Source organism: Dreissena polymorpha, chromosome 2, assembly GCF_020536995.1.
Source record: "Dreissena polymorpha isolate Duluth1 chromosome 2, UMN_Dpol_1.0, whole genome shotgun sequence".
In the NCBI taxonomy this organism is placed as follows: Eukaryota; Metazoa; Mollusca; class Bivalvia; order Myida; family Dreissenidae; genus Dreissena; species Dreissena polymorpha.
In genome coordinates, this window is record NC_068356.1 from 128,207,172 (window position 1) to 128,324,819 (window position 117,648).

A 117,648-nucleotide genomic window follows, 5' to 3' on the forward strand; every position below is an offset into this window, starting at 1 on the left:
ATTCTCGGATTTTTCAGCTTCATTTCTGATCGATGTATGGAGGGATTCATATTAGTTATTTTCAATGATGAAATATTGTTTGATAACGTTTACTCAAGTTTCATTTATTTTTTTAAGCAAAAAAACACAACAACAACAACAACAAACAAAACAACACAATTTGATGCATACTGTTACGTATTTCGAATACGCTTTTTGCATGTTCATTAATTTGATGTTTAAGATCAGAAAAGATTAAAAATATTGTTTTCGCCAGTATTCGTAACCGGAATACTTAAAAATAAACATAAATACACGGACCCCGGGACATTTCGTTTTTTCCCTGTTTTGTTCATATAATTGATATTTAGCCAAACGGACATTAAAACAATACATTGATGTCTATGTGTTCTATAATGAAGACATGTACCGAAACTAGTGGGTGTAGACCGATACGGAAGACGAAAGACCCAGCTACATCCTACTTCATTTGTGTTCTTTTTTTCATATTTCCTCCTAATCATGATGCGTATAATGAAAAAAAAGATGAATAAGTTGGAAAGCACTAAGATATAAGAAGACGAATATAGCGATAATGACGATGACGACCTCGACGAAGAATAAAATTGATGATGTTGGAATTGAGGATTGTGATGATGATGATGATTATTATGATGATGAAGTTAATGATGATGATGATGATGATGTAGTGATAGGGGGAGGAGGAGGAGGAATCCATAATCTAGAACAGGTTTTTTTAACACCAAGAAAGATTTACTATTTACACACGTTGTCGTCGTTTTCAAGTCATATCTATTCATGCGGAAATAGTCCCTGAATACACAATATTTTAGTCACATTAAGTGATGTTTCTATTCGTCAAAACCTCAATTTCGGACGTATCTTTACTTTGGAAAAAATCCCCATGTACTTAGGTTCAAAAATAGTTTTCCCATTCTACGCACCAACATTAGTTGTTTCATTTCAAAGTTGATATGTTTGTTTGATTTTGAAGGGTCTTAAAAGGGTCATATATATTTGTATCCCCAAAGATTTAACTTAATTATACAATTGTAGTTTTCCCAAAATAGTTTGTGTAAATATTTATGATTGTTGTAGAATTTAAATTGATTCTTCAAAAATAGCTGTGGGGGAGTTTAAACTTTTCGTTGCATATACACGATCGTTCAACACTATGTCGAAGAAACCGAGTCAACTTAAATCCTTGAAATCTCGAGATCCATGAGGGACGCGGCTTTAATTTTTGTATTTTAACACCGTTATATAAAAATCCTCAGTAAATGAAATAACACCGCGGCGGTGATTAAACCTTCTAACAATATCAGTGAAACGACGAGTCTTTTTCCTTCCTGAGTTTGTTTTCAGTAAGGGAGATAATTCAAATATTATTAGTAGTTATATTTTCGTAACAAATATGTAGATGTCACACATAAGTGCAGTAAACGATATTGTTTTCTTTGAAAACATTTATCATGAAAATAGCAACAATAATGTTTAAAAAATATGAATATATCAAAACGCATAAATACATACAGAAATTTATATCATTTGTCAAAATGGCGGAATAGAAGGACCGTTCCTTCGTGAGGAAATAAAATTTCATTGTTTTTGACTTGCCTCTTAAGGTCAAAACTTGAAATCTATTGAACTAGTGCAGAAGAGTGAGAGAGGAATGTGTCCCTATAAGCACATGAAGACAATTTACAGGTAGTTGGACAGGTATGTTTAAACAGGACGAAATTTTTAATCAATATTAATAGCGTATTTGCTTATTATGCGGCTCATATAACACGTTTATAGTCTGGGAAAGCTTCATGGTGACGATGATGATTCTGATTTCGCAGAATTGTGAGAATAGAGAATGATACATTATCTTATAACTATGTATTAATGAGCATATTATCGTTGAAAATACGGGTGTATGTTGATGTTATTCATGATATTTAGCCGAGATGTAAACTTAGAGAAAGTGCATATGCATGCGGGTGTATGTTGATGTTATTCATGATATTTAGCCGAGATGTAAACTTAGAGAAAGTGCATATGCTGTCTGGCCTAACCTGTTATCATACAAAATAAATTTTACCCTTTATTTTTCGGCGTAGCTGTTTAACGTCACATTTAGGTTTTGACCTTAGGTGACCTTTAATCATGGCCAGTAAAATTCATATAAAAATTCCCGCGGCTTGACACGAATGAATACACTTCATTTATTCCATTGGCTGATTTGAGCATACCACCAGAACATTGGAAACATGACCGCGTCTTTGTAACACTGTTTTACTGCGTGTTCATCATGAATTTTTTTTATCTCTTGAAAGGCTTGATTTCATAAAACAGTTTTACACTTAACTCTTGACATCAATACAGTTTGTGCGTACACCTTTCAGGCATTTCCCCCGGAATTAGTCTAGTAAGAGCGGTAAGTCAGTGCAAAAGGGGGATGGTGCGGAAGGGGGCTTGTCCCCTTTGGCGTGTCGATTTTTAAAAATGTTTTTAAATATTCTTAATCAAAATCTACACTACTTTGGAGCAACTAAAACACAACATTTTCATGTATTATTTATATTTATTTCCTCAGTTAATTTCATTTAAGTCATATATTATAATATTAAATAACAAGCAAAATAATAATAGACATTAGAACGCAAACAATGATTAAAAAAGAACACAACATATTTTACCACAATAATGCACGCAAAATATATCTTTACGTTGTTAAGCTCAAAAACTGTTCTTCGAGGCTTCTCCTGGTGCCAGGCATGTCCGGAAACCACTCTTCTTTGTTAGACATCAGCTGCTGCACAAAAGGCTTGTACAACTGGAAATGATTTTGTAACACATTATTTGAGAATAAGTTGTTGTCATGCCGTGTTAGCTTGTCTGTGTTTTTCACACAATGATGTGTTTGTTCCGTTTTGATTCAATGAAGTTTAAAAAGAAATATTACGCTATGGCGTATTTCATATTTCGTTTTGAATAACAAAACGGTATAAATATCTACGTGCTTTAAATTTAATTATTATTCATTTGAACAAAACAACCTTATTAATTCAACAATGATTATATTTGTGTTTGTTCTTTTAACACTAACTTGAATGTCGTGTAATCCCCGCGTTCGCACGGCACTCTTTGCGTAGAAACGATACAAGTCTCCTATGATGTCCTTAAACTTTTACAGGTATGCCAATCCAATTGCTGCTTGTCCGGCTGCCAGGGCGGGACGGTGAGCAACACAATGGTTGTTTACCATTGATCACATTATCTTACCTAGATCATTAAGAGGGAGGTAGTTTGTGGTGTGAGGAATTTCCTGTTTCATCAAACAATACAAATTATCGAATAAATGTAGAGAGCCCATCTCTTCCAGCTGTCCTACCATATTTCTTGGCGCCAGACGGGTGCCTCAAGAATTTTGACCTGCGAGTGAGTCTCTGTCCTCTGATGGCGATTAAGTGAGTCCCTTGCCATCCATGTGCAAGGCACATCTACCCACGGAGCGGAACCGACTGCTGCACTCGCTGGTCTAATAACATAATTATTAAATACCAAAAAACTCATTTAAGGACTCATATTCTTGAATTCGATTGCCTGAAGTATTTGCACATTTATGACATATTTCCGACTCTTAAAATAACAGGTGTCATTATTTTCACACTTGATACTTAACAAAACTCTGACTTTATTTGACTATTGTGAGTTTCGTGACGTCATTTTACTGTTGGTACACCCTTTGATTTTATTGTTGTGACGTCATTTCAGGATGCGTGAGCTTGAGGTTCCTGCCCCGAAACTGTGGTATCCGTCTCACGATAACGTTCAACGGACGCACCCTGTACAACCGAGAGATATCGCGTGAGTTAACCAATTTATGCCTAGTTGACCCTCCCATCCTTCTGGGTCTACGCTGTTTGCTAAGGCCTTTTTTCTAGACGCTAGACATAAATGGGTTAATTTTATAAATAAATGTTTAATTACAATCATTTTTATTCGCAGATGTAACAGAACAATATAAAATGGAAATAACCTCCTTTGGTAAAACCTCTAGAACATATTTCTACCAATACTTAAATATTGATTGCCCCAAATAATTGTGATTGCAGTTTGCGTCAAAATAATGACACAGTTTAACAAAAATATGCTTAGGCTAATGAGTTGATGCAAAAAAGTAAACCACATTCTTTGACTAAATAAAGGAATTTTAAAAGTACATGTTGCGTTAAAGCGATGGAATATTTAGGAATGTCTCGTGACACAAGAGGCGAATATTAAAACTTACGCAGTTGTCATACCGAAAACAAGCATATTTTATCTTATATAATCAAAGTAAAACATGAAGGAGGTATATCATGTAAAAGCATGTGGTCCTTTATTTCTGACAAAGACCAAATTGCAAAACCGTACAACACACAACACATGTCATAGAAACGACACAAAAAATGCATCACTAACACACACACACACACACACACACGCGCACGCGCACGCGCACGCATACGCACGCACGCACGCATACGCACGCACGCACGCACGCACGCACGCACACACACACACACACACACACACACACACACACAACGACATAAACATACATCACTAACATACGCACATCAAGAAAACTAAGTCACCGCCTTGGAACGGTCAATACCAACAACTAGGTCTTAAGGTGTTAAAGCCCCTATAATGGGTGCTATCTTTCAGTTCGCCATCCACCGCATCTGTGTTTCGGAGTCCCAGGTCTTCAACGATCCGCCCGCATCTGCCTCCAGATCTACAACGTCAACTTTGCTCAGAAAAGTCTCTGCGCTCGACTCGTTGGAACTATAAACCTGAAGGTACGATCAATTGAGCTTGATTTGTTTCCGGTTTGATAACACGTTGTATCGTTACTGGAAGTGGAGAATCGGACTTGATCGTTCGTTGGACAACGGTCGTTGCATTTAACGCTGAAGACGATGAACCCAGTTTCAATTAGTCGTTTGATTACATTGATGCATGAGTTGTCCTGATTGACAATCGTCCACTTGCTTAAAATAAAAGATTCTTGGATTTTTCAGCTTCATTTCTGATCGATGTATGGAGGGATTCATATTAGTTATTTTCAATGATGAAATATTGTTTGATAACGTTTACTCAAGTTTCATTTATTTTTTTAAGCAAAAAAACACAACAACAACAACAACAAACAAAACAACACAATTTGATGCATACTGTTACGTATTTCGAATACGCTTTTTGCATGTTCATTAATTTGATGTTTAAGATCAGAAAAGATTAAAAATATTGTTTTCGCCAGTATTCGTAACCGGAATACTTAAAAATAAACATAAATACACGGACCCCGGGACATTTCGTTTTTTCCCTGTTTTGTTCATATAATTGATATTTAGCCAAACGGACATTAAAACAATACATTGATGTCTATGTGTTCTATAATGAAGACATGTACCGAAACTAGTGGGTGTAGACCGATACGGAAGACGAAAGACCCAGCTACATCCTACTTCATTTGTGTTCTTTTTTTCATATTTCCTCCTAATCATGATGCGTATAATGAAAAAAAAGATGAATAAGTTGGAAAGCACTAAGATATAAGAAGACGAATATAGCGATAATGACGATGACGACCTCGACGAAGAATAAAATTGATGATGTTGGAATTGAGGATTGTGATGATGATGCTGATTATTATGATGATGAAGTTAATGATGATGATGATGATGATGTAGTGATAGGGGGAGGAGGAGGAGGAATCCATAATCTAGAACAGGTTTTTTTAACACCAAGAAAGATTTACTATTTACACACGTTGTCGTCGTTTTCAAGTCATATCTATTCATGCGGAAATAGTCCCTGAATACACAATATTTTAGTCACATTAAGTGATGTTTCTATTCGTCAAAACCTCAATTTCGGACGTATCTTTACTTTGGAAAAAATCCCCATGTACTTAGGTTCAAAAATAGTTTTCCCATTCTACGCACCAACATTAGTTGTTTCATTTCAAAGTTGATATGTTTGTTTGATTTTGAAGGGTCTTAAAAGGGTCATATATATTTGTATCCCCAAAGATTTAACTTAATTATACAATTGTAGTTTTCCCAAAATAGTTTGTGTAAATATTTATGATTGTTGTAGAATTTAAATTGATTCTTCAAAAATAGCTGTGGGGGAGTTTAAACTTTTCGTTGCATATACACGATCGTTCAACACTATGTCGAAGAAACCGAGTCAACTTAAATCCTTGAAATCTCGAGATCCATGAGGGACGCGGCTTTAATTTTTGTATTTTAACACCGTTATATAAAAATCCTCAGTAAATGAAATAACACCGCGGCGGTGATTAAACCTTCTAACAATATCAGTGAAACGACGAGTCTTTTTCCTTCCTGAGTTTGTTTTCAGTAAGGGAGATAATTCAAATATTATTAGTAGTTATATTTTCGTAACAAATATGTAGATGTCACACATAAGTGCAGTAAACGATATTGTTTTCTTTGAAAACATTTATCATGAAAATAGCAACAATAATGTTTAAAAAATATGAATATATCAAAACGCATAAATACATACAGAAATTTATATCATTTGTCAAAATGGCGGAATAGAAGGACCGTTCCTTCGTGAGGAAATAAAATTTCATTGTTTTTGACTTGCCTCTTAAGGTCAAAACTTGAAATCTATTGAACTAGTGCAGAAGAGTGAGAGAGGAATGTGTCCCTATAAGCACATGAAGACAATTTACAGGTAGTTGGACAGGTATGTTTAAACAGGACGAAATTTTTAATCAATATTAATAGCGTATTTGCTTATTATGCGGCTCATATAACACGTTTATAGTCTGGGAAAGCTTCATGGTGACGATGATGATTCTGATTTCGCAGAATTGTGAGAATAGAGAATGATACATTATCTTGTAACTATGTATTAATGAGCATATTATCGTTGAAAATACGGGTGTATGTTGATGTTATTCATGATATTTAGCCGAGATGTAAACTTAGAGAAAGTGCATATGCATGCGGGTGTATGTTGATGTTATTCATGATATTTAGCCGAGATGTAAACTTAGAGAAAGTGCATATGCTGTCTGGCCTAACCTGTTATCATACAAAATAAATTTTACCCTTTATTTTTCGGCGTAGCTGTTTAACGTCACATTTAGGTTTTGACCTTAGGTGACCTTTAATCATGGCCAGTAAAATTCATATAAAAATTCCCGCGGCTTGACACGAATGAATACACTTCATTTATTCCATTGGCTGATTTGAGCATACCACCAGAACATTGGAAACATGACCGCGTCTTTGTAACACTGTTTTACTGCGTGTTCATCATGAATTTTTTTTATCTCTTGAAAGGCTTGATTTCATAAAACAGTTTTACACTTAACTCTTGACATCAATACAGTTTGTGCGTACACCTTTCAGGCATTTCCCCCGGAATTAGTCTAGTAAGAGCGGTAAGTCAGTGCAAAAGGGGGATGGTGCGGAAGGGGGCTTGTCCCCTTTGGCGTGTCGATTTTTAAAAATGTTTTTAAATATTCTTAATCAAAATCTACACTACTTTGGAGAAACTAAAACACAACATTTTCATGTATTATTTATATTTATTTCCTCAGTTAATGTCATTTAAGTCATATATTATAATATTAAATAACAAGCAAAATAATAATAGACATTAGAACGCAAACAATGATTAAAAAAGAACACAACATATTTTACCACAATAATGCACGCAAAATATATCTTTACGTTGTTAAGCTCAAAAACTGTTCTTCGAGGCTTCTCCTGGTGCCAGGCATGTCCGGAAACCACTCTTCTTTGTTAGACATCAGCTGCTGCACAAAAGGCTTGTACAACTGGAAATGATTTTGTAACACATTATTTGAGAATAAGTTGTTGTCATGCCGTGTTAGCTTGTCTGTGTTTTTCACACAATGATGTGTTTGTTCCGTTTTGATTCAATGAAGTTTAAAAAGAAATATTACGCTATGGCGTATTTCATATTTCGTTTTGAATAACAAAACGGTATAAATATCTACGTGCTTTAAATTTAATTATTATTCATTTGAACAAAACAACCTTATTAATTCAACAATGATTATATTTGTGTTTGTTCTTTTAACACTAACTTGAATGTCGTGTAATCCCCGCGTTCGCACGGCACTCTTTGCGTAGAAACGATACAAGTCTCCTATGATGTCCTTAAACTTTTACAGGTATGCCAATCCAATTGCTGCTTGTCCGGCTGCCAGGGCAGGACGGTGAGCAACACAATGGTTGTTTACCATTGATCACATTATCTTACCTAGATCATTAAGAGGGAGGTAGTTTGTGGTGTGAGGAATTTCCTGTTTGATCAAACAATACAAATTATCGAATAAATGTAGAGAGCCCATCTCTTCCAGCTGTCCTACCATATTTCTTGGCGCCAGACGGGTGCCTCAAGAATTTTGACCTGCGAGTGAGTCTCTGTCCTCTGATGGCGATTAAGTGAGTCCCTTGCCATCCATGTGCAAGGCACATCTACCCACGGAGCGGAACCGACTGCTGCACTCGCTGGTCTGCGCATGTGACGAACGCACAAAGACTACATCATACCTACAAAAGGGTGGATCAGTTTATGTTTATAAAGTTACATTAAGACATGCTTTAAAATGTTATTATGTATTTAATGTCTTATCTTTAATAAAACAGAACATCTGTTTAATAAACTGTTTCAATTACTTTTTCAAATTTATTATTCATTTGCGATTTCATGTTGTGATGTTTTTGAAACAAACTTAGTGTTTAAAGGTGTAGATAAGTAAATATATTCTTACCTCCTTCAACTTATTTGACCCATGGAAAATCGTGTTTCCAACTACTGTCGAACCCACTAGCACGCTTTTTGAATCGCTTCGTTGGTGGGTGGGGACTTTCAGGATCACAGGCAATGTCTTGGACACTATCACTTATTGCACTCTCTGAGGAGGATTGATTATTAGTCCTGACAAAGAAATAAGTAATTGAAGAATTTCCTGACACAGGGACTTGTAGGTAGTTTCTTTTAGATTTTCATTCTATCATGCACACAAACTCAAGAAAAATAATATGTGCATAATAATATAATAATATGGCGTTTTCCGTAAATATGAAAGTAACTATTGGATGTGAAAACATAAAATGTTTAATTAATATATATTTATTTATTTATACTTAATTTATAGAAGCTGTTGAGAAAACAGTGTGAAAACATTTTAAGTGAGCCGGTTCAATCAAATGGGACGTTTGATTCCAATTAGAAGTAATAATAATTTAAATTATGCCACGGAGCGTATGGTCTCATCTAGAGTCCGTGATTATGCACAGTCTCAACAAACGCCAGTTACTGTTTATTTTTGAAACACCGCTGAAATAGTCGTTAATACATAAAATAAAACAAACTTACAAATTGAGCATACCTTTAATTGCCGGTAATAATCGATCATTATTAGGGGACAAACACCCTAATTGACCACCATGAAATACCCGTTAATCGTTCGCACGTCTTATCTAGGTCCATAATGCACACACAGCTGATTAGCGCGTGCGTGTTTTGATAAGTCGTTTGCCGAATGCAGACAACATTCTGATCAGAGCTTGCAAGCGCATGTGAAATTTTCAAGCGCCGCGGCGACATGATCGGAAGAACAAGCGTTCCGGCAAAATTTATTTTGACGTCCAAGCACCGCGGGCCCGCTGTGCCTAAACGCCTGGGGAAATGCCTGCCTTTTATTTTCAGATGATTGCCAGCGCCAGAGCGTTTGTACTTAAAGGGCCCAGGCTATGTTCTCATATTTAGTAATTACTTCCATATTGCTGTCTATGTACTAGTATATTTAAGTTCATAAACGTATCGTTTTTCGCTATCCTGATATTCGTTTTGGCCAAACCATTTTAAATTGTTTTCGAAATTGAACATTTAACATGTTAAAGTATAAAGTATTAAATAAGCCGTCGTTCCAGCAGTGGAAGCGTGGCCTCAATTTAATGAATTGCATTCCAACCCGCAAGGTATCAGGGTCAGTTCGCGGCCAGTAAACTAATCGTTATATAATATAGACGCTATCGCGTGAACTAGGTGTACTTGAATTTTCTTTTGACCAGAAAATATGCAAAATGAAGATATTCAGCGATATAATTATGGTATGTTAATAACAGTTTCTTAATGTGTTTTCAACAATACCATGATAAATATTATTTTTGATTAATTTAACAAGAATTATTCCACCATATTGACTAATGCATTAAGCATGAGCGCGATGATTCTCGATACTGTTAATAATCGAATCAAATAGCAATGCCCGACAAACCACCAAAACAGGTTTGTTCGAGCAACGCGCGTATAAATATTTAAAATCTATACAGATACTTCGCGTGTCGCCGGTTGACTCATAATGTTTTAATTTCACTTCCATTCTTCTTTTGGTTTTCTGTTTTGTATCTTTAGGTTTATGACCAGCAATATGTAATAATGTAAAATAAGCCGCGAAAACTCGGCGTAACATCCCGTACTGCTTGTGATGCAGCTAAGAACTGCATAGAAAAAGACATTCGCTATATTTCATCTCATTCATTGAACTCTTTACCTTTCACCAACTCCAACCACAATCAACGCCGTATATCTTTTTTTAAAAGATATTTCTTGTAACATCTTCTCACATTGACACTTAATCCCGAAATAAATTATTGTGGTCAAAAGAATAAACGTTTTTTTGCCGGGGCCCGGGTGATTCTAAACTGGTTGACTGACTGTACGTAATTAGAAATACAGAAGAAACGATTGTGGAAACTACTTAAGAGCCCACCGGGCAGGTAAATTACCCCGCAAGGAGGCAATACAGGGAATTTTAAGTGTATAAGTATGTTTTATCTGACATTGTGTTAGGCAACTATATTCGATACGGTCTAGCTCTTGTGGTAGATTTATATCTATTTTTTATATTGGCGTACGGGAGGTAATTCATACAACTTCATTAAAAATTCTTTTATAGAGAAGGTTTATAGTCCTAATTATATTAGTAATTGAGTAATGCAATATTATTCCACATTGACATCTACCAAAAAAGAATTTCGTCATTGAATATATTCTCTTTCTATATTAATCGGGGTGGTGGTGTACATTTCCGTAGTCAAGCTTAAAACTGTGAGTTCAGGGGAGGTAACCCTTTTATGAAAAAGAAAAAAAAAGGTAACCCTTTGATTTTGAGAGCCTCTAGCAGAAGCGCGTTATTTATAGCAACCGTTCTCTTGTTCAATAATGGTTTGATAGAATGGATTTCATCATTTGTGTACGTGAATGTGACTAATTGTTTGCATATTATTACCCGCTCAGCGATGACCTGTAAATAAACTCTTACATACACTCAATATGATCCGCTCGTAGCGCTATTTCTACAGAAGGTAATGCGCGCTCCAACCATTATACGTCTTAGCATCTGGGGGTTATACCTAATCTAGATAATCCGTGTCACGCAAGAATTTAAAAACACGTAGCCGCACATGTGAGGCGATGTCACCGGGAGGGGGGAGGGGTGGGGGTGGGAGGGGAAGTGCATCATCAACATATTGCGATTTATATAAGGATTTTTTTTATAATTTGATTTTATACCTCCGCTCAGTGTTCAAGGCGTTGTACCGTGAGTGCCGGACATAAAAAGAAATAATGTAATATTGTAATATAGAGGTGCGTGAGATTGGTCGATAGGGGACTGGAGAATCTTTAGGTTTATTAACTTTTTTTTATTTGAATAATTGTTGCCTCGTGCCAATCGTCAGAGGGGGGGGGATACCTTCTACCAAAGATTGATCAAATAAAGTAATTAATTCTTGTTTTGCGGAGAGCGGAAGCTATTTATTTTTTTTATAATGAATGGTTTCGTCGCCCGGCGCGCATTTTTTGCAAGTTAGGAGTGCCGCTTCGAGTTCAAACGGACTAAATGGAGCATTTCATTTGTGTGTTTTTTTCTGATTGGTAGATTGTTACCAGTCAGTGCATTCACTTTTTAAGATCTTGATTTCTTGCTATAAAATCTTTAGCGTAGCCTTCGTCACTGCATTTGCTTTGATAATTGACCAGTCGCCAACTCCGCCCACATTTTGTCGATCAGCCAATCAGATATCGATTTTTCACACACCCCTCAGCAACGCTTATCTGGCCGCCATTTTGTCCGACAAACAAAGCGTGTTGTACATATGGAATGGACGTAATTTTTAAGAGTTTACACAGATTTTATATCAAATGCATGATCATTACTGTTCGATCATTATTCAAAATTGTAGGTGCTATACATTTTATAGGTTATTATTTTATCTTTATTTCTTGAACATATGAACGAGTAATGAGAAAACAAACACAATAAATAGTTTAACCACACCAGGTGTGTGTTCTATAAAACGTGTTATACCGTTTGATGCACAATATTATTAAGCAGTTCGGGCAACATAATAATTGCCACACGTGCTTAGGCCTACTTATTAATCATCGACAATTACGCTGAGATTAATAGGGTCAATCCGTGAAAAGTCGGACAAATCTCTATATCACAAAGCTATTGTATCATTATATAGAACGTACGACGAGTTGTTTTGGGGATTACCTCCCCTTATAAAGTCAAATGAGCGTAGTTTCGAATTTTGGTGACATCGATGATGTTATGTGAAAACACCGCGATTTACATTATGAAAATGTTGCTTGATGTGAATCGCTATGACTCGGACAGAGTAGTCGAAACTCGGACACACTGTAGCTGAAACTCGGACAGTTATTTTTGCGTAGTTAAATCTCGGACTGTGGAACAGTAATTGAACCAAACTTCATTTATTTACAGTAAAATGAATTAATTTAAATGTACATGTAGCAGTATTTTACGTGTGCTGTACTATTTAATGCTTCCGCGCCATAGCTGAAAGCCAAATTTGAAAAGCAATGGTGATGGCGACGATAATGATGAATAAAACCACGTTTTTGATCATCTCAATGAAGAATTATTAGTGCGAATTAGTGTTCACCAACATGTGCGCACTTTACATAAAGCTATCAATTACGTAGCTTTTCACGGAGGGTGCAACCTCCTTCATTGAGTACTGCCTTATTTTGCTGCGTGTGATGCTGTCTAAGTAAAAATGATTATTTTAATGATTTTAAAACTTTGTGTATAAAAAATAATATTTGGCTACTTCAGACTGCGTACGACCTTAACCCCTCCTAGGCTTCAACCTCATTACTGGCAATAATGTAAGATCGCACACCGTGCTTACACTGTGCGGTTCCTTACCTACTAAGATGACTTTTCGAGATTACAACAAATCGAATTAATGCAATAAAAAATGGAAATAAAATAAAAGACAAAACGGACATCTGAAACTATGTATGTTTAATAAAGCTACATGTATTTTAAAATACATAACACTTGTCATGTTAATCTGCAAAGCGCACAAGCATGCCATGATTACCAGCACATATCTGGATAGAAGCTACATGTTCATCCTTCACGTAAAATCCCAAATTACATCGTTGAGATGGACCCACACGGGCACGGAATACAGGCTCAAATTTCGGTTTAATTAAAATATGTCCATCTATGAAATTGAGTCTGTGCAATTCCGATATGAAAAGAGCGTCTTGGCGACGCAAATAGGCACACAATCTATCTGAAGGGTGTGCGTGGATGGCAATGGCATGTCGGTCAAAAGATTTTTCCGTTTCCGGTTTTCCACTGTATTGGGCGGCAACCTGGAGAGCCCTTTGCCCATGGTGATGCATGCCGACTGCATATAGACCTTCAATGATGACTTTCTTCATTGCCTATAAAGATTTATAATTTTAAAATGCAAATGAAATGGCCTCAACGCAATTTTTAAATTAATACTTAATGTGTGGTGGGGATGCATGCGGGCGTGCGGGCGGGACGGTGTGTATTTCGAAGTTTATTAGGTCCTTCTGCGCAACTACCTAATCAGATTTTAGACTAACAAAAGTTTGAACAAAATTTGAATTATATATGCAATGTTTAACTATTTACTCAGGTTATAATTTTGAGGTGGTCTTGTGCTGTGGGGAAAACATTTGACCACCAACCGAACTCATATGCGCCGGGAGCGGGTATCAAACCTGGGTCGCCTGAGTGATAATCGAGTGTGCTAATCAATGATAAAGCCGGGCAGTCGGTGTTTATTTCATTATAACATTTACGAACTGTACAGGCTTACTGCTGTATTTAGTATTTATTGTCAATAATTAGCCATGATTGATAATTTTATGCAAAGTGGCTTCGTTTTTTGTGTGTTTGTTATTTCCTTGCTATTGTCCGAGTTTTAACTGCAATGCAAAATATGTAGTTAAATGTCGGACACTTTTAATTTCGTCAAATACATAATAAATTTTCAGATATTCTTCATAAAACTATTAAATTTTATCTCCTTAAACAATAAAACAATCAATATCTTAATGAATATACAATCGTATAGCCGTTGCGCAATGAAAATCGCTGAAGGAACCTTAGCATTCAAATTGCCCGCCTTTATGGAAACAATGCGTATCGTCATAAGCCTGTGTGTGGCACGTCATTGGTTTTGTGTTTACGTAAACGGTGTCGATGCACATATTGTGCAAATGTATTTTTCAAAGTGAATGGCTATGTGTCACTAAATGCGTGTTACTGGGGATTTCAAGTCGGTTATTGTATATTTTATTATGTGTTTTACTGTCAACTGTCCGACTTTTAAAGACGTCCGACTTTTCACGGATTGACCCTAACAGTATGTTGCGTGGATCTCAGAATGAAGGAACATTAAGGCATTGTTAGGTACTGTACACAAGAAAAGAAAACTATTTAATGACTTAAATGATTTCCAATTATATATTTATTTTCTGCGGATCATAAACAAGGGAAATCATTATAAATTGTTAACTTAAATATTGTTTTAACTAAAGAAAAAACAACAAAAAGGTGATTTCAACGCGGCTTAGCCAGCTTCAAGCGACTTCAAGTGTAAAATGTAAGGCTTATAATACAACAACAACATTTCTAATACAACATATATTGATACGGGGAGAAATGTGAAAATTGCAATTAACATATAAGGGCCATCTTTTAATAAATAAGCAAATGCATAATATGCTAAATGTATTCAATTCGAATGTTCGTGAACAGCACCGTAATACCAACATTTCATTTTTTGATAGTGAAATGTAACAGGTTCGCATTAAACAATAATGAAATAAAATGCATATTAGACTATCTGTTAATGAAACCACGAAATTAGGCATGTATTAAATTATGGTTACAATCAAAATTTAATTTATATCCAAATAAAAAAAATCGGTGTCTTTTTAAAAATAACACAATAAAACAAAGATCTAAACATTTTTAAAAAACAAAAAACCCATCATGATATGGATATGTCATTTGCATTTAATAAAAATATTTTCAAAATTATATATGAATAGCCACCGGGTTCACTGTCAGACGGTTGAATACAAGTTCAAAATCAATATGAAATAAATGCTCATTTTTACAACGGATTTTTCATCACCTCCCTATATAATATGTATAAGAAACGTTTCTGATAGTCAGTCTGCCGTTAACTCATTTATTTTGATTACGCCATTTCTCTCTAAAGTGTTTATGATTGTATTAACGTTTTACAAAGCAGTTTAGGTTAGTGTGCGGCTTTAATAATTTATTTTATAGAAAAGAGCATAATACATCATTACAACTATAGAATTTCCCTCACGTAATCCGCTATAATTGCGATCTGCTTGTCGGAGTTTTCTAATCACTAGACCACGTGACTATGTGGGCGGAGCGATCGATAATTTGGCGACTGGTCAATTTTGGATCAGCGCCGAGGCTTAATCTGCATTAGTGACTAGAATTTGGTTGTTTACGCGCAAAATAGGGTTAACAGTTGGGGGACTGCCTTGCATTCAATTTACATGATCACGTAGTTCTCTATAATTTGTTATATATGAAATGTTATTACAAAATTCATTCCAACTATCTGTTTTGCTTTTTTTCATGACCTGTTTGAATCTTCTGCGGGCTTCACTCTTTTTAAATATATATTTTGGTCCTGTTTGAATGCGTATGCGGAGTGTTTATTTTTTTAGGCTTATTGTTTGCAAAAGGGATGAAGTTATCAAACGCTGTCTTAAGTTTGGTTACTTAAGATTTAAATTGAGTGTTGATAGCAGTATTATCGCGATTATGGAGGAGTTCGTTAGCACACTGAGTTTTAACGTTGTTCCATCGCTCAGGTGAGGCATTGTTAATTTTCCATTTGTGTTGTGTGGACGGAAGTGTATTTTTTTAAGCTTAAAGGGATCTTTTCACGCTTTGGTAAATTGACAAAATTGAAAAAAGTTGTTTCAGATTCGCAAATTTTCGTATTAGTTATGATATTTGTGAGGAAACAGTAATACTGAACATTTACCATGGTCTAATATAGCCATTATATGCATCTTTTGACGATTTTAAAACCTAAAAATTATAAAGCGTTGCAACGCGAAACGATTGAATAATTTGGAGAGTTCTGTTTTTGTCGTTAAATTTTGTGAAACTACGAAGATTGCTTATATAAGGTATAAAATACATCAACAATGTGTACTAGGCGGAATAGCTCAGTAGGCTGATGCGTTTTTACTTCAGGACTCTGGCAGGACTCCAGGGGTCACTGGTTCGAAACCTGCTCCGGGCAATGTTCTTTTCCTTTTTTCAATTTTATTCTTGATTTTTTACTGGAGCTTTTACGATCCAATGTTTACAATTATCAATATAAAGCATTTAATGAATAAGTTAAAAAAAATGCCAAAATCTGTGAAAAGGCCCCTTTAAGGTTTATTATTTTCGGAAGATGATCACTCCCAAAAGAATGGTATATGACGTTGAATTCGCTCATTGGTTAAAGGTGGGATGAAATAAGGGCCAGATCGATCGCGCTATCACAGTGATCTTCGCGGTCAGCCAGTCTCGTTATTTGGCCGTCGTTAATGAAGTTAATGCTGCTATTATTTTTCAAAAGATTTTTGGCATGATCGTCACATTGCGGATCGCCCTCGGGGTTCCAACAGGAATGTTTTAATTTAAAATCACCAACAATAATATTGTTATCTCTGTAATTCATGTGTTGAAATATTTAAGAATAGTGTGTAATCGTACTATCTTTAGTTTGTACATATATATACGCATTGAATACGGTATAATTGTTGCTAAGTCTAGTTTGATGGCACACGATTCCATGGGACATTCCTGATCAAAATCTAATTCAGCGAAGGGAATGTCCGATTTTACATATATTGCTATCCCAGTGCCCAGATTATTTTCCCTTTGTTTAGATCGTACAGATTCTTAGTAACCTTTAAGGTGAAATGCCGGCGATTGCTTTTAATATTTGATTGCTGTAGACATTAATCCAGTTCATTATTGTTCATGTAATTTTGAAGCTCTTACATTTTGTTATTTGAGTTATGATTTCCAACCCCTCGGGCGTTCCACGACATGACGGCTAGATTGCTTATATTAATGTTTGATAGTGCCGCAGACATTAAGGGGTTAATGGTGTAGAAGGGGGGGGGTAGAACTATTTCTAGTTATGCGCAGACGGTTTCCATTGATATATAGAGGCGAATATGGGATACCAAAGGGGTCGAAACTTTAACTTCTGCTCGAGCAGAAAAAAATGCTGCTCGATCAGCATTTAAATGCTGCTCGACCAGCAAAATGCTGCTCGAGCAGCAAATTTACTGCTCGACCAGCATTTTTTCTGCTCGAGCAGAAAAATCCTGCTCGACCAGCATTTATTTTTAGATTATGGCATTAGCCAATCAGAACTCTTGTTATAATTGCCACATGGTGCGAAACTGGTTTGTTTGGAAAAAATGGCTGCCGCCATGATGGTGCCTTTTTCACATCGTCTGCAAGTTTATGTGACGACCTGTTAAAAGTTTAACAGTGACACGCGGTAAGTGCTTTATATTTTGTCTGCAAACTAGTCGATCAAAAAATTGTTGCCATTCGCTTAATAAGAAAATCGACCATAAATGTCTAACGGCTGTTAAAACTTTTGCGAAAATCACGACGATGACTGATAAGAATTGCTCAATGGGTGCGCAAGTGTAGGTTCTCTGTTTCTATCGATCAGGGATGTATACTAGATACACATCTATTATACATCCCTGTATCGATTTGCTTTCTTAATGATTCTTAATAATTGCTTCCGACAAAGGTGCCGATTGCCTGTGATTGTGCCTTTCTGGTTAACATTGTTTACGTTTCTCGTTCTCCCCATACATGTATATCTGCTGTCCTTACTTTCACAATTATCCAAAATATTATGTCTGTTAACCAGTTCTCAGTGCCCCAGATAAGCTGCGTATCTGCGTCTTTCACCCTATTAAAATGTTTGAAAATGCAAAGAAATACAATATCATGAGTATTGAAAACGCAACCAATTTGACTTTTACGCAAATTCGTCAAATTAACGATACAAAACTTCGATTAAAAATGCTTTGCTCATTTTAGGTATTTTCTCTTTGGAATTATTATCATAACGCGGTGACGCTTACATTCAGCAAGCTCAGCAAACGGTCATAGTTATTCAAACGCTATGCGTTTTCAATCTGACCTAATTCGTCGCTCATTGTGCATGTATTTGTAAAGCGTCTGTACTTTCAGTTTCTATTACGATGCGAAATAAAAATAGCTAAGAGAGGTCAAAAGACGTCCGAGATTGTTGCGTCAAAATATCAGCCGATCGCAAACTTTTTCCAATCAAGAAAGCAAGAACCAATAAGTGCCGAATCATTCGTGTTATCGATTTTGTTAGAAACTGTGTATACAGCAGTTGAGTTGACATCCAAAAAACATGATGGAAAGTCATTAGTTAGAAATTGTCGACATTTTTTAAAGTTTATATCATGGACAGTTTCAAGGATTAAAGATATTACGAAACATCAGTTTATACAAATTTATGATGATAGTTTACAGTTCTATTGAATCAATACAAGTGTGCAGCGTCAACGGATGTAAATCAGCAATTATTTTAAGGTATGCATTTTTATTACTCATTTCACTCTATATGAAGAATGGAATCACCCTATTTTTCAAAATCAATGGTTGAAAACCCTATTTCCCAAATAATTATCTGGGGCACTGAGTTCTCGAGGACTTTTCTCAATTTCAATGTAAATTATTTTTCACCGAGGCCAATTAGCTTGTTCAAAGCTAACAATAGGTAAAATGTGAGTTGTGTCTGAATTACAAGTTGTTTAATTTTTCATAATTGAAATGTTTACAATTTACTATTTATTGAATAACTTGGCAGTGCATAATTATGTTCTGGGATGTTATTTTCAGCTCTGAACTGCGAAAAAATTGCATAATAATTACATTGGTGGCACTATAAAGACTTACCTTTCATCTGTCCTTCCATTTAAATGTCCCTTAAGCAGACTTCCCAATCTTTGCAGAAAGAGTTTAGGCATTGTATTACACACTCATTTTAACCATGGCATGCTATTGTACAACATGTCTTGACGGAAATAATTTCAATAAAAAATATTTGCAGGAAATAATTTTTCCATTGCGAATCGTTTGTATCTTTTTATCTTTATTCTGAAATGCCCCTCTTAAGAATAATGTCATGTATAGCTGGTTTAGAATTAAGGATGATGATATGTTCTAACAGCATTTTGTCATGTCATTTACTGTACTTCTTAACCTACATGTATTTGAATATTAGTTTAAACCTATTTATTTTAGCTCGATTGCATAGAAAGTAATTCCTACTTATTTGAAATGCTCCCGAGTCCGTTTCCTGGGCCTAGAACCAGTATTTGAATATTCAGTCCCCATATAACTACGCCCATATGTTGTGGACATTTTCATACAAGAATACAAACAGGAATATGTATTGAAGTTTGCTGTTTAAATTGACAGTCAATCGGAGGGTAACAGGTTTGTTTTTAACCAGAAGTGTGGAACTAAACACAATTTGCAGGGGAAAAAAAATCTCTTTATACCACTTAAGTATATTTGCATCACAGGAGCTCTGGTTTCGTGAGGTTGAGGAAACTAGTGTTGAATCTAAAACATTTAGCATCATGGACTCAAAAGTGAGAAGCCAAGTCAGACACCGCAAAATGTAAAATAATCTGTCAGATGTTTGTTCTGACAGGCTACGAAATTCTGTCAGACTGAAGGATTCTGGATTCCACTTATTAGCATATAGAATGTCAAAAGCACAGATTAATTCTTAAATTTTAATGTATTTTTCTTCTATTAATAGCATAATTTTTAACCCCAATATTCAGAATTCACTTAAAGTCTTTATAGCATAGAACATTCTCAGAATGCCAAGAAAATATGCTTTAAATTTGCAAAAATATGCTCAAATGCAAATGCAAATACCTTAGAATACAATTCCATTTGATAAATAGTTATCTTAAACATCAATCATATACAATGTTGAATTTAAATTTCACTTTGACGATCAATTATTAACAGATTTGACTTATTGTATGCCCCCAGTTGCTATATTTATGCTAAAATGTGTGTTCCTGTAGCATATTCCTGTTATTAGCATAATTTTGGCTGACATGGTATGCTAAGAACAGGAATCCACTGTAGCAACATATTAATCAGGAATTATGGTTTGAATCCGTGAACTATTATTTTTAATGGTGAAAGAAAATCTCCATGGCGCGTTTTCAAAAATTCCTAATCAAGCTTAGTAAAAGAGCACACAGAATAGCAAATTTATTACAGCGCCAACTTCCGGGTAAAAATGATTGATTTTTTTTATATTCCGTAAAGACAAATGCCGCATCATATCCTATGGGTGATTTAAAAAATAATGAATACTAAATTAAACATGCATTTATTTTCTTACCATTAAGCTTGTTTGAGTTCTTTTTTTATCTTACAGAAGTGTTTCCATGTGATTAACTTAAATGTGAAAATTCTTCTCAATAACTTTCTTCATTAACAAAATATATTGAAAAATATCCTTAAAATTGCCCCAAGTGTACTGGTTTTGCGTGATATTTTATGTAAAAGGCAATTTTCAATTCTATACTTAAATAAAACTTTCAGAAATATAAGGTATTGCCATCAATTAATGAATATAAAAATGCATATGCTTTAAGAAAAATAAAACAATGCTTTTTACTTAGGTTGATATCTTTTGTAGCAAGTGTTCAAAGCAATGATGTTCTTGTCAATTTTGTGCCACAATTTTCAACTCTCTTCACCGATATTAAGAGGTGGGATCATAAAGTGCTTCAATATTTATAGGCAAAAAGTGTCCTTTTAACCTGTCACATGTTTTTTCTACACATTTGTACAGGTATTTATACAATTATTTGTTCATGTAAATTTTGAACAGCTGAATACTAAATGTGGTCAGAATTTGTCCCTGTCACAAGTGTACATTTTGCAAGAAAGTTATTTTAAATTTTTCATAAGATAGAATTTTCAAGGTTTTACATCATTTTCTTCAAACCATTAATGCTTATCACTAGATGTACTGAAAATTTGATGTCTCCATATTTTGTCTTCAGAAGAAAAATATAAGCATATAAATGATAATGTGTGGGAAGTATATTTGACTTTACCATAACATTATTACAAAAACACATTTCCTCTTCTCAAATTAATGTCAATTTTAATCAAAATGTTTCTCCAATTATCTTTAATGTTAGCCTGAAGTTGGTTATTAAATGTTGTACATGTACACTTGGGACACAAAATGAATGTTTTTCTTATAAACCTCCAGAAAGTGAAAACAAACTTACATTATAGCAGAATTAATGATTAAATTTCGATTTAATAAAGCATTCAAAAGCAACTGAAAAAAAAGCCAAACAAAAAGTTGAACATGGTCAAATGTCAAATATGATGGATGAAAAAGTCTTTCAGACACTTATAATTAAACCACGCAGACTGTCACCCTTGTGGTACAATTCCTACACATCTAAACTAAAAACCATGTTAAAACCTTCGATAAACAACGGTACAGCACTTATTATTATTTCATTCATTTTTAATGACACATTACCAAAATATATAGAGGATATATTGTATTACAGAGGAAGGTCAAGTAAGAGGACATCGTCTTTAATGTATAAAGTATAAAAAGAACAAGGTCTAATTTATAAAGAACAATGTCCAATATATAGAGAATATAATGTTTAATATATAGAGAGCAAGGTCTAAATATAGAACAGTGAATTATATGTGTCTTGTTCTGAGAAAACTGGGCTTAATTCATGTGCAGAAAGTCTCGTCCCTGATTAGCCTGTGCAGACTGCACAGGCTAATCAGAGCCGAGACTTTCCGCTTTTATGGTATTTTTAGTTTGAAGGAAGTCCCTTCTTACCGAAAATCAAGTTTAAGCGGAAAGTGTTGTCTCTGATAAGCCGGTGCGGACTGCACAGGCTAATCTGGGACGACACTTTACGCACATGAATTTAGCCCAGTTTTATCAGAACAAGACACATATTATAGAAAACGAGGTCAAATATTATAAAAAAATATAAACATGTATTTGTATACAGAACCATGTTCAATATTTATAGAAAAGCGTCCAATATATAGAGAACACAATATTAGATCAACTTCAAGTATAGAGAGCAATGTCTTATATATAGATATCAAATTCCAACATATAGAAGAGGCATAATGTCTTTTGTTTAAAGATCAAGGTCAATGCCATAGAGAACAATGTTTAATATGTAGAGAACATCATTTGATATTTAGAGAACAAGGTATGCTATCCATTTGTATAGAGAACAATGCCCAGCATATAGATCTCCAGCATATAAAGAGCAATGTATAATAGATCTTTATTATATAGAACAAGATAAATTATGAAACCAAAGTAAAATATATACAACTATGTGAAAAATATTGAAAACCAGGTCAAATGTATCTACAATTTGTGAAATATATGTGTTTTTTTATGGAAAAAACAGATCTATGACACACTGCATAATTATGGAGATTCCTTATGCCTCTGATATCCCATCGGTTATAAACATATTTAGGGCCACAAAATACCTTAATGAAATACATATAAAAGTTATGCTATTTTTCTTCAAATTTCCATCCATTTTGAAAATGTCCCAAGTGTACAGATTTGGCCTAAAATCATGCTAGATCGTTTCAGCAAACAATTCAAGTTCCCAGTAACTTATCTTATAATTTTATAAGAATATTTTATGCCAATTTAATTTGTATTCTATATTACTGACTGTTTGGGTATTTCTTAGAATAAATGATAACTAAAGTTGTCAAGTACAAATAACCTTAAATCTCTAAACATCAACCTTAAATCATCAAACGGACACAGAACATTATTTGGGGAAACATTAATTTGTATAGTCAAATGTAATAAAAATTTAAAAAGTATTTATATATGTTGAATGGTTTGCTTATTTAACTTTTATACAAAAGTCATGTAAGTGTCCCAAGTGTACAAATGTTTGAAAATTGTATACAGTTTTGGCAAAAGCTAGTTTTTGCAGATTTTCTTATATAATAAAAAAAACTTTACATATATTTGAAGGCCATCCTATATTTTGATAAATCTGAGTTTTTACTTTAAGATACACTGCTTTGAGGCCAGGAAAAAAACTTTTAGGAGTATAGTCTCATGTAATGTCACTTCTGCAATATTGAAGCTAGAAATTTTATATTTGAAATGCATGTGTATCTCATGGAGCTGCACATTTTGAGTGGTGAAGGGTTAAGGTCAAGGTCATCCTTCAAGGTCAAACGTCATATAGGGGGACATTTTGTTTCACAAACGCATCTTGTTTGTCTTACCTGCTTGATATAGCAGTCACAGTAGCAGTTGGTGTATGTGCATTTTATGTGTGTCTCTGAGCTTATCCAAACTGTGATTTGATAATTGAATATGCCATTTTTAATATAGCTTACCACATATGTTCTCCATGTAGAGAAGCTGCAGCGCATGCGTTAACAAGAGATCAAAGGTCACATTTAGGGAGCTTTTTTGATCAGTTCCAGTTATCATTCATCAGGCAATATACCAAACAAGATATTCAAAAAACTTTGTAAATCTTATTTGTTTTCTATATTTGGATCTTTATCTTAAATATTAACTTGTAATGACCACCAACACTTTAAAAATGATAGGCTATATATAAATTTAAGCTTGCTTTCTTAGTTCATTCTTATTTATTATTGTGTCCTATCTCTCACACTTATGTGTTTCAAAAATGTTTTAATAGATTCACATATATATGTTTGAAAACTGATTACCAAAAATATTTGGTATAGATAAAGTACCGCTTAAGTATATAGGCACATGATTTTTGTTGATTTTTACCAACAAAATATTTGTTGCAGCCAGTTCATGTGTCAACGAGCGCAAATTGTGAACGATGGCTTGGAAAAAATTCAGTTCAGAGTTCAAAGCGCCACCTTGCAACAAACAGCGCCATGGAAACAGCTGTGGAGTGTTTGCATTGATGGTAATAAATTAGCTTTATATTTCTATATAGGAGTCACTTTGTCGTACTGTCGGTCGGTCTGTCGGTCTGTCCCGAAATTTCATCCGATCTTCACCAAACTTGGTCACAAGTTGTATCTTGATGATGTTTAGGCCAAGTTTCAATATGGGTCATGCTGGGTCAAAAACTAGGTCACGGGGTCACTTAGTGTGTTTTAAACCGAAAGTTTGTCCGGATCATAACTATGTCATTAATCGTTAGATTTTAAAATAACTTGTTACATTTGTTCACCATCATGGAACGGTGTGTTGCGTGAAAAAAATACGTCGATATCTCCAAGATCAAGGTCACACTTGGAGTTCAAGGGTCAAATGCTTGTCCGGGCCATACTTTTATCATTTATTGTGAGATTTTAAAATCATTTGGCACATTTGTTCACCATCATTGGACGGTGTGTCGCGCGAAAGAATTACTTCAATATCTCGAAGGTCAAGGTCACACTTTGAGTTCAAAGGTTAAAAAAGGCCATAAATGAGCTTGTCCAGGCCATAACTATGTTGTTCTTGTGAGATTTTAAAATCATTTGGCACATTTGTTCACCATTATTGGACGGTGTGTCGCGCCAAAGAATTACGTCTATATATGCAACGTCAAGGTCACACTGTGAGTTCAAAGGTCAAAATTGGCCATAAATGATCTTGTCCGGGCCACAACTGTCATTTATTGTGAGATTTTAAAAATACATGGTTCATTTGTTCACATTCATTGGACGATGTGTCATGCGAAAGAATTATGTCGATAACTCCAAGGTCTAGGTCACACTTGGAGTTCAAAAGTAAAAAAATGGCCATAAATTTGGACTGCATGTCATGCTAAAGAATTCAATAGTTCAAAGGTCGAAATGGCCATAAATGATAATGGCATTATAATTCTTGAAAATCGCCAAAAATTTGATTCTCTTGTTTTGTGAAGACAGCATGCAAACTAGTCTGTGTCAATGCGGCACGTGGGGGTATTTGTCACGTCTGTGACAAATCTCTAGTTTGCTTAGTAAAGATCTGCATTAACTTTTATGCAACAAAATAATGGGAGAATGTAGAATATAATCATCGTACCTTTCTGTTGGTGCATTGGTTTTTAGAGCCTTGCATTTTCTTTTCATTTATAAAGGACATGATATTTCATGAGGATCAAACTTTGTTATAGAGTCCCACTTTTGTCAAATAACCCTGAAAAAAGGTTAAACAAGAAGATTACTCATATTTTAATTTACTAATGTGTCATATAATGAAAATAGCATTCTCTTTGCTCCATTATATTATTTTGTATGAAAAGTTGTTTTTCAGTGTCTTAATGTGATTTTATATTTATGATGCATAAAACATGAATACTTTTCACTGTCAAACTATTGTTCTTGCAATTTTATTTTCAGAAATAGTATTTTTTGTGAACACTTAATCTAGTGAATATATGCTTTTCTTATTGCAAACAAATGTTGTTGTTTTTTAAGTTAAGTATGAATGACTTTTACTTTATTTCCAGACTGCCAAATGTTTGGTCATGAAAAAGCATCCCACAATGTTGCGACAGGCCCATGATTCAGTTTATCGAGACTAGTCGTGAGACGCAGACTTCTGATTCATGGAGTGCGGCAAACATATCTGTGCGACTCGATCACTCCACTGTAAAGACCCGCACGGCATTAAAATGGATATTATCAATATGTGTTGTTGCTCGAAAATATATTTTTGTAGCAGGAAGTGCTTTGGGCTCGATTAATCTGAGAACTCGACAAAATATTAATAAAATCCTTCTGTGCCTTTTAGTTCTGAAAACAGAAGTAGCAAGTTGGTATTACACATCTCCTAAACAAGTACAGCACAATAAAACTTAAGGTTTTAAATCCTACATTTTTATAACATCTTTATATTCACACAAAAATATTGATGATTGTGGTGCTCAGATTGCAAAACCACCTGTTTGGCAAAAATAATGCAGATGGTTAGATTATGATAAGTGCAAGAAAAAAAGAATAACTCTGGAGATAATTGATATGATAATCATTGCTTGACAGAATCACAATTGACCTAGATATTTATTTATGTAGTGGTATATTTTTCAATGAGTGCCTTAAGATTCCAAAAACATATTGACTTAAAATAAATAATCCGGATGGCGTAAATGACTTATCATTTCATGTTCAAGAACCGGTTTTAAAATACTTTGTAGACTTATCTGCTAGGCGGTGAGGACTTTTAGACCACCTGATAAACTTCAACTTTATTTGCCCTAGTTAAGTAACCGACTAAAGATATGCTAACATAATACTGATGACTGATGAGTCTGTTGTGTCTTATATTCTCATTGCTACTTAAAATATTAAGTCTTTTTCAACGTTTAGACTAATAATAAGCAAATTCGTTAAATTGATATCCCCCGCCAAATAAATTTTGATTATTGATGGGTGCAGAACTAACAGAAAAGTTTATTTGAAGGGTTGTACCCTTATCTCACTTATTTAAAAGTAACAACATAAAAAAAAAACATTGGCAATAACTCTTATTTAAGAAAGTGTAGGGTTATAGATTTTGTGCATGACACCTCTCCTCATTGATATCTTAACATCCATTAAATTTCATCTTTAAATCGTGTATAGTATCTGTGATATAGTCCTGTAAAGTAACATCAGACATGTACATATGTACTAGGGTTATGTTTCTTGTGCATGGCACTTATTCTCATTGACAATTATACACCCATGAAATTTTATGTTGAAATCTTGTATTTATAGTTTCTGAGATAAAGCCCTGAAAAGTTAAATCATACAAAAACAACAAAGGGCAATAACTCTTATTTAAGAAAGTGAAGGGTTGTGGTTCTTATGCATGGTTCTATAAATGAGATATAGCCCTGAAAAGTTACATCATAAAATAACAATAACAAGAAAGGGCAATAACAGTTATGTAAGAAAGTATACGGTTATGGTTCTCGTGCATTGATAATTATACACCCATGAAGATTCATTTTAAAATCTTGTATAGTATCTGAGATATAGCCCTAGTTACATCATAGAAAAACAACAAAGCGAAATAACTCTTATTATGCCCCCCTTCGAAGAAGAGGGAGGTATATTGCTTTGCTCATGTCGGTCGGTCGGTCCGACGGGTTATGGTTCTTGTGCATGGCACCTCTCCTCAGCTATATTTATACACCCATAAAGTTTCATGTTGAAAACTTATATTGAGTTTCTGAGATAAAGTACTGAAAAGTTTGTGAGTGACTGCACTGACAGACAGACCAACGGTACGTTCAAGTATATTTAGCGTCCCGGGGTACATTAAAGTATACTTAAGAGTACACGGGGTACTTTAAAACATTACCGGAGCCGAACCGACAATTACCAATCGAGCTTATTGACATGTTAAATAAATGATGATAGTGGTAAATATGATTGTGTGAAATATAATACAATAGTTTTCCTGAATTGAGTGTACATGTGAATTAGCTAAAATAATGATAAAAACACCGATTGGGTTTATACATTTCTGGAACTGAATTTGGTTCATAATCAGTTTTTAACTTTTTTAAGCTGAAATAATATATATATATATATATATATATATATATATATATATATATATATATATATATATATATATATATATATATATATATAATCTGAATGTATTTTCTTAAATCAATGTTATATCTTTGTATTAAAAAACTGCAACACTCATGACTGTAAATTAGGCATTACCATATTTCTTTACAACGTAATGCATGTACATCATCGATATATATAACATTTAAAACGAAAATCGTTTTAAAATTCAAATGTTTGCATGGTGTTAGAACTACTGTTTTGATATCTTTGTTGTGAACAACGTGTTTAGGTTCAACGTCCGAAAAGAAAGATGTCCGAAAATAACTGCAAGCTGTTAAAACGCGAAATTAAGTTGAATTGAAACAACAATGCGTTAAATATTATTTTTCATCAATCTGACATTTTTCACGGCAACTGATCGGAGCAATATCACGAGGGTACTGTGAAAATCGTCAGATCTCACGATCTGACAATATTGACGCTTCACCGGTCTATTTCGTTTCCGTAGAGATAGCTAATATCGTCCGTTTGTAAGCTCAAATTTGATTGGCTGACGGGTTCAATGGCTTATTCTAAAAATAAATGCTGCTCGAGCAGCATATTGCTGCTCGAGCAGGAATTTTGCTGCTCGAGCAGCATTTAAATGCTGCTCGACCAGTAAATTGCTGCTGGAGCAGCAATATCCTGCTCGAGCAGCATTTGAATGCTGCTCGAGCAGCATTTTTTCTGCTCGAGCAGAAGTTAAAGTTTCGACCCCTTTGGTGCGCCATATGGGATACCAAAGGGGTAGAAACTTTAATGTCTGCTCGAGCAGAAAAAAATGCTGCTCGAGCAGCATTTAAATGCTGCTCGACCAGCAAAATGCTGCTCGAGCAGCAAATTTACTGCTCGACCAGCATTTTTTCTGCTCGAGCAGAAAAATCCTGCTCGACCAGCATTTATTTTTAGATTATGGCATTAGCCAATCAGAACTCTTGTTATATTTGCCGTTTGGTGCGAAACTGTTTTGTTTGGAAAAAATGGCTACCGCCATGATGGTGCCTTTTTCACATCTTCTGCAAGTTTATGTGACGACCTGCTTAAAGTTTAACATTGACACGCGGTAAGTGCTTTATATTTTGGCTGCAAACTAGTCGATCGAAAAATTGTTGCCATTCGCTTAATAAGAAAATCGATCATAAATGTCTAACGGCTGTTAAAACTTTTGCGAAAATCACGACGATGACTGATAAGAATGGCTCAAAGGGTGCGCAAGTGTAGGTTCTCTGTTTATATCGATTTACTTTCTTAATGATTCTTCATAATTGCTTCCGGCACAGGTGCCGATTGCCTGTGATTGTGCCTTTCTGGTTAACATTGTTTACGTTTCTCGTTCTCCCCATACATGTATATCTGCTATTCTAACTTTTACAATTATCCAAAAAGGCAAAATATCATGTCTGTTAACCAGTTCTCAGTGCCCCAGATAAGCTGCGTATCTGCGTCTTTCACCCTATTAATATGTTTAAAAATGCAAAGAAATACAATATCATGAGTATTGAAAACGCAATTAATTTGACTTTTACGCAAATTCGTCAAATTAACGATACAAAACTTCGATTAAAAATGCTTTGCTCATTTTAGGTATTTTCTCTTTGAAATTATTATCGTAACGCGGTGACGCTTACATTCAGCAAGCTCAGCAAACGGTCATAGTTATTCAAACGCTATGCGTTTTCAATCTGACCTAATTCGTCGCTCATTGTGCATGTTTTTGTTAAGCGTCTGTACTTTCAGATTCTATTACGATGCAAAATAAAAATAGCAGATAGAGGTCGAAAGACGTCCGAGATTGTTGCGCCAAAATATCAGCCGATCGCAAACTTTTTCGAATCAAGAAAGCAAGAGCCAATAAGTGCCGAATCATTCGTGTTATCGATTTTGTTAGAAACTGTATATACAGCAGTTGAGTTGACATCCAAAAAACATGATGGAAAGTCTGTGACTTAACAAACCTGTCAAAAGTATAAAAAGGCATGTCATTGGTTAGAAATTGTCAACATTTTTTAAAGTTTATATCATGGACAGTTTCAAGGATTAAAGATATTAGGAAACATCAGTTTATTAAAATTTATGATGATAGTTTACAGTTCTATTGAATCAATACAAGTGTGCAGCGTCAACGGAAGTAAATCAGCAATTATTTTAAGGTATGCATTTTTATTACTCATTTCACTCTATATGAAGAATGGAATCACCCTATTTTTCAAAATCAATGGTTGAAAACCCTATTTCCCAAATAATTATCTGGGGCACTGAGTTCTCAAGGACTTTTCTCAATTTCAATGTAAATTATTTTTCACCGAGGCCAATTAGCTTGTTCAAAGCTAACAACAGGTAAAATGTGAGTTGTGTCTGAATTACAAGTTGTTTAATTTTTCATAACTGAAATGTTTACAATTTACTATTTATTGAATAACTTGGCAGTGCATAATTAAGTTCTGTGATGTTATTTTCAGCTCTGAACTGCGAAAAAATTGCATAATAATTACATTGGTGGCACTATAATGAGTTACCTTTCATCTGTCCTTCCATTTAAATGTCCCTAAAGCAGACTTCCCAAACTTTGCAGAAAGAGTTTAGGCATTGTATTACACACTCATTTTAACCATGGCATGCTATTGTACAACATGTCTTGACAGAAATAATTTCGATAAAAAATATTTGCAGGAAATAATTTTTTCATTGCGAAGCGTTTGTATCTTTTTATCTTTATTCTGAAATGCCCCTCTTAAGAATAATGTCATGTATAGCTGGTTTAGAATTAAGGATGATGATATGTCCTAACAGCATTTTGTCATGTCATTTACTGTACTTCTTAACCTACATGTATTTGAATATTCAGTCCCCATATAACTACGCCCATATGTTGTGGACATTTTCATACAAGAATACATACAGGAATATGTATTGGAGTTTGCTGTTTAAATTGACAGTCAATTGGAGGGTAACAGGTTTGTTTTTAACCAGAAGTGAGGAACTCAACGCAATTTGCAGGGAAAAAAATATCTCTTTATACCACTTAAGTATATTTGCATCACAGGAGCTCTGGTGTCGTGAGGTTGAGGAAACTAGTGTTGAATCTAAAACATTTAGCTTCATGGACTCAAAGAAGCCAAGTCAGACACCGCAAAATGTAAAATAATCTGTCAGATGTTTTGTCTGACAGGCTACAAAATTCTGTCAGACTGAAGGATAATTTCTGGATTCCACTTATTAGCATACCTGATAATAGCATATTTCTGTTATTAGCATATAGAATGTCAAAGCACAGATTAATTCTTAAATTTTAATGTATTTTTCTTCTATTAATAGCATAATTTTTAACCCCAATATTCAGAATTCACTTAAAGTCTTTATAGCATATAACATTCTCATAATGCCAAGAAAATATGCTTTAAATCTGCAAAAATATGCTCAAATGCTAATGCAAACACCTTAGAATACAATTCCATTTGATGAATAGTTATCTTAAACATCAATCATATACAATGTTGAATTTAAATTTCACTTTGACGATCAATTATTAACAGATTTGACTTATTGTATGCCCCCAGTTGCTATATTTATGCTAAAATGTGTGTTCCGGTTAATAGCATATTCCTGTTATTAGCATAATTTTTGCTGACATGGTATGCTAAAAACAGGAATCCACTGTAGCAACATATAAATCAGGAATTATGGTTTGAATCCGTGAACTATTATTTTTAATGGTGAAAGAAAATCTCCATGGCGCGTTTTCAAAAATTCCTAATCAAGCTTGGTAAAAGAACACAAAGAATAGCAATTTTATTACAGCGCCAACTTCCGGGTAAAAATGATTGATTTTTTATATACCGTAAAGACAAATGCCGCATCATATCCTATGGGTGATTTAAAAAAGAATGAAGCCTAAATAAAACATGCATTTATTTTCTTACCATTAAGCATGTTTGAGTTCTTTTTCTATCTTACAGAAGTGTTTCCATGTGATTAACTTAAATGTGAAAATTCTTCTCAATAACTTGCTTCATTAACAAAATATATTGAAAAATATCCTTAAAATTGCCCCAAGTGTACTGGTTTTGCGTGATATTTTATGTAAAAGGCAATTTTCAATTCTATACTTAAATAAAACTTTCAGAAATATTAGGTATTGCCATCATTTAATGAATATAAAACTGCATATGCTTTAAGAAAAATAAAACAATGCTTCTTATAACTTAGGTTGATATCTCTTGTAGCAAGTGTTCAAAGCAATGATGTTCTTGTCAATTTTGTGCCACAATTTTCAACTCTCTTCACGTATATTAAGAGGTGGCATCATAAAGTGCTTCAATATTTATAGGCAAAAAGTGTCCTTTTAACCTGTCACATGTTTTTTCTACACATTTGTACAGGTATTTATACAATTATTTGTTCATGTACATTTTGAACAGCTGAATACTAAATGTGGTCAAAATTTGTCCCTGTCCCAAGTGTACATTTTGCAAGAAAGTTATTTTAAATTTTTCATAAGATAGAATTTTCAAGGTTTTACATCATTTTCTTCAAACCATTAATGCTTATCACTAGATGTACAGAAAATTTGATGCCAAAACCTTGTGAACTTTTTTTGCAAGACAAATATCGTATTGTCCCAAGTGTACGAAATTTTTATCATGTTTGATGGACAGGTTATAGCTTTAAAAAAATAAACAAAGGCACTAATTTTCTGGAAAGAAGTACACAGAAGGGTGTAATCTCCAAGAGAAAAAGGTGGTTTCTTCACTCTGGGGGTGAACTACTCTTACTATATGGGTATGTCTCCATATTTTGTCTTCAGAAGAAAAATATAAGCATATAAATGATAATGTGTGGGAAGTATATTTGACTTTACCATAACATTATTACAAAAATACATTTCCTCTTCTCAAATTAATGTCAATTTTAATTCTCTAATAATCTTCAATGTTAGCCTGAAGTTGGTTATTAAATGTTGTACATGTACACTTGGGACATAAAATGAATGTTTTTCTTATAAACCTCCAGAAAGTGAAAACAAACTTACATTATAGCAGAATTAATGATTAAATTTTGATTTAATAAAGCATTCAAAAGCAACTGAAAAAAAAAGCCAAAATAAAAGTTGAACATGGTCAAATGTCAAATATGATGAATGACAAAGTCTTTCAGACACTTATAATTAAACCATGCAGACTGTCACCCTTGTGGTACAATTCCTACACATCTAAACTAAAAACCATGTTAAAACCTTCCATAAACAACGGTACAGCACTTATTATTATTTCATTCATTTTTAATGACACATTACCAAAATATATAGAGGATATATTGTATTAAAGAGGAAGGTCAAGTAAGAGGACATCGTGTTAAATGTATAAAGTATAAAAAGAACAAGGTCTAATTTATAAAGAACAAGGTCCAATATATAGAAAATATAATGTTTAATATATAGAGAGCAAGGTCTAAATATAGAACAGTGAATTATATGTGTCTTGTTTTGAGAAAACTGGGCTTAATTCATGTGCGGAAAGTCTCGTCCCTGATTAGCCTGTGCAGACTGCACAGGCATATCAGGGACGAGACTTTCCGCTTTTATGGTATTTTTAGTTTGAAGGAAGTCCCTTCTTACCGAAAATCAAGTTTAAGCGGAAAGTGTCGTCCCTGATAAGCCGGTGCGGACTGCACAGGCTAATCTGGGACAACACTTTACGCACATGAATTTAGCCCAGTTTTATCAGAACAAGACACATATTTATATAGAAAACGAGGTCAAATATTATAAAAAAAATATAAACATGTATTTTGTATACAGAACCATGTTCAATATTTATAGAAAAGCGTCCAATATATAGAGAACACAATATTAGATCAACTTCAAGTATAGAGAGCAATGTCTTATATATAGATATCAAATTCCAACATATAGAAGAGGCATAATGTCTTATATTTTAAGATCAAGGTCAATGCCATAGAGAACAATGTTTAATATGTAGAGAACATCATTTGATATTTAGAGAACAAGGTATGCTATCCATTTGTATAGAGAAAAATGCCCAGCATATAGATCTCCAGCATATAGAGAGCAATGTCAAATAGATCTTTATTATATAGAACAAGATAAATTATGAAACCAAAGTCAAATATATACAACTATGTGAAATATATTGAAAACCAGGTCAAATGTATCTACAATTTGTGAAATATATGTGTTTTTTATGGGAAATACAGATCTATGACACACTGCATAATTATGGAGATTCCTTATGCCTCTGATATCCCATCGGTTATAAACATACTAAGGGCCACAAAAATACCTCAAATAAAATACATATAAAAGTCATGCTATTTTTCTTCAGATTTTCATCCATTTTGAAATGTCCCAAGTGTACAGATTTGGCCTAAAATCATGCTAGATCCTTTCAGCAAACAATTCAAGTTCCCTGTAACTTATCTTATAATTTTATCAGAATATTTTATGCCAATTTAATTTGTATTCTATATTACTGACTGTTTGGGTATTTCTTAGAATAAATGAAAACTAAAGTTGTCAAGTACAAATAATCTTAAATCTCTAAACATCAACCTTAAATCATCAAACGGACCTTCTAGCACAGAACATTATTTGGGGAAACATTAATTTGTATACCGGTAGTCAAATGTAATAAAAATTTAAAAAGTATTTATATATGTTGAATGGTTTGCTTATTTAACTTGTATTCAAAAGTCATGTAAGTGTCCCAATTAAGTGTACAAATGTTTGAAAATTGTATACAGTTTTGGCAAAAGCTAGTTTTTGCAGATTTTCTTATATAATAAAAAAGAAACTTCACATATATTTGAAGGCCATCCTATATTTTGATAAATCTGAGTTTTTACTTTAAGATACACTGCTTTGAGGCCAGGAAAAAAACTTTTAGGAGTATAGTTTTGAAAAATATGTGTTAAAAACATGAACATTTCAATTTTTTCCATAATTTTTTTTAGAACACTTCCGATTGTGTATTTATATTTTGCTTAAGAACATACTGCATGTTGACAAAACACACAAAATATTGATGACATGTTTTAATGGGATTTTATTAAGTGCAAAAGACATGTACATTTATAAAAAAAAAATCAAAAACATTTGGTTAACATCTTTTGTGGTGAAACAGTGATTACATCTGACAGAACGGCCCTACTCATTTATAAAACTTGAACCCTTTCCCTATGCAATACAAACAAAACTGTTGCCGTAACTTAACATCTAAAATTTGAGAAAATTTTTCATTTAGGCTTCATTATCCCCACGCTTTTCGGAGAAAAAGTGGGGATATTGTAGTTATCTCCGTCTTCCGTCCGTCCATCTGTCCGTCCTGGCCACTTTCTCCTCCTACACTATAAGCACTAGAACCTTGAAACTTATACACATGGTAGCTATGAGCATATGTGCGACCCTGCACTATTTGGAATTTTGATCTGACCCCTGGGTCAAAAGTTATGTGGGTTGAGGTAGGGCCGGGTCAGAGATTTTTACTCATTTTTATGCCCCCGGATCGAAAGATCGGGGGTATATTGTTTTTGGCCTGTCTGTCATTGTATGTGTGTGTGTGTGTGTGTGTGTCCCAAAACTTTAACCTTGGTCATAACTTTTGCAATATTCAAGATAGCAACTTGATATTTGGCATGCATGTGTATCTCATGGAGCTGCATATTTTGAGTGCACCGGAGACTACACCGAATGTCTTCAAATTGATACTGAACCTCTCTTATGGCAATACGGATGATTTCAACTATGCATGGCCCCATTACCAACCCTGGGGTGCCCCGCCCACATTGGCCACGCCCACATAGACCACGCCCACCCAAAATTGCCTTTTACTATAATTTCTTCATTTCTACACAGATTCACTTCAAATTGATACTGAGCCTCTCTTATGACATTATGGTTAATCTCAACTATGCATGGCCCCATTACCAACCCTGGGGCACCCCGCCCACATAGGCCACGCCCACCCAAAATTGCCTTTTACTATAATTTCTTCATTTCTACACCGACTCACATCTAATTGATACCGAACTTCTCTTATGACAATACGTTCAATCTCAACTATGCATAGCCCCATTACCAACCCTGGGGCACCCCTGGGTCAAACATGCGACGTGGGGATACACGTCGGCCTCTGCCGCGCCATTTCTAGTTAATTTTGAAATCACCCATATTTGTGTAAAGTTTGGAGAAAAATCAAGAAAAACATATTTGACAATGAAATACATTTAAGTTGTTTGATGATATTTTCATGTATTTCAACTTTTCCAATGTCCAGATAAATACCCTATTTGTACCCATTGAAAACCTTTAAAACTTTAAATTTGCATTGTTATTTTGTGTTTGGCTTGAAGAAAAAAGATTGATCTGTATGCAAATGTTTACATTATATCTCACAGTCATAACAATTTCCAATTTATCAACAGTGGTGACCCGGTTTTAGCATAATAATATGATTATTAGTGCTTGTGATCATATTTCAGATGCCCAGGGGCCTTTATGGTTGGGTTAGGGAGGGGTCCTACCTCCCTTCCTTAATGGATTTTTAGCTCCAGTGGCCAAAGGCCAGCGGGGCTTATGTCATGGTCCTGTGTCCGCCATGCGTGCGTCCGTCCGTGCCTGCGTGCGTCCGTCCGTGCATTAACTTTTCCTTCTCCTAAACTACTAGTCCAATTCTGATGAAATTTCTCAGTAATGTTCCTTGGATGAACCTATTTCAAATTTGTTCAAATTATGCGCCTGGGGTCAAATTTGACTTTGCTCTGGGGTTACAAAATTGAACATATGCTTATATAAGGCCTATTTTGTGAAATCTTTCAAAATCTTCTCATCCATTACCATATGGGCATGGGGCTATCAAATTTGCTATGTAGAGACATCTAATAGCCATCTACCAAATTTGTTCAAATTATGCTCCTGGGGTCAAATTTGAAACTGCCCCGAGGGTCACAAAATTTAACATATGCTTATAAAGGGGCTATTTTGTGAAAACTTTACAGATCTTTTTGTCCATTACCGTTGGGGTTAGGGCTACCAAATTTGGTATGTAGTGACATCTTATTGTCCTCTACCAAGTTTGCTCACTTTATGTCCCTGGGGTCAAGTTTGACCCTGCCCCGAGGGTCACAAAATTGAACATATGCTTATATGAGGCCTATTTTGTGAAAACTTAAAAAATCTACTTGTTCATAACTGTATGGCATAGTGCTACCAAATTTGGTATGTATTGACATGTATTAGTTCTCTTCTTAGTTTGTTCAAATTATGCCCCTGGAGTCAAATTTAAAACTGCCCCGAGGGTCACAAATTGAACATATGCTTATAAATGGCTAATTTAGGGTAAACTTTAAAAATCATTCTTGTTCATAACCATTGGGCCTAGGGCTACCAAATTTGGTATGAAGTGGTATATAGTCCTCTACCAAGTTTGTTCAAATTATGCCTCTTGGGTAAACTTTGACCCTGCCCGGGGGGGGTCACAAAATTGAATAAAGCGCCTATTTTGTGAAAATTAAAAAAAAAATCTTGTTGAAAACCATTCGGACTATGGCTACCAAATTTGGTTTGCAGTAACATCTTATTGTCGTCTACCAAGTTTGTTCAAATTATGCCCTTTGGGTCAAATTTGACCCTGACCCGCGGGTCACAAAATTGAACATTATATACACTTCTTGCTTGCTTATTTTGTGAAAACTTTTAAAATATTCTTGTCCTTAACTCTAGGATCTAGGGCTACCACATTTTGTATGTAGTGAGATATAGTAGTTCTATATGTGTCCAATAATTATGTTGATGAAGGTGGCAGTGGTAATGACTTGATTTGTCTGTGAGATATGAATGCCAAAGTCTTCGTTTTACATAACATGAATTTTTATGTAAAAGTGGTGGTTCTTCATAAATTCTACATGTTCTTTGCAAATGACCTATACAAAGTTGTTCCAGGAGTACCATATTGCCTGACAATCTTTTGTTTTATTGTTAACTTAAACTGTACTTGATTCTAGCATGCCACTATACTTCTTTGAAGTAATTTGAGCAAATTTCTCACTGTTTAGTAATGTATACATTGTTTAAGGTACATTATAATTTCACATTTTGTAGGTGGACTTCAATATGTATGATCTACTTATGCTGCCACAATGTAAAGGCAACAATCACTGGGTTTTGCTGGTTGCAATTGTTATGTCCAGGACTGTAACCATTTACGACTCGTTGGGTGGTAACAACAAGGCCTTGTTCGATTTGTTCTGGTAAGGTTCAAAGCTGTAATTCATTTTTTGTCTTACCTGCTTGATATAGCAGTCACAGTAGCAGTTGGTGTATGTGCATTTAATGTGTGTATCTGAGCTTATCCAAACTGTGATTCGATAATTGAATATGCCATTTTTAGCTCATCTATTTTTTGAAAAAAAATTATGAGCTATTGTCATCACCTTGGCGTCGGCGTTGGCGTCGGCGTCCGGTTAAGTTTTGCGTTTAGGTCCACTTTTCTCAGAAAGTATCAATGCTATTGCATTCAAACTTGGTACACTTACTAACTATCATGAGGGGACTGGGCAGGCAAAGTTCGAAAACTCTGGCGTGCATTTTGACAGAATTATGTGCCCTTTTTATACTTAGAAAATTGAAAATTTTGGTTATGTTTTGTGTTTAGGTCCACTTTTCTCAGAAAGTATCAATGCTATGGCATTCAAACTTGGTACACTTACTTACTATCATTAGGGGACTGGGCAGACAAAGTTAGATAACTCTGGCGTGCATTTTGACAGAATTATGTGCCCTTTTTATACTTAGAAAATTGAAAATTTGGTTAAGTTTTGTGTTTAGGTCCATTTTATTCCTACAGTATCAAAGCTATTGCTTTCATACTTGCAACACTTATTAACTATCATAAGGGGACTGTGCAGGCAAAGTAATGTAACCCTGACTGGCATTTTGACAGAATTATGTGCCGTTTTTATACTTAGAAAATTGAAAATTTGGTTAAGTTTTGTGTTTTGGTCCACTTTACCCCTAAAGTATCATAGATATTGCTTTCATACTTGGAACACTTGCAAACTATCATAAGGGTACAGTAAAAGGACAAGTTGCATAACTCTTGTTGTCATTTTTACGGGATTATGGCCCTTTTTTGACTGAGTAACTTTGACTATATGGTTAAATTTTGTGTTTCGATCCACTTTACTTCTTAAGTATCAAGGCTATTGCTTTCAAACTTCAAATACTTTCATGCTATCATGAGGTTACTGTACCTGGCAAGTTGAATTTTACCTTGACCTTTGAATGACCTTGACTCTCAAGGTCAAATTATTAAATTTTGCTAAAATTGTCATAACTTCTTTTTTTATGATTAGATTTGATTGATACTTTGACAAAACTACTCTTACCTGACATACCACAATAGACTCCACCCAAACCATCCCTTGTGCCCTCCCCCCCCCTCCCCCCCCCCCTTATTTTTTTTTTTTTTAAGATCATCTCACAAATGACCACCACACCCTCACACTATTTCCCCCCCCCACCCCCCCAATTTTTTTTTGAAACGGTTAAAATACACAAATATTTATTTTTATTATTTATGTTTGAAATACTGTCCAACCATCGCACCCAACAATCCCCCACCACCCCCCCCTCCCCCCACCCGAATCCCCCCCCCCCCTAATTTTTTTTTTAAGATCATCTCACAAATTACCACCACACCCTCACACTTTACCCTCCCCCACCCCCCCCCCCCACCAATTTTTTTTTTGAAACGGTTAAAAAACCAAACATAATTATTTTTATTATTTTATGTTTGAAATACCGTCCAACCACCGCACCCAAAAATCGCCCCCCCCCCACTCCCCAGCCCCACCCACCCCCCCCCGATTTTTTTATTTTTTTTTGCGTTTTTTTTTCGCATTTTTGGAAGATAATGTAATAAATTCCACACCCCCACACTATACACCCCTCTTCACTCCGCCCCTCCCTCCTTTGTGATTGAAAATGAGAATCCCTTCACCTTTAAAAAGAAAATAGATGAGCGGTCTGCACCCGCAAGGCGGTGCTCTTGTTAATATAGCTTACCACATATGTTCTCCATGTAGAGAAGCTGCAGCGCATGCGTTAACAAGAGATCAAAGGTCACATTTAGGGAGCTTTTTTGGCCAGTTCCAGTTATCATTCATCAGGCAATATACCAAACAAGATATTCAAAAAACTTTGTAAATCTTATTTGTTTTCTATATTTGGATCTTTATCATAAATATTAACTTGTAATGACCACCAACACTTTAAAAATGATAGGCTATATATAAATTTAAGCTTGCTTTCTTAGTTCATTCTTATTTATTATTGTGTCCTATCTCTCACACTTATCTGTTTCAAATAATGTGTTAATAGATTCACATATATATATATGTTTGAAAACTGATTACCAAAACAATTTGGTATAGATAAAGTACCGCTTAAGTATATAGGCACATGATTTTTGTTGATTTTTACCAACAAAATATTTGTTGCAGCCAGTTCATGTGTCAACGAGCGCAAATTGTGAACGATGGCTTGGAAAAAATTCAGTTCAGAGTTCAAAGCGCCACCTTGCAACAAACAGCGCCATGGAAACAGCTGTGGAGTGTTTGCATTGATGGTAATAAATTAGCTTTATATTTCTATATAGGAGTCACTTTGTCGTACTGTCGGTCGGTCTGTCGGTCTGTCCCGAAATTTCATCCGATCTTCACCAAACTTGGTCACAAGTTGTATCTTGATGATGTTTAGGCCAAGTTTCAATATGGGTCATGCTGGGTCAAAAACTAGGTCACGGGGTCACTTAGTGTGTTTTAAACCGAAAGTTTGTCCGGATCATAACTATGTCATTAATCGTTAGATTTTAAAATAACTTGGTACATTTGTTCACCATCATGGAACGGTGTGTTGCGTGAAAAAAGTACGTCGATATCTCCAAGATCAAGGTCACACTTGGAGTTCAAGGGTCAAATGCTTGTCCGGGCCATACTTTTATCATTTATTGTGAGATTTAAAATCATTTGGCAAATTTGTTCACCATCATGTGACGGTGTGTCGCGCGAAAGAATTACTTCAATATCTCGAAGGTCAAGGTCACACTTTGAGTTCAAAGATTTAAAATGGCCATAAATGAGCTTGTCTGGGCAATAACTATGTCATTCATTGTGAGATTTTAAAATCATTTGGCACATTTGTTCACCATCATTGGACGGTGTGTCGCGCGAAAGAATTACGTCGATAACTCCAAGTTCAAGGTCACACTTTGAGTTCAAAGGTTAAAAAAGGCCATAAATGAGCTTGTCCAGGCCATAACTATGTTGTTCTTGTGAGATTTTAAAATCATTTGGCACATTTGTTCACCATTATTGGACGGTGTGTCGCGCCAAAGAATTACGTCTATATCTGCAACGTCAAGGTCACACTGTGAGTTCAAAGGTCAAAATTGGCCATAAATGATCTTGTCCGGGCCACAACTGTCATTTATTGTGAGATTTTAAAAATACATGGTACATTTGTTCACAGTCATTGGACGATGTGTCATGCAAAAGAATTATGTCGATAACTCCAAGGTCTAGGTCACACTTGGAGTTCAAAAGTAAAAAAATGGCCATAAATTTGGACTGCATGTCATGCTTAAGAATTCAAGAGTTCAAAGGTCGAAATTGCCATAAATGATAATGGCATTATCATTCTTAAAAATCGCCATAAATTTGATTCTCTTGTTTTGTGAAGACAGCATGCAAAATAGTCTGTGTCAATGCGGCACGTGGGGGTATTTGTAACGTCTGTGACAAAGCTCTAGTTTGCTTAGTAAAGATCTGCATTAACTTTTATTCAACAAAATAATGGGAGAATGTAGAATATAATCATAGTACCTTTCTGTTGGTGCATTGGTTTTTAGAGCCTTGCATTTTTTTTTAATTTATAAAGGACATGATATTTCATATGTAATATCATAACCTGAGGATCAAACTGTGTTATACAGTCCCACTTTTGTCAAATAACCATGAAAAAAGGTTAAACAAGAAGATTACTCATATTTTAATTTTTATGAATGTGTCATATAATGAAAAAAAGCATTCTCTTTGCTCCATTATATAATTCTGTATGAAAAGTTGTTTTTCAGTGTCTTAATGTGATTGTATATTTATGATGCATAAAACATTAATACTTTTCACTGTCAAACTATCGTTCTTGCAATTTTATTTTCAGAAATAGTATTTTTGTGAACACTTAATCTAGTGAATATATGCTTTTCTTATTGCAAACAAATGTTGTTTTTTAAGTTAAGTATGAATGACTTTTACTTTATTTCCAGACTGCCAAATGTTTGGTCATGAAAATGCATCCCACAATGTTGCTAGGCCCATGATTCAGTTTATCGAGACTAGTCGTGAGACGCAGACTTCTGATTCATGGGGTGCGGCAAACCCATCTGTGCGACTCGATGACTTCACTGTAAAGACCCGCATGGCATTAAAATGGATATTATCAATATGTGTTGTTTCGCGAAAATATGTTTTTGTAGCAGAAGTGCTTTGGGCTCGATTAATCTGAGAACTCAACAAAATATTAATAAAATCCTTCTGTGCCAAAATTATATTGACTTAAATTAATTAATCCCGATGGCGTAAATGACTTATCATTTCATGTTCATGAACCGGTTTTAAAATACTTTGTAGACTTATCTGCTAGGCGGTGAGGACTTTTAGACCACCTGATAAACTTCAACTTTAATTGCCCTAGTTAAGTAACCGACTAAAGATATGCTAACATAATACTGATGACTGATGAGTCTGTTGTGTCTTATATCCTCATTGTTACTTAAAATATTAAGTCTATTTCAACGTTTAGACTAATAATAAGCAAATTCGTTAAATTGATATCCCCCGCCAAATAAATTTTGATTATTGATGGGTGCAGAACTAACAGAAAAGTTTATTTGAAGGGTTGTACCCTTATCTCACTTATTTAAAAGCAACAACATAAAAAAACAATTGGCAATAACTCTTATTTAAGAAAGTGTAGGGTTATAGATTTTGTGCATGACACCTCTCCTCATTGATATCTTAACATCCATTAAATTTCATCTTTAAATCGTGTATAGTATCTGTGATATAGTCCTGTAAAGTAACATCAGACATGTACATATGTACTAGGGTTATGTTTCTTGTGCATGGCACTTATTCTCATTGACAATTATACACCCATGAAATTTCATGTTGAAATCTTGTATTAATAGTTTCTGAGATAAAGCCCTGAGAAGTTACATCATACAAAAACAACAAAGGGCAATAACTCTTATTTAAGAAAGTGAAGGGTTGTGGTTCTTATGCATGGTTCTATAAATGAGATATAGCCCTGAAAAGTTAAATCATAAAATGACAATAACAAGTAAGGGCAATAACCGTTATGTAAGAAAGTATACGGTTATGGTTCTCGTGCATTGATAATTATACACCCATTAAGTTTCATGTTAAAATCTTGTATAGTATCTGAGATATAGCCCTAGTTACATCATAACGCGGTGACGCTTACATTCAGCAAGCTCAGCAAACGGTCATAGTTATTCAAACGCTATGCGTTTTCAATCTGACCTAATTCGTCGCTCATTGTGCATGTATTTGTAAAGCGTCTGTACTTTCAGTTTCTGCCAAGTTATTCAATAAATAGTAAATTGTAAACATTTCAATTATGAAAAATTAAACAACTTGTAATTCAGACACAACTCACATTTTACCTATTGTTAGCTTTGAACAAGCTAATTGGCCTCGGTGAAAAATAATTTACATTGAAATTGAGAAAAGTCCTTGAGAACTCAGTGCCCCAGATAATTATTTGGGAAATAGGGTTTTCAACCATTGATTTTGAAAAATAGGGTGATTCCATTCTTCATATAGAGTGAAATGAGTAATAAAAATGCATACCTTAAAATAATTGCTGATTTACTTCCGTTGACGCTGCACACTTGTATTGATTCAATAGAACTGTAAACTATCATCATAAATTTTAATAAACTGATGTTTCCTAATATCTTTAATCCTTGAAACTGTCAATGATATAAACTTTAAAAAATGTTGACAATTTCTAACCAATGACATGCCTTTTTATACTTTTGACAGGTTTGTTAAGTCACAGACTTTCCATCATGTTTTTTGGATGTCAACTCAACTGCTGTATATACAGTTTCTAACAAAATCGATAACACGAATGATTCGGCACTTATTGGCTCTTGCTTTCTTGATTCGAAAAAGTTTGCGATCGGCTGATATTTTGGCGCAACAATCTCGGACGTCTTTCGACCTCTATCTGCTAATTTTATTTTGCATCGTAATAGAATCTGAAAGTACAGACGCTTAACAAAAACATGCACAATGAGCGACGAATTAGGTCAGATTGAAAACGCATAGCGTTTGAATAACTATGACCGTTTGCTGAGCTTGCTGAATGTAAGCGTCACCGCGTTACGATAATAATTTCAAAGAGAAAATACCTAAAATGAGCAAAGCATTTTTAATCGAAGTTTTGTATCGTTAATTTGACGAATTTGCGTAAAAGTCAAATTAATTGCGTTTTCAATACTCATGATATTGTATTTCTTTGCATTTTTAAACATATTAATAGGGTGAAAGACGCAGATACGCAGCTTATCTGGGGCACTGAGAACTGGTTAACAGACATGATATTTTGCCTTTTTGGATAATTGTAAAAGTTAGAATAGCAGATATACATGTATGGGGAGAACGAGAAACGTAAACAATGTTAACCAGAAAGGCACAATCACAGGCAATCGGCACCTGTGTCGGAAGCAATTATGAAGAATCATTAAGAAAGTAAATCGATATAAACAGAGAACCTACACTTGCGCACCCTTTGAGCCATTCTTATCAGTCATCGTCGTGATTTTCGCAAAAGTTTTAACAGCCGTTAGACATTTATGATCGATTTTCTTATTAAGCGAATGGCAACAATTTTTCGATCGACTAGTTTGCAGCCAAAATATAAAGCACTTACCGCGTGTCAATGTTAAACTTTAAGCAGGTCGTCACATAAACTTGCAGAAGATGTGAAAAAGGCACCATCATGGCGGTAGCCATTTTTTCCAAACAAACCAGTTTCGCACCAAACGGCAAATATAACAAGAGTTCTGATTGGCTAATGCCATAATCTAAAAATAAATGCTGGTCGAGCAGGATTTTTCTGCTCGAGCAGAAAAAATGCTGGTCGAGCAGTAAATTTGCTGCTCGAGCAGCATTTTGCTGGTCGAGCAGCATTTAAATGCTGCTCGAGCAGCATTTTTTTCTGCTCGAGCAGACGTTAAAGTTTCTACCCCTTTGGTATCCCATAAATATTTATGTAAGTGCTCTTGTTGTTTTGGCTGTTGCTTTCGATGACATAATTGCCGTGGGGTTGTTGTTTGGGTGGCTGCGTGGTTGGTTGGTGTTTTGGTGGATTTTGTGCTTGTGAGGTGGTCGGTTTTCGTGGTTGTTTAGTGTGTTGTTTTTGGTGTGTTGCGGGGATTTGAGTGTTGTTTTTACGTTGATATTGCTTTAAGTGTTGAGTAGCTAAGTGTTCCTGGTTGATTGATATATATTTGGTGCGGGTTGTTAGGGCGGTATTGGTTAAGTTTGTTCACAAACGTATTCTACCTCGTTTTCTGGAAATGTTTGTTATATCATCCATATTTCTTTTATTTGTTCATTCCAATTACACATATGCTTGATAAACGAAGCAAACTTTAAAAAATCTTAGCATTTCTTTCTTAGAATTCTTATCCCATTACTATATTGAGACTTAATGTACAGACAAATGTACATTTAAAGGGAGATAATTTGTACTCTGTTGGAAAACATGGTTTGCAATAATTTTAATCAAATAACATAAATAAATTTAATAATTTAGGGGACAATGCTTTCATACGATAATAAAAAAACATCAAATAAGCAGTATTGTAAACTGGAGTGATTTCTTTTCTTCCATATCACGAGACGTGTAGCCACAACTCACCTACCCTTATTCAATTATATGAACGTAGCAAAACAAGACACAAATGATTAATACACAAAGTACTTACTTACATGTACACGCTTTCGCCTTTTACCCCTAGGCAAATGTTTACAAATATATTTGAAGTTGAAACATATACTTAAGCACTTGATTAAATAGCAAAACTCAACTATTCATCGTTAATGTACAACTGGCAATGGAATAAAGCCAAGAAAGGCTTACAGTAAAAACGTTACTGTATTTGCTTCCACTAATCTGGCCGATCTTAAGTGTTTGTGAAAACCCTGTTTTTGTCGGTATTTCGTGGTTATGTGCCGATTATAATTGTTGAATTCAAGTAAATTCGCTATTCTTTTTTATTAAGTCGGAGATTTTTAAAATAAATTCTATGATAATCGCTATTTAAACTTTAAATAAGCAAACATTATTTCCCTTTCTCTTATAGTATCGGTCCTCCTCATAGTATCGTGCCTTTAACGAAAAACATTCAATACGTTAATGTTTTTTTCAAGTGTCAGAAGTTGTAATCTATTTGATGGCTATCGATGACTATTACGACGATCATTCTCGTGATTTCCGGTGTTCGCTGGAAAGAAGGTCATGTTTATTTCAGGGTGATGCTATGGTGTTTTATTACTTAACACACATTTAGGATAGTTTGTTTATGGATTAATAGTAGCTTTATCAAATGTTTTATATGCCGCTTAGTTTTGAATAAAATTTAAAAATATTTTAAGAACAACGTGAGCAAGATTTTCTTTTTTCAATTCAGTTACTTTTTTAGAACAAGCATATTCACATAGAAACAAATCTTAGCGGCCGATACTGTGAGACAAATGTACATGAAACAAATTACCAAAGGGAGCTAAGTCCAGCCGGTATTTTGTCAAAACATTGCCGATTTAAATGCAGTTTTTGCTATTATGTCCAAGAATACACATTTAAAATATAGATTGACATATAACACAAGCATGTTTTTGTATTTGGTCACTTCCAAATTTCGTATCTATTCATTAATAGGGTCGATACTACGGAAAAACAAGCTTCTTACCGTTACATACGACGGTTAAATACAGATTTGGACCATTTTTATATGTGATTGTTTTTGTTTATTTAAGTGTGGATCTTAAAAAAATGTTAACAGAACAGTAAAACCGACTTAATTACCAAAATTGACGGCGATGTCAGTGAACAAATGAAATTTTATTTTTCTTTCCTGACATAAAAATAAGTTAATTAAAGGGAGGTAATTGATATTTGATTAAAAACAAGATTTGAATATAACTTATAATACTAACATTAATAATTGGGAAGTTAAGTACTAAATATTTTATTGTTAAGTGAAATTTAAATCTTTTATTTAAATAAAAAATATATACATAATTTTATAAATTAAATTCGGTGCCCATGTGCGTGTCATCTGTTATCAAAGTATCCGTTAAACATAATGGATACACCAAATTATTGGATCGTCAAGTCTTATCGGCTGACGAGAACAGCGTGGGACTATGAAACTAATTAGTAAAAATATCATTTTGAATTAACAATAGTCAACTAATAACGAAAAACCAACTCTCTGAAAGAAAAATCACTATCAAATAATTAATATGAACCGAAAACGGGGTGCAACGCTTTTAACAGCCATTTTTAACTTCATCAATTGAGCAGCGATTTCCATGAACTTGGTCTTATTCAACGCAGAAATAAATTTCCTTTCTGGAAATATGTTTACAAATGCTGAGTCCAATTGTAAGAAATAATAAGACACACAACTCCTGTGACCTATGGTCATCCATCAAACCCGATTCAAGTATTACATCTTCAATTACATCTTCAGGAGTAACGACACACCTTCGCGTTGGACCAATGAAATCACTCGTGTGTTTAAAATGTCGCCTATTTGAAATTAATGTAAACAAAGGTTTCAAACGGCGCTGGACAGTTAGTGTTGATGTATAAAAACAAAAGTTACAAACGGCGCTGGACAGTTAGTGTTGATGTATAATGTAACGACCATCACGGTAATAATGCATACGTTTTATTGAATTATTGTTCCGAGGTCTGTGATCTTTGCAGGGAAATGCCCTTTACTCCTTGAATAATTTAGTCTAAAATCGGTGACGCGTAAGTCACGCGAGTTTCCAGAAAGGAAATTTATTTCTGCGTTGAATAAGACCGAGTTTATGGAAATCGCTGCACAATTGATGAAGTTATGGCTGATTAAACCGATGCATCCCGTTTATGTATATATATATATTAAACGAGTTCAGGAATTTTGTTAGTAAGCGAGCCTTTGTATGATATGACAACGAGTGTCAGATCTTTTTTATCACATGCTTTTAAATGAAACAAGAAATATGTTTGAAAAAGATATACGGCGTTGATTTTGGTTGTGGTTGATGAAAGATAAAAATTTATATCAATAAGACAGTAAATGCCTTTTTCTGAACAGTTCTTAGCAGAATCACATGCAAATCAATTACGTTGCGCCAGATTTCGTGGTTTATTTCGCATTTAATATAATATAAATTTATTAACCATATATCTATAGATATAGAACAGAAATACACAAGAAGAATGGAAATTAAATGAAAATATACGAGTCAATGGCCCTCACACGCATCAACCGTACATATTTGAAATATTAATAAGCGCGTTCTTCAAGAATTCGATTTTTTATAGTATCGTGAATCATCGCGCTCATGCTTAATAAATTGGTCGCTATGGTGGAATAATTCTTAACAATCAAAACTTGTACTTGTCATGGAACTATTGAAAACAAGAAATATCTTTAAAAAATTGATTGTGGCTGGACTTGGTGAAAAGTAAAGAGTTCAATGAATGAGATCAAAGATAGCGAATGTCTTTTTCTGTGCAGTTCTTAGCTGCATCACACGCAATACGGGATGCTACGCGGAGTTTTCGCGGCTTATTTTACATTATTACATATTGCTGGTCATAAACCTATAGATACATAACAGAAAACCAAATGAAGAATGGAAGTGAAATTAAAACATATGAGTCAACAGGCCACACGCGAAGTATCCGTACATATTTTAAACATTTATACGCGCGTTCTTCGAACTAACCTGTTTTGGTGGTTTGTCGGGCTTTGCTATTTGATTCGAGTATTAACAGTATCGAGAATCATCGCGCTCATGCTTATTACATTAGTCAATATGGTGGAATAATTCTTGTTATATTAATCAAAAATAATATTTATCATGGTATTGTTGAAAACACAATAAGAATCTATTATTGACATAACATAATCATATCGCTGAATATCTTCATTTAACATATTTCTGGTCTAAAGAAAATTCCAGTTCACCTAGTTCATGCGTTAGCGTCTATATTATATAACGATTACTTTACTGGCCGCGAACTGACCCTGATACCTTGAGGGTTGGAATGCAGTGTATTAAAGTGAGGACACGCTTTCACTGCCGGAATGACCGCTTGTTTAAAACTTTATACTTTTACACGTTAAATGTTCAATTTCGAAAACAATTTAAAATGTTTGGCCAAAACGAATAGCATAGGGAAAACGATAGTTGTATGAACTTAAATATACTAGTACACAGACAGGAATATGGAAGTAATTTCTAAATATGAGAACATAGCCTTTAAGTACAACGCGCTGGCGCTGGTAATCCTCTGAAAATAAAAGGTGCACGCACAAACTGTTTTGAGTCAAGAGTTGAGTGTAAAACTGTTCTATATATTAGCCTTTTCATACGAGATAAAATTGTTTCACGCTTAACACGCAGTATATGTTACAAAGACGCGTTCATGTTTCCAATGTTCTGGTGGTATGCTCAAATCAGTCAATGGAATAAATGAAGTGTATTCATTCGTGTCTAACCGCGGAAAAGGTCAGGTAAGGTCAAAAGTGACGTTAAACAGCTATGCCGAAAAAATAAAATAAATAATTACGCAAACATAATGATAAATCCCGAATGTTGTTTACATTTTGTGACGTCATTTGACGTTGCAACGTTATTTCAGCAAAATAATAAAATGCGATTGGTCAATGAACGAAAACTAAGCCAATGAAAACGCTTTAAAATGTTGTATAACACATGTGTAATATAAAAAATATGTAATGGTTGTATTACATGGGAAACAGGGTAAAGCATGTGATAAATATATATATATATTTGATAGTGAATTTTGTATTTGTAATTTTGTAAATATTATTTTGTATTTAAAAAGCTGTTTTTACTAATTAATATCATAGCCACACGCTAACCACCTGTGATCCCAATCGCATTGAAAACTTGCCAACACTTCACGCCTTTTTGATAAGCGTAAATGGATTTTTAGAAAATAATTTGTTAACTTTTCCTGAAATTTTCACTCGAAATACCGTTTGATTATGAATATAAAGTAAATGACCTGTCAATAAAGACTAACATAAAGCAAACCCATAACAAATTACAACTGAAACAAGCAATGCAATATTCAGTGTTATTTAATTCTTACTTTTAAATTTAATTTTATTGAGCACAATAATGCTGATAAACATTTTAAAGATATATTCTATCCTAATTACAGAGTATTTGTCAGACGAAATACAGGGGTTTCCTTTGATTTCTTAATTAATAATAAGAAATATGTCATAACAAATGAACTGTAATATCCTGGGTTCGCGTTCTGCACGTGAATATAAACAAAACAGTTGTTTGATATGCGCATGCGTATGCACGAGACCCGTTTTGGGGGTCAGTAAAGGGCGGTAATTTATTAGATGCGAGCATCACATATGACCGATAACGGGCGGCCCATTAAATAATCTTGTCGATATCGGACCGAGCATATGCGGATGGGCAAAACGATGACCATCTGATATCGTTGCCGATAAATGTTTGGGTTCACACTGTACATGAGTATTTTCCGGACATTTATATAACTTGAGTTCATTGATACAAATTCGAGTTAAAATGATACGAGCATAAAAATATCAAATCACAATTTCAATGAATATCAAATCACATTAACCGCTACAATATATTTATTATGTCAACTACAACCTATTAAAATACAAATATAATCTGCGTTCTTCAACCTTTAAAGTGATATTATGGGCATTTTTATCTGTTGAATTGAGCTGAAAATAATTAACAGGTCAAAAGAGTAAGTTATAATGTGGTTACTGACCAATTATCTGCAACTCATCTTGCTACCAGTTGTTTATATAAATATATTTTATATTATATATTTTACGTGACCAACCAAGTCCTGTAAGCCGAAATGATCCGTAAAACAAAATGGTGTCTTTTTGTCGTATAAACGAATCTGCACTAAAACTAAATTTAGGTTCACATTGTACATGCGTGATTAGTTGTCAAACGAAAGAACGGTTGATATTTAAATGCATTATTTTTTCTCTTTCCGGGATATTGTTTTAGTATGTTGATGCTGCATTAACAAATATAAGTGTATATGAAGTGAAAACACCAAAAATAAACAACGGTTGCGATAGACATCTATAAATTGTTAGATGCCCATAATATCCCTTTAACAAATTGTTCTAGCTGAACAGTATATTTATGTAACTGTTATTAACTTAAACAATTATGATATCCATGGCAATGTATATATTACTGAACATCACGGACATCATCAGCAAAGAGACATTTATGTAACTTGAGTAAATGGATACAGATAAGATTGAAAATTAAACGTTTCTTAGCTGAAACATATGATGACGTGAATATACTAGTATTTATTTTACGGTGCACTATGTCTTCTATTTTGTGTACAATAAGAGGTACAGTACGTTTTTTAATAGCTAAGGTTTCCATAATATCCATGCCCAATATCTTTTTGAAAATTGATGACGCTTATCGCATTAATAAACGGGTGATTTTTTTTTAATTGGCACAGAAAAGTTTGAAGAAAACACAACCATAAATAACTATTCGGTGGAGAAAATCCAAAAACTGAATTTACAAAAGTGAATTTGAATTGTTTCCCTTTTGACTTGGAGTTTATATATTTACAGAGTGTCGAGTATTTAATGTAAAATAAACAATAATTAAAATAATGTGTGCATGTTGACCAACCACCCCAGTTTCTGTTTAAATATGGGGTCGCATTAAAAATAATTTAGATCTCTTATATTGAAACAGACGAATTAAACAAATCTATAGTAGCATGAACCAACAAGGGAGGCAATACGTGATGTCACAACGTGGCACTTTCTTATCTCACTTAACATGGGTCAAAATAACGCTTAAAAGCTATTTTCTGATTGGATTAAACAGTCCGAAATCATCAAATAGTCGAGATATGTATCGTTTAACCATTTAATCTCATGCTATGTGCAAACTACTTAGAAAATTAAAATCGTAAATTAAACAATTTAGTTATGTTTTTTTCGATGTTATTAACAGTGTTCGTGGCTGAAATCATTGGAATATTACATTTAAATCATTCATGTATTAGTATTCATCGAGAAAGTGGTAGATTATTTGTTGAAAACATAAATTTTTTGATTCAAACTTGTTTTTCGCTTCAATTAAAGAGGTGGTTACGGAAATAACCGATTGTACAGATGTATAGAGAGACATATTCCAAACGACAGAATAGCTTTCATAGTTCAATTTTATCAGCCTTGAAATCGCAAATTTATCAAATGAGAATCAAAATGATTCATTTATCAACCAGTAATCTTTAGTAACATCAAAATCTTTGGGCGCAAGCATCGTGTTTTGCGGAAACCGCGACATATTGTTTTTCGGAAACCGACGATCGGTAATTTCCGTAACCACATGAAAAAATTCAGCAGACAAGTTTAAGTTAATATACCTAAGTTTTCCTCAAATATTCTACCACGAAATTGTTGAATACCATTACACAAATGAAAAACAAGCAATATGTCCTTGATTTGGCTTAGGAACACTGTCTATAAATGATTATAAATACGCCTCAAACCTAAATTTGAGCGTATAAAATAGTGAAAAATAAATCATATTTCAGTTTATCCTTCTATCCGATAGTTTCATGAATACCCGTTGCTCGGTCACTCAGTTATTTGCAAATTATGACCCATATATTATAAAACCAGTATTACTTATTTTTATTTTTAAAAGTTCTTTAACATGTTTTTTTTTTTATATAAAAACGTCAATTTTATATTATAGTTTGAAAAACATTTAGGCACATATTATTTAAACACTGCTGTACGAGAAATATTCGCAAACAATTATTCTTAAGATTATGAAAGCGTATATGAAGGTATTGCAGTTGTTCTCTCTTTGAATGTATTTAGTATAACATTCACAGGGGATGAAGTTCGATTTTTAACGTAGGCCACGGCCACGAAAAAACGCAAACACCAATGTAATTTACTTTTTATTATCTACAGTGATACGATTTTGCAAAACATTAAGGAGGAAAATCGCATTGATTTACAATCTCTCATAATTTTATACAGGATTCTCAAGCAAACCACGTGAAATTAAACAAAAATATTTTTAGTAATGTGTGACCCCCCCCCCCCACCACACACACACACACACACATCCGTCACCAATATTTTATAAGAACGTATCCTCTACTGCAATGTATTAGTCGTAAATTTAAGTATTTTTATATAGTTTTTAATACTTTGCCATTGAGTGTATTAATTCCGATTAAAATGCTTTATCATAATATACTACTTATACTGAGTTGCACGTCTATATTTGGATACAGCACCTAGACCAGGTGCAATACGCACGCTTTTAATGCGTGGGACTTGATTAGCGAAAACAACACTTATTAAAGGGACCATCAAACACGAGTCATGAAAAAGAAAAGTTCTAAACTACCGTATTTTTTTACAATTATTTAGTTTATATTGATAAAACTATCACGACTGGTATATTACATTACTTTAAAAAAGTTTTCATATTTTCATATATATTCGGTAATAAAATTTTAGTGGGTATGTGTACCAGGTAACTACCAGTTAACTATAAATAACGCAAGAAGATTGATCATCATCGTCACGTGGTAAACCCAGGAATGCAAATTTTGCATGCGTAATGAATTGTATATATTGTGTCAATTTTCAGGGGGTGGGGTAAGTTCATAACTTCACAACACAGTAAATGTACTCTACATTTTATTTACACACTACGAGAATAAATATTTACACCAAAAATGTTTATTTGTTAACTGTCTTCACAATCTAGGTAAAATTCATTCTCTATCAATCTGCCACCAACTCTCTCCCCAGCTCTTCACTGAACCTGGCATTTTATACAAATCTGTCCACCCTCCCATATTTGGATGTGTGGAAACACACTGATAGGACCTAACATTTAATTGATATTTATTATTGCAACTGTTGAAATATCTGACAAACAGACTTTTACGAGCAACAAACCAGATTAGTCTTTATTATAAAATGATGACCACATGGTCTCCTGTTCTGATAACAAATGCCCACCATGCCCCGATGGTATCAAACAAAGCAGTCTAAATTGAGTTCATATACTAAAAATACAACACTCCCCTCACCTTAGCTTCTTAATTGTCCTCAATTAAGCCAAATAGTTGTATATATGATTTTAAAAAGCCAGAATCACACTCACAACATGATAAACGTGTATATCCAACAGTTTATATGAATATAATACTACTACACAATCTACAGGTACACATAAACCATATGTATTATTAATACTTAGATAAGAAACCTTCTTCAAAACAAGGAATTTTACTATGAGATATGATACATTGTGATAATACATAATATTACATGAATCATCCCTTTAAAATTACTTGAGCACGAATAGAAACCTTCTCGACAACAAGGAATAAATTACTACAAAACATGACAAGAAACATCCACATACATTGACTTGTATTGCAAATAACTTCTCAATAAAAAATACACAGATTTATCAATCAATATAATAAATCATTAACAGTATTGTCCATTTAATTATCAAGAAACACATTCAAAAAATAATATTGGTCGATAAGAGGCTGGAGAATCTTTAGGTTTATTAACTTTTATTATTGGAATAATTGTTGCCTCGTGCCAATTGTCAGGAAGGGTACCTTCTGTCCAAGATTTATTATATAAAGCAATTAATTCTTGTTTTGTGGAGAGCGGAAGCTATTTAACAATTTTATAATGCATGTTATCGTCGCCCGGCGCGCCATTTTTGCAAGTTAGGAGTGCCGCTTCGAGTTCAAACAGACTAAATGGAGCATTTCATTTGTGTGTTTTTTTCTGATTGGTAGATTGTTAACAGTCAGTGCATTCACTTTTTAAGATCTTGATTTCTTGCTATAAAATCTTTGGAGTAGCCTTCGTCATTGCATTTGCTTTAATGATTTTGGATCAGCGTCGAGGCTTAATCTGCATTAGTGACTAGAATTTGGTTGTTTACACGAAAAATAGGGTTAACAGTTGGGGGACTGCCTTGCATTCGATTTACATGATCACGTAGTTCTCTATAATTTGTTATATATGAAATGTTATTACAAAATTCATTCCAACTATCTGTTTTGCTTTTTGCATGACCTGTTAGACTCTTCTGCGGGCTTCTCTTTTATATATATATTTTGGTCCTGTTTGAATGCGTATGCAGAGTGTGTTTTTTTAGGTTTATTGTTTGCAATAGGGATGAAGTTATCATGCACTGTCTTAAGTTTGGTTACCTAAGTGGTAACCTAAGATTTATATTGAGTATTGATATCAGTATTATCGCGATTATGGAGGAGTTCGTTATCACACTGAGTTGTAACGTTGCTCCATCGCTCCTGAAGGTGAGGCATTGTTAATTTTCCATTTGTGTTGTGTGGACGGAAGTGTATTTTTTAAAGCTTAAGGTTTATTATTTTGAAAGATGATCACTCCCAAAAGAGTCGACTATGACGTTGAATTCGCTTATTGATTGAAAGTGGGATCAAATAAGGGCCAGATCGATCGCGTTATCACAGCGATCTTCGCGGTCAGCCAGTCTCGTTATTTGGCCGTCGTTAATGAAGATATTGCTGCTATTATTTTCCAAAAGATTTTCGGCATGATCGTCACATTGCGGAATGCCCTCGAGGTTCCAACAGTGTTGTTTTAATTAAAAATCACCAACAATAATATTGTTATCTCTGTAATTCATGTGTTGAAATATATAAGAATAGCGTGTAAGCGTATTACCTTTAGATTGTGCATATACGCATTGAATACGGTATTATTGGTGCTAAGTATAGTAAAGTTTGATGGCACACGATTCCATGAGACATTCCTGATCAAAATCTAGTTCAGCGAAGGGAATGCCCGATTTTACATATATTGCTACCCCAGTTCCCATATTATTTTCTCTTTGTTTAGATCGTACAGGTTCTTAGTAGCCTTTTATGTGAAAAACCGGCGATTGCTTTTAATATTTGTTTGCTGTAGACATCAATCCATTTCATTATTATTGATGTTATTTTGAAGCTCGTACATTTTGTTATTTGAGTTATGATTTCCAACCCCTCGGGCGTTCCACGACATGACGGTTAGATTGCTTATATTAATGTTTGATAGTGCCGCATACATTAAGGGGTTAATGGTGAAGAAGGGGGTAGAACTATCTCTAGTTATGCGCAGACGGTTTCCATGGATATATAGAGGCGAATACGTGTTCTTGTTGTTTTGGCTGTTGCTTTCGATGGCATAATTGCCCTGGGGTAGTTGTTTGGGTGGTTGGTTGGTGTTTTGGTGGATTTTGTGCTTGTGAGGTGGTCGGTTTTCGTTGTTGTTTAGTGTGTTGTTGTTTTGCGGGCATTTGATTTTTGTTTTTACGTTGATATTGCTTTCAGTGTTGAGTAGCTAAGTGTTCCTGGATGATTGATATAGTTGGTGCGGGTTGTTAGGGCGGTATTGGTTCAGTTTGTTCACAAACATATTCTACCTCGTTTTCGGGAAGTATCATCCATATTTCTTTTATTTGTACATATGCTTGATAAACGAAGCAAACTTAAAAACATCTTAGCAATTCATTCTTAGAACTCTTATCCCATTACTATATTGAGACTTTATGTACAGACAAATGTACATTTAAAAGGAGATAATTTGTACTCTGTTGGAAAACATGGTTTGCAATAATTTTAATCAATTAACATAAATAGATTTAATAATTTAGGGGACAATTCTTTCATATGATAAATAAAAAAAAATCAAATAAGCAGTATTGGTAACTGGAGTGATTTCTTTTCTTCCATATCACGAGACATGTAGCCACAACTCACCTACCCTTATTCAATAATATGAATGTAGCAAAACAAGACACAAATGTATAATACACAAAGTACTTACTTACATGTACACACTTTCGCCTTTTATCCCTAGGCCTATGTTTAAAAATATATTTGAAGTTGAACCATACTTTAACACTTGATTAAAACTCAACTATGCATCGTTAATGTAAAACTGGCAATGGAATAAAGCCAAGAAAGACTTACAATAAAAACGTTACTGTATTTGTTTCCACTTATCTGGCCGATCTTAATTTGTGAAAACCCTGTTTTCGTCGGTATTTCGTGTTGATGTATCGATTATAATTGTTAAATTCAAATAAGTTCGCTATTCTTTTTTATTAAGTCGGTGATTTTTAAAATAAATTTTATGATAATCGTTATTTAAACTTGAAACACTATTTCCCTTTCTCTCATAGTATCGGTCCTCCTCATAGTATCGTGCCTTTAACAAAAAACATTCAATACGTTAATGTTTTTTTTTCAAGTTTCAGAAGTTGTAATCAGATGGCTATCGATTAGTATTACGACGATCATCCTCGTGATTTCCGGTGTTCGCTGGAAAGAAGGTCATGTTTATTTCAGGGTGATGCTCTGATTTTTTATTACTTAACACATATTCAGGATAGGTTGTTATGGATTAATAGTAGCTTTATCAAATGTTTTATATGACGCTTAGTTTTGAATCATATGTTAACATATTTTAAGAACAACGTGAGCACGAGTTTCTTTTTTCCATTCAGTTACTTTTTTAGAACAAGCATATGCACATAGAAACAAATCTTAACGGCCGATACTGTGAGACAAATGTACATGAACAAGATTTCTAAAGGGAGCCGGACTTATCCAGCCGGCATTTTGTCAAAACATTGCCGATTTTAATGCAGTTGTTGTTGTTATGTCCATGAATACACATTTAAATATAGATTGACATATAACACAAGCGTGTTTTGTATTTGGTCTCTTCCAAATTTCGTATCTATTTATTAATAGGGTCGATACTACGGAAAAACAAGCTACTTACCGGTAATTATGTATACGACGATTAAATACAGATTTGGACCATTTTTGTATGTGATTGTTTTTGTTTTATTTAAGTATGGATCTTAAAAAACGTTAACAAAACAGTGCAACCTACTTAATTACCTAAATTGTCGGCGATTTCAGTTAACAAATGAAATTTTATTTGTCTTTCCTGACATAAAAATAAGTTAATTAAAGGGAGGTAATTGATATTTGATTAAAAGCAAGATTTGAATAACTTTTAATACTAACAATAATAATTGGGAAATAAAGTATTTAATTTTTTATTGTTAAGTGAAATTTAAATCTTTTTTCTAAATAAAAAATATATACATAATTTTATAAATAAACTTCAGTGCACAATTGATTCATCTGTTAACGAAGTATCCGCAAAACCTTGCGTGATAAACCAAATTATTGGATCGTCAAGTCTTATCGGCTGACGAGAACAGCGAATCCCAATTATAGGTGGTAAGTGTGGGTCTATGAAATTAATACGTTAAAATATCATTTTGAATTATAAATAACAATTTGTAACGAAAAACCAACTTATCTTAAAAAAATCACTATCAAATAATTAATATGACCCGAAAACGTGGTGCAACGCTTTTAACAGCCATAACTTCATCAATTGAGCAGCGATTTCCATGAACTTGGTATTATTTAACGCAGAAATAAATTTCCCTTCTGAAATGAATATCAAATCACATTAACAGTTACAATATATTTATTATGTCAACTATAATCTATTAAAATACAAATATAATCTGCGTTCTTCAACCTTAAACACATTTTTCTAGTTGAACAGTATATGTAACTGTTATTGACTTAAACAGTTATGATATCCATTGCAATGTATATATTACTGGACATCACGGACCTCATCAGCAGAGAGACATTTATGTTACTTGAGTAAATGGATACAAATAAGATTGAAAATGATACGTTTCTTAGCAGAAACATATAATGACGTAAATATATTTATTTTACGGTGCACTATGTCTTCTCTTTTGTGTACAATTAGAGAGTACAGTAAGTTTTTCAATAGTTATGTTTTCCATAATATTTATGCTCAATGTCTTTTTGAAAATTGATGACGTTCATCGCATTAATAAACGGGTGATACTTGTTTAATTGGTAGAGAAAACAAGTCCATAAATAAATATTCGGGGGAGAAAATCCAAAAAGTGAATTTTCAAAATTGAATTTGAATTGTTTCCCTTTTGACTAGGAGTTCATATATTTACGACAGAGTGTCGAGTATTTAATGTAAAATAAACAATAATTAAAATAATTTGTTCGTGTTGACCACCTCAGTTTCTGTGTAAATATGGGGTTGCATTACAAAGAATTGAGATCTTATCTATTGAAGCGGACGAATTAAACAAATCTCAAGTAGCATGAACCAACAAGGGAGGCAATACGTAATGTCACAACGTGACACTTTATTATCTGAGTCCTTTATTGTATGTTTTATGTTTAGAACCATTTATTTTAAAAGTCCAAAATAATATTAATATCGAAGGCATACAAGTGCCAGGATCACCTTTGGAAATAAACATGTCAGCTTGTCCCGTAATCATTCATAGTTCATAGACGACACATAGTTACTGGCAATGTTTATTACTCTTAAATTACCGGTGTGCAGCCTATCATTCGATATCTCGTCATGCGCGAATTGCCAAGATGACGAGATTTGCATTAACTACCATTTTCTCGTGTCACGCATGGGACAAGTCGGTCCCTCTCTATTATATCGGTTTCTCTGCATAATATAGGATAAAATATTCAACAACACCATGTATCAGTTTCTAGTCCAATTTAATGTCTAACATACTTAATATTTTCGGTTATACAAATACAGTCTGATAGCTACATGATCGTATCTTTCTCGATCCGTACACCTCCAAGTCTAAACGCTAACTGTCTTGTTTCCCTCTAACATCTGGCCCGTGAAACTCAGTTATGAATCCCATTGGTCAGTGTTCTATATGTCTTTATTTCTAATTGGCTGAATTACAATCTGGAGAAGTCACTATTCAAGTATGCACACGTAAATGAGCGTTGTGGTACAAATAATAAATAATGCAAATACAGCCTAAGGCATGTGTCAACAGTATTGTAACCCCTTTGTTGTTAGACACGCACCAGATCCAAATATTTAATCTTTTGACCGTGATATACTTGTCAATATTTCGTACATAAAGAAAACCCAAATATTTCACCCAATTTCTCATCATTATTTGACAAGCTTATGCAGATGATAATACCGCAATTTTAATAGATGATGTTTCTATTTCTCATTTCTTTAAAGATGTTTAACTTTTTGAATTAATTAGTGGTTCAAAAGTTAATTATACCAAATGTAATGGAGTATTTAAGTGGAGAACAAGATCTGATCAACCTTTTGGTATATCGTGGGTAAAACATTGTAAAGTTTTAGGTTATTATTTTGGTTATGATATTGACTATAATGAATTATGGTCTAATTTATTTTTGAAGTTTACAAAAGTTATTAATTTATGCAGATCCTTCAAACTATCATATAAAGGAGAAAGTACAATTCTGAATTATTTAGCCTTTTCAAAAATATTGTATTATATATACGCTGGACATTTCCCAGATGTATATATCAATATGTTTCAAAAACAGTGTTTTAAATTTATTTGGTCTTCTTCTTTCGAACCTGTTAATAGGAAAACATTATACTTACCTTACAAGGAAGGAGGTTTGCATGTCCCACATGTTTTGTATAAATGGTATTCTTTATTATTGTCACATGTACAAAAGTTTAGTTCAGACTATAATGCCCCATGGACTCATTTTACTAAATATTGGATTGGTTTCAAATTAAGAAAATATAATAAGAATTTTGAAAGTAATTTATACCCCAAAAGTGAAAGTATGCCTTTATTTTATAAAAATTGTGTTAAAGCTGTAGATACCATCTTAAAAATAAATAGAGAATACTAGATTAGCGTTGAATACAGAGAAGTTTATGTTGCGAGGCTTAGAACGCCGGGAGCGCGAGCCTTGGCGAGCGCTTTCGGTGTTCGAGCCGAGCAACATAAACTTCTCTGTATTCAACGCTAATCCTAGTATTCTATTTATCCCATTGAAGTTTTACTAAACAAGATAAATAATTAACAAACGTGGCATGTTTGGAAACTTCAAAAACAATGAAACACAGCGAACGATTGTTTGTTTTTGTTTGTTATGAACTGCTAACACCTATAAAATTCAAAAAAATAGTTCGAGAATTATGTAAAGAAATAAACGATAATAGAAATATCAACAATATTTATTGTTTACGAATATTTCAAATAATTTAATACCTTTAACAAAAACACTTGCTATAACAAAACACTTCAAAATTAACAAAAATGAAATATACTAGTTATACATATGCGTAGTGATATTGAACATTTCTAATTATAGAGCAATGCGCAACACGCGTGTAACATATGCGGTCATGACCTTTACTGGTCACATTTTCAAAAAAGTGGAGGAATCAAGATGAATTAAAATGTGATGCTTGGCACTGCCAAGATGATGGCAATGATGCTTACGTTCATTGTGGATTTATTTATGTGTATTGTCGTGTTCGTTGCGAGTAAAGTAGTTGTGAACATGGAAGTTGGCAATGTGAAATGTTGCTCCGGAAAATTGTGATTGAAGCGAGCTAGCAAATTGCTGTTGGAAGCTGATCGGGTTGTGGGGTGTATTGACATTTTGCATCTCGGGGCAGTTGGACGTTTGAGGGATGGAATCACAACTGTCTGTGGTAGAGGTAGCAGTATGGGCTATACGAGATGTAGAGGCGGTAGAGCTGCTGATGTTATTTGCACAAGGAGTGTGACAGGCAAGTATGTTTGAGCATTTTTTTTGTTGCTCTTCACTGACACAAGAATAATTAATAATCGACTGCACATTTTTATGCCCAGTTATTGCCATAATATCCGTTGGTGGGACATTGTGCTCCCTCAGTTTTTGAACAAGATGTTTCCGGGTAGAGTGGTTTGTTAATCGTTTGTTCCCTTGTAATCCAGCATCATTTGCCATTGTTTTCAACATTTTTCCCATTTTGTTCATCCCAACCCTTTGTCTGATAAACCAAGTAACCTCTCCCTCACCACTAGTCCCGGAAGCATCTTTTCCAAAAACTGTGTTCGGTGCCAAAAAGAAAGGGTCTTCGGGTCCCGAAAAACCAGTGGGCCGCTTCTGCGAATACAGTTTATAAATTTCAACAGGGTTTCTCAAATCATTTTTTCCAGTTGAAAACATCTTAGGTGTCACTCTTCGCACATCTGCCACATTTTCACCCGTTCTGGTTTTTGTCTGCCGTTCGTTATAGTCCAAATATTCTGTTCCATCAACAGCAGCTTTCAATGTAGTGTCACCCCATCTGTATAATTTGCAATTAATTGTGTTAAAATTAACATCAGTTTGCAATTTTGAAAAAAAAGACCCTAACATCTCAATATGGTAGGTTTGGTGTCAATGGGGAAAAACTAGAATAGTTTAAGTACTCAAATTTGATTTTAGTTGTGAAAAACAAATTATTTTGGCCATTATTGCGTTTATAAATAGTAAATTCATTATTTCAAACATATTTCTTGTATATAAATGGCGGGTAAATTAAGGAAAATGTAAGTGTTGCAAACAAATGCATGGCATATTTGTGCTTGAAACGTTATCAAAACAAATCAACACCTGGTTTATAATGTTAATAACTATTTTATTTATGGCTATTTAAATGATTTTTCCATTTTTCAGATTGTGGACAACTTCAACTTTATTACCTCAGATTGTACTGCTCTTTAGTGCCTCTTAGGCCAAAGTGCAGACAGTTGTTGAGCCAAAGAGTGTTCACCAGCGCTGTTGGGCTGTGAGATCCAAGGACACCTTTCTGCCACATGACTTCAAGCTCTCCATCGGTTAGTGGTGCTGCTTCACATGGCCTGTTCCCTTTACCCTTATGTAAAAAGTTTTATTGTTTGTTTGTTTCTTCTTTTTTTAAAGGTCAACAACAGTAAAACAGCTCTTTGTTTATTTTGAAAAAATATTTGTATTTTTTCATACCCGCACGCTAATCTTAATTTTTGGGAATTTTTCATCTGGGAATTGGGAAAATTAATCTTTTTTTTTCCGAAGGTACCTTTTATGGGTGCCTAATTAAAGAAGAAAAAACATAGGTAAAATACAATGAATGTTAACACATCTTAAGGGGGCTTTGTTTAAATAAATTGACACATGAATACAGAAAAATAACATACACATTTTGTTTTGATTTATTTAATTGTACATTATGTGCTACATGTAATGTACCCATCATCAACTGCTGCATTTTTATTATAACATAAACAATGATCATAATTGTCACAGTTGTTTATTATTAGTTATTTAATATTTTCTCGCTCAAGGCTTAAAAAAACAATACAATCAGATGGGTCAGGGTATATTACTTTTTTACTTGGACTACAGTACTGTAATGCTTATTGGAAAAAATCCTGGAAGTTTGAGTGTGGGTACCCACAATTTTTTGTCTGAACATTTATGGCATTATGGATTACCTGTTTCTTTAAGCTTTTTTTCTTGGCATTATAGGTCTGTCTAGTCAGAGAAAATTGGGGCCCACTGCCAGCCATTATCGAGTATGGAAAACGATGCCTCTTCAGTTTTCTGTCAAGACTGCCAAGGATGCCTCGAATACTAGTGGGCTCATACTCGGTGCAATTGGATTTTTGAAGTGATAATATGAAGGTGGAAATGTAGTCGTCAAGAACATCAACTTCAATATGGTGCATTTCTCTGTATTCGCCACGCGATGCAAGGAAACGTTTGAACTTGTTGGTGTCGTTCAAAGTTTTTTTGGCCGTGTTTTTATTTTCTTCATTTTTGATGAATTGTTGAACATCAGAAACATTTATGTCTTCAAATTCATTTTGAACCAAGGGACTTTCAAGACTGGAATTTGGAGTTTCATTTGTTTCAAAACTTTGATCATTAATTAAAGGTTGGCCACCTGCTAAGTTATTGAGCATGGGATCTGCACAAGGTGTAAACTCATCAACAATTTCAGCTGCATCAAAACCAAATTTGTTTTTAAACTTCAACTTCATTTCAACTGGTTTAACTTGTTCTTCACTTAAATCATCCCAAACAATATTGAAACCATATGTGTTTTCAGACATTTACAAATCCTGTTTATTTCAATGTGTATCCTTATTTATTTATTTTTCAATAAATTTTGTAGCAGACAACTTTTTACTACAAACTGAGCAGGGCCGTACAAAATGTATTTTTTTATATAAATAAAAAATAACATAACAAAATTCGTGTAATTTTATATTTTATTTCAACATTTATTTTGATGAATATGTCATATATATTTTTTCTGCAAAATATGCACATTTTCTTCGAATGGATGACCTTAAAAGTCGATCGATGAATCAAACAATATCGACCTAATTTTAGCGCATATCGCATGACGTCATTTGAAAAGTAGTCCGTGCACGCGACAGGTATATTCCACAGTGTTGAAGACAGACAAGTATATCCCACAACGTGTTATACCGTCAATGTCGCGGTGAAAATGGGATAAAAGAAGATATTAATTTGATGTGTATCAATGCCAAACAGTTCTATTGTATGCTTCTAACAGTAGATGATAAAGTTGTTAAATACAAAGTTAATTTTCCGCAAAATAATTTTTCTACCTCTTTAACAAACATATTTTCCAAAGCAATTGACTCATGTCATAGAAATATTTGTTTTTCTTTAGTACATGCTGTATCTTACGTTAATGATTACCTTTACCTGAAAGAAATGTCAATGATCAAAAATTGTTATTTCTGTAAAAATATTGAAACTGTTTCGCACCTATTTATAGAATGTTCCTTTTTTAGTCCCCTCAATAAAACCGTTCTATATTTGTTAAATATTGCCTCAGAATCAAAAATCACTCTTTCTGAAAAGATGTTTAAGTTTTTGATTTTAAAGCAGATAGTGCTGGACATAATTACACAATTTTAGTGATCCTATCTATTTCCAGATTTGTTATTTGGCATTTGCGAAATCAAACAAAACATCATAAAAAACAGTTTAAAGTTATCAATAGCATTACCATGTTTTTGTCATTATTAAGATTTAGAATTTTTGTTGATTTTAAAAGATCGAATTACTCTCAATTTGTTGAATCATGGGGATTGTATGATATTATCGCCCCTGTTAATAATGAACTTGTTTTCGGGGATGATAGTTTTGTAGAATTTTATGTCGAATAACTGTATTACTTTTGAGTTAACTCCCCACCAAATAATTGTCTTTCCTTTCTTTGTATAAATAGTTGAAACTCGTTTCCCTACTGAAATAGGAGTACCAATAAATATTTCATACGTCTTAAAATATTCAGCAAAAATCCATATAAATAAAGAATATAATTGTTGGTTTCATTATTAAAAACCCATATACAAAATTTACATAAGGAACCCCACTCATTATGTTTCTCTTTATTGTTACTTAAATAAAAATCTTTGACAATCATAACAGTGTTACCACATGACATCAATTAAACTTATGCCTGAAAAATACTGAAAATTGTGAATAGTGTTGGCAGACATAAAAAGTCTTTGAGGGGCAAGTTTTCAAGAAGTAATTATTGTACTTTCGTAACACATCCGCAAGTGGCCATGGCAAATGGCATTAATCAATACTAGATTACTGGAAGCCTGCTTATACTGTCAAAAAGCATCAGGGCTTAGCTCCCTAGAGGATGGGATGTGGAAAACTATGGACAATTGAGAAACTTTTTCTGCACTTTATTTATTCGATTTCAAACAGGTGTGAGGAAATAAATTTTGATGGCTTGGTTTTAGATGGGAGGTCGCCCTACAGGTTTTGTTTGTTAATGAACTGACATGAAGATCCCAATTATTCAAAAGGTGCCTCTTGGAGACTTTCAATTGGTTTCAAATTTCTTTTGTCTTGTGAAAACTGAATGAAAAATATATACACAAATAACACAATTCATATATTGTTGAAAGAAAAAGTTGCAATTATCATCAAGCATCTTGCTCAAAGAAATAAAACTTCATACAATCAAATGCTGGCTTGTCACCATGGCATCTCGTAAATGGGGTAGAAAATATTATTTAACAACTGCAAGTTAGCCCTAACAAACATATACCATGCATCAAGCTTTCAAATACATGTAGTTTTAACAGAATAACCTTAATGCAGAGCCCTAACACATATATACCCAATATGCAAATACTGTTTAATAACAATTTAAATTCTAACAGTTGTAATATTCTCCAACAATAAATGTCATTACCTGAAATAGCAAGAATATTAAATAAAAGTATTCAGACAGTTTGTTGCTGTTAATCATCAACCAAATAATCATCATCATCATCATCTTAAGAAGGACACAATCCAACAATGCTACACTATATTTTAAGGCAGGATTAATATTCGGATGACTGCATTAAAAAAAATAAATGCCGCAATATGAATTAATTTCATGCAGCTGGTATACCGGGTATTGGTAATTTCTCAAAAGCAATGCTTCTTTATGTCAACAAAATGATTTCCTAATTGCTAAGCAAATCTTCTGAGCAAACATCATGATGAAGACTGGCTGAAAAACAAGTGCTTATAAGGTTCATAAGGGTTTACTATTGCCATTAAGTTTCTGCAAAGGCCTTACAGTAAACAGATATAACTGTATAATTATATGCCTTTATAACATTATAATATATCCAGAGTTTTATCTGTACTTATTCTGACTAAAGCATTTAAAACACTAATGACCAGTCTTCTTTTTGTGTCTTTAAAAAGAAGATCTATATTTGTAAAAAGTTCCACACACATAACACTGATGTTGTTCGGGGTCATCATGAGCCTTCATGTGTTCTTGAAGGTAGTGTTTTGTCTTGAAAATGCTTCCACACTTATCACACTTGGGTGATTCCATTTTTCCGCACACATGCCGTGACAGGTTAGGCAAGTACTGATATGCTTTGTTGCACTTAGGACACTTAAATGGTTTGGACCCATCATGTTTTGCCCTGTGTCCATCTAACTCATTTCTATAATTGTAACCCTTCCCACATACTTCACACACAAATTTCAAGTAAGATTTGTGTAGCCTTGTTCTGTGAACATTTAAGTCGCGTTTTGTTTTAAAGGTTTTTTCACATTCAATGCACGAGAAATTGCGTAAGTTACTGTGGTTGCTCATATGATTCTTTAAGTCATAGGTGGAATAGAACACTTTTTCGCAAACAGTGCACTTTTGACCATCGTTGGAATGGCTAACTAAATGCCTTTTGTATCCTGTTCTTGTGCTATATTTGTTTACACACATATTGCATTCATGTTTCTTCTTATTGTCAACAACAATTTCAACAGAACATTCTAAGTCTAAAGGTTGCTCTGTGGCTTTTTCATTATTGTTGCAGTCAAACAATAAATTAACCGCTTGGTCTCCAGACTCAACATTGTGTTCATTTCTATCAGTTTCAGATGACACCACAAAACTCTCCTGCTCCTGTTCAGTCACCGCAAATCCAAAAAAACTTAGGTCGTTCGTGAAATCCTGAAATAAATTATCATATTTTAGCAATTGACATATGCTATTGTTCCGAAGTCATGAGCCTTTTAACTGGCACACTTTTCTTTCATGGTTACTTTACGAATGCCATGGGGACAGCAGTTGATCAAAGCAGGATAAATTGTTCCAATTTTTTTTTAAGTTAACAAGAGCTCCCTGGTCGGAGACAGAGGCCCCCCTAAACAGGGCCTTGACATGGAATTTTTCGCAACAAAAATGATCATATGAGTCAATCTTATCATATAAGTGTGACTTAGCCACTTAAATAAAACTTAATGTCACAGTGATCTTGACATTTGAACTAGTGACCCCAATTTCAACAGGGGTCTTCCACTGTCCAAGGCCAATGCACATGTGAGGTATCAAGCCAATCGGTGAATCAGTTGACAAGTTATTGATCGGAAACTATTTCACACTTAGTGTGACAGTGACCTTTACCTTTGACCTAGTGATCCTAATTATAATGAGGGACATCTACTGTCCAATGCCAATGCACATGGGAAATATCAAACCAATCGGTCCCTTTTTCAAAAGTTATTGATGGAAAACAATTTTCACTCTTAGTGTGACAGTGACCTTGACCTTTGACATAGTGACCCCAATTTAAATAGGGGTCATCAACTATTGGCAAAGGAAAATGCACATGGGATGTATCAAGCAAATTGGTCAATCAGATCACATGTTATTGATCGGAAACAAACTGGTATACCGACCGACATCCAGCAAAACAATATACCCCCCTCTTCTTCGAAGGGGGGCATAATAATAATCAGTCCACTCAGGGCTTACTCTGTCATTCGCCAAATTAGCCAATGGCTACAAATAATGTAATTTGGCGACAAAAATCCATTTGGCTACAAGGATTTCTACATAGTCACCCATAAAATATCCTAAATAATAAGAATTCAGACATAAAAAGGTAAATTTGGCTACAGAAAAGTTTGGGCCAGAGGGAGAACTGCCACTGCTACATCCAATCAAATAAATATGGAACAGTGGCCCTTATTCATGGAGTAAACTTATCATCTGAGACTGTACCCACCATATTCTATGTACTCACCATATTCTATCTGACTATCTCGAACTTCAAACTCTAAATCCGAACTCAGATCATGACAGATGTGAGGGCACTGGTATCTGAAACAAATAGCATACAGTGATAAGTGAACTATGAAATGAAAACTATTGTATGTAAAACATAGATTGTTTACAAATAAAACAGATAATAGCTCTGAATGAGTGAATGTTGATATTGATAATCCAAAAACGACAAACCATGTGTGCATTTTGAGGAAAGTGTATTTGTAAACAAGGGAAGTCACTCTAAATCTAAACCGAAGGTTACACACAACTCCCCAATATTCAATAAAATAATAAATAACAATTATTATAATCGCACCAAAGTTAACATGAATGGTTAATAAAAAAAGATTAACAATACGCCAACAATTCTATTTTACAATTATTACTGCTGAACTGGTCTAAAAACTTTTTTTCAAATCGTGATCAAATCGTTTATATAATTTTAATATAAAAACAATAAAAGGTGATCAAATCGTTTATATAATTTTAATATTAAAACAATCAAAGGGTTGTTATATCTTATAGATATTAACGATTTATCGGTCGTTGTACAATAGCACGCGTTCTACATCCGATTTTGTAAGAATCAATACAGTGTGTAACCTTTAATGTCTAGTTTTAATAAGCTTTTTCAGGGCAGGGTCTAGACATTTTTCATGCGTTTTAACTGGCGTTTAGACAGAGTGGTCAGGTCTGAGTGACGAGAAATAACCGACACATTCATTAAACAATCTTAAATCAAGAAATTCTTTAAATGTTAACCATATAAGCAGAATCCAAAATATTCTTTAAAAGTACTATACTTAAGTTCATTAGTTTCGGCTATTATCCGGTGCCTAATTCATGCATTATCCGGTGCTAGCAATCGACACATAAAATACGTGTTTGTTCTACAAACTAAACCGTCAATCATCATGGCAATGATTAAACAATAATTATGCTGCCGTTTTTATCAGGAAACTAGCTCAGAAATTTTAATTTCATTGTTAATATAGACCAATATCTGCATTTTACCTCCGTTTCCACAGGTTTTGCGCATAAACTGTTGGGCAATATAGGTTCCCTCTGCATATTGACGCTTGTGTTACTGAGCACGAGTATAGAATTTACTTAATGAATGTCTTAGTTGTTCCGCGGAATATTGGTTTGGTGAAAAATGTTAACTTAAAAAAAGAATATTGAAATAAAAGAACACACTTACCTCAAAACAGTCAATATATTTCTGATATGATCCGGTGCCGTTTCGCGTATTATCCGGAATCGTTCAAAAGTTTCCGGTATTATCCGTATTGGTTAGGCACCGTGTAAATGGATTTTTAGAAAATAATTTGTTAACTTTTCCTGAAATTTTCACTCGAAATACCGTTTGATTATGAATATAAAGTAAATGACCTGTCAATAAAGACTAACATAAAGCAAACCCATAACAAATTACAACTGAAACAAGCAATGCAATATTCAGTGTTATTTAATTCTTACTTTTAAATTTAATTTTATTGAGCACAATAATGCTGATAAACATTTTAAAGATATATTCTATCCTAATTACAGAGTATTTGTCAGACGAAATACAGGGGTTTCCTTTGATTTCTTAATTAATAATAAGAAATATGTCATAACAAATGAACTGTAATATCCTGGGTTCGCGTTCTGCACGTGAATATAAACAAAACAGTTGTTTGATATGCGCATGCGTATGCACGAGACCCGTTTTGGGGGTCAGTAAAGGGCGGTAATTTATTAGATGCGAGCATCACATATGACCGATAACGGGCGGCCCATTAAATAATCTTGTCGATATCGGGCCGAGCATATGCGGATGGGCAAAACGATGACCATCTGATATCGTTGCCGATAAATGTTTGGGTTCACACTGTACATGAGTATTTTCCGGACATTTATATAACTTGAGTTCATTGATACAAATTCGAGTTAAAATGATACGAGCATAAAAATATCAAATCACAATTTCAATGAATATCAAATCACATTAACCGCTACAATATATTTATTATGTCAACTACAACCTATTAAAATACAAATATAATCTGCGTTCTTCAACCTTTAAAGTGATATTATGGGCATTTTTATCTGTTGAATTGAGCTGAAAATAATTAACAGGTCAAAAGAGTAAGTTATAATGTGGTTACTGACCAATTATCTGCAACTCATCTTGCTACCAGTTGTTTATATAAATATATTTTATATTATATATTTTACGTGACAAAAATAATATTGGTCGATAAGAGGCTGGAGAATCTTAAGGTTTAGGTTTATTAACTTTTATTATTGGAATATTTGTTGCCTCGTGCCAATTGTCAGGAAGGGTACCTTCTGTCCAAGATTTATTATATAAAGCAATTAATTCTTGTTTTGTGGAGAGCGGAAGCTATTTAACAATTTTATAATGCATGTTATCGTCGCCCGGCGCGCCATTTTTGCAAGTTAGGAGTGCCGCTTCGAGTTCAAACAGACTAAATGGAGCATTTCATTTGTGTGTTTTTTTCTGATTGGTAGATTGTTAACAGTCAGTGCATTCACTTTTTAAGATCTTGATTTCTTGCTATAAAATCTTTGGAGTAGCCTTCGTCATTGCATTTGCTTTGATGATTTTGGATCAGCGTCGAGGCTTAATCTGCATTAGTGACTAGAATTTGGTTGTTTACACGAAAAATAGGGTTAACAGTTGGGGGACTGCCTTGCATTCGATTAACATGATCACGTAGTTCTCTATAATTTGTTATATATGAAATGTTATTACAAAATTCATTCCAACTATCTGTTTTGCTTTTTGCATGACCTGTTAGACTCTTCTGCGGGCTTCTCTTTTATATATATATTTTGGTCCTGTTTGAATGCGTATGCAGAGTGTTTTTTTTAGGTTTATTGTTTGCAATAGGGATGAAGTTATCATGCACTGTCTTAAGTTTGGTTACCTAAGTGGTAACCTAAGATTTATATTGAGTATTGATATCAGTATTATCGCGATTATGGAGGAGTTCGTTATCACACTGAGTTGTAACATTGTTCCATCGCTCCTGAAGGTGAGGCATTGTTAATTTTCCATTTGTGTTGTGTGGACGGAAGTGTATTTTTTAAAGCTTAAGGTTTATTATTTTGAAAGATGATCACTCCCAAAAGAGTCGATTATGACGTTGAATTCGCTTATTGATTGAAAGTGGGATCAAATAAGGGCCAGATCGATCGCGCTATCACAGTGATCTTCGCGGTCAGCCAGTCTCGTTATTTGGCCGTCGTTAATGAAGATATTGCTGCTATTATTTTCCAAAAGATTTTCGGCATGATCGTCACATTGCGGAATGCCCTCGAGGTTCCAACAGTGTTGTTTTAATTTAAAATCACCAACAATAATATTGTTATCTCTGTAATTCATGTGTTGAAATATATAAGAATAGCGTGTAAGCGTATTACCTTTAGTTTGTGCATATACGCATTGAATACGGTATTATTGGTGCTAAGTATAGTAAAGCTTGATGGCATACGATTCCATGAGACATTCCTGATCAAAATCTAGTTCAGCGAAGGGAATGCCCGATTTTACATATATTGCTACCCCAGTTCCCATATTATTTTCTCTTTGTTTAGATCGTACAGGTTCTTAGTAGCCTTTTATGTGAAAAACCGGCGATTGCTTTTAATATTTGTTTGCTGTAGACATCAATCCATTTCATTATTATTGATGTTATTTTGAAGCTCGTACATTTTGTTATTTGAGTTATGATTTCCAACCCCTCGGGCGTTCCACGACATGACGGTTAGATTGCTTATATTAATGTTTGATAGTGCCGCATACATTAAGGGGTTAATGGTGTAGAAGGGGGTAGAACTATCTCTAGTTATGCGCAGACGGTTTCCATGGATATATAGAGGCGAATACGTGTTCTTGTTGTTTTGGCTGTTGCTTTCGATGGCATAATTGCCCTGGGGTAGTTGTTTGGGTGGTTGGTTGGTGTTTTGGTGGATTTTGTGCTTGTGAGGTGGTCGGTTTTCGTTGTTGTTTAGTGTGTTGTTGTTTTGCGGGCATTTGATTTTTGTTTTTACGTTGATATTGCTTTAAGTGTTGAGTAGCTAAGTGTTTCTGGATGTTTTTTTTTCAAGTTTCAGAAGTTGTAATCAGATGGCTATCGATTAGTAATACGACGATCATTCTCGTGATTTCCGGTGTTCGCTGGAAAGAAGGTCATGTTTATTTTAGGGTGATGCTCTGATTTTTTATTACTTAACACATATTCAGGATAGGTTGTTATGGATTAATAGTAGCTTTATCAAATGTTTTATATGCCGCTTAGTTTTGAATCAAATGTTAACATATTTTAAGAACAACGTGAGCACGAGTTTCTTTTTTCCATTCAGTTATTTTTTTAGAACAAGCATATGCACATAGAAACAAATCTTAACGGCCGATACTGTGAGACAAATGTACATGAAAAAGATTTCTAAAGGGAGCCGGACTTATCCAGCCGGCATTTTGTCAAAACATTGCCGATTTTAATGCAGTTGTTGTTGTTATGTCCATGAATACACATTTAAATATAGATTGACATATAACACAAGCGTGTTTTGTATTTGGTCTCTTCCAAATTTCGTATCTATTTATTAATAGGGTCGATACTACGGAAAAACAAGCTACTTACCGGTAATTATGTATACGACGATTAAATACAGATTTGGACCATTTTTGTATGTGATTGTTTTTGTTTTATTTAAGTATGGATCTTAAAAAACGTTAACAAAACAGTGAAACCTACTTAATTACCTAAATTGTCGGCGATTTCAGTTAACAAATGAAATTCTATTTGTCTTTCCTTACATAAAAATAAGTTAATTAAAGGGAGGTAATTGATATTTGATTAAAAGCAAGATTTGAATAACTTTTAATACTAACAATAATAATTGGGAAATAAAGTATTAAATTTTTTATTGTTAAGTGAAATTTAAATCTTTTATCTAAATAAAAAATATATACATAATTTTATAAATAAACTTCAGTGCACAATTGATTCATCTGTTAACGAAGTATCCGCAAAACCTTGCGTGATAAACCAAATTATTAGATCGTCAAGTCTTATCGGCTGACGAGAACAGCGAATCCCAATTATAGGTGTTAAGTGTGGGTCTATGAAATTAATACGTTAAAATATCATTTTGAATTATAAATAACAATTTGTAACGAAAAACCAACTTATCTTAAAAAAATCACTATCAAATAATTAATATGACCCGAAAACGGGATGCAACGCTTTTAACAGCCATAACTTCATCAATTGAGCAGCGATTTCCATGAACTTGGTCTTATTGAACGAAGAAATAAATTTCCCTTCTGAAACGAATATCAAATCACATTAACAGTTACAATGTGTTTATTATGTCAACTATAATCTATTAAAATACAAATATAATCTGCGTTCTTCAACCTTAAACACATTTTTCTAGTTGAACAGTATATGTAACTGTTATTGACTTAAACAGTTATGATATCCATTGCAATGTATATATTACTGGACATCACGGACCTCATCAGCAGAGAGACATTTATGTTACTTGAGTAAATGGATACAAATAAGATTGAAAATGATACGTTTCTTAGCAGAAACATATAATGACGTAAATATATTTATTTTACGGTGCACTATGTCTTCTCTTTTGTGTACAATTAGAGAGTACAGTAAGTTTTTCAATAGTTATGTTTTCCATAATATCTATGCTCAATGTCATTTTGAAAATTGATGACGTTCATAGCATTAATAAACGGGTGATACTTGTTTAATTGGTAGAGAAAACAAGTCCATAAATAAATATTCGGGGGAGAAAATCCAAAAAGTGAATTTTCAAAATTGAATTTGAATTGTTTCCCTTTTGACTAGGAGTTCATATATTTACGACAGAGTGTCGAGTATTTAATGTAAAATAAACAATAATTAAAATAATTTGTTCGTGTTGACCACCTCAGTTTCTATGTAAATATGGGGTTGCATTACAAAGAATTGAGATCTTATCTATTGAAGCGGACGAATTAAACAAATCTCAAGTAGCATGAACCAACAAGGGAGGCAATACGTGATGTCACAACGTGACACTTTATTATCTGAGTCCGTTATTGTATGTTTTATGTTTAGAACCATTTATTTTAAAAGTCCAAAATAATATTAATATCGAAGGCATACAAGTGCCAGGATCACCTTTGGAAATAAACATGTCAGCTTATGCAGATGATAATACCGCAATTTTAATAGATGATGTTTCTATTTCTCATTTCTTTAAAGATGTTTAACTTTTTGAATTAATTAGTGGTTCAAAAGTTAATTATACCAAATGTAATGGAGTATTTAAGTGGAGAACAAGATCTGATCACCCTTTTGGTATATCGTGGGTAAAACATTGTAAAGTTTTAGGTTATTATTTTGGTTATGATATTGACTATAATGAATTATGGTCTAATTTATTTTTGAAGTTTACAAAAGTTATTAATTTATGCAGATCCTTCAAACTATCATATAAAGGAGAAAGTACAATTCTGAATTATTTAGCCTTTTCAAAAATATTGTATTATATATACGCTGGACATTTTTCAGATGTATATATCAATATGTTTCAAAAACAGTGTTTTAAATTTATTTGGTCTTCTTCTTTCGAACCTGTTAATAGGAAAACATTATACTTACCTTACAAGGAAGGAGGTTTGCATGTCCCACATGTTTTGTATAAATGGTATTCTTTATTATTGTCACATGTACAAAAGTTTAGTTCAGACTATAATGCCCCATGGACTCATTTTACTAAATATTGGATTGGTTTCAAATTAAGAAAATATAATAAGAATTTTGAAAGTAATTTATACCCCAAAAGTGAAAGTATGCCTTTATTTTATAAAAATTGTGTTAAAGCTGTAGATACCATCTTAAAAATAAATAGAGAATACTAGGTTAGCGTTGAATACAGAGAAGTTTATGTTGCGAGGCTTAGAACGCCGGGAGCGCGAGCCTTGGCGAGCGCTTTCGGTGTTCGAGCCGAGCAACATAAACTTCTCTGTATTCAACGCTAATCCTAGTATTCTATTTATCCCATCGAAGTTTTACTAAACAAGATAAATAATTAACAAACGTGGCATGTTTGGAAACTTCAAAAACAATGAAACACAGCGAACGATTGTTTGTTTTTGTTTGTTATGAACTGCTAACACCTATAAAATTCAAAAAAATAGTTCGAGAATTATGTAAAGAAATAAACGATAATAGAAATATCAACAATATTTATTGTTTACGAATATTTCAAATAATTTAATACCTTTAACAAAAACACTTGCTATAACAAAACACTTCAAAATTAACAAAAATGAAATATACTAGTTATACATATGCGTAGTGATATTGAACATTTCTAATTATAGAGCAATGCGCAACACGCGTGTAACATATGCGGTCATGACCTTTACTGGTCACATTTTCAAAAAAGTGGAGGAATCAAGATGAATAAAAATGTGATGCTTGGCACTGTTTCGTTCATTGTGGATTTATTTATGTGTATTGTCGTGTTCGTTGCGAGTAAAGTAGTTGTGAACATGGAAGTTGGCAATGTGAAATGTTGCTCCGGAAAATTGTGATTGAAGCGAGCTAGCAAATTGCTGTTGGAAGCTGATCGGGTTGTGGGGTGTATTGACATTTTGCATCTCGGGGCAGTTGGACGTTTGAGGGATGGAATCACAACTGTCTGTGGTAGAGGTAGCAGTATGGGCTATACGAGATGTAGAGGCGGTAGAGCTGCTGATGTTATTTGCACATGGAGTGTGACAGGCAAGTATGTTTGAGCATTTTTTTTTGTTGCTCTTCACTGACACAAGAATAATTAATAATCGACTGCACATTTTTATGCCCAGTTATTGCCATAATATCCGTTGGTGGGACATTGTGCTCACTCAGTTTTTGAACAAGATGTTTCCGGGTAGAGTGGTTTGTTAATCGTTTGTTCCCTTGTAATCCAGCATCATTTGCCATTGTTTTCAACATTTTTCCCATTTTGTTCATCCCAACCCTTTGTCTGATAAACCAAGTAATCTCTCCCTCACCACTAGTCCCGGAAGCATCTTTTCCAAAAACTGTGTTCGGTGCCAAAAAGAAAGGGTCTTCGGGTCCCGAAAAACCAGTGGGCCGCTTCTGCGAATACAGTTTATAAATTTCAACAGGGTTTCTCAAATCATTTTTTCCAGTTGAAAACATCTTAGGTGTCACTCTTCGAACATCTGCCACATTTTCACCCGTTCTGGTTTTTGTCTGCCGTTCGTTATAGTCCAAATATTCTGTTCCATCAACAGCAGCTTTCAATGTAATGTCACCCCATCTGTATAATTTGCAATTAATTGTGTTAAAAATTAACATCAGTTTGCAATTTTGAAAAAAAAGACCCTAACATCTCAATATGGTAGGTTTGGTGTCAATGGGGAAAAACTAGAATAGTTTAAGTACTAAAATTTGATTTTAGTTGTGAAAAACAAATTATTTTGGCCATTATTGCGTTTATAAATAGTAAATTCATTTTTTTAAACATATTTCTTGTATATAAATTGCGGGTAAATTAAGGAAAATGTAAGTGTTGCAAACAAATGCATGGCATATTTGTGCTTGAAACGTTATCAAAACAAATCAACACCTGGTTTATAATGTTAATAACTATTTTATTTATGGCTATTTAAATGATTTTTCCATTTTTCAGATTGTGGACAACTTCAACTTTATTACCTCAGATTGTACTGCTCTTTAGTGCCTCTTAGGCCAAAGTGCAGACAGTTGTTGAGCCAAAGAGTGTTCACCAGCGCTGTTGGGCTGTGAGATCCAAGGACACCTTTCTGCCACATGACTTCAAGCTCTCCATCGGTTAGTGGTGCTGCTTCACATGGCCTGTTCCCTTTACCCTTATGTAAAAAGTTTTATTGTTTGTTTGTTTCTTCTTTTTTTAAAGGTCAACAACAGTAAAACAGCTCTTTGTTTATTTTGAAAAAATATTTGTATTTTTTCATACCCGCACGCTAATCTTAATTTTTGGGAATTTTTTATCTGGGAATTGGGAAAATTAATCTTTTTTTTTTCGAAGGTACCTTTTATGGGTGCCTAATTAAAGAAGAAAAAACATAGGTAAAATACAATGAATGTTAACACATCTTAAGGGGGCTTTGTTTAAATAAATTGACACATGAATACAGAAAAATAACATACACATTTTGTTTTGATTTATTTAATTGTACATTATGTGCTACATGTAATGTACCCATCATCAACTGCTGCATTTTTATTATAACATAAACAATGATCATAATTGTCACAGTTGTTTATTATTAGTTATTTAATATTTTCTCGCTCAAGGCTTAAAAAAACAATACAATCAGATGGGTCAGGGTATATTACTTTTTTACTTGGACTACAGTACTGTAATGCTTATTGGAAAAAATCCTGGAAGTTTGAGTGTGGGTACCCACAATTTTTTGTCTGAACATTTATGGCATTATGGATTACCTGTTTCTTTAAGCTTTTTTTCTTGGCATTATAGGTCTGTCTAGTCAGAGAAAATTGGGGCCCACTGCCAGCCATTATCGAGTATGGAAAACGATGCCTCTTCAGTTTTCTGTCAAGACTGCCAAGGATGCCTCGAATACTAGTGGGCTCATACTCGGTGCAATTGGATTTTTGAAGTGATAATATAAAGGTGGAAATGTAGTCGTCAAGAACATCAACTTCAATATGGTGCATTTCTCTGTATTCGCCACGCGATGCAAGGAAACGTTTGAACTTGTTGGTGTCGTTCAAAGTTTTTTTGGCCGTGTTTTTATTTTCTTCATTTTTGATGAATTGTTGAACATCAGAAACATTTATGTCTTTAAATTCATTTTGAACCAAGGGACTTTCAAGACTGGAATTTGGAGTTTCATTTGTTTCAAAACTTTGATCATTAATTAAAGGTTGGCCACCTGCTAAGTTATTGAGCATGGGATCTGCACAAGGTGTAAACTCATCAACAATTTCAGCTGCATCAAAACCAAATTCGTTTTTAAACTGTTCATAAGTCATTTCAACTGGTTTAACTTGTTCTTCACTTAAATCATCCCAAACAATATTTAAACCATATGTGTTTTCAGACATTTTACTTACAAATCCTGTTTATTTCAATGTGTATCCTTATTTATTTATTTTTCAATAAATTTTGTAGCAGACAACTTTTTACTACAAACTGAGCAGGGCCGTACAAAATGTATTTTTTTATATAAATAAAAAATAACATAACAAAATTCGTGTAATTTAATATTTTATTTCAACATTTCTTTTGATGAATATGTCATATATATTTTTTCTGCAAAATATGCACATTTTCTTCGAATGGATGACCTTAAAAGTCGATCGATGAATCAAACAATATCGACCTAATTTTAGCGCATATCGCATGACGTCATTTGAAAAGTAGTCCGTGCACGCGACAGGTATATTCCACAGTGTTGAAGACAGACAAGTATATCCCACAACGTGTTATACCGTCAATGTCGCGGTGAAAATGGGATAAAAGAAGATATTAATTTGATGTGTATCAATGCCAAACAGTTCTATTGTATGCTTCTAACAGTAGATGATAAAGTTGTTAAATACAAAGTTAATTTTCCGCAAAATAATTTTTCTACCTCTTTAACAAACATATTTTCCAAAGCAATTGACTCATGCCATAGAAATATTTGTTTTTCTTTAGTACATGCTGTATCTTACGTTAATGATTACCTTTACCTGAAAGAAATTTCAATGATCAAAAATTGTTATTTCTGTAAAAATATTGAAACTGTTTCGCACCTATTTATAGAATGTTCCTTTTTTAGTCCCCTCAATAAAACCGTTCTATATTTGTTAAATATTGCCTCAAAATCAAAAATCACTCTTTCTGAAAAGATGTTTAAGTTTTTGATTTTCAAGCAGATAGTGCTGGACATAATTACACAATTTTAGTGATCCTATCTATTTCCAGATTTGTTATTTGGCATTTGCGAAATCAAACAAAACATCATAAAAAACAGTTTAAAGTTATCAATAGTATTACCATGTTTTTGTCATTATTAAGATTTAGAATTTTTGTTGATTTTAAAAGATCGAATTACTCTCAATTTGTTGAATCATGGGGATTGTATGATATTATCGCCCCTGTTAATAATGAACTTGTTTTCGGGGATGATAGTTTTGTAGAATTTTATGTCGAATAACTGTATTACTTTTGAGTTAACTCCCCACCAAATAATTGTCTTTCCTTTCTTTGTATAAATAGTTGAAACTCGTTTCCCTACTGAAATAGGAGTACCAATAAATATTTCATACGTCTTAAAATTTTCAGCAAAAATCCATATAAATAAAGAATATAATTGTTGGTTTCATTATTAAAAACCCATATACAAAATTTACATAAGGAACCCCACTCATTATGTTTCTCTTTATTGTTACTTAAATAAAAATCTTTGACAATCATAACAGTGTTACCACATGACATCAATTAAACTTATGCCTGAAAAATACTGAAAATTGTGAATAGTGTTGGCAGACATAAAAAGTCTTTGAGGGGCAAGTTTTCAAGAAGTAATTATTGTACTTTCGTAACACATCCGCAAGTGGCCATGGCAAATGGCATTAATCAATACTAGATTACTGGAAGCCTGCTTATATTGTCAAAAAGCATCAGGGCTTAGCTCCCTAGAGGATGGGATGTGGAAAACTATGGACAATTGAGAAACTTTTTCTGCACTTTATTTATTCGATTTTAAACAGGTGTGAGGAAATAAATTTTGATGGCTTGGTTTTAGATGGGAGGTCGCCCTACAGGTTTTGTTTGTTAATGAACTGACATGAAGATCCCAATTATTCAAAAGGTGCCTCTTGGAGACTTTCAATTGGTTTCAAATTTCTTTTGTCTTGTGAAAACTGAATGAAAAATATATACACAAATAACACAATTCATATATTGTTGAAAGAAAAAGTTGCAATTATCATCAAGCATCTTGCTCAAAGAAATAAAACTTCATACAATCAAATGCTGGCTTGTCACCATGGCATCTCGTAAATGGGGTAGAAAATATTATTTAACAACTGCAAGTTAGCCCTAACAAACATATACCATGCATCAAGCTTTCAAATACATGTAGTTTTAACAGAATAACCTTAATGCAGAGCCCTAACACATATATACCCAATATGCAAATACTGTTTAATAACAATTTAAATTCTAACAGTTGTAATATTCTCCAACAATAAATGTCATTACCTGAAATAGCAAGAATATTAAATAAAAGTATTCAGACAGTTTGTTGCTGTTAATCATCAACCAAATAATCATCATCATCATCATCTTAAGAAGGACACAATCCAACAATGCTACACTATATTTTAAGGCAGGATTAATATTCGGATGACTGCATTAAAAAAATAAATGCCGCAATATGAATTAATTTCATGCAGCTGGTATACCGGGTATTGGTAATTTCTCAAAAGCAATGCTTTTTTATGTCAACAAAATGATTTCCTAATTGCTAAGCAAATCTTCTGAGCAAACATCATGATGAAGACTGGCTGAAAAACAAGTTCTTATAAGGTTTATAAGGGTTTACTATTGCCATTAAGTTTCTGCAAAGGCCTTACAGTAAACAGATATAACTGTATAATTATATGCCTTTATAACATTATAATATATCCAGAGTTTTATCTGTACTTATTCTGACTAAAGCATTTAAAACACTAATGACCAGTCTTCTTTTTGTGTCTTTAAAAAGAAGATCTATATTTGTAAAAAGTTCCACACACATAACACTGATGTTGTTCGGGGTCATCATGAGCCTTCATGTGTTCTTGAAGGTAGTGTTTTGTCTTGAAAATGCTTCCACACTTATCACACTTGGGTGATTCCATTTTTCCGCACACATGCCGTGACAGGTTAGGCAAGTACTGATATGCTTTGTTGCACTTAGGACACTTAAATGGTTTGGACCCATCATGTTTTGCCCCGTGTCCATCTAACTCATTTCTATAATTGTAACCCTTCCCACATACTTCACACACAAATTTCAAGTAAGATTTGTGTAGCCTTGTTCTGTGAACATTTAAGTCGCGTTTTGTTTTAAAGGTTTTTTCACATTCAATGCACGAGAAATTGCGTAAGTTACTGTGGTTGCTCATATGATTCTTTAAGTCATAGGTGGAATAGAACACTTTTTCGCAAACAGTGCACTTTTGACCATCGTTGGAATGGCTAACTAAATGCCTTTTGTATCCTGTTCTTGTGCTATATTTGTTTACACACATATTGCATTCATGTTTCTTCTTATTGTCAACAACAATTTCAACAGAACATTCTAAGTCTAAAGGTTGCTCTGTGGCTTTTTCATTATTGTTGCAGTCAAACAATAAATTAACCGCTTGGTCTCCAGACTCAACATTGTGTTCATTTCTATCAGTTTCAGATGACACCACAAAACTCTCCTGCTCCTGTTCAGTCACCGCAAATCCAAAAAAACTTAGGTCGTTCGTGAAATCCTGAAATAAATTATCATATTTTAGCAATTGACATATGCTATTGTTCCGAAGTCATGAGCCTTTTAACTGGCACACTTTTCTTTCATGGTTACTTTACGAATGCCATGGGGACAGCAGTTGATCAAAGCAGGATAAATTGTTCCAATTTTTTTTTAAGTTAACAAGAGCTCCCTGGTCGGAGACAGAGGCCCCCCTAAACAGGGCCTTGACATGGAATTTTTCGCAAAAAAAAATGATCATATGAGTCAATCTTATCATATAAGTGTGACTTAGCCACTTAAATAAAACTTAATGTCACAGTGATCTTGACATTTGAACTAGTGACCCCAATTTCAACAGGGGTCTTCCACTGTCCAAGGCCAATGCACATGTGAGGTATCAAGCCAATCGGTGAATCAGTTGACAAGTTATTGATCGGAAACTATTTCACACTTAGTGTGACAGTGACCTTTACCTTTGACCTAGTGATCCTAATTATAATGAGGGACATCTACTGTCCAATGCCAATGCACATGGGAAATATCAAACCAATCGGTCCCTTTTTCAAAAGTTATTGATGGAAAACAATTTTCACTCTTAGTGTGACAGTGACCTTGACCTTTGACATAGTGACCCCAATTTAAATAGGGGTCATCAACTATTGGCAAAGGAAAATGCACATGGGATGTATCAAGCAAATTGGTCAATCAGATCACATGTTATTGATCGGAAACAAACTGGTATACCGACCGACATCCAGCAAAACAATATACCCCCCTCTTCTTCGAAGGGGGGCATAATAATAATCAGTCCACTCAGGGCTTACTCTGTCATTCGCCAAATTAGCCAATGGCTACAAATAATGTAATTTGGCTACAAAAATCCATTTGGCTACAAGGATTTCTACATAGTCACCCATAAAATATCCTAAATAATAAGAATTCAGACATAAAAAGGTAAATTTGCCTACAGAAAAGTTTGGGCCAGAGGGAGAACTGCCACTGCTACATCCAATCAAATAAATATGGAACAGTGGCCCTTATTCATGGAGTAAACTTATCATCTGAGACTGTACCCACCATATTCTATGTACTCACCATATTCTATCTGACTATCTCGAACTTCAAACTCTAAATCCGAACTCAGATCATGACAGATGTGAGGTCACTGGTATCTGAAACAAATAGCATACAGTAATAAGTGAACTATGAAATGAACACTATTGTATGTAAAACATAGATTGTTTACAAATAAAACAGATAATAGCTCTGAATGAGTGAATGTTGATATTGATAATCCAGAAACGACAAACCATGTGTGCATTTTGAGGAAAGTGTATTTGTAAACAAGGGAAGTCACTCTAAATCTAAACCGAAGGTTACACACAACTCCCCAATATTCAATAAAATAATAAATAACAATTATTATAATCGCACCAAAGTAAACATGAATGGTTAATAAAAAAGATTAACAATACGCCAACAATTCTATTTTACAAGTATTACTGCTGAACTGGTCTAAAAACTTTTTTTCAAATCGTGATCAAATCGTTTATATAATTTTAATATTAAAACAATAAAAGGTGATCAAATCGTTTATATAATTTTAATATTAAAACAATCAAAGGGTTGTTATATCTTATAGATATTAACGATTTATCGGTCGTTGTACAATAGCACGCGTTCTACATCCGATTTTGTAAGAACCAATACAGTGTGTAACCTTTAATGTCTAGTTTTAATAAGCTTTTTCAGGGCAGGGTCTAGACATTTTTCATGCGTTTTAACTGGCGTTTAGACAGAGTGGTCAGGTCTGAGTGACGAGAAATAACCGACACATTCATTAAACAATCTTAAATCAAGAAATTCTTTAAATGTTAACCATATAAGCAGAATCCAAAATTTTCTTTAAAAGTACTATACTTAAGTTCATTAGTTTCGGCTATTATCCGGTGCCTAATTCATGCATTATCCGGTGCTAGCAATCGACACATAAAATACGTGTTTGTTCTACAAACTAAACCGTCAATCATCATGGCAATCATTAAACAATAATTATGCTGCCGTTTTTATCAGGAAACTAGCTCAGAAATTTTAATTTCATTGTTAATATAGACCAATATCTGCATTTTACCTCCGTTTCCACAGGTTTTGCGCATAAACTGTTGGACAATATAGGTTCCCTCTGCATATTGACGCTTGTGTTACTGAGCACGAGTATAGAATTTACTTAATGAATGTCTTAGTTGTTCCGCGGAATATTGGTTTGGTGAAAAATGTTAACTTAAAAAAAGAATATTGAAATGAAAGAACACACTTACCTCAAAACAGTCAATATATTTCTGATATGATCCGGTGCCGTTTCGCGTATTATCCGGAATCGTTCAAAAGTTTCCGGTATTATCCGTATTGGTTAGGCACCGTGTAAATGGATTTTTAGAAAATAATTTGTTAACTTTTCCTGAAATTTTCACTCGAAATACCGTTTGATTATGAATATAAAGTAAATGACCTGTCAATAAAGACTAACATAAAGCAAACCCATAACAAATTACAACTGAAACAAGCAATGCAATATTCAGTGTTATTTAATTCTTACTTTTAAATTTAATTTTATTGAGCACAATAATGCTGATAAACATTTTAAAGATATATTCTATCCTAATTACAGAGTATTTGTCAGACGAAATACAGGGGTTTCCTTTGATTTCTTAATTAATAATAAGAAATATGTCATAACAAATGAACTGTAATATCCTGGGTTCGCGTTCTGCACGTGAATATAAACAAAACAGTTGTTTGATATGCGCATGCGTATGCACGAGACCCGTTTTGGGGGTCAGTAAAGGGCGGTAATTTATTAGATGCGAGCATCACATATGACCGATAACGGGCGGCCCATTAAATAATCTTGTCGATATCGGACCGAGCATATGCGGATGGGCAAAACGATGACCATCTGATATCGTTGCCGATAAATGTTTGGGTTCACACTGTACATGAGTATTTTCCGGACATTTATATAACTTGAGTTCATTGATACAAATTCGAGTTAAAATGATACGAGCATAAAAATATCAAATCACAATTTCAATGAATATCAAATCACATTAACCGCTACAATATATTTATTATGTCAACTACAACCTATTAAAATACAAATATAATCTGCGTTCTTCAACCTTTAAAGTGATATTATGGGCATTTTTATCTGTTGAATTGAGCTGAAAATAATTAACAGGTCAAAAGAGTAAGTTATAATGTGGTTACTGACCAATTATCTGCAACTCATCTTGCTACCAGTTGTTTATATAAATATATTTTATATTATATATTTTACGTGACCCACCAAGTCCTGTAAGCCGAAATGATCCGTAAAACAAAATGGTGTCTTTTTGTCGTATAAACGAATCTGCACTAAAACTAAATTTAGGTTCACATTGTACATGCGTGATTAGTTGTCAAACGAAAGAACGGTTGATATTCAAATGCATTATTTTTTCTCTTTCCGGGATATTGTTTTAGTATGTTGATGCTGCATTAACAAATATAAGTGTATATGAAGTAAAAACACCAAAAATAAACAACGGTTGCGATAGACATCTATAAATTGTTAGATGCCCATAATATCCCTTTAACAAATTGTTCTAGCTGAACAGTATATTTATGTAACTGTTATTGACTTAAACAATTATGATATCCATGGCAATGTATATATTACTGAACATCACGGACATCATCAGCAAAGAGACATTTATGTAACTTGAGTAAATGGATACAGATAAGATTGAAAATTATACGTTTCTTAGCTGAAACATATGATGACGTGAATATACTAGTATTTATTTTACGGTGCACTATGTCTTCTATTTTGTGTACAATAAGAGGTACAGTACGTTTTTCAATAGCTATGGTTTCCATAATATCCATGCCCAATATCTTTTTGAAAATTGATGACGCTTATCGCATTAATAAACGGGTGATACTTTTTTAATTGGCACAGAAAAGTTTGAAGAAAACACAACCATAAATAACTATTCGGTGGAGAAAATCCAAAAACTGAATTTACAAAAGTGAATTTGAATTGTTTCCCTTTTGACTTGGAGTTTATATATTTACAGAGTGTCGAGTATTTAATGTAAAATAAACAATAATTAAAATAATGTGTGCATGTTGACCACCCCAGTTTCTGTTTAAATATGGGGTCGCATTAAAAATAATTTAGATCTCTTATATTGAAACGGACGAATTAAACAAATCTATAGTAGCATGAACCAACAAGGGAGGCAATACGTGATGTCACACTACACTTTCTGCATTTGGTTTTTCTGATACCTTTATTAAATGGATTAAAGTACTATATAAAGATATAAAGTCATCCGTAATTGTCAATGGTCATATTTCTGACCCATTTTCCTTATTTAGATCAGTTCGTCAAGGATGCTCTTTATCGCCTCTTTTATATGTCATATGTTTAGAACCTTTTGCAAAATTAATTCAAGATTATGAGAATATAAATGGAATACATACACCAGGTAATACATTTCATGTTAAAATGTCTTTATATGCAGATGATAATACTTCTCTTTTTACAGATGACAGATCTATGTTTCATTTCTTTCGTCATGTTTCCGATTATCAGAAAGTTTCAGGTTCTAAAATAAATTATAATAAAAGTTGTGGAATGTTTTTAGGTAAATGGAAGACTAGGTCAGATCATCCATTTGGTATATCATGGGTGAAAAATGTTAAATTATTAGGTTATAAATTTGGCTATGAATTAACTGATGATGATATTTTTAATGCAACATATATTAATTTCTCAAATACATTAAATTTGTGGTATAATAAATGTAAATCTGTTAAAGGTAAAAGTTCAGTTTTAAATACATATGTAGTCTCAAAAGTCTTATATTTTGTTCAATGTCAAACAATCCCTAGTCATTATATTAATATGATACAAAAAAGTTGTTTTAAATTTATTTGGGGCAGTGTTTATGAGCCAATTGCTCGGAAAACATTATATTTAGATTTAAAGGAAGGTGGTCTTCGTATTCCTAATATACAGCAAAAAATTATCGCACTTATTTAAATTATTAAATGATTGTAAACATCCTTGGACTTATTTTGCGAGATACTGGATTGGAATGCAGTTAAGGAAATTTAATCCTTCTTTGTTCACTAATAATGAACCCCATAGCGAATTTGTACCATCATTTTATTTGGAATGTTTAAACATATTTACAAAGTTTGTAAAAGATATAAAAAGTGATAATTTTACACATTGGAATGTTAAACAAATATATGCTTTTTTAATCAATCCTAATAACGAATATAACCCTAAATGTATAAAGGAATTTCCTTTAATTAATTTCAAAAATGTATTTAAAAATATTTTTTCTTCAGCAGTTGATCCTGACTGTAGAAATACGTGTTTTAAATTAGTACATTCAGTGTTGTATGTCAACAAATATTTATATGATAAAAAATTCAATAAAGCAAGTAAAAAATGTACTTTTTGTATAAGTGATGAAACGTTTCAACATTTATTTTTAGACTGTTCTATGATCACTCCTTTGAATAAAACTGTTCTATTTTTAATGGACATTCTGACTATTGAAAACATTTCTATTTCATCTAAATGCTTTCAATTCTTTGATGTACATAATTCAGATGCTGAATTAAAATATGTGTATTTAGTATTCTTGTCGGAATCACGACATATTATTTGGAAGTGTAGGAATTTGGTAAAGCATGAAAAAATATTATTGTCTCCATTAGACTTAATTGTTAAATTTCTCAATAGAATTAAGTTCAGAATTTTATTAGATTTTCACCGTTTATCAAATGATTTCTTTTATTTATATTGGGGCGGCTTATGCCACACAACAAATGAAAACATATTCTATCATAAGGAACTTGAATACAAACAGTACTTAAAGTTTTTATAATTGTACTTGTTTTCTGCTGTTTATGCAAATATTTAACATTGTATAGTTTACTTTTTTCTGCTGTTTGCGTTTTCTCTCTGATTTCAGGATGACTGCTGCGGGGCCGTTGTCGGCTGTTACTCGAGTTGTCATCCTGGATCAGAGAGTGAATGCGACAGTGATATTGTGTGCTTAGTGAAGTTCTTGTTACTTGTATTTTGTATATTGTATTATTACATCATCTCTTTTATCATCAGTATTCCTATGAGTCATTTCAATCATTTATTCATATATTATGTAACCCAGTATTGGGCTCATCCCATTTCACTCATTGAATTCCATTATCACTCATTTTTCATCACTATGTATTTCGACATACCATTAACACATTTTCAATCATGTAGGTCATAGGATACTTTACTAATCTTTCCTTGAGTAAAGAGGTTTTTCAAAATTATGTATTAATGTACACGTTTTGTGTTTTCACACTTATTTCAGGCTTAGCTAGATGGTGGGGCTGGGGCGGGTGAGGAGTGGTACCGAAGGCTCTCACGTGCTTCAGCTCCATCATCTGGTGCAGCTGTAGACTGTATAATATGTTCCTGGCGGACCATCGCGGGAAGTGCCCGTGCATGACTTGAGATGGTTCGCTAGGAACCCCTTTTTTCTATTTTCTTTTTCCTTTAAATGTACTTTAGTATACTGTCTATTGGTTTTTAAGGAAGTGTGAATTGTTTTCATGTATATTAATTGAATATAACCTCTTTATTATTTACTAATTAAGATCCGCTTCATTTAGGTTGGTGACTGTCTAGTTGTTAAAATTGTTTCCTACGTCTCAAGTTATATCTATTTATTTTATTTCAAACGTGCAGACGTGTAAAGACTGTAACAGTTAAAACACTTATATATTAAACGTGAAGACGGTGAAAAGACTGTGTAATTAATAAGTATAAAATATTTCCTTTTCTTAATTCATTATTTATGTTAAACTATTTACTACAGTCACCTTGTTTTGTATAAATCAATTTAAGTCTTTTAAGCGGATACTTGGGGCGCCTTACACCCCAAGGTATGTGATAATAAATTTTATGAAAAAGAAAAAATACGTGATGTCACAACGTGGCACTTTATTATCTCACTTAACATGGGTCAAAATAACGCTTAAAAGCTATTTTCTGATTGGATTAAACAGTCCGAAATCATCAAATAGTCGAGATATATATCGTTTAACCATTTAATCTCATGCTATATGCAAACTACTTAGAAAATTAAAATCGTAAATTAAACAATTTAGTTATGTTTTTTTCGATGTTATTAACAGTGTTCGTGGCTGAAATCATTGGAATATTACATTTAAATCATTCATGTATTAGTATTCATCGAGAAAGTGGTAGATTATTTGTTGAAAACATAAATTTTTTTATTCAAACTTGTTTTTCGCTTCAATTAAAGAGGTGGTTACGGAAATAACCGATTGTACAGATGTATAGAGAGACATATTCCAAACGACTGAATAGCTTTCATAGTTCAATTTTATCAGCCTTGAAATCGCAAATTTATCAAATGAGAATCAAAATGATTCATTTATCAACCAGTAATCTTTAGTAACATCAAAATCTTTGGGCGCAAGCATCGTGTTTTGCGGAAACCGCGACATATTGTTTTTCGGAAACCGACGATCGGTAATTTCCGTAACCACATGAAAAAATTTAGCAGACAAGTTTAAGTTAATATACCTAAGTTTTCCTCAAACTTCTACCACGAAATTGTTGAATACCATTACACAAATGAAAAACAAGCAACATGTCCTTGATTTGGCTGAGGAACACTGTCTATAAATGATTATAAATACGCCTCAAACCTAAATTTGAGCGTATAAAATAGTGAAAAATAAATCATATTTCAGTTTATCCTTCTATCCGATAGTTTCATGAATACCCGTTGCTCGGTCACTCAATTATTTGGAAATTATGACCCATATATTATAAAACCAGTATTACTTATTTTTATTTTTAAAAGATCTTTAACATGTTTTTTTTTTTTATATAAAAACGTCAATTTTATATTATAGTTTGAAAAACATTTAGGCACATATTGTTTAAACACTGCTGTACGAGAAATATTCGCAAACAATTATTCTTAAGATTATGAAAGCGTATATGAAGGTATTGCAGTTGTTCTCTCTTTGAATGTATTTAGTATAACATTCACAGGGGATGAAGTTCGATTTTTAACGTAGGCCACGGCCACGAAAAAAAGCAAACACCAATGTTATTTACTTTTTATTATCTACAGTGATACGATTTTGCAAAACATTAAGGAGGAAAATCGCATTGATTTACAATCTCTCATAATTTTATACAGGATTCTCAAGCAAACCACGTGAAATTAAACACAAATATTTTTCCATTTCATTTTTATTCATTTTCATGTATTGACAGTAATGTGTGACACCCCCCCTCCCACCACACACACACACACACATCCGTCACCAATATTTTATAAGAACGTATCCTCTACTGCAATGTATTAGTCGTAAATTTAAGTATTTTTATATAGTTTTTAATACTTTGCCATTGAGTGTATTAATTCCGATTAAAATGCTTTATCATAATATACTACTTATACTGAGTTGCACGTCTATATTTGGATACAGCACCTAGACCAGGTGCAATACGCACGCTTTTAATGCGTGGGACTTGATTAGCGAAAACAACACTTATTAAAGGGACCATCAAACACGAGTCATGAAAAAAGAAAAGTTCTAAACTACCGTATTTTTTTACAATTATTTAGATTATATTGATAAAACTATCACGACTGGTATATTACATTACTTTAAAAAAGTTTTCATATTTTCATATATATTCGGTAATAAAATTTTAGTGGGTATGTGTACCAGGTAACTACCAGTTAACTATAAATAACGCAAGAAGATTGATCATCATCGTCACGTGGTAAACCCAGGAATGCAAATTTTGCATGCGTAATGAATTGTATATATTGTGTCAATTTTCAGGGGGTGGGGTAAGTTCATAACTTCACAACACAGTAAATGTACTCTACATTTTATTTACACACTACGAGAATAAATATTTACACCAAAAATGTTTATTTGTTAACTGTCTTCACAATCTAGGTAAAATCCATTCTCTATCAATCTGCCACCAACTCTCTCCCCAGCTCCTCACTGAACCTGGCATTTTATACAAATCTGTCCACCCTCCCATATTTGGATGTGTGGAAACACACTGATAGGACCTAACATTTAATTGATATTTATTATTGCAACTGTTGAAATATCTGACAAACAGACTTTGACGAGCAACAAACCAGATTAGTCTTTATTATAAAATGATGACCACATGGTCTCCTGTTCTGATAACAAATGCCCACCATGCCCCGATGGTATCAAACAAAGCAGTCTAAATTGAGTTCATATACTAAAAATACAACACTCCCCTCACCTTAGCTTCTTAATTGTCCTCAATTAAGCCAAATAGTTGTATATATGATTTTAAAAAGCCAGAATCACACTCACAACATGATAAACGTGTATATCCAACAGTTTATATGAATATAATACTACTACACAATCTACAGGTACACATAAACCATATGTATTATTAATACTTAGATAAGAAACCTTCTTCAAAACAAGGAATTTTACTATGAGATATGATACATTGTGATAATACATAATATTACATGAATCATCCCTTTAAAATTACTTGAGCACGATTAGAAACCTTCTCGACAACAAGGAATAAATTACTACAAAACATGACAAGAAACATCCACATACATTGACTTGTATTGCAAATAACTTCTCAATAAAAAATACACAGATTTATCAATCAATATAATAAATCATTAACAGTATTGTCCATTTAATTATCAAGAAACACATTCAAAAAATAATATTGGTCGATAAGAGGCTGGAGAATCTTTAGGTTTATTAACTTTTATTATTGGAATAATTGTTGCCTCGTGCCAATTGTCAGGAAGGGTACCTTCTGTCCAAGATTTATTATATAAAGCAATTAATTCTTGTTTTGTGGAGAGCGGAAGCTATTTAACAATTTTATAATGCATGTTATCGTCGCCCGGCGCGCCATTTTTGCAAGTTAGGAGTGCCGCTTCGAGTTCAAACAGACTAAATGGAGCATTTCATTTGTGTGTTTTTTTTCTGATTGGTAGATTGTTAACAGTCAGTGCATTCACTTTTTAAGATCTTGATTTCTTGCTATAAAATCTTTGGAGTAGCCTTCGTCATTGCATTTGCTTTGATGATTTTGGATCAGCGTCGAGGCTTAATCTGCATTAGTGACTAGAATTTGGTTGTTTACACGAAAAATAGGGTTAACAGTTGGGGGACTGCCTTGCATTCGATTTACATTATCACGTAGTTCTCTATAATTTGTTATATATGAAATGTTATTACAAAATTCATTCCAACTATCTGTTTTGCTTTTTGCATGACCTGTTAGACTCTTCTGCGGGCTTCTCTTTTATATATATATTTTGGTCCTGTTTGAATGCGTATGCAGAGTGTTTTTTTTAGGTTTATTGTTTGCAATAGGGATGAAGTTATCATGCACTGTCTTAAGTTTGGTTACCTAAGTGGTAACCTAAGATTTATATTGAGTATTGATATCAGTATTATCGCGATTATGGAGGAGTTCGTTATCACACTGAGTTGTAACGTTGTTCCATCGCTCCTGAAGGTGAGGCATTGTTAATTTTCCATTTGTGTTGTGTGGACGGAAGTGTATTTTTTAAAGCTTAAGGTTTATTATTTTGAAAGATGATCACTCCCAAAAGAGTCGACTATGACGTTGAATTCGCTTATTGATTGAAAGTGGGATCAAATAAGGGCCAGATCGATCGCGTTATCACAGCGATCTTCGCGGTCAGCCAGTCTCGTTATTTGGCCGTCGTTAATGAAGATATTGCTGCTATTATTTTCCAAAAGATTTTCGGCATGATCGTCACATTGCGGAATGCCCTCGAGGTTCCAACAGTGTTGTTTTAATTTAAAATCACCAACAATAATATTGTTATCTCTGTAATTCATGTGTTGAAATATATAAGAATAGCGTGTAAGCGTATTACCTTTAGTTTGTGCATATACGCATTGAATACGGTATTATTGGTGCTAAGTATAGTAAAGTTTGATGGCATACGATTCCATGAGACATTCCTGATCAAAATCTAGTTCAGCGAAGGGAATGCCCGATTTTACATATATTGCTACCCCAGTTCCCATACTATTTTCTCTTTGTTTAGATCGTACAGGTTCTTAGTAGCCTTTTATGTGAAAAACCGGCGATTGCTTTTAATATTTGTTTGCTGTAGACATCAATCCATTTCATTATTATTGATGTTATTTTGAAGCTCGTACATTTTGTTATTTGAGTTATGATTTCCAACCCCTCGGGCGTTCCACGACATGACGGTTAGATTGCTTATATTAATGTTTGATAGTGCCGCATACATTAAGGGGTTAATGGTGTAGAAGGGGGTAGAACTATCTCTAGTAATGCGCAGACGGTTTCCATGGATATATAGAGGCGAATACGTGTTCTTGTTGTTTTGGCTGTTGCTTTCGATGGCATAATTGCCCTGGGGTAGTTGTTTGGGTGGTTGGTTGGTGTTTTGGTGGATTTTGTGCTTGTGAGGTGGTCGGTTTTCGTTGTTGTTTAGTGTGTTGTTGTTTTGCGGGCATTTGATTTTTGTTTTTACGTTGATATTGCTTTAAGTGTTGAGTAGCTAAGTGTTCCTGGATGATTGATATAGTTGGTGCGGGTTGTTAGGGCGGTATTGGTTCAGTTTGTTCACAAACATATTCTACCTCGTTTTCGGGAAGTATCATCCATATTTCTTTTATTTGTACATATGCTTGATAAACGAAACAAACTTAAACACATCTTAGCAATTCATTCTTAGAACTCTTATCCCATTACTATATTGAGACTTTATGTACAGACAAATGTACATTTAAAGGGAGATAATTTGTACTCTGTTGGAAAACATGGTTTGCAATAATTTTAATCAATTAACATAAATAGATTTAGTAATTTAGGGGACAATTCTTTCATATGATAAAAAAAAAAATCAAATAAGCAGTATTGGAAACTGGAGTGATTTCTTTTCTTCCATATCACGAGACATGTAGCCACAACTCACCTACCCTTATTCAATAATATGAATGTAGCAAAACAAGACACAAATGTATAATACACAAAGTACTTACTTACATGTACACACTTTCGCCTTTTATCCCTAGGCCTATGTGTAAAATATATTTGAAGTTGAACCATACTTTAACACTAGATTAAAACTCAACTATGCATCGTTAATGTAAAACTGGCAATGGAATAAAGCCAAGAAAGACTTACAATAAAAACGTTACTATATTTGTTTCCACTTATCTGGCCGATCTTAATTTGTGAAAACCCTGTTTTCGTCGGTATTTCGTGTTGATGTATCGATTATAATTGTTAAATTCAAATAAGTTCGCTATTCTTTTTTATTAAGTCGGTGATTTTTAAAATAAATTTTATGATAATCGTTATTTAAACTTGAAACACTATTTCCCTTTCTCTCATAGTATCGGTCCTCCTCATAGTATCGTGCCTTTAACAAAAAACATTCAATACGTTAATGTTTTTTTTTCAAGTTTCAGAAGTTGTAATCAGATGGCTATCGATTAGTAATACGACGATCATTCTCGTGATTTCCGGTGTTCGCTGGAAAGAAGGTCATGTTTATTTTAGGGTGATGCTCTGATTTTTTATTACTTAACACATATTCAGGATAGGTTGTTATGGATTAATAGTAGCTTTATCAAATGTTTTATATGCCGCTTAGTTTTGAATCAAATGTTAACATATTTTAAGAACAACGTGAGCACGAGTTTCTTTTTTCCATTCAGTTACTTTTTTAGAACAAGCATATGCACATAGAAACAAATCTTAACGGCCGATACTGTGAGACAAATGTACATGAACAAGATTTCTAAAGCGAGCCGGACTTATCCAGCCGGCATTTTGTCAAAACATTGCCGATTTTAATGCAGTTGTTGTTGTTATGTCCATGAATACACATTTAAATATAGATTGACATATAACACAAGCGTGTTTTGTATTTGGTCTCTTTCAAATTTCGTTTCTATTTATTAATAGGGTCGATACTACGGAAAAACAAGCTACTTACCGGTAATTATGTATACGACGATTAAATACAGATTTGGACCATTTTTGTATGTGATTGTTTTTGTTTTATTTAAGTATGGATCTTAAAAAACGTTAACAAAACAGTGAAACCTACTTAATTACCTAAATTGTCGGCGCTTTCAGTTAACAAATGAAATTTTATTTGTCTTTCCTGATATAAAAATAAGTTAATTAAAGGGAGGTAATTGATATTTGATTAAAAGCAAGATTTGAATAACTTTTAATACTAACAATAATAATTGGGAAATAAAGTATTAAATTTTTTATTGTTAAGTGAAATTTAAATCTTTTATCTAAATAAAAAATATATACATAATTTTATAAATAAACTTCAGTGCACAATTGATTCATCTGTTAACGAAGTATCCGCAAAACCTTGCGTGATAAACCAAATTATTAGATCGTCAAGTCTTATCGGCTGACGAGAACAGCGAATCCCAATTATAGGTGGTAAGTGTGGGTCTATGAAATTAATACGTTAAAATATCATTTTGAATTATAAATAACAATTTGTAACGAAAAACCAACTTATCTTAAAAAAATCACTATCAAATAATTAATATGACCCGAAAACGGGGTGCAACGCTTTTAACAGCCATAACTTCATCAATTGAGCAGCGATTTCCATGAACTTGGTCTTATTTAACGCAGAAATAAATTTCCCTTCTGAAATGAATATCAAATCACATTAACAGTTACAATGTGTTTATTATGTCAACTATAATCTATTAAAATACAAATATAATCTGCGTTCTTCAACCTTAAACACATTTTTCTAGTTGAACAGTATATGTAACTGTTATTGACTTAAACAGTTATGATATCCATTGCAATGTATATATTACTGGACATCACGGACCTCATCAGCAGAGAGACATTTATGTTACTTGAGTAAATGGATACAAATAAGATTGAAAATGATACGTTTCTTAGCAGAAACATATAATGACGTAAATATATTTATTTTACGGTGCACTATGTCTTCTCTTTTGTGTACAATTAGAGAGTACAGTAAGTTTTTCAATAGTTATGTTTTCCATAATATCTATGCTCAATGTCTTTTTGAAAATTGATGACGTTCATAGCATTAATAAACGGGAGATACTTGTTTAATTGGTAGAGAAAACAAGTCCATAAATAAATATTCGGGGGAGAAAATCCAAAAAGTGAATTTTCAAAATTGAATTTGAATTGTTTCCCTTTTGACTAGGAGTTCATATATTTACGACAGTGTCGAGTATTTAATGTAAAATAAACAATAATTAAAATAATTTGTTCGTGTTGACCACCTCAGTTTCTGTGTAAATATGGGGTTGCATTACAAAGAATTGAGATCTTATCTATTGAAGCGGACGAATTAAACAAATCTCAAGTAGCATGAACCAACAAGGGAGGCAATACGTGATGTCACAACGTGACACTTTATTATCTGAGTCCTTTATTGTATGTTTTATGTTTAGAACCATTTATTTTAAAAGTCCAAAATAATATTAATATCGAAGGCATACAAGTGCCAGGATCACCTTTGGAAATAAACATGTCAGCTTATGCAGATGATAATACCGCAATTTTAATAGATGATGTTTCAATTTCTCATTTCTTTAAAGATGTTTAACTTTTTGAATTAATTAGTGGTTCAAAAGTTAATTTTACCAAATGTAATGGAGTATTTAAGTGGAGAACAAGATCTGATCACCCTTTTGGTATATCGTGGGTAAAACATTGTAAAGTTTTAGGTTATTATTTTGGTTATGATATTGACTATAATGAATTATGGTCTAATTTATTTTTGAAGTTTACAAAAGTTATTAATTTATGCAGATCCTTCAAACTATCATATAAAGGAAAAAGTACAATTCTGAATTATTTAGCCTTTTCAAAAATATTGTATTATATATACGCTGGACATTTCCCAGATGTATATATCAATATGTTTCAAAAACAGTGTTTTAAATTTATTTGGTCTTCTACTTTCGAACCTGTTAATAGGAAAACATTATACTTACCTTACAAGGAAGGAGGTTTGCATGTCCCACATGTTTTGTATAAATGGTATTCTTTATTATTGTCACATGTACAAAAGTTTAGTTCAGACTATAATGCCCCATGGACTCATTTTACTAAATATTGGATTGGTTTCAAATTAAGAAAATATAATAAGAATTTTGAAAGTAATTTATACCCCAAAAGTGAAAGTATGCCTTTATTTTATAAAAATTGTGTTAAAGCTGTAGATACCATCTTAAAAATAAAAGAAGATATTAATTTGATATGTATCAATGCCAAACAGTTCTATTGTATGCTTCTAACAGTAGATGATAAAGTTGTTAAATACAAAGTTAATTTTCCGCAAAATAGTTTTTCTACCTCTTTAACAAACATATTTTCCAAAGCAATTGACTCATGCCATAGAAATATTTGTTTTTCTTTAGTACATGCTGTATCTTACGTTAATGATTACCTTTACCTGAAAGAAATTTCAATGATCAAAAATTGTTATTTCTGTAAAAATATTGAAACTGTTTCGCACCTATTTATAGAATGTTCCTTTTTTAGTCCCCTCAATAAAACCGTTCTATATTTGTTAAATATTGCCTCAGAATCAAAAATCACTCTTTCTGAAAAGATGTTTAAGTTTTTGATTTTAAAGCAGATAGTGCTGGACATAATTACACAATTTTAGTGATCCTATCTATTTCCAGATTTGTTATTTGGCATTTGCGAAATCAAACAAAACATCATAAAAAACAGTTTAAAGTTATCAATAGTATTACCATGTTTTTGTCATTATTAAGATTTAGAATTTTTGTTGATTTTAAAAGATCGAATTACTCTCAATTTGTTGAATCATGGGGATTGTATGATATTATCGCCCCTGTTAATAATGAACTTGTTTTCGGGGATGATAGTTTTGTAGAATTTTATGTCGAATAACTGTATTACTTTTGAGTTAACTCCCCACCACATAATTGTCTTTCCTTTCTTTGTATAAATAGTTGAAACTCGTTTCCCTACTGAAATAGGAGTACCAATAAATATTTCATACGTCTTAAAATTTTCAGCAAAAATCCATATAAATAAAGAATATAAAATTATAAATAATATAATTGTTGGTTTCATTATTAAAAACCCATATACAAAATTTACATAAGGAACCCCACTCATTATGTTTCTCTTTATTGTTACTTAAATAAAAATCTTTGACAATCATAACAGTGTTACCACATGACATCAATTAAACTTATGCCTGAAAAATACTGAAAATTGTGAATGGTGTTGGCAGACATAAAAAGTCTTTGAGGGGCAAGTTTTCAAGAAGTAATTATTGTTCTTTCGTAACACATCCGCAAGTGGCCATGGCAAATGGCATTAATCAATACTAGATTACTGGAAGCCTGCTTATATTGTCAAAAAGCATCAGGGCTTAGCTCCCTAGAGGATGGGATGTGGAAAACTATGGACAATTGAGAAACTTTTCTGCACTTTATTTATTCGATTTTAAACAGGTGTGAGGAAATAAATTTTGATGGCTTGGTTTTAGATGGGAGGTCGCCCTACAGGTTTTGTTTGTTAATGAACTGACATGAAGATCCCAATTATTCAAAAGGTGCCTCTTGGAGACTTTCAATTGGTTTCAAATAGGCGTCATTTTTCAAATTTGTGCGTGCGTTTAAACACGAAATCTCAATTTTTTTTATCATCCCCCCTTTGATTTGATTGTTAAGATTTTAGATAGAATTAAGTTGGGAATAGCCATAGATTTTTAACGTTTACCATACGACTCTTTATTTATATTGTGGCGGCATGCGCCACACTGACATAATATTATATATATATATATATATATATATATATATATATATATATATATATATATATATATATATATATATATATATATATATATATATATATATATATATTTCACAAAGAACTTGACTCATAACTTATGCAATCTTTAAATATAATATATTAGCTCTCTGCTGTTTGTGTTTCCTCTCTGATTTCAGGATGACAGCAGCGAGGACGTAGAGAGCCGGTGCTCGGGTTGTCATCCTGGGTCAGAGAGAGAACATCAAAGTGATACAGTGTTTTGTGTTTTTGTTTTGTGTCAATTGTGTGATGTGTTTTTGTATGTATTGATGTTTTATATATATGTATTATCACTGTTATCATCAATGTTTCCTATGTCATAGGAACATTGTACTTACCTTTCTTGTGTATTGAGTTTCCATTCGAAAACATATTTAATATTATTTAAAAATACCTTTTCACACTTGTTCAGGCTTAACTGGATGGTGGGGTTGAGGCGGGTGAGTAGTGGTACCAAAGGCTGTCACGTGCCTCAACTCCATCACCCAGGGCAGCTGTAGACTCTTTATCATGTTCCTGGCGGACCATCGCGGGAAGTGCCCGTGCATGACCTGAGGTGGTTCGCTGGGAACCTCCTTTTATTTAATTACAGTTTTTTATTTAAATATATAACCTTATATGTTTTTGTTTCTTTTAATATTCCTTACAATAAATAAGGAAGTGTGAATACAATACTATTTCACTAAGTACAAATATAAACTCAATTCTAACCACTGATTAAGACCCGCTTTAATTTAGGAAGGTGACTTTTGTGTTGTTAAAACTTTCAATTTGCTGAGTTTTTCTATCGCTTTTACATGTAATTACTATTCAAACGCGCGGACGTGAATAAAGACTGTATAGAACTTGAACGTGCAGACGTACAAAGACTGTTTTTATTTTAATAATATTATTACTTTTCCTGTAACTGTGTTAATCAAGAAAACATACTAAGTCACCTATATTTGTTATTACAAATTAAGGTTCTTTTAGCGGGTACCTGAGGCACTCTACATCCCAGGGTATGATTGAATAAAATTTTATGAAAAAGAAAAAAACTTTATTATCTCGCTTAACATGGGTCATATAACGTTTAAAAGCTCTTTTCTGATTTGATTAAACAATCCGAAATCATCAAATAGTCGAGATATATATCTTTCAACCATTTAATCCCATGCTGCATGCAAACTACTTAGAAAATTAAAATCGTAAATTAAACATTTTAGCTATGTTTTTTTTCGAGGTTATTAACAGTCACGGTGCCTATACCACGTGACTTTTTAAGATCTGTGTTGGGAAAATTAAGCGCGACCCAGTTAACCTTTTTGATGATATATTTTTCGGCGTAGCTGTATAAGCCAGCTTTTCTTCTTACCTGACCTTTGTAAGTGTCCGATAAAATTCAAATAAAATTTCCCGCGGCTAGACACGAATGAATACAATTCATTTAGTTCGTTGGCTGATTTGAGCATACCACCAGAACATTGGAAACACGAACGCGTCTTTGTAACACTGTTTAACTGCGTGTTCAGCATGAAACAATTTTACCTCTAATGAAAAGGCTTGATAGATAGAACAGTTTTACACTAAACACTCGACATCAATACAGTGTGTGCGTAAACCTGTTATTTTCAGAGGATTGCCAGCGACAATTGCACTTAAAGGCTATGTTCTCATATTTAGTAATTACTTTCATATTCCTGTCTGTGTACTAGTATATTTAAGTTAATAAAACTATCGTTTTTCCCTATCTTGATATTCGTTTTGGCCAAACCATTTTAAATTGTTTTCGAAATTGAACATTTATATTATAACATGTAAAAGTATGAAGTTTTAAACAAGCCGTCGTTCCAGCAGTGGAAGCGTGGCCTTACTTTAATGCATCGCATTCCAACCCGCAGGGTATCAGGGTCAGTTCGCGGCCAGTAAAACAATCGTTATATAATATAGACGCTATCGCGTGAACTAGGTGAACTGGAATTTTCTTTAGACCAGAAATATGTTAAATGAAGATATTCAGCGATATCATTATGGTATGTCAATAATAGATTCTTAATGTGTTTTCAACAATACCATGATAAATATTATTTTTGATTAATTTAACAAGAATTATTCCACCATATTGACTAATGTATTGAGCATAAGCGCGATGATTCTCGATACTGTTAATAATCGAATCAAATAGCAATGCCCGAAAAACCACTAAAACAGGTTTGTTCGAAAAACGCGCGGAAAAATATTTTAAATATTTACGGATACTTCGCGTGTGGCCGGTTGACTCATATGTTTTAATTTCACTTCCATTCTTCTTTTGGTTTTCTGTTGTGTATCTATAGGTTTATGACCATCAATATGTAATAATGTAAAATAAGCCGCGAAAACTCCGCGTAACATCCCGTACTGCGTGTGATGCAGCTAAGAACTGCACAGAAAAAGACATTCGCTATCTTTGATCTCATTCATGGAACTCTTTACCTTTCACCAACTCCTACCACAATCAACGTCGTATATCTTAAAAAAAGATATTTCTTGATAAATATTTTACCATTTTTAATGGGATAAAGTGGAGAGCCCGCTCATTCGTGATAGTTTTCTAAAGGTATCATGATCTGTTTAAACAAATAAGTATTTTTTCAGTAAAGTGCAACCGCGCGTTTGTAAGATGAAGTCCCCACACTGATCTGACATTTTCCTAACCATTCAAACGCGCGGTTGCACTTTACTGAAAAAAACAACTTATTTGTTTAAAAAGATCATGATACCAATAGAGAACTCTTACGAATGAGCGGGCTCTCCACTTTATTCCATTAAAAATGGTGAAATATTAAAAAAATGTAAATTGAGTGGCGCTTTATTCTCTCAACACAGATCCGAAAAAGTCACGTGGTATAGACACCGTGACAGTGTTCGCGGCTGAAATCATTGAAATATTACATTTAAATCATGCATGTATTAGTATTCATCGACAAAGTGGTATATTATTTGTTGAAAACATAAGAATTTTGATTCAAACTTGTTTTTGCTTAAATTAAAGAGGTGGTTACGGAAATAACCGATTGTACAGATGTGTAGAGAGACATATTCCAAACGACAGAACAGCTTTCATAGTTTAATTTTATCAGCCTTGAAATCACAAATTTATCAAATGAGAATCAAAATGATTCATTTATCAATCAGTAATATTCAGATACACCAAAATCTGTGGGCGCAAGCATCGTGTTTTGCGGAAACCGCGACATATTGTTTTTCGGCAACCGACGATCGGTAATTTCCGTAACCACATGAAAAAAATCAGCAGGCAGGTTTTAGTTAATATTCTGAAGTTCTACTCAAATATTCTACCACGAAATTGTTGAATACCATTACACAAATGAAAAACAAGTAATATTTCCTTGATTTGGCTGAGGAACACTGTCTATAAATGATTATTAATACGCCTTAATCCTCAATTTGAGTGCATAAAATAGTGAAAAATAAACCATATTTCAGTTTATCCTTCTATCCGATAGTTTCATGAATACCCGTTGCTCGGTTACTCAGTTATTTGCAAATTATGACCCATATATTATAAAACCAGTATTACTTATTTTTATTTTTAAAAGTTTTTAAACATATTTTTGTATATAAAAACGTCAATTTAATATATAGTTTGAAAAACATTTAGGCTCAGATTGTTTAAACACTGCTGTACGAGAAATATTCTCAAACAAGTATTCTTAAGATTATCAAAGCGATGAAGGCATTGCAGTTGTTCTCTCTTTGAATGCATTTAGTTTACAGTCACAGGAGATGAAGTTCGATTTTTAACGTAGGCAACGGCCACGAAAAAACGCAAACACCAATGTTATTTACTTTTGATTGTCTACAGTGATGAGATTTTGCAAAAACATTAAGGAGGAAAATCCCATTGATTTACAATCTCCAGGCCTTCCAGCAGCCACTCACAAAAAAGTAGGAAAAAAGTAGGAGGTTTTCTGACAGAAAAGTAGGAAATAGAAGGAATATTTTTTCCAAAAAAGTAGGAAAAGTAGGAATATTTTCAGTTAAATTGTTAATTCATCATGGCAAATAACTTACCCGAGGAGGCGTTCTAAATGCAAAACCCTAACATTCTTTATGCCATGTGGACTATTCTTGTATACCAATGCTGGCCAGTTTCTGTTGCTGAACTGTGTGGTCATCTTCCATCAGCCTGAAACTTTTTTTTATTCTCAAATTAACAAAAATAACATAACCATGCTAGTAAAGCATTTACTTGCATGTTAATGGTAAATTAGTATGTGGTTACAAGCTACATGTAAAGGACTATATTCAGTACAGTGAATTAGTAAGCCAGATGATTTACAATGATTAGAGCACTAATGCTAATGCAGATCTATACAGTAAACATGTTGTATAAAATGGTTAAACACAAGAGAATGTTAGTTGTTAATAAAAGGTAAAGTTACTGATTCAGAACACAAGAGGCATATGAAGACACAACTACATGCATAATTATATATGTATTTGTGAACTCCAGAAGCAAGCAGCTGAATATTAACATACATCAACACAGCAAGCACTATAAGCCCATTCAAACTATTCTATTGGTCCTTATCCAAGGCATTTTTTTTGGCAGTCATCTATCATCCTCTTTCTCTTTCTTGCTATTTCATCTCTTTAATCTTTGCATGTTTCAATGGACTCTGTCACTTTTTTAATGTTTCCTTTAGCCACTTCGAGTAGAGACTGAGCAAAGTTCAGTTCCTTGAAGTGCTTTGCCTTAATGGCTGCAGCCAGTCTTTCATTGGCTTCTTCAAAGATCTCATTTGCTCTCTGCAAGTCTACATGCAAATCCTTTTCCTTTGTTTAGAGATCCTTCTCTTCTTCATTTATCTTTCTCTTTTTCGCCAGTTCCTTCTTAAGTGATTCCTTCTCTTTTTGTTTGTTTAAACTAAACTAAACTAAACAGACAAACTGTCCTCTTATATTCTTCTCTCTTTCATCAAGGTCTCCATTTTTTCTGCCTCTTTTCTTTCTGTATATTTCTTATGAGCCTGTCTTACTGATGACAGCAGTTCCTTTGTAACAGGCACATCTGCCACCTTGCCAAACAAGCTTACTACATCTCTAGACATTCTCAAGCCATTCAGTGACTATTCCGAGAGACAGGTTCTTTCTGGAGTTAATATCTTCTTGTTGATGGACAAACTCCTTTCCACATCCGCGTTTCCATGTGCAATAGACAGGCATGTCTGTACCACCTTCGTCGAATGAGGATACTTCAGAGCACCGGCTTTGGTTTTGGTGCGAAGCACATAGTCCCAGTATAAATCAATCCTTTTCAGGTTTTCTTCTTTATCATATAGAACTGATGTGGGAATCTCTTCAGTTCTGTACAATTCCCACTCATCCGTTATAGCAGACATATTCTGATCTGAGATCAACAGCAAAGAGTTGCACAGTATTTTCAAATACTTTTGGGCTGCCTCCTGATCTTTAACTTCAGGATGAAGACACTGGGCTCCTTTCATCAGATTGCTCTGAAGTGGTAGGTGTTTCTGTAGATATTCAGTAACTGTCTGGTAGAAAGACCTCATGCTAAACAACACCTTCTTTGCACAACCATGTTCTAAGGTAGACAAAGTTTTCTTTGTATCATTTCCAATCTCCATGTCAGCAACATCAGAACACAACTCGGCTTTCCGAACATCCACTGCCAGCAACTGCCTGCCTTTACAATTTCCAACAGAGTCATACTTCATGAAGCGGAGCATGATTGTCTTCAGCAGATCTGCTGATTCAGAGTACAGCAAGTGGATAAGTGGCTCTTGCTTCTGGAAGAGTTCCAGGAAAGATTCAAACAAAAGCCCTGTGTTTGTCAAGAACTGGATCTCAGCAAGTGTTTCTTTGCCCTTAAGCTGACTACAAATACGTTGATACCTGGAGTTCTTTCGAAGGTTAGACTCTGTATGATTCTCCTTGCTCATAGCTGGGAGGTCAGTTATGAAATACAAAACTTGAAGACAGCTTTCCAGTTGCGCAGTAATCTCTGCAGAGCAGGGACGAGTGTAAGCCACCGACACTGAACATGTCGCACAAACATTTCATCATCCAGCCCCAGTTTTGCCAAGGTTTCCTGGAAGTCCTCCCGCTGACATGTGTGCGACTTGAACCACTGAAAAATGTTCACTGCCAGTTGTTCAGCATCTTCACCATACACACAGATTCCTTTCGTGAAGGCGTTGTGGACAACATGAAGGGTACAGGGAATGAATGGCACCAACTCTGCAAACCCTTACTCCTTCTCATAGTCATTGAGACTTTTCCATATTGCCTTGTTCACATTTGGGCAATCACAACCAAGAGAAACTAACTGTTGTACATTCAGTTCAAAACCATTTTCAGTTAGTGTTTCAATAATTCCCTCAGTTACCACATCAGCTGGGGCATGTCCAAACAGAAGACCTTTGAGATACTAGTATACAGTTGACATTGGCCCTTTTTAACATTCCAAAATATCATAAGAATGTCACATTGTTTTTTTATCTTGGCAAGTCCCTGTTTCATCAAACTGAATTGTATATGGAACTTTACTGGAATTTATTTGATCAACCAGCTTTTTCCTTAAGAAGGTCCAATCCCATCAAAAATTAAGTAGGAGATTTTGAACTTGCTCATGGTAAAGTCTGCAGACACTTGTCCTGGAAACATGGCTCTAAATAGTACAGGAAGACCATCACATGAAGTGTATGACATACCAGTTGCTGCAACGTTCAATGCCCATAGAGCTTCAGCTTTTGCTACTTGTTCAGTGTGGGCAAGGGGCTGTAGGTATACACTTTTCCCAACATCTCCTCCTCCTTGAGTGCTTGTTGAGGTTGAAGAAGTAGGTTTGGCAACAAACAGCAGTTTCTGTGTCTTTTTTTCTTTTATACATTGTTTGTGCTTTGCTCCATCAGCATGGTTGATAACCTGATATAAACAATTGTTCGCACAAGAGATGCTCTTGGAACACACAAAACAGTATGCAGCAAATTCATTTGAGGAATCCTGTACACACCAGTCACCAATACTATTTCCATTGTTGTCAAGCTTCACAAGCCAAGACCTGTTGAACTTAGTTTTTCCACCTGGCATAGTTAGTTTATATCATATGGTTATATCATGTGGAAGCAACTACATCTATGATCTGCAAATAAAAAGCAACTTTTTCAAAGCCATTGTATGTTAGTAGAATGAAATTCTTTTAATGTTACTATTCAAATGGCTATTTTTATATTCTTTAACAAACATAAAATCAAAAACATACATGTATGTCAGTGAAAATGAGGTTCCCAAGCGAGTAAATAGTGACAGCAAAAGAAATGCAAAGCTGCAGCTATACAATTGGAATAGTATTTTCCTTTAGCTGGTAATAGCTTTGCAAATAGTTTTGGTTACTTTCAAATGATAATGTATTTCTATAACTGGAAATCAAAGAAATCACATCTCTAATATTTGATACATACTTTTTTGGAAATGAAAACAACATTTGAAAATAACTCAGCATGGCATCATTGGGTTTATACATGTATAGCATTGTGAGGATTCTATGCTTCTGGAGTTCAGCCAAAAAAGATTTAAAATACCTGAGAGACTCACCTTCATGATGATGAAAGATGATGCACATGGGGAGGGACATGTTTGCCACATCTGTCAACAACAGAAACCAGCCAGTTAGACACCTTTTGTTCATTTTCTGCAAATATACCTAGCACAAAGTTCTTTTTTTGCGGACTTTATTTTTCAAATAATAGGAATAGTAGAAGTTTTTTTAGCAAAAAGTAGGAAAAAGTAGGAAGCTATTAAAAAGTGGACAAAAGTAGGAAAAAGTAGGAACGCTTGAAGGCTTGAATCTCATGATTTTATACAGGATTCAGAACAAACCACGTGAAATTAAACAAAATATTTTGCCATTTCATTTTTATTCATTTTCATGTATTGACAGTAATATTTTTTAAGAACGTATCCTCTACTGCAATGTATTAGTCGTAAATTTAAGTATTTTTATATAGTTTAAAATAGTTTGCCATCGAGTGAATTAATTCCGATTAAAATGCTTCATCATAATATACTTCATGTACTTATACTGAGTTGCACGTCTATATTTCACGGTACCTAACCAATACGGATAATACCGGAAACTTTTGAACGATTCCGGATAATACGCGAAACGGCACCGGATCATATCAGAACATAAACAAGACGAAATGATGGATGTGCCTAATATTGTGAGCGAAAAAGTCAACAAGACCGCGTAAGTATGCCAAATACTATTGCTCACGGAACATTATGGTATTTCAGCTTATGGTTGAATTCAAAATTCGACATGAAAATAAAATATTTTATCAAAACGAACGAAAACAAATGAACCATACCTATCTCATAGTCATGAAATACTTTTAAAAAACTTGCATTTTTGTAACTGGCGAGAAAAAACATATGCTACTACTACTTTGCAATGTTGTAAAAATTATTTAGATGTATAAAAAAATCGTAGGAATTTACAGGCAACATCAAAAACGTGAGCATTTGCGTTTTAAAAGGGTCGCATATTGATTTCACTGGCACCGGATAACAGACGAAACCATAAAATACTGGCACCGGATAAAGTCCGGAAACACGGCACTGGATAATACACGAAATAAATTGATACATATACAGATGATTACGTGCTTTTCAGCAGGTTTTATAAACAACATGTGCACATCTTATGTGAAACTTTTAATATAGTACTTGAAGTTGGTTTCAAAAATGGATATGAGTTGACGATACGGATTGTATCGATGTAAATTCGCACTTTTCAGTTAAATTCTTCCACCTAAAAGAAGTAATGCCTACTAAGAGAAACATGAAAAAATGTATAATATGTGTGTCGCGCCCTCTTGCGGAAATCTCGATATAGCTGTAGCAATTGTCTAGTATATGTGCGTGCGTGCGTTCAATCAAGCTTGACCGGACTGGCAAATTGTCATTTATCATGAAATTTAAAAATAAATAACCACAAGTGTTCACAATATACAATTCAGGATATGTTGTATATATGGAAAGGCATGCAAAGCTACTATGCGTTAATACTGTATGGAAACGCAAATAATATGACGTCATTTTCATTGTATATATTTCAGACTGAAACGGAAGAGAAAATCGTCTCTGTGGTTACATCAACCAAAAAAAAACTAAATTCCGCGAAGAAAACTTATCTGCAACAGTACCTTCCACATCAACAAGTAAATCCGATTCTGAGGCTGCATTATGTGAGAAACCAGAGTGTGTCCCAGCACTCCTACCTTATTTACTTTACTAGACTCACGAAATTTGGGACACATTTTGCAAAACCGGTATGGCTGCAATTTCCAACTACTAGTATTTGCTTGCAACTGAAAGATATTTCATTTTGGTGTGGTCTTGTGCTGGAGTGGGGGTAAAGAAAGTGCCCGGGTGAAACCCCGCCAGTCCGGTATGGCGACCACTAATCAAGCTCTCATGTACCGGAAGCGACGATTGAACCCGGGTCGCCTAGGCGAGAAGCGCGAGTACCAACCACTGCGCTAACCAGACAGCCACGATGTTCTAATGTGTTTAATGAAATGCGTATATATGATACAAGCAAGTGGTAGACAAAAACGTAATCATTAAACGCAGATATGTGTTATGCATATATGTTTTTGTAACAAAAGCGTATAATCTTAACTTGCAGGTATTGCGCAATAGACATTAAAGCACCCATGAAATGCCATTACACTAGTTCCACATGCCTTATATTTAAATTCCAATTAATCGCTAGATTTGTTTAAATTTTGCTTTAATTCTTGGGAGATGTCTGCAGTGTTTTATTATATTTGGGCGTATATTTCTTTGTTTTCAGAAATCATGCATTTGATTCACCTACGAGGCTTGGAAAAAGACAACGAAAATCGAAACGGTCAGATATCAGCAGACGGCATGAGGTCGCAAGGGGCTGTTTGCCAATTCGCAGCCACCACAAATGCGATGAGTCAAAGATTCTGCCAACCACTCGTCTTGGTATAACGTTGGAGGACACTATGAAAGTGTAAATTGTATTATGTCACCACATTAGGAGAACAAAGTGTTCATCACGGAACAGAACGAACTACTATGTCACTATTAAAATAGTTGATTAAATAAAGGTCTTAACATGGCAGTACATACCTAACGCGGTGTTCGCATGTGGTGCACTGTTCCTGTTCTATTTCAACGACCATTAGACAGTTGAATTAAACTTTCAATTTTATCAACATGTCCAATGTATTTTATAAAAATTTGGAGAAAGTGAAATCTAATATCGCAATAATAACTACTATTTGTTTCAACTTACCTTTTAGGGGTTTCGAATGTAATTTAGCAAAAAGCATTTAAATGAATATACATTTGTAGTTTTTTTGAACGAGTCCCCCCTTCCAATATCAGCAATGTGATTTGAATGTGCTCGCTACTTAGGCTTGTGTATTGACATAAAACATATTGTTTTGACAAGTGACAGGTTGTTATATGATCTTTTGATGTTTCAATACACAGGATATTGGTTTTTTGAAACCGCTAAAGGATCAGCCACGAAAGTGCTGTAGATCATACAGTGTCTTCTTTGTCTCACCACATAGCACATCCTATGTGGCTGTAAGCTTAATGGCATTCTGCTTTTTAATGTGTGACTGATGATCACAACACCGTGCATTTTATTTCAAGGTGTGAAAACAAAACATTCTAATATATTAGAGTTTATAGTCTGGCAGCTGTGGCGCCAAATATTCTATTGCAGAGTTATTTATGCTTCAATCATTTATGATTGCATGGTTTTAACAGAAAGATATCCATGTACCAGATTATAAATACACTCCTGTTTATGGAAAACAAACCTCAAAAATCATAATTTGACAAGCATATTTTTCTCATGTCAAATACCATCGTTTGTCTGAAGATAATTTGCATAATAAAACAGTTGAAACTTAACATAAACTTATTTGTTAGTTTTTGACCCGGCATGACCCATATTCAAACTTGACCTAGACATCATCTAGATACAACTTCTGGCCAAGTAAGGTGAATATGGTGTAAAAACTACTTGAATTAGAGAGCGGACACCATGCTCAATGTTTAAAACACACTTAGTAACCCTGTGACCTAGTTTTTGTCCTGCCATGACCCATGTTCAAACTTGGCCTAGACATCATCTAGATACAACTCCTGACCACGTTTGGTGAAGCTCGGATGAAAACTACTTGAATTAGAGAGCAGACACCATGCTCAATGTTTAAAACGCACGAAGTGACCATGTGACCTAGTTTTTGACCCCCGCATGAATCATATTCAAACTTTTCCTAGACATCATCTAGATACAACATCTAACCAAGTTTGGTGAAGATCGGATGAAAACAACTTGAATTAGAGAGCGGACACTTAATACAGACAGACCGACCAACAGACAAGCTCACTCATATATACCCCCTAAACTTAGTTTGTAGGGGTATTAACATGTTTTTACAAGCTTAAACAAATATAACAGTGGACTCTGTTTAGTTATTTATTCTTTTCTGTAATATTGTATTAGGAAACTACAAAGAACACATTTATTGATAATACTCAACATTAAACCAGCAAAAATTAAAACAATAGTCAAACTTAAAATGAACTTAAAGACCAGCAGCTCCTGCCATGATTTTATACATTTATATTATACAGTTAATACTTTTCAGTCAATAGACACTTCAATAAAGAATGAATATAAGAAAGCCTGTTTCTTTTGTCTTGTGAAAACTGAATGAAAAATATATACACAAATAACACAATTCATATATTGTTGAAAGAAAAAGTTGCAATTATCATCAAGCATCTTGCTCAAAGAAATAAAACTTCATACACAATCAAATGCTGGCTTGTCACCATGTCATCTCGTAAATGGGGTCGAAAATATTATTTAACAACTGCAAGTTAGCCCTAACAAACATAAACCATGCATCAAGCTTTCAAATACATGTAGTTTTAACAGAATAACCTTAATGCAGAGCCCTAACACATATATACCCAATATGCAAATACTGTTTAATAACAATTTAAATTCTAACAGTTGTAATATTCTCCAACAATAAATGTCATTACCTGAAATAGCAAGAATATTAAATAAAACGTATTCAGACAGTTTGTTGCTGTCAATCATCAACCAAATAATCATCATCATCATCATCTTAAGAAGGACACAATCCAACAATGCTACACTATATTTTAAGGCAGGATTAATATTCAGATGACTGCATTAAAAAAATAAATGCCACAATATGAATTAATTTCATGCAGCTGGTATACCGGGTATTGGTAATTTCTCAAAAGCAATGCTTCTTTATGTCAACAAAATGATTTCCTAATTGCTAAGCAAATCTTCTGAGCAAACATCATGATGAAGACTGGCTGAAAAACAAGTGCTTATAAGGTTCATAAGGGTTTACTATTGCCATTAAGTTTCTGCTAAGGCCTTACAGTAAACAGATATAACTGTATAATTATATGCCTTTATAACATTATAATATATCCAGAGTTTTATCTGTACTTATTCTGACTAAAGCATTTAAAACACTAATGACCAGTCTTCTTTTTGTGTCTTTAAAAAGAAGATCTATATTTGTAAAAAGTTCCACACACATAACACTTATGTTGTTCGGGGTCATCATGAGCCTTCATGTGTTCTTGAAGGTAGTGTTTTGTCTTGAAAATGCTTCCACACTTATCACACTTGGTGATTCCATTTTTCCGCACACATGCCGTGACAGGTTAGGCAAGTACTGATATGCTTTGTTGCACTTAGGACACTTAAATGGTTTGGACCCATCATGTTTTGCCCTGTGTCCATCTAACTCATTTCTATAATTGTAACCCTTCCCACATACTTCACACACACATTTCAAGTAAGATTTGTGTAGCCTTGTTCTGTGAACATTTAAGTCGCGTTTTGTTTTAAAGGTTTTTTCACATTCAATGCACGAGAAAGTGCGTAAGTTACTGTGGTTGCTCATATGATTCTTTAAGTCATAGGTGGAATAGAACACTTTTTCGCAAACAGTGCACTTTTGACCATCGTTGGAATGGCTAACTAAATGCCTTTTGCATCCTGTTCTTGTGCTATATTTGTTTACACACATATTGCATTCATGTTTCTTCTTATTGTCAACAACAATTTCAACAGAACATTCTAAGTCTAAAGGTTGCTCTGTGGCTTTTTCATTATTGTTGCAGTCAAACAATAAATTATCCGCTTGGTCTCCAGACTCAACATTGTGTTCATTTCTATCAGTTTCAGTTGACACCACAAAACTCTCCTGCTCCTGTTCAGTCACCGCAAATCCAAAAAAACTTAGGTCGTTCGTGAAATCCTGAAATAAATTATCATATTTTAGCAATTGACATATGCTATTGTTCCGAAGTCATGAGCCTTTTAACTGGCACACTTTTCTTTCATGGTTACTTTACGAATGCCATGGGGACAGCAGTTGATCAAAGCAGGATAAATTGTTCCAATTTTTTTTTAAGTTAACAAGAGCTCCGTGGTCGGAGACAGAGGCCCCCCCTAAACAGGACCTTGACATGGAATTTTTCGCAACAAAAATGATCATATGAGTCAATCTTATCATATAAGTGTGACTTAGCCACTTTAATAAAACTTAATGTCACAGTGATCTTGACATTTGAACTAGTGACCCCAATTTCAACAGGGGTCTTCCACTGTCCAAGGCCAATGCACATGTGAGGTATCAAGCCAATCGGTGAATCAGTTGACAAGTTATTGATCGGAAACTATTTCACACTTAGTGTGACAGTGACCTTAACCTTTGACCTAGTGATTCTAATTATAATGAGGGACATCTACTGTCCAATGCCAATGCACATGGGAAATATCAAACCAATCGGTGCCTTTTTCAAAAGTTATTGATGGGAAACAATTTTCACTCTTAGTGTGACAGTGACCTTGACCTTTGACATAGTGACCCCAATTTAAATAGGGGTCATCAACTATTGGCAAAGGAAAATGCACATGGGATGTATCAAGCAAATTGGTCAATCAGATCACATGTTATTGATCGGAAACAAACTGGTATACCGACCGACATCCAGCAAAACAATATACCCCCCTCTTCTTCGAAGGGGGGCATAATAATAATCAGTCCACTCAGGGCTTACTCTGTCATTCGCCAAATTAGCCAATGGCTACAAATAATGTAATTTGGCTACAAAATCCATTTGGCTATAAGGATTTCTACATAGTCACCCATAAAATATCCTAAATAATAAGAATTCAGACATAAAAAGGTAAATTTGGCTACAGAAATGTTTGGGCCAGAGGGAGAACTGCCACTGCTACATCCAATCAAATAAATATGGAACAGTGGCCCTTATTCATGGAGTAAACTTATCATCTGAGACTGTACCCACCATATTCTATGTACTCACCATATTCTATCTGACTATCTCGAACTTCAAACTCTAAATCCGAACTCAGATCATGACAGATGTGAGGGCACTGGTATCTGAAACAAATAGCATACAGTAATAAGTGAACTATGAAATGAAAACTATTGTATGTAAAACATAGATTGTTTACAAATAAAACAGATAATAGCTCTGAATGAGTGAATGTTGATATTGATAATCCAAAAACGACAAACCATGTGTGCATTTTGAGGAAAGTGTATTTGTAAACAAGGGAAGTCACTCTAAATCTAAACCGAAGGTTACACACAACTCCCCAATATTCAACAAAATAATAAATAACAATTATTATAATCGCACCAAAGTAAACATGAATGGTTAATAAAAAAGATTAAAAATACGCCAACAATTCTATTTTACAATTATTACTGCTGAACTGGTCTAAAAACTTTTTTTCAAATCGTGATCAAATCGTTTATATAATTTTAATATTAAAACAATCAAAGGTGATCAAATCGTTTATATAATTTTAATATTAAAACAATCAAAGGGTTGTTATATCTTATAGATATTAACGATTTATCGGTCGTTGTACAATAGCACGCGTTCTACATCCGATTTTGTAAGAATCAATACAGTGTGTAACCTTTAATGTCTAGTTTTAATAAGCTTTTTCAGGGCAGGGTCTAGACATTTTTCATGCGTTTTAACTGGCGTTTAGACAGAGTGGTCAGGTCTGAGTGACGAGAAATAACCGACACATTCATTAAACAATCTTAAATCAAGAAATTCTTTAAATGTTAACCATATAAGCAGAATCCAAAATATTCTTTAAAATTACTATACTTAAGTTCATTAGTTTCGGCTATTATCCGGTGCCTAATTCATGCATTATCCGGTGCTAGCAATCGACACATAAAATACGTGTTTGTTCTACAAACTAAACCGTCAATCATTATGGCAATGATTAAACAATAATTATGCTGCCGTTTTTATCAGGAAACTAGCTCAGAAATTTTAATTTCATTGTTAATATAGACCAATATCTGCATTTTACCTCCGTTTCCACAGGTTTTGCGCATAAACTGTTGGACAATATAGGTTCCCTCTGCATATTGACGCTTGTGTTACTGAGCACGAGTATAGAATTTACTTAATGAATGTCTTAGTTGTTCCGCGGAATATTGGTTTGGTGAAAAATGTTAACTTAAAAAAAGAATATTGAAATAAAAGAACACACTTACCTCAAAACAGTCAATATATTTCTGATATGATCCGGTGCCGTTTCGCGTATTATCCGGAATCGTTCAAAAGTTTCCGGTATTATCCGTATTGGTTAGGCACCGTGATTTGGATACAGCACCTAGACGAGGTGCAATACGCACTTTTTTCATGCGTGGAACTTGATTAGCGACAACACTTATTAAAGGGACCATCAACCACGTATCACGAAAAAAGAAAAGTTCTAAAATACCGTATTTGTAACAATGATTAGTTTATATTGATTAAAATATCACGACTGGTATATTACATTACTTGCAAAAAGTTCATATTTTCAGTATATGGCAAAAGACCCATTTTCACACGACGCGGGTCTTTAAGACTGTATCTGTTTCTTATAAACGGTTCATGAAGGCACAATAGTTTTTGATTACAAATTGATTTCAAACTCTGTTATAAGCAAACTTGCACATTTTGGTAGCCTATTCAGTCTTTCTAGAACGATTTCCAAACCGACTGACCGGGTACATTAGTGGCTAGATAATGAAACGATTAAGTCTCATCATGACACTATACATTTGTCGGTGGTTTTTGTTGAAGTGAGATTTGGTTTATCGTAATACCATGCATACCGATTTTCAAAACACCACTTTTAACCTTAGCTGTTCTTGGAAACAACTAAATATACCGTGTATACCACGTCATATTCTCTTATTCGAAGTTGCGATACAGAAATTTAAATAGCATGCTATGTTTGTAAATAAAATTTAATTAACGGTATTAAATTATCAACATCATTCTTTATGTGAGAATGTATTTTCTATAATTAAGTTGTTAATTTAAGTATGTCCGTTTGTTTATTTTGAATTGTTTTTATTTGACATTTTCTATATGTCTTGCTTATAAAACTCTATAGCTAAATATGCATAACATACAAAATATTTCCGTTAGTTAACAAACACGCGATGTTTTCAATGACATGAGTAAAGATTTGCATGCACTTGTCTTATCAGAGATATTAAAGATGTTATGACTTATTTGAAGTTATGGCGTGCATTCTAGCTTACAATAAACATGTATGATAAAATTGCTCCGAATTATTGCAAGGATATGTCAGTCGCCATGGGAAAACGGGTCTAAATGTATGTGCGTACTGCACAGGCTTAACTTGGACAACAATCCAGGCTTTATTGAAATTATTCGATTAAAGGAAGTTCCATCTAAATGAAAATCCAGTCTTGGCGGAGAGTGTCGACACCGGGACGATACTTTACACACATGCATAAAACCCCGTTTTCACTGATCGAGGGTCAAATTAAAGCGGGACTGCACGTTTTTTTATATTTGTTAAATTGTAATGTATTTATAAAAATATGTTACAATAACTCAAAATAGGCAAGAGCAATTATACATTGAAGACGAATTTCGAAAAATGCAGCAAAGAGAAATTAGCGCCCCGAGCCGATTGTGACGAATGTATTTCGTACATATTTTCCTACAATAACCGAAGCATTCGTCTGTGTCGTATGAATAGATATCGTTGCAGGAAATTATCAAAGCGCTGAAGGCACTGAATTTGTTCCCTGTTGTATTATCTTAGACGAAACTCAGATTAAAAATATATGTTATAGCTTTTTATATCGCAAGTTTGAAATGACCACAACCCATTCAAATTAATAAAGAGTGTGTCTTAAAACACAGGTCGAGATGTGTGTTGTTGTTTTTTTCAAATCATTGATACAGCTAATCAGTGTGCACATGCTAATCTTATTTGACATGCATTGAGCCCCGTTTTCCCTGAAAGCAGCCAATATGTACAGATTTCAATGATAAACTCTTGACTAGCCAACGTTGTCTTACAAGCTGTTAAATCACACTATGTATTGTACCAGTGAGAACAGGGAGATTCGTCGTCTGCTTAAATTTAATGGAGTTATCCACACAGGCAGTCACGGGTTACGGTTCATACCGTAGCTTAGGCATACTGATTTGCAAAATTGCGTCTGCATTTTATTTGTGAGAGAACGCTCACAAATAAAAATGACCTTTACACTAAATTTAGATTCACATCGAACATGCATGATATACATGCTGGCGAATTCGACTGTACATACATTTTTGATATCATAATTAAATATCTGGCTTATTTCGTATTTTTCGACACATGTTCTTCTTTACTTTCATTTTAATTTGTATTGAAATATATGAATAATACGTTTTTTAACACTTTTTATATAAATTCATAAATATTTGACAAAATCGTGCAGTCCCGCTT

General features: G+C 33.8%; 3 protein-coding genes and 3 long non-coding RNA genes across 6 annotated transcripts; 2 read left to right on the plus strand and 4 right to left on the minus strand.

The window, feature by feature from the left end:
- Positions 1-8,338: 8,338 nt before the first annotated feature.
- Positions 8,339-9,525, minus strand: LOC127868965 (uncharacterized). The gene is made up of 3 exons (XR_008044336.1): positions 9,446-9,525; positions 8,825-8,991; positions 8,339-8,603 (listed from the first exon to the last, which is right to left on the minus strand). It is a non-coding gene; the product is annotated as an uncharacterized LOC127868965 (long non-coding RNA).
- An 8,353-nt stretch (positions 9,526-17,878) lies between these two features.
- On the plus strand, positions 17,879-26,222 carry LOC127868962 (uncharacterized). The gene is made up of 3 exons (XR_008044333.1): positions 17,879-17,987; positions 24,398-24,522; positions 26,044-26,222. It is a non-coding gene; the product is annotated as an uncharacterized LOC127868962 (long non-coding RNA).
- Positions 26,223-37,651: 11,429 nt separating this feature from the next.
- LOC127870069 (uncharacterized) lies at positions 37,652-62,676 on the plus strand. The gene is made up of 5 exons (XM_052412727.1): positions 37,652-38,407; positions 40,661-40,785; positions 42,484-42,623; positions 62,115-62,298; positions 62,576-62,676. The coding sequence occupies exons 1-5, from the start codon at positions 38,271-38,273 to the stop codon at positions 62,674-62,676; spliced, it is 687 nt and encodes a 228-aa protein (XP_052268687.1). The 5' UTR covers positions 37,652-38,270.
- Positions 62,677-63,073: 397 nt separating this feature from the next.
- LOC127870070 (uncharacterized) lies at positions 63,074-64,558 on the minus strand. The gene is made up of 2 exons (XM_052412728.1): positions 64,010-64,558; positions 63,074-63,411 (listed from the first exon to the last, which is right to left on the minus strand). The coding sequence occupies exons 1-2, from the start codon at positions 64,556-64,558 to the stop codon at positions 63,235-63,237; spliced, it is 726 nt and encodes a 241-aa protein (XP_052268688.1). The 3' UTR covers positions 63,074-63,234.
- A 1,612-nt stretch (positions 64,559-66,170) lies between these two features.
- On the minus strand, positions 66,171-69,370 carry LOC127868963 (uncharacterized). The gene is made up of 3 exons (XR_008044334.1): positions 69,328-69,370; positions 69,113-69,189; positions 66,171-68,037 (listed from the first exon to the last, which is right to left on the minus strand). It is a non-coding gene; the product is annotated as an uncharacterized LOC127868963 (long non-coding RNA).
- Positions 69,371-76,518: 7,148 nt separating this feature from the next.
- Positions 76,519-79,211, minus strand: LOC127870071 (zinc finger MYM-type protein 2-like). The gene is made up of 3 exons (XM_052412729.1): positions 78,660-79,211; positions 77,889-78,061; positions 76,519-77,490 (listed from the first exon to the last, which is right to left on the minus strand). The coding sequence occupies exons 1-3, from the start codon at positions 79,209-79,211 to the stop codon at positions 76,923-76,925; spliced, it is 1,293 nt and encodes a 430-aa protein (XP_052268689.1). The 3' UTR covers positions 76,519-76,922.
- Positions 79,212-117,648: the final 38,437 nt, after the last annotated feature.

What these genes read in the sequence shown, in the direction of transcription:
- LOC127870070 (XM_052412728.1), bottom strand. Translation starts at nt 64,558, where the DNA reads ATGAAGTTGAAGTTTAAAAACAAATTTGGTTTTGATGCAGCTGAAATT. An exon ending in AAAAAAGCTTAAAGAAACAG is followed by an intron (nt 63,412 to 64,009) that starts GTAATCCATAAT and finishes TTTTTACATAAG; the next exon opens with GGTAAAGGGAACAGGCCATG.
- LOC127870069 (XM_052412727.1), top strand. Translation starts at nt 38,271, where the DNA reads ATGTATGATCTACTTATGCTGCCACAATGTAAAGGCAACAATCACTGG. An exon ending in GTGGAGTGTTTGCATTGATG is followed by an intron (nt 40,786 to 42,483) that starts GTAATAAATTAG and finishes CTTTATTTCCAG; the next exon opens with ACTGCCAAATGTTTGGTCAT. An exon ending in TTGCACAAGGAGTGTGACAG is followed by an intron (nt 62,299 to 62,575) that starts GCAAGTATGTTT and finishes CCTCACCACTAG; the next exon opens with TCCCGGAAGCATCTTTTCCA.
- LOC127870071 (XM_052412729.1), bottom strand. Translation starts at nt 79,211, where the DNA reads ATGACTTATGAACAGTTTAAAAACGAATTTGGTTTTGATGCAGCTGAA. An exon ending in AAAAAAGCTTAAAGAAACAG is followed by an intron (nt 78,062 to 78,659) that starts GTAATCCATAAT and finishes TTTTTACATAAG; the next exon opens with GGTAAAGGGAACAGGCCATG. An exon ending in AAAGAGCAGTACAATCTGAG is followed by an intron (nt 77,491 to 77,888) that starts GTAATAAAGTTG and finishes CAAATTATACAG; the next exon opens with ATGGGGTGACATTACATTGA.